General features: G+C 36.0%; 4 protein-coding genes and 3 pseudogenes across 4 annotated transcripts; 4 read left to right on the top strand and 3 right to left on the bottom strand.

Annotated features, from left to right (window-relative positions):
- Nucleotides 1-10,795: 10,795 nt before the first annotated feature.
- On the top strand, nt 10,796-33,470 carry LOC116139699 (annotated as a pseudogene).
- A 29,108-nt stretch (nt 33,471-62,578) lies between these two features.
- On the top strand, nt 62,579-64,155 carry LOC116139750 (cytochrome P450 94A1-like). Its single transcript, XM_031425417.1, has one exon. The coding sequence runs from the start codon at nt 62,579-62,581 to the stop codon at nt 64,100-64,102; it is 1,524 nt and encodes a 507-aa protein (XP_031281277.1). The 3' UTR covers nt 64,103-64,155.
- Nucleotides 64,156-80,567: 16,412 nt separating this feature from the next.
- On the bottom strand, nt 80,568-93,311 carry LOC116139689 (probable LRR receptor-like serine/threonine-protein kinase At1g56140). The gene is given in 23 exon segments (XM_031425354.1): nt 80,568-80,927; nt 81,081-81,231; nt 81,343-81,575; nt 81,680-81,889; nt 81,986-82,104; nt 82,581-82,730; nt 82,833-83,028; nt 83,199-83,578; nt 83,761-83,825; nt 84,418-84,482; nt 84,613-84,682; nt 85,015-85,080; nt 85,169-85,240; nt 85,368-85,437; nt 85,540-85,616; nt 85,706-85,777; nt 85,991-86,060; nt 86,163-86,251; nt 86,497-86,597; nt 86,768-86,831; nt 86,917-86,988; nt 87,189-87,260; nt 93,271-93,311. Coding segments are annotated over 23 exon segments (2,865 nt in total).
- A 2,983-nt stretch (nt 93,312-96,294) lies between these two features.
- Nucleotides 96,295-104,775, bottom strand: LOC116139681 (probable LRR receptor-like serine/threonine-protein kinase At1g53420). Its single transcript, XM_031425345.1, has 6 exons — nt 104,550-104,775; nt 99,300-99,449; nt 97,904-98,022; nt 97,495-97,606; nt 97,067-97,241; nt 96,295-96,469 (listed from the first exon to the last, which is right to left on the bottom strand). The coding sequence occupies exons 1-6, from the start codon at nt 104,773-104,775 to the stop codon at nt 96,295-96,297; spliced, it is 957 nt and encodes a 318-aa protein (XP_031281205.1).
- A 7,044-nt stretch (nt 104,776-111,819) lies between these two features.
- Nucleotides 111,820-125,997, top strand: LOC116139673 (annotated as a pseudogene).
- Nucleotides 125,998-132,676: 6,679 nt separating this feature from the next.
- On the top strand, nt 132,677-133,556 carry LOC116139733 (probable NAD(P)H dehydrogenase (quinone) FQR1-like 1). Its single transcript, XM_031425400.1, has 2 exons — nt 132,677-132,968; nt 133,062-133,556. The coding sequence occupies exons 1-2, from the start codon at nt 132,742-132,744 to the stop codon at nt 133,291-133,293; spliced, it is 459 nt and encodes a 152-aa protein (XP_031281260.1). The 5' UTR covers nt 132,677-132,741; the 3' UTR covers nt 133,294-133,556.
- A 5,165-nt stretch (nt 133,557-138,721) lies between these two features.
- Nucleotides 138,722-140,906, bottom strand: LOC116139663 (annotated as a pseudogene).
- Between the last annotated feature and the right edge of the window lie 3,273 nt (nt 140,907-144,179).

Below are 144,179 nucleotides of genomic sequence, written 5' to 3'. Positions count from 1 at the left end.
TTTTTTTTAATATTAGGATAAAATTTTAATTTATTTTAGAGCAAATGACATATTCCTACTCAAGGTTTAGCAAAATCCCTAGTTGATACCCCTGGTTGCATTTATTCTAGATTCCCACGCTTAAAGGAATGTCGTTTCTTTTATTTTAACAGATTCCCAACTTTTCACTATAGTGCGGTGCACATTGGCATGCTAAAGTGCGCCACACGCTTTCTTTGGGTGAAGAAAGGTTCTCGTTAACAAAAAGTGGCTCACATTAGCAGCGTACAAGCCAACAATTTTTGACTTTTTTCAACCGATTTCAAAGTTCAAAGTCCAAAATCACTTCCGAGACCACCATTGGACTCCCCACAAACTCTTTTACAAAACCCATACCTTTATTTGCCGACCTCATTTACCCTTTTTTACCACCTTCAATAGTCACTAATGGTGTTAGTTTAAGAGTGAGAATCTGGAACAACAACAGATAAGGCCAAAATCCAACAGAAATATAGCTATAGTAGATAAAATTTAAGACAGAGAACAAAAACAAATAAAAACACAAACAAATCTACCATGCACAATAGCTGCCTACCTAAACAAATAAGGCCAAAATACAACCACCAAAAACAAGTAGCTCAAATTTACCCAAGCAGATCATGCCAAAATTAAAACATAAACAAACAATCAAACAATTACACCATGTATTACCCAAACATTTATGAAAAAATTAATATGTACCAGAATAAGAAAAAGGGTTACTCTCTCCATGAATCCATTTTCCTCAAAACCACGTTTGAAAAACTGAGTAGTTTCCATATTCACTCATAGTTGCAAAAACAGGCACAAAATTGTCCTCTTCTCCATCCTGAAAATCCACAAAATTAATTGATACTAAGTTAGAACCTATTTGAAAGAAATAGAAACTACACATCGATAAGGAGAATCATAGGGCAAACACAGTATTCACAACGGCTAGTGCATAACTCATACTATCATAGCCAATTGTAGTTACACTAAATAATATGAAAGAACACTTTCAATTGTCACATATTCAATTACTTTCAATTGTCACATAGTCAAATTTCTAAATCCAAAATCTAAACAAATAATGCCAAAATCCAACCACAGAAAAACAAGTAGCCCAAATTTACCCAAGCAAATCATGCCAAAATTAAAACATAAAAAAACAATCAAACAATTTTACCATGCACTACCCAAACAGATATTGCCAAAGTCTAACCATATAAAACAGCCTGCCTAAATTTCATACCACAAAAGTAACCTACAGTTGCAACAAACAAAAAAACTCCCCCATTGCATCATTAACTTGGTTGACCTATTAAGAGAAGTAAGAATAATGTTAGGGAAGATAAAAAGTAATCAGCATAAATAACATATGGTTTAAAATAGTTGTAAATACCCCTTGAACATGAAGCTTGTGACAAGGCTGACATTTGAGTTGAAGAAGGCTTTGAACATACTGCAAATTGAGATGTTGAATAGGGTGCAATCATTGTGGGCACAAAGGTTCACTGCAAATGAAAATATAGAAATAAGTATTAGAATGATAATCAATGGAAAAATATGATGAAAATGACATTTTTACTATTACCTTCTGCTTCTTCCTTTTATCTGCATTTGCCAATTTTTTTTTTTGCAAGATCTTTTGTTATGCCCCAGGATATTATAGACACTACACCTAAGTGTAGAAACCATTTTAGATTTCGGCTCTTCATTTAGATCTCTCAGTATTGACTTTGGAGGTCTGCTAGCCTTAGGTTGCCTATTTAGTGACTAGATATATTCATTATTGACCTCTGGCCAACTGGTCTTGTCAGGCACATGGTGGATCATGTCTACATAAGTTTGTAGGTGCATGAGAATTATAAGCTTCTGACCAACATAAGGTTCAAAGTTGGAAATGTTCTCGTGTAACAAACAACTGATAGCATGAACACAAGGAATTCACAATAGTTGCCACATCCCACAATCAAACACTTGCTTACCCAAAATCAAAACATGAGTTCTACATTGGTTGTTATTCTCATCAACAACTTCAAACTCATCAAATCCAAGTTATAGGACTCTGACATTTCTAGCTAACTCAATCAGCTTATTAATCTTTTGGAGAATCACTGGTGGAAGAGGTGTAATCCACTATGTACTGGCTTTGAATATGCATTGTAACTATTTTATTACCCTATATCTATAAAGCTCTAGTATACGTAGTATAGGAAGTTCCTTATCTTCATAGAGCCATGAGTTGAAGCACTCACTCATGTTGTTTGTTATGTGGTCTGACTTTGCTGTTGTGTCAAAGACATGTCTGGACCATTGGTCTGGTTCATTTTCAAGCAACCATTTGCATCCACCCTTATTTACATCCTTGACACTACTCATGACCTTAACAAAATTTGGCTTATCTACAGCCCTACTCACTGCCCAAAACAATTTCCTTATGTGAACCCTAGGAAAATTCTTTCTGAAGTTTGCGTACACATGCTGAGCACAAAATCAACTCCTTGCATTTGGCTACTCAACTTCTAATGCATTTAGAATACCTTTCTGCCTGTCACTCATGAATGTAACATGCTCTAAATCACCCAAAAAATCATGCAATAGGTTAAGGAAGAAGCCCTACAAGTTATTATTCCTCACAAACACATATTGTCAAAGGGAATACCCCACTGTTTGCAACTATAGAGACTGCTGATAGAAGTACCCCACTATAGTGACCTTTCAAATGACACTGATCAATCCCTATAAAATGCCTACGCCTCTCCAGAAATCCTTTTTTTTTTAGCAACAAAACTTAGAAAAAATCTTTTGAATCTAGGACTTTGTGGGTCTTTTTCTCTAATCAACCTAAGTTCTATCATGGATCCAAGGTTGGTGACCTGAAGAATGTGGTTGTACATGAACAACCAAGCAAAAGACTCAGCATGTTGTTTTTGGGTCATTCTAGTGGCCGATCTCTTAACCCTATATAACTTCCATTTATGTATCTCAAAAAAATGTACAATTCCTAATGCAGCATCTATGAGCTTAATACAACTCCCTTTGTGTGACCGAATGAAGCCCCCCATCTTCTCAGTAATCCATGAGGCAAAGACATTTGGATTATTATATACTCTAAGGCATGCGCGCGTTCATATTTCCTAATTTAGAACAATTACTTGTCAACCATTAAGGCTGCATATAGAAGGAATGGACAACCCTTTTCTTTACACACCGTTTTGATTCCCCGCTTGTCATCATACACCCTTCTCACTGTGAAGCCTCCCTAAATTATGTAATCCTTGAAAATTTTCCTAAAATGGTCAATATTTCTAAACACTTGCCCAACCTCAAAATAAATTTTCTCATCTGCCCCATACTTAAACTAATTTGCCTCATATGCCTACTCATCCTACTGATTACATCCTCATCCTTATCCTCACTAGACCCCTCATAAAATTGTCACTGTTTTTCTGGTAATCAGATAGATTTCTCCCAGTTTCAACCCCTTTCTTTCCCCTATTACCCCCATCATTATCACTAGCCTCACCATCATCATTCCCAATTGCACCAACAAACTCATTTCCACTTTCATCATCATAGAAGGCATCACTCCAATGAAAGTCATGCTCACAATACTCTTTAAAGGGAATTTCTGTTTAAGTGTCATTAGGCTTAATAGGGTTGGGTTCTGACAAAGGTTGCAACGATTTCACACACTTTACAAGTAAAGCATCGACATACAACCTAATGTCCTTCAACCCCTTGGACCATTATTGCTCGAAAAGGAAGGTCAAATCCTGATCACTATCTATTAAATTTTTCTTCCCCGAAAATGGTAACCTAACCTCAACCTTAAATTTCTCATCAACATAAAGTTGAACTGCCTTATTCTTTTCTGCAACACATTTTTTCATATCCTTTATCAACACTATGTAGTTAAATTCATCAGGGTCCATATTCCACATCTACATCCTTGATGCTACCTATGACTAACCTGTTTGCAGCCCTACTCATTGCCCAAAACAATTTCCTCATGTGAACCCTGGGAAAATTCTTTCTGAAGTTTGTGTACACATGTTAAGCACAAAATCAACTCTTTGCATTTGGCCACTCAGCTTCTAATGCATTTAGAATAACCTTCTGCTTGTCACTCATGAATGTAACATGCTCTAAATCACCAAAAAAATCATACAATAGGCAAAGGAAGAAACCCCATTAGTCAAAATTCTCCGCCGTACAAGCACATATTGCTAAAGGAAATATCTCACTGTTTATATCCATAGAGACTGCTGATAGAAGTACCCTCCATAGTGACCTTTCGAATGACACTCATCAATTCTTGTAAAATGCCTACACCCCTCCGGAAATCCTCTTTTCTAATCAACAAAACTTACTTAGAAAAAATCTCTTGAATCTAGGACTTTGTGGAACTTTTTTCTAATTGTAAGACTTTTTTGGTCTTCTTCTCTAATCAAACTAAGTTCTGTCATGGATTAAAGGTTGGTGACTTGAAGAATGTGGTTGTACTTGAACAACCAGGCTAAAAACTCAACATGTTGTTTTTGGGTCACTCTAGTGGCCAACCTCCTAACCCTATACAACTTCTATTTATATATCTCCAAAAAAACGCACATTTCCTAATTCAGTATCTAAGGGCTTAACACAACTTCCCTGTGTGACCGAATGAAACACCCTATCTTCTCGGCAAATCATGAGGCAGAGACATCTAGACATCTAGATTGTTATATACTTTAAGGCATTCGTACATGTGTTCAAATTTCCTAATCTAGAATGATTGCTTGTCAACAATTAAGGCTGCATATAGAAGGAATGAGTCACCCTCTTCTTTACACACTATTTTGATCATTTACTTGTCACTATACACCATTCTCATTACGAAGCCTCTTTGAATTATGTAGACCTTGAAAACTTTACTAAAATGGTCAATATTTCTAAACATCTACCCCACCTCAAAATAAGTTTTCCCAGTTGCCCTCTACTGAAACTAATTTGCCTTTGTATGCCTACTCATCCTATTGATTGCATCCTCATCCTCACTAAACCCCCCATGAAATCATCTCCATTTTTCTTGTAATCAGACAGATTTCCCCCAGTTTCAAACTCTTCCTCTCCCCCATTACCCCATCATTATTACCAGCCTCACTATCAACATTCTCAACTGCACCAACAAACCATTGCTGCTTTCATTATCATAGGAAGCATCACTCTAATGGAAGTCATCCTCAATACTTTTTGAGGGGAATTTTCGTTTTGAGTGTCATTAGGCTTAGTAGAGCTGGGTTATGGTAAATGTTGCAATGGTTCCACACACTCTGCAGGTAAAGCATTGACATACAACCTAATGTCCTTCAACCCCTTTGACCCATATTGCTCAAAAAGGAAGGCCACATCCTCATCACTATCTTTTAAACGTTTCTCCCCCGAAAACGGTAACCTAGCCTCTACCCTAAACTTCTCATCAAGATAAAGCTAAACTACCTCAATCTCTTATACAACACATTTTTTCACATGCTTTATCAACAATATGTAGCTAAATTCATCGGAGTCCACATTTCACATCCTTGACGCTACCCATGGCCTTAACAAAATCTGGCTTGTTTGTAACCCTACTCACTGCCCAAAACAATTTCCTCATGTGTACCCCAGGGAAATGCTTTTTGAAGTTTGCATTCACATGCCGAGTACATAATCAACTCCTTGCATTTAGCCACTCAGCTTCTATTGCATTTAGAATACTTTGCTGCTTATCACTCATGAATGTATAATGCTCTAAATCACCCAAAATATCATGCGATAGGCGAAGGAAGAAACCCCACGAGCCATTATTCTCTGCCTCACAAACACATATTGTTAAAAGGAATATCCCACTGTTTGCATCCATAAAGACAACCGATAGAAGTACCCCACCATATTGACCTTTCAAATGACACTTATCAATCCCTGTAAAATGCCTACACCCCTCCTCTTTTTTTAGCAACAAAACTTAGAAAAAATCCTCTTGAATCTAGGACTTTGTGGGACTTTTTTCTAATTGTAAGACTCTATGTGTCTTCTTCTCTAATCAACCTAAGTTCTATCATTGATCTAAGGTTGACGACCTAGAGAATGTGGTTGTACTTGAACAACTAGGCAAAAGAGTCAACACATTTTTTTTTTGGGTCATTCCTGTGGCCAACCTCCTAGCCCTATACAACTTCTATTTATGTATCTCTAAAAAATTCACTCTTCCTAATTCACCATCTAAGGGATTAAGACAACTCCCCTTGTGTGATTGAATGAAGCCCCATATCTTCTCGCCAATCTAAGAGGCAAAGGCATCTGGATTGTTAAATATTCTAAGGCATGCGTGTGTGTGTTCATATTTCCTAATCTGGAACAATTGCTTGTCAACCATTAAGGCTGCATATAGAAGGACTGAGTAGCCTTCTTCTTTACACACAACCTTGATCCTCCATTTGTCATTATACACCATTCTCCCTGCGAAGCCTCTCTATATTATGTAGTCCTTGAAAAGTTTCCTAAAATGGTCAATATTTCTAAACAATTGCCCCACCTCAAAATAAATTTTCCCATCTACCCCATATTGAAACTAATTTGCCTTCATATGCTTACTCATCCTACTGATTGCACCCTTATCCTCACTCAACCCCTTATGAAATCGTCATTGTATTTCTAGTAATCAAATAGATGCTCCCCAATTTTAGCTCCTTCCTTTCCCCTATCATCACCAGTTTCAACCATTTCCTCTCCCCCATTATCACCGGTTTCAACCCCTTCCTCTCCCTTATTATCACTGGTTTCAACCCCTTCCTCTCCCTCGTTACCGCCATTCTTATCACCAGCCTCACCATCAACATTTCTAGCTACACCAGCAAACTCATTACCGCTTTCATCATCATAGGAGACATCAATCCAATGGAAGTCATCCTTAGAATACTCTTCGAAGGGAATATCTGTTTGAGTGTCATTAAGCTTATTAGGGTTGGGTTCTGGTAAAGGTTGCAACGATTCCACAAACTCTACAAGTAAAGCATTGACATACAACCTAATATCCTTCAATCTCTTGGACCCATATTGCTCAAAAAAGGAAGGCCACATCCTCATCACTATTTATTAAACGTTTCTTCCTTGACAATGATAGCCTAGCCTCTACCCTAAACTTCTCGTCAAGATAAAGCTGAACTACCTCACTCTCTTTTGCAACACATTTTTTCATATCCTTTATCAACAATATGTAGCTAAATTCAACAGGGTCCACATTTTGAATCTCACAATCAATACCGAACAATTGAAACTTCAAATTAAACAGTTGTGGCTCCATCCTGCAACCTTATTCACACAAGCACTCCCAATAATCAATTCAAGCAAACCAACCCCACAGTTTGGTTGGATTTTTCTTTCATTTTAGGGTTCAAAATTTCACTACACATATAAGACAAGTTATTCACACGAGTAGTCCAATCATTAAAAGCATTTTTCATAACCCCAACATATCATCAATCCATTGAACTTTATATGCTATACAACTTGTTCCTCTATCCATTGAACTTTATATGCTATACAACTTGTTCCTCTATATATATTAGCTGACACAGTATAATTTTAACATAAAAATTTAGCTCCAGACCTTGTATTCTTTTAATACTACAACAAAGCATCAGACAATGAGATCGGTATGTGGAGTTGTTAACCAAGGGGTCAACATGTAAACTTATAGGCCTTTGCACCATGAAGGTACATAGTACTCTTTCCAATCACTATACCAGACCTCATTAACAAAATGTAGTACCAAACATCATAAATGAAGAAAACAATTTTCATATTCAGCTAAAAATGCTACAATAATTGACAAGTGGTAACCCTTATGTAAAAATTAAATGAATGACTGAATTACAAAACAGAGAACATTCCAATCAAATAAATGTTGTAATCCAATGATAGTTAGGGGTAGGATGTTCAAAAAAATGCAAAAACCGAACCGAACCAAAAAATCGATTAACCGAAAAAACGGTTTGGTTACTGTTCGAAGAATTCAAAAAATTGGATTTCTAGTTCAGTTACCAGTTTGGAAAAAAATAAAAAAGGGTTAGATGAAACCAATTTTTTGAATCAGTTTTACAAATATATATATATATTAATCAAAAATAATAATCTAAACTAAATCTGTAAATTCACTCAACCTAAAATCCCAACCCAAATTCTCGATATCCCTTCTCACTTGCAGTTCTCAAAACTCTCCACCGTCACTATGTCACGGCAGCTTCGTCGTCTTCTTCCAGGCTCCAACAGCTTCATCGTCTTTTTCCAGGCTCTGACAGCTTCGTTGTCTTCTTCCAGCTCCAACAGCTTCATCGTCTTCTTCCAATAGCTTCGTTGTTTTCTTCCGACATGCAGTAACTTTGTCGTCTTCTTCGAGCAGTGGGACAAGCTCCATTCTCTTCTCTGTAGTTTTCCAGCAACAGGACAAGCTCTCTGAGCTTTGTCTTCTTTGAGTTCTCTCTAGATTCGTCACAGTTAGTCACTCACAGAGACACACACAAACAATCAAGTATAAGGAGCAGCTCTATCTCAACTTTCACTTTTTCAATGGTTGATGATATGAATGTTGATAAAGATCTCATCTTTATGGTATCAACTCCAGTTCATTTTACTGTTTTTTCATAATTATTTCCAAGAAAAAAAATTAAGAAACTTTATAATGTTTGCTTCAACTGAATTAAATTTGTAAGGTTGTTTTGTAGATTCAGTATCCGTAGAGTGCGGACGTTTTCTTACATGTTGACATTGCCTCTTTTATGCTTTGTTTCTTGTAGTCTTAGATTTGGTGTAGGCTTGTTCTTTGAATCATTAATCTAGCTAAGTTCCCTTGTGTTGCTGTTTCTTTCTGCCAACTGAATTTGATATGGGGTTGGATTGTGTTTTATTTAGTTTCGGATGTTTGCTTCTTGAACAATGCAGGCGTTTTATTTAGTTTTGGATGCTTACTTTTTATTATTCTTCAATTTTTTGCTCGAAGATTGTGATGATTTATTCAAGAACTTGGTTTTTGGTTTTGGGGGAAAACTCAAATTCATTTTTCGGTCGCAGGGCATGTATCTTTGATCTACATAATTGAATAAATATGTTACATTTTTTTTAAGATAGAGATAAGAGGTTGTAAGATATTTTGATTGGATTGCTTATTTGTTTATATTTATTATCTTAGTCTTTAGTTTTAATCATTTTCACATATTTCTTTGTGTTGATGTTGCAGATGTCCAAATCCAATCCCATGGCCATTGACCATTCTAATACTGATGAGAGTCCTGAGACACCAACTAGAAGGAATCCAACTCCAAACTCATTAGGAGCCCCATAGCCTTCTACGAATCCTGATCTATGACCATGACCACCATGAGTCCCCAAACGTGTAAGTTCTAATACTCGAAAGTATACTTCTGACATGTAGGTTCACTTTACTATAAATCCTTGTGAGAATATGAATGACAGGACAACAACGTGTGATTATTATGGGAACGTGCTTGCATGTCCAAGTAAAAGTGGTACTAGTTGCCTATGGAATCACTTAAGTCGATGTAAAAAGTACCATTTAAATGTGATGGATAAGAAACAAAGGATCTTAGGCTCCGTTTGGTTCACTTTCTTGCATTTTTTAAAAAAGTTTTTTGAAAAAAGTCAAAAAAAGTTGAATTGGGCGGGTATTACGATGTAGGATTTGAAAATTAATAAAAATACCCCCTATTTTTGTTTATTTACTAAACACCCCTATAATAAAACTTTGAAAGTTAACAAAAACACCCCCAACCCACCCATTGAATAATCACAGCCGACCACCACCGCCAGAGGGTGGCCGGAGTCACCATATCGGTGCATGACTGGCTGGATCTTGTCGGTCGTGTGTCGATATAGCCTTTGTAGGCCAGATTTGCAGCTAGATCTGACCATTGACGGCCAGATCTATGGCTAGATCTGGCCATTGACGGCCAGATCTGGTCGCATTTGCTCGTCAACGACGGCCAAAGATACGGCCGTTGTTGATGGTCAACGACGACCATATGTTGACCGTCGTTGACGTTTGGTTACAGCCAATGACTAGATCTTTGGCCTTAGATCTGGCTTTTTTCAGCCATATCCACTGTGGATCTGGCCGAAAAAAGCTATCGGTGCACTACCGGCCAGATTCAGCCGGTAGTTTACCATTATATCAGATTCTGGCCAACTTCTGGCAGTGGTGGCCGGAATCTGGTATAATGTGGGTTTAAGGGTGTTTTTGCAATTTCGAAAAAAAATATTTAGGGGTATTTAATTAAATTAACAAATTTAAGGGGTTTAAAAAAAGTTGAATAATATTGGATAATATTGTGAGTTTTTTGGCATTTTACTGTTTAACTTTTTTGGGAATACTAATAATAGTATTCCCAAAAACCAACCAAAGGGAGCATTAGTTTTTCAACAGACACAATCACATGACCAATCAAGCGGTACTGCTGCCACCTCCACACAATCTTTACTTACAACTTGGAAATTCAATCCAGATAGGCTTAGATGATCTCTAGCTAGAATGATCATTGTTGATGAGTTGCCCTTTAGGCATGTAGAGCGTGAGGGGTTCTGCGATATGATGAGGAATTGACAACCTCTATTTCAAGTTCCCTCTCATATTACTGTGGCTAGAGATTGTTTTAATATTTATGTTGAGGAGAGAAATAAGTTGAAGGCCTTTTTTAGTAAGTTTAGTCAGAGAGTAAGTCTTACCATAGATACATGGACATCTTGCCAAAATCTTAACTATATGTGTTTGATGGCTCACTTCAATGATGATGATTGGAAATTACACAAAAGGATCTTAAACTTTTGTCTCATTGCTAGTCACAAAGGTTTATTGATTGGCAAGGCGATTGAGAGGTCTTTGCTTGATTGGGGTATTTCTAAGGTTTTCACCGTTACCATTGATAATGCAAGTTCTAATGATGTTGGAATGAAATATCTCCAGAATCGGTTAGAAAGTTGGAAGGGTAGTGTTTTGAATGGTGACTTTCTGTACATGAGGTGTTGTGCACATATATTGAGTCTCACTATAAAAGAGGGGTTAAAAGACATGGAGGATTCCATTTTTAGAATTCACTCTGCAGTGAGTTATGTGAGGTCTTCTCTAGTGAGATTACCAAGGTTTAAGGAGTGTGTAGAGCAAGAAAAGATTGAACAAAAAAATATTTTGGTTTTTAATGTAGAAACAAGGTGGAGCTCTACGTACTTAATGTTGGATGTGACTTTAAAATTTCAGAAAGCATTTAAGTTGTTGGAAATCCAAGATATTAAGTATAGAGATGAACTTACTAGAGGGGAAAAGTCAAGGGGTTTGCCTATGCCTAGTGATTAAGAGTATGCCCGTTACTTGTTACCTTTTTTGAAAGTTTTTTATGGTGCTACTCTTCGTGTGTCGGGCTCACTTTTTGTTATCGACAATGCATACGTGCATGAGATCTTTGCCATTGGAATGCAGATTTCAACATGGTGTAGAAGTAATGATGTTTGCTTAAGTACTATGGCTAGGAGAATAAAGGGAAAACATGATAAATATTAGTCAAATATTGATAACATCAACTTAGTGTTATTCATTGCAGTGGTGTTGGATCCTAGATTCAAGTTAGGATATATGAATTGGGTTATTAGTAATTCCTATGATGATGTTAATGCTAAACTTTTGAAGACAAAAAGTACATACAACTTTGTACTCTTTATTTGACCAATACAAGCTCATTTATGCTTCTCCAAGTGGGCAATCTAGTCAACAATCTCAACAAGCAAGTCGGGTTAATGTTGAAGATGTAAATGTTGATCTTGAAGAATTAATGTATTGTATGTACAATAAGGCAATGGCTGGACAGGATGTTACGGTGACCAAATCTGAGATGGATAAATATTTAGAGGATGAATGTGAGCAGCGTCACAAGGGCAAGATGTTTGATATCTTGAGTTGGTGGAAAGTCAATTCAAATAGATATCCAGTTCTCTCTTCAATAGCACAAGATGTGTTGGCTATGCTGGTTTCTACTGTTGCATCTGAGTCAGCGTTTAGCATTGGAGATTGTATATTAGATCCATTTCATAGCTCCTCACTCTTAGGACGGTAGAGGCTCTTATTTGTACACAAGATTGGATTTGGGCTACACGTTAACCATTCATGATTGAGGAGAGCTTGGAAGAGATAGTAGAGCTTCAATCAGGTAAAGTTTTTATTGGCAAGTGATCGGGTATACGCAACGGAGAAACACCATTTCAAAACCAATAAAAACCAATCAAATGCTTAATCCCAAATCTAGGTACAAATTATAGTGTTTATAAATTCTGCATTACAACAATATAATAAATCCAAACAAGGATTCAAAATGCTTACACACATTTGGAGGCCCCAAATATCTCTAGATTTGATTTCGCTATTCGATTCAATGTAGAAACACACTCATGCTATCCACACGAAAACAATCCGCAGAACCCTTGATTATTTTGCTAGAATAACCAAGGGCCTCAAGAATCAAAGAAACAAAACAAGAAAAAATTTTCTTTTTCACTCAAAAGTGAAGCGTGAAAGAGAGAGAGAGAGAGAGAGCTTTTGTGTGGCTAGGGGTTTTAATTGAATGAATAATTCTCTTATGTTTTTAATTTTAAGTTGCACTTATATAGTGCAACAATTAAAAATACTATTCCACTTAGGAATAGCCATGGGCTCTAACCATAGTTCACCCTTGCAACCAAACACCATTTAATTGGTATTTTAAATTTTAATTAATTATTATTACAATTAAAATCAATTAATATATATACAAGAATATATTAACATTTAATTAAATAATAATAATCCATTTAAATACACTCGCAAATATATTTAAATATAATCTCACTAATTTTAATATTGATATTAAAATTAAACACAGGCAACAACCCCTAACAAATTTAATTACACTGTGAGATTACCAAAATACCCTTTCATCCAAAAATACGAAAATACCCCTCTCATAGATTGATTCTTAAATTGTCTTCTAAGTGTGTGACCCGTAGGCTCCTTATCATATCGGCAGTGAGTAGTATCGCGATTAACTCCAATCAATTGTCTCACACACAGAAACCAAGATTGGCCCCTAGCAAGGCACAGTGGCCACCCAATAGATTCGAATTCAGCAAAATTGTAGCCTGTCAACGATATGGTTACCGTGCAATCAAATCCTTTCATCACTCGTTATCTCATCGAGGTTGAGGCACAGAAATAGTGTCAACCTCAGATATCCCCAATATCTTTGTATTCAGTTACTGGAACAATGACCAAAATAATAAATTGGATTGAGCAACAACTCAATCCCACTGTGGCCACAACTTTAGTGTCATTGCCATTTACTGCATTGCGTCGTGAGATAACTTCTCTCGTACCCGAGAGTGATAAATCCTTTGTTGATCCATCATAGTCTTGATACACTTCTCAATGCAGCCAATCGCTACCGTATTGATAGCTCTAAATATAACTACGTTAGACTAGTGTCAAACTACACCAATCAGTGCATAAGATACTCTAGTGATCTCAAGTCTAAGGATCATATCCACCACCATTCATTAGAGGATTTATTTCATAGACACTAGGGTTACCATCTATATGGAATCCTTTGGTGGGTCTGTCCAGTGAACTTGCCTTCAGTAAGCACCCATATGTCGCACCAAGTTGTCGGCAAACAACCTTGACAAGTGAGACTAGTCACTATCTTTTGACAATGTCATTCAACACTATGATAGCCTTACCATATTATATGTGTCCTTGATTAGAATAATACTAAGGCTATGAAAATTTCAGAATGGCTACCATATGTGATTATAGGGTTCTCACTATCAAGATTTGAAACACTTGATACCCTCGTCATGGTTCTACCATCCTAAGGACATATATCAATGCACGCAATTATTGATTTACATGATATAGAAGAAAATTGTCTTTTATTGATTAATAAACATTATTACAAAGAGTCAATTTTACAATACTTGATTGGCTCTATGGCACCAACTCTAACAGTTTTTGCTTTAGTTTCAATTATTAGTTATTATGTTGTCTTTATTGGATTTATTGACTGTATTTTGAATTTAACCATTATTTATATGACCTATTTTTTGTAGAATTTGAGTCTTTGGCAATGGGAAATACTACTCGTATTCATCTTGATGATTGAAGGTTTTGCAGCATTTAATTGAGGTTTGATTTCTTTAACAGTTTTGTTATTGTAAGCAACAAAAAAAAAAAAAAATGGTTTAATTTTTATTTGGGCAGAAATTGGGAGATCTACTCGTATTGACTTAATGTTGGTTTCCGCTTTCCACTTGTGGAGTTATATTTGCACAATTTCTTTTATTGTTTTCCATTGGGACTTATTTAATTATTTAGTTATTTTGTTGTTTTATTATGGACTTTTATTTTTATTTCATTTCAGACTTTTATTTGTATCAATTTTTAATGTATTATTAGTAGTAATCAATGGATATGTATGAATATTTATTTATTTTTTGGATATGTATTGTTTATGTTTACAATTTAATTTAGGAAAAATTTTAAAAAAAAATAAGTTTTATCCAAAAAAAAGGGATAACTGGTTTTTCGATTAACCGAAAAACTAGTTTTCCCCCCAAACTGGTTCGATTTTGGTTTGGGAATTCTCCCGAACAAAAAAATTGGTTCGGGTCAGAAAAGTCGGTTAACCACTTTTGAACACCCTTAGTTAGGGGTGGGAGAAATAGTCCAGAAATCGAACCGAACCGAAAATTAGGTTTTTTTGTAAATTAGTTCGGTTTGCAAAATTTTAAAAACCAAAAAATTGGGTTCGGTTTGGGATATTTCCCAAACCGGTTTTTAAAACAAGTTCTACCCTATGTATATAAGCAAAATGTGTTTTGATTTTTTTGCCTTTATGTTTTGCAATATCTCATCTCTTTACTCTTATTCTCTATTTCTCTTCTACGCCTTTAGTCTCCACACTCCAGACTAGACTCCATCTTTGCACTTCGTTAGCAACGCCACCCACACCTATTAGGCCATCGCCAAACTCAAACTCCAAACCCATCCAACACCATTTCACTGACACCCAACATCACTATTCACCACAACAACCACCCACTCACTAGCGACGACCACAGTCCACAGCTGTTGTGCTATAGTTCACAACAACCACCCATTTGTTAGTGTATGCCCTAGGAACCAACTGTATTGTCGGTTTCAGGGGCATTATATCTTGTAAATACTCTTTTGAGAATGGAAGAAAGAGTTCTGATTTCACATGTTGTTAATTGCTTCATTTATATTATTTATAATGCATGTAAAATGTTTGGATGATACGAATCTTTAAAAGATCTAATCATCAAAGCATTCCTTACATAAGTAATGTCAATTGGGCAATAACATTGCATAGTAGGCATGCTGAATGCCTTCATTGAATATCATGTGATGGTATTAGTGTGGGTGATTATAAGAGGTATATCACTAGGACATTGGCATGGACAAATAGTTAGTGAATTGTTTATCGAATATGATCGATCATGATGAATCACATGGACATTTAGAATGTTGTCAATGATACATCGTAGGATCGTACTAGTGTACCACTGATCCTTAGACCTGAGACATCATGGTTAGACTCGACATAGGATGCATATGATTCATATGGTGTATATACATGAGACTAGTCATGTTTTGTGTAAGAAGCCAGTTTGGTCATATGTTATTCATGTGCGAGGACAAATGATGGTCAAGATGGGATCCGTTGACTCGAAATGGTTTGGTCCCGAGTTCCCAAACGAATATCAATAAACATTAGAAAAAGGAAATCTCTGGCCAGAGTACAAAATAGTCATATGAAAGGAGTTTTCATGATGACACGTTCTATTATATTGGTTGATAATTTGGATAAAGATTAAGTTAAGGGTTTTGACATACCATGAACCTATACTTAATCGGGATAGACGACGGAGAGATTTTACTACATAAAAAAGGTTCATTGGAGTTTAACTTCATTGTAGCTTAGGGGTTATGGAGCATTGCTAGATGTCTACCATGATCGGTAGGAGTTTTGATCATAAAGAGTTATGACGAAACATATCGGATTGCAATATTAGGTCCATGGCTAGGTTACAGTGAACCTAAGTGGTCACACCTAAAAACCAAGTATGAGAAGAGAGAGTAATACATATCGTTAAAGGTTAACGATGTTCAGATGTAAATGTGTGCATTCGAATTTATGTATTGGTGAGAAATGATTACTCATGGGAAGCTAGCACTTACCAAGGGTAATAAGGTAATTTGGTCATTATTGGATTAGATTCAATGATGGACTAAAATATATTATTGAATTGGATTCAATAATGGGTTAAATATTAAACGGGATTATTTTATATGCCTTGATTATAAATTTGTTTAAATCAAGGATTTAATATTAAAGAGTTAATATTAAATTGAAATTGTTTCAAGGGCTTAGGATCAAGAATGATTTAATATTAAGAGTTAATATTAAATTGAAATTATTTCACGGACTTGAAAATAATATTGAATTTGTATTAAGTATTAATATAGGATTCATATTAATTCAAGGACTTGAGAACAATTTTAAAATGGTCCTTGTATATAAATAAGTGATATTTCCAAAATTTAATCTAATTTTTCATTTTGATTGAAAATCTCTCTTTTGAGCTTTCATGGTTGGCTCTCTTTTCTTTATCTTGGGGTGGACTTTACTTTGAGGATTTTCATCAAATTTGTAGAAGATCTTGAACTCCTTTTCAAGTTACAAAAGTTGTAAAGCATAAAAGGTAACAATTCCACCCTTTTAGTTTCAATAACATGTCATATGACCTTATGCCATGTTTTACACCAATTTTACCCTTTCTAAGCATGAATTCTTACACCGCTCACCCACAATCCACAGTCCATAGCATCACCACAACAACCACCCACTCACCCATTGACCCACATACCACAATCCACAGTTGCTGCGTTGCATTGGATCTGTTCCTTGAACCAGTAACAACGACAACGTCACGATAGTCAACCACAGCTCCAGTTTCCACCGCCGTTCAGATTTACAATCCTCAACTGCTCAGCTGTTTTGAATGTAAAAATTGAAGAATTTTAGAGCTGAATTTGAAAACCGGTTAACCAAACTGAATATTCGGTTCATTTACAATTGGTTTATGGTTTCGGTTTGCATTTTGTCTAAACCGAATAATCAGTTCGGTTTTCGATTTACCCTATCCGATTCAGTTAACCGGATTATCCCACCCTAATGATAGTATGTTAATAAAACCCTTATAAGCAACAGCCCACAAAAAAAGAAAAAGAAAAAATGACAACGCAAGCCCATGGATCATCCTAGTTTACACAACATATCAGTGCATTCAACATGCCCATTTAAACTATTGAGTATTCTAAATAAAATAAATTAAAAAAAAAAAAAGATTTTTCTCTCAACCGAGTTTTACACAATTACATATGAGGCGAAATCAAATTTGTTTTAAAATTTAATAAAAAAATGTATTATAAAATCCTTAAAAACTCAAATAAATCGTTTATATTTTGGTTTTATGTGGTTTTGCTAAATTTTGTTTCATTGATCTCTAAATGTTGAACCCTTCCATTGATTTGATTATTTAACTAATATCTTTGATTTTTTCAAAGTGATTATTTCCAAAGTCAAAAATTGGCCAATAAGCTTAGTGCCCACTTACTTGGATAACAGCTAATGATACGTTGACTTGATACAAAATTGTGGATTATCACCACAATGAAACCTCTTTTTCTTGAAGGTTCCCAAGTTCTTTCTATGCTTTCTATCTATTAAGAGTACCCACCTACATCTTTTAAATTCAAAGATTTTTCATCTCCCCTATTAAGAATTCTGGCAGTTTTATATTCATATTTTTAACTATAAGCAAATGGGTTCTTCTCAAAAATTTAAAAAACAAGAGTTAAAAGCAAATTTGGTGATCTGAAAAGATGTACAATAAGCATGCACTGGGCTGGGGAAATATGAAAATGTTGGCAACATTATAGCTCAACTGGTAAAAAGCCACAATTTTGAGGTCCAATCCCCACCATATATATAAAATTACAATCAAATTTGGTATCCGATTCTGTTTGGTAGTTGATTTGATAATTTGAGTAAATCAATTGTCATGCGTAATTAATTTAATTTAATAATATATAGAGTGGAGATATTAACACCCCATTAGTGGACCGAAGAAAACTCATTTTTTAAGATACCTCTTCTCAAAGTTGTAAAATTAACTCTTTCTCTCATGACACTATAAATTTAATAAATGCCTCTTCATTATATATATATCTTATGTTATTGGGATTATTTGTAAGGATTTTTTTTGTTTTATTTGTTTTTTAATTTCAATTTAATTATCTAAGGTGAAGTGAATGAAATGTTAACTATATATATATATATATATATATAGAGAGAGAGAGAGAGAGAGAGAGAGAGAGAGAGTTAACATATTATTCATTTCACTTTAGATAATTAAATTGAAATGAAAAAAAAAAAAAAAAAAAACTAAAAAAATCCTTACAAATAATCCCAATAACATAATATAATCAAACAACACAAAAAGTATATTGATTCAAATAGCTACCAATACTTTGAAGAAAAAATAACAATAAATATATATGTGAAGCTATACAAAACTTATGATTTTGTATTACTTGTAACATGTTGTATCCTATTTCAAATCTTTTTCATTCGCTAAAATATCTTTTTGTTCTTAGAATGATTTGAACAACATTAAAAATATTAAGGTTTATGTGATAATAGTAGGGTGTATAGGAAATTAAAGTCAATGTTAATAATTTAATGTAGGGATAAATTTGTCATTATAAAATGTATTCAAAAGTGAGACTTCTTTAGTTCATTAGTGGGGTATCAATAGATCCACTTTTATCAAGCTTGCTTTAAGAGCTGAGACTGTTGTAAGACTTATCTCAAGGGAAATTTGGTAGCATAAGAATCCTATGGGCTTTGAAGTAAGACTTGGCTTCATGTTCACTTTTTGAGTTTCTCTCATTCTCTCTGGTGTGTTTTTGTTTGGACCTTTGGCCCTAGTTCTTGGGCCTTTAATTCAATGAGAGTGGGGAAGTGATTTTTTAGCTTCCATATAATTAATTTTTACCCCCCATTATTAAATACACATCTTCTTAAAAATAAAAAAAATAAAAACTGTCTTTAAACCCTATTTATTACCAAAAATAGCCCTATATGCTCAGTTAGATTTATTTTCCTCAATTTCAAACTTAATAAGATTTTTTGTTTTACATCCTCCTTTCTCGGATCAAACTTAATGGTTTTTTCTTTACAATCCTTTCCCCTCAATTTACTAATTTCAATTTTGTTCTCTTCATATTCAGATTCTTCCCTTTGTGTAATTATTTTTTTCCATAGTTTTAATATTATATTTTCATCAATCAAACAAATATTTAAAATAAACAAAAGTTCTAATGATTATGAAAATTTAAAATTAGGTTATGGTTTATCTAAGATTAAATATTAAAGATTAAAGCAAAATATATAAAATAGAGTATGAATGTATTTAGAAATTATAATATTATTTATAGTAATTTAAGTTAAGGCTAAATTTGTCAAAACAAAATATAAATTTAAAAGTGGGGGTACTGATCAATTAGGTGGAGGCTAAAAATTACTTCCCATGAGAGAGTTACAGTTTTTGCCTTATGGTTTTGGTCCACCACAGTCAAAGACATTTTTCAAGTACTTAAATTTTTTATCCTTTATTTAACATACTGGTAGTTGACTTGGGGATTATATTGTAGAAAACAAATTGTATATGCCAAAAATCATAACGGGCCTTAACAGGCCCAAACATGATGCAAACACCACATGGCCCAGAGCCATGGTCCAACTCTGGTTGGGCCCATGCCAAGATCCAGTCTACAAGTCAGCCCATTCCACGAATTGCGCTATTTATCAACATGGATTATTCTTCGACCAAGGCCACTCCACGAGTGGGCCTTGTTATAAGCCCACTTGGGCCTCGGCCCATCGATCCATGGCCATTCCAAAGAACTCATAGTCCCATCAACTCCTTACATATTCATATAAGATCTTGAATCTTACATGAATCACTACTCCTAATCCAATAAAGGCAAGTAAATTAGGACTTTCTTGTTTACTTAAACTCTATTATTATGAACTCAAAGTTCTATTAAGACTCAAGCCCTTTGAGCTCCTTATATAAACAGAAGTCGGTCCTCTCATTATGGATTCAATATTCAATATCACCTACTAGCTCTTAAGAATCGTCGTCACTTTTGCTGTAGTTCTAGTCTCCGACGAGACTCCAGTAACATTTTCTCCCCTTAGCTTTTACTAAATTGCCTTTTTTCAGTCTCACTGACTTGAGCGTCAAAGTGCCTACGACAGACACCACACCGGTATCCCCCGTGAGCTTCATGTTTATTTCTTTGTGTGTGCAGGTCCAGTAGATCGTCAATGACCTCAACCTCACAAGATCAGTCCGTTCTGTAGCTGTAGATTTTCACCATCTACACAAATTAACTTATAAAAAAATAATGAAAAAGGCATTGCACAAAAACACTAGTGGTTAATGTTGTTTTTAATAACTTAAAAGGAAAAGAGTTCAAATTATTTTAGTATTATTTATGTAACACATTTTTCACGACTTTTTAGAGGCATTACTGCAAAATTTTATAAAACTAACACTTAAAATTAAAAAAATAACACTTGTTTAATTAAGCGTTATCTTTAAGTTTAGATAACAGTTTATTTTTTAAAAGAAAATATAACGCTTTTCTAATTAAGCGTAATCTTTATATTTTATGTAACACTTAATATTTAAAGCATTATCAATTTTAGAATAATTTGTTTATTTTTATAACAAAATTTTCATTAAGTTTATCATTTTAACTTTCTATAAAAACTCACATAAAAAACCCTAACAACAATTTTCTTTTTTTTTTCCTCATAAATATATAGCTTCCATCTTATTTTTCTCCCAGAACTCTACATTTTTGTTATCTCATCCTTTTGCAAAGTATTTACCAATTGATATCTATCATACACAATTGTTACTCATTCAACCCAGCTCTATTGCTTTAAAAGAGGATTCTTCGTAAAGATTTAAGGTTTTTATCTTGGGTTTTCACTCATTATAAATATTTGACGCTTGGGATTGATTGGAGTTCGATTTGTGTAATTGAATGAAGCTTGATTCATGAAATTGATTGAAGCTTTGATTTGTGTGATTGATGGAGTCAGAAACATTCTTGGTATCTTTTATATCATGGTTGACTCTATGTATGAATATTTTCAAGATTTGGAATCTATATTTGTGGATATAATATATATTAAATAGGGGAATATTATCAATTAGGGAACAAAGTTTTCAAGCTTCACTAATGGAAGGACAAGAGTTTCAAATCGTTCAATTAAGGAACAATTAACGGTTATTTACTATTAAGTTTAACGAAAAATGAAAAAAAAATTAGTTAGTTACCCTTTATTTATTATTATTTCTTTTACTTTTTTTTTTTTAAAGTGAATTTAGTTCTTAAAATTTAGTAAATTTAAATTCTAAGAAAAAAAAAAAAAAAAAAAAAAAAAAAAAAACGAAACCAAAACCAATTTTTTTAAAGGTAATAATAATAATAAAAAAAACCTAACAAATTAAACAATTGAGCGCATCCTCATGAGCTCTAGAACATTGAGCCCCATATGAGCAACCTTATCCTAAGTATCTTCATCAGTCCTTTGCAAGTTACCCTCCAAGACCGTTGTCTTTTGCAAATGCCTCTTACAGAGCTTTATTGTTTTATTCCAGAGATCCTTTCGTTTCTACTAAGACCTGTCCTTCGAAGATGAGGCCTCCTTCGTACGCAGCCCACTGATTTTCAACTTGTTATTGAGCTCCCTCAGCTTCACCTCAAGCTCGCCCCTTGTTATCCGTGATTGCTGCACTCTCTCTTGTGGTTGAAAACATCTTTGGAAAGAGGGCTGCATCGCCACTGCAACAGTATTAAATGCGCGATTAGACATTTAGCTGGAAAGACAAACCTCGCTCCTTCACGAAACAGATCTAGAGTAAGCAAATCATGCTCAACCTCCAGCCAACATTTTGGCACTCATGATCGCCATGCATAAGCTCACATCATTGTGCTTGCAAAATGAGATCGTCATATTCGTGTTCAACTCAGAAGGAAACAGCTCGTGATTGCGATCTACGGAGCGATGGCAATCCAGGCGTCACGCTCAACATCACGTGTCGAGCCTAGTTGTCCAAAACTCAAAAGCTTACCATGCTCCTCACTGCCATACTCCGCTCAGCTAGATATGGTAAGCGAGCTTCCAACATTTGGAATAACACAGGAGCTGAAAAACCAAGTTACATTCATCCCTACGACGATAACTTAGTCCGCACTAATTCTGCATTCATCCTCAATCGACTTGATGTACTTATCTTATTCGAACCCGCTCGAAGTAAGAATGAACAAGGAATTCTGAAATTCCTTCTCCTCCATTCGATAGAAACGCCGAATGATTATACACAGGGGCGGACCCAGCCCCTTGGGCCTGCCCTCACATTTAAATAAAAAAAAATTTATATAGGCTTATGTTAAAATTGTTTATATAGGCTTATAAAAAAATTCTCTCTCTCTCTCTCTCTCTCTCTCTCTATCTATCTATCTATCTATATATATATATATATATATAGAGAGAGAGAGAGAGAGAGAGAGGCATATCTTCAAATTGTAAAAAAATGGGAAATATTATACATACATTCATATTCATACAAAATTTGCTATTAATATATATATTTCATGCATATATCATATTAAAAGTTTAAAACTCTCTTCACTCTTTTTTACGTGCATCTGTTTATTATAATTTTATCTCTAAAATTCTTTATTCTCTCTTTCACTTTCTCTATGTTATTCGTTTTTAAAACTTTTGAAGACTGAAATTGTTGAAGTTTTCACTCATCAATGTATCACAATTAGCTTCGTTTTCTGTTTTCTTAGTTTTAGGTATGTGTATTACTCATTTCATTTTAGTTTATTTTAGGGTTGAATCATGCTTATTTTTTGAAGGATTTTTATTCTAACTTGATGGAAAAAGACATGGATCTTGTGAGTTTGTTTTGTGTTTAAGAGTGTTCATGCTTTCCCAAATTAAACCTCAACTATGTTTTACTGAACGTTAGTCTTCACCCTTCACCCACCATTTTTCTACATTTCAAACGTCACCGTTTAACTGGTTAAAATTATTAAAGAAATTTGAGTTATTATCTATGTTTATACTAGGAAAATTTTCCTTTTTTTTTTTATTAATTCATATTAAAAGTCAAGGCAACATTGATTTAATTTAAGTTTTGGTTGACTTTAGCTTGTGCTAGACATGATCAAAGTCATGAAGATTTATATTATAATCTTTGAAAGAAAAAAAAATCAAAAGAAAAAAAAAAAAAAGAAATAAGAAATTTGTGTAGAACATTTTTGGTGGATTGTGATTGTTGTAAACTCTTTTAATTATATTGGATTTAAGTGGATCGCTAAATTCCCGTGGTCTTTTGCTCTCTTTAATTGAAGAGATTTTTCCACGTAAAAATTTTCTTGTGTTTCGTCCTGAATTGAATGTTATTTTCAAATAATTTGCTCAATGTTTTGCTTCTCATAGATTTATTCAAGTAGTAAAGTATTGTGTTGTTGCATTATTTTTTTTTTTTTTTTTCAGATTATTGATATTATATTATTTCCTTTGTTTAAGGTTCGATGATTTTTTTAAAATTTTCACTAGTTGTTTGACAAACAATGGCGGAGCCACGGAGGCCCCCCCTCAGCAAATATTCTGGGTCTGCCACTGATTATACATGACAGCAACACAACGTTTTAAACAACGGTCCATCCAACCTGACGAGATGCTAGCAATAATCTATTCAGTTTGCACTGACATTAGACTCTATCTACTCTCTAAGCTAAAAACCCCTTAAGTTAGAGAGTGGGGGACAAACTATTCGGGCAAAAGATCGTATTGGACTCTTGACAACCTAATTACACTTGACTCCGCTTCGGAGACCATCAATAGACGACCTAGTGCCTCGGCTCAACTCTGGTTGGCCAACCTAACTTCAATTGGCCCAACATATTACACTCACAGCTCCGTGCCAGGACCTAACTCTACTTGGTTGCTTCTCAGATCCCATCGCGCAGAAGATCCACTGTACAAGTTGGTCCAATCAATGTGCTAGTAAACTCTACGAGTCCGACCACTTTGTGAGCTAGTTACTCTATAGGTCATGCCACTTTGCGATTTGGGCTACTCTACAAGTCAAGTCGCTCTATAACTTAGGTTCATTTGTGAGCTAGTCCACAAAAAGTGACTATGACCTCCCTCAAGTCTCAAGAGTCTTGAGAGGATTCTAACATCTAGGTCTCCGAATCTCATCCAAGCACTTCATAGATTCATAATCTAACAGGAGTCTAACGCACACAAGACTCTAAGTCTTATGCTAATTCTGCCAATTAACGGCATCGAAGTCCCATATAGACTCTAACTCCCAAGGACCCCAAGTCCTATAGGAATTACGATATTCTGGGATTACTCGTACAATATACGTAATTCTCCTACCAATTCTTTAATTGCTGTCCATCGTCCTAGAGCTGAGCTCCGACCACTCTACAACAATAGTCGCACCTAGCTCCATAAACACGATAATCCCTTAACTTTTATGCTTAATTTTCCATCACAACCCTTCAGACTTGAGTATAGGAGTGCCTACGACTGACACCACATTGATGTCTCCAAGTGCTTTGCGTTTACCTTCCTGACTCTCCAGGTTCAAGAAGTTGTCAGTGGATCATTCCTTACATGATCAAATCCAAAGGACTTCTGGGTAGATTTTATCGTTTACAATAGGACTAGCATTTTATATTTAAATAATTGTCTAGGCTTGTGGGAAACTAGATTTTGTTTCTTTTTTAAATATTTTTATCCCATCCTAATTAAACACTTAAATATAACAATTACCTTGTGGCGTTGAATTATTATTATATTTTCATGATTAATTACAACTATTGATGTCATTGACTTTATGTGACTAAACTTAATGTCATTAGACATTTTCATAATTAAGAATGTTGTGGCTATTACTTAATTACTCAAATGTAAACTTAAATATGACACCAAAATTATTGACCAAACATAACATAAATTATCAATTCTTTATATTTAGGAAAACTAGAATATGCATAGAAATTAATTATGCATAAGAATCCTAAATGAATTTGTACAAGTAGTAATCTCCAAAGAAAAACAACTAATAAGTTCAAAATGTCAAAAATGACTATTTAAATGAATTCAGCCTAGACGCCCAAAACGACCTTTCATTAATCAAATGACGAGCACTTCAGTCAACCTGTCTGGCTTTGTAGGTAGAGCACAAGGCTTTTAACTTGGAGGCCGTGGGTTTTAGCCCTGGGTGAGCGTGAGATCCATTTTCCCCCTTTTTTTTGAACCAGAAAATGACATGTTGTTTTGAACACTTAAAGAAAAACATCATGTTTTTCTCGATTCTAGTGGGTGACTCTTATGTGATGAAACGACATGTCATTTTCTCACAGGAAGAAAACTGACATGTCATTTTACGGCATCTTCAACTTTTAGTCGGGTCTGCAATCGGATATCAGACCCGAAAATCACTGTTTTGAAACCCAGACTAGACTAGCCAGTTCAATGGGGAACTGGCCCTAACTCCGGTATGGTCTACTATAAAACCTGGTTATAATCTAAAACCCGTTTTAGACCACTAATGGACCGGTAGAATAGTACTAAATCGTTCGTCTGATCGGTCCGGTGGGTCACTTAGGGGGTGTTTGTCTGAGCTTATGAAAATTAGCTTATAAGCAACAAGTACTTATAAGCTAATTTTAGCTTATAAGCATTTGAAATTTTAAACAATTACATGTTTGGTTAAAATATTTATAAGTAACTGATAAGTAGTTAACGTGTTTGGTAAAATATGGCTTATAGGTATATTTTATTATAAAATAACTAAAAAAAATACTACATTAAACAAGGGTATACTATAGAATTTTAAAATTAAATAAGGATAATGTGGTAATATACTTGGTCAAACTCTGCTTATAAGCGCAAAAAAAAAAAAAAAAAAAAAAAAAAGTACCTCCCTCCAACTTTTTTTTAAGCTCAACTTATAAACTCAAAAAAGTTATAAACAAACAGGTCAGCTTAATTTTAGAGTTTATAAGCTACTTTAACCAACTTATAAGCTTAGACAAACACTCCCTTAATCAGTTAATCCCTAAAAAAATCTAGTTTGAAATATTGCATCTTCATTCTTCAATCGGGCTTCTTCGCTCCTTGTATCCTTCAATCTCCAAATTCCATGTTCAATCTTCTTATTCACTTTAAAGAAGATCAAAATCGAATCCAAAATTCCAAATCCTAAATCTTTAGCCGTACTCGTGGGCGACTCCACCACCGGTATATTTCTAGGGCTTCTTTTTTCTGTCTCTTTGTCTCTTATGCATCCTAGTTGTGTGACCCTGCATATTTGTGCTTGTTAGACTTTCAATTTGTGTGCCTAATAAGTTCAAATCTGGGAAATGATGGATTGGTTGATGTGTCTTCGTAGAAACAAATGTAGAGATGCAAAGTTTCAGGACAGATGTCTGAAAATGCTAAAAAGAATGATGTATGATGGTAAAGTCATAAGGAAGAGAGCAAGAAAGGTAAAGATCAAGGAAAGAGTGTTGGGCAGGTGAAGGTGATGATTGATATACCAAGAGATGTCATTTTCTATAATGTAAAAAAAATATGCATAAAAGGGTTTGTGCTTGTGTATGTTTTCCTAATTATTTTTAAGAGTTGGGATTAATTAATTAGATAAATATAAGTTACCAGGTTTCATGACCGAAAAAAACTACTGAAAAAAAGGCTAGGGTGGTGAATTGTAGTTGCGGCGGGTAGAGTTTCCTTGAGTTTTGATCATAGAGGTGTGTTTGTTGGATTTCAAACCTACTAGATATGTTACTTTCACCAATCCAAGAACACATACCTCCAATCATAAAAATTAGATTTCAATAAGTATGATAAATCACATACACCAAATATTGTGAGAAAGATTTGAGGACTCTTTGTCTAGTCTATCCAAGACCTTAACCAATGCAAGTAGAGAAATCACAAACTATTCTTGTTAGACTAGAGACCCAAATTTTGTTATGTAAAAAAAATAAATAAATAATATAACCTGTTCTCTGAAGTCTTCTTTCCCATCAAAAGAAGAAAGGTTATAGATCGGTAATTACCAAACAACTAATATGGGTAGTTAAAAGATAACGGGCCGCATAAAAATCAATAAAAGCCGTAACTGTCACGTGTCTATATATGTATATTTACAATGAAACAAACATTATACAGTATATTTCCCATTTAATCTAGGACATAATTAATATTCCTGTTTGCCTATATATAATATGGTTTAAGTTCTCATGATCTCATGATTCTGTTCTCATATTTATTCTTAAAGGGGTATTTGGTTGGGAGTTATATGAGATAACTGAGGTAATGTCATCTTATATTACTTAATTATCACGTTTGATTGTCACGTAATATAAGATTTCGATAATCTTCCAATACCAATAGGGGACATTTGGATCATATAATGTTTTATTATAGGGGTATGTTATATTAACAAAAAGATAGATTACTTTGAAGATTATTGTGAATATTTAGAAAATGTGTTTGTTTGGTTCAAATTAATTGGTGAATAATATGTTTGGTTGGGAGGATAAATGAATGAGTATGTTATATACATTACTAAATTACCCTCCTTTTTAAATATTAATATAATATTATTTATTATTATTATTATTATTATTTGAATCATTTCTTTTAACCCTCTACATTTGAAATTTTGCTAAAACACCCCAGCTATATAAAACTTTAATTTGTAGCAAAATCACCCTCACCCACCCACCCCAAGCCATTGCCGATAGCCAACCACCATCGTCGGCAATCGATGGAATGGCGCACAACTGGCTGTATATGATCGGTTGTGCGCTAGCCAAGCCATTTTCTGGCCATTGATCACAAATCTATGGCCGTTTCACTGCCAGATCTATGGCCATTTCACAGCAAAAAATTGGCTGTGAAAGGACATTTGTGAAACGGCCAAATCTGTGGTCATTTTATGGCCACATCTTTGGCAGTGAAACGCCATAGAAATGGTTAAATCTGGTCATTTTCGACCATGGATCTGGAAAAGGCCTTACCGGTGCACGACCGGCTAGATCCTGTCAGTCGTGCACCCATAGTAATATTTTATTACTTGTAAACCAAACATCAGAATCTTGCAAAATAAATGAAGATTACCTCTGTTATCTTATATGCCCCCGATCCAAACACACCCATAGTAGTTATATTGGTAATAAATGAGGAAATCTGATTATCTTTATTTCTTAGGTATTTTAAGATTACTTGGTAATCTCTTTTTTCTTACAATTTTACCCTTTATTACTAAAATTTTAGGACAATAATACCCTTGTTTTAAAATTAATTTACATGAATCTGACTATTATATTTTTACCCCAATAAATTAACTTTTTGAACAAAATTACCCTTGAATTTAAAACAAATTGCAGCCCACCCAAGCTACCACCCCCACCCGCCTACCGTCACCAACCACCATCACTAGAGGCTAGCTGAGCTGAAATGGTTGTCGTACGTTGATTTGGCCATTTTCAGCTAAATTATGGTCGAAAATGGCCAGATCGTAGTAGATTTGGCCAAAAAACGGCTAGATCTAATCTAGTCATTTTTGGCCTAATTTGTTGATTTGGCCATTAAAGGCCATAGACGTGTGCAATTTCTAGCCAGATCTGTTATGATCTGGCCATTTTCGACCATAGATCTGGCCGAAAATGGCCATATCGGTGCACAGAGACCATTTTTGGCCAACCATGTGTCGTTGGGTTGTCGGTTGTCGACGACCGGCAGTGAGTGGGTTGGTGGGGGTGCATTCGTTGATTTTTTAAACTTTTATTATGTGTTTGTTTTTGCTAAATTTTTAAATGTAAGGGGTTATATTAATAATCTAAATAATAATATTTAATAAGAGGGTAATTCTGTAATTTAAATAACATGCTCACTAATTTATTTCTCATAATCAAACATATTAATATAACATACCTATCAGTTTATTTCAATCAATCAAACACATTGTTTTAAACATTTTCAGTAATCTTCAAGGTAATTTATCTTTTTATTAATATAACATTCTTAATAATACAACATTCTCTGAATCAAACACAATCTAAAGATCGGTTGACAAGTATTTTTTTCAATTAAGTTTTGCGTGCATGCATGGTAAGTTAAAAAGGCAAAAAAAAAAAAAAAACATAAATTTAACGTTTGTATATATGACATACCGTATAAAAACATTAAAGAAGATTAAATGTCCCATACTCCCATTAAATGTGCACCATGTGTAGGAGACAGTGGTGCTAATAATGCAACCTTACAGTTCAGCCGTCTGATCACGTTAAATGGCTAGAAATGTGCAAGATGTCCCCAATCATGGAGCGGGACCTACTTTTTGGTCCCCGCCACGACTCCTTTTGTCTTTAATAACATTTAACATGGCCTCCTTTGTTCATGCATTTCAGAATTGAGATCAATAAAAACTGATAGTTTGATTGGGGATCAGAGCCAATATTTTTAGGTGCAAGGTGAAATGTACCACGCGTGATTGCTGTGCTACTTACTTGGAAGGCAACATTACCCCCTTACCTTGACAATTTTTTTTTTATATAAAATGAATGTAACTCCGATCAATCAATCATAAAAAGTAAACATATCACATAGATTAATGCAATACTTTATGATTGTATTTGTAACTTGTTATGCCTAAAGTGCATGCAGACATCATCACCATTAATCAAGATTCAGCATTCAACTCCACCGTTCAGGATTCACCACGTGTATAGAGACAAACAAGAGATAATTGGATAATCCATAAAAAGAGGATATTTTGTACAACCATCTCTCAGAAATTTCATTTAATTTAAAGATATAAATGAAAGTTTCCAACAAATCAAAAGGAAAGAAGATCTTAACCAAATCAAGATAATTTATAAAAACACTCATTACTTTGAGTTTGGAATACTATAAATAGACAGATCCAATCCTCATAGCGGGATCGATTCCTAAAAATTCAGACACTCATTCTACAAGAAAAACAGTGAAGACATACTATTAGAAAGAGACTGACTTATCATTCTATTAGAATTTCCCGACTACTTGTAACTTGAGAGATAGCATGAGAAACTGTTCTTTTTGTAATCTTCACTAGCGATCACATAACAAAGCATAATACAAACACAGTAAACGTAAGACTTACTCATAGCATTCGAACCACTCTAAAAACTGATATTGTCAACTTGTTATTTACGCACTAACTAACAAGCAACTTAATCACAACATTATAAACATTCTCACAATCATCTTTATGTGTAATTTCTAAGTTTTTTAGTATTTTGCATGTGCGTAGTTGTTAGTGTCTAAATCACGCATCAGTAATATAAAAGTCTTTTCTCTCTCAAGAGCTATCAGAAATCAAACTATTGAGTTCTAATATGATATATATCAAACTCCCGCTGCATCCATCTTGGTCATTAACAAGAGTCTTTGATCTTTTTTATTTTATTTTATTTTATATATTTCACTTTCATTACTTCTTATTGTATATATCAATATATCATAAAAATCATCGTTTTAATTATTGGAATTGTCTTTTTTGGGACTGTTTATATCTTCTTGTGATTCTTCATAATCATATGATATAATTTCCCAACAATCTTGAAAAATGAAAAATATCTCTATGTGAGACCTCAAGTATTGATATTAGTTTCTTTCAAATAATAGAGCTTATTTGATAAGTGAAAGATGAAAAACATGTGTATATATATATGACATACCGTAAAAAAAATCCCTATGAACTTCTTTAATGTTTTCTCGTCAAAGTTACTGTAAACTCATTTTTCTCGAAACTGAGGAAACACATGCTCCACCAAAGGGCTGGCCCGGCTGCGCATCCATTATCCATAAACAAATCAACGTGACTGTCACTTTATAAAAGTGCCTTTAGCGAACGTGCTGTCTTCGTTTATTAATTTTTTTTTTCTATCTTTTCTCCTCACCAGGTTTTAGATGCGTTCATTTCCTAACAAAAACAGTCAGTAGTAGTTCTCTCCTTCATATACCCATGTAAGTTTATAAAATTCAGAAAAGAAAAATCTCATACGCAACAAATTATTAATTAAGAGTAATTTTTTTTTACTGTCTATCCATATAGTTTATGCTAAAGTCATTTAGAAGACAAAATTTTTACTTGTCAACAAATCTTTAGGTGTAAAAAGAAATGTTATCAATATAATATTAACACGAAAAACACGCAGTGACAAAGCATTCCCCGCAACAACGAGAAAGCATATATGTATATAAGTAGGTGGAATAGTTAAATATCTTTAATTTATTCTTGGGTAATGCATTACTTTTTCAGCATGAAACGTTGAGGTTCTTGTTGTCTTTGCAGAGTATAAGAGAAATTTAAGACCAATAGTGAACTTTGAAAAAAATAAGAAAAACAAGAGGGAAACTAATTTCACTACTTACCAGAAACTTGGCTTTTCCCTCTATCCTCAAATTAAGTTTAACATGGTTTATACTGTGGTAATACTAACTAAGAGATAAGAATTGTAATATCATCAATTTAGTTTAATATATTTATTTTTATAATCACCATTATATATAATAGAAAATTTATATTAAATAACCCTTTTCTTAAGTTACAGTTAAAAAAATAAATTTTTTTTTTTTTTTTTTCAGTTAAGATAATTTAGATCAACGAGTGCTGAAATTTTGAAATAAAGTTATTTACTTGAGACATTTTTAAAAATAAAATACAAAATTGAGTTATTTAATATAATTTCTCCTAATATTAACATCGAAAAAATAGTGTAACGATAATTAACCAACTTCAAAAACCTATTAGTTTTTAAAGTTATGGTTTAGATACAGGGATCCAATTGAAATGCAATATCTGAGTATACAGGAAGAAAGGAATGTGAGGTTGTCTTCCTCTTCTATTTAAATAGTTATTGCAGCTTCACACCCCATTCTATATTTATTTTTGAGTAAGGAAAAAGGATACAATTACCAGAAAAATATACCAAATTCATGCACCGATAAACATAACTCATCTTAATCGTCGATTAATTATGAATTATTTTTTAAGAAAAGATGATGATGCTAATTCTGTCATGCATGAAATTAGTAATGTTTTGCGTAACTATAACATTGTTAGTTGAGTAAATGGCCTACTAAACTATTAACTTAGCCAAAGTCTCCCATTATTGAGCAACAAACCAATTAACTTCACCTATCCAACCAGCCATGGCTTCCAAAAAAACAACACTGTCCGACAGTCTCCAACTGGCTCCAAGTTTTCGAAGATGGAACAGTCTGCCGCTCGTGGACTGGTCCACCTGAGGTCGAAATCTTGATGAAAAGTGCTCCCACCCCACGATCAATTTGTTGACGGGGTTGCTACTCGGGATATGATAATTGATTCTAACAGTGGCCTAACCGTTCGGATTTACATCCCGGAGAAGAATAGTAATGTCCTGGGAGAGAAAGCTACCCCTCATCCTTCATTTTCATGGTGGCGGCTTTTGCATTAGCCGTCCTGATTGGTACATGTACTACAACTTTTATAAACGGCTTGTGGTGTTCGGCCAAGCTGTTTTTGTCTCTGTCTACCTTCGGCTTGCACCGAGCATCGGCTCCCAGCTGCATGTGAGGACGCCTATGCTGCATTCCTCTGCTTTCTTCAGTGGCTCGAGGCGAGTCATCCGAGCCGTGGCTCGACAATTTAGGCCGATTTTCAACGAATTTTTCTCATCGGCGATAGCACTGGTGGGAATCTTGTACAGACTTAGCGGCTCGGGCTGGAGGAATGAATACGGACCGGTGAAGATAGCTGGCGGAAGCCATACACCCCGGTTTCCTGCGAGCCGACCGAGCAAGTCGTTTTTGGAATTACCGGAAACACCGTGCTGACTCGTGACATGGTAGAAGTTCATGTCTTTAGCACTTCCGATTGGTGCTACAAAAACCATCCATCACGTGTCCAATGGGCCCAAATCTACGCACGGGACGGCCTAAAGTTGCCGCCGATGCTTGTATGGTGGCGGAGATGGATATTAGAGACTCGAGTTAGAATATTGCGAAGCTATGAAGAAGCCGGTAAAGAGTGGAGATATTGATAAATATGGAATGGGACATAGTTTCTATTTCGCCATGGATATGGACCCGAGAGACAGCGGTTCAAGCCAATAAGTTAATTGAAGATATGGCAAATTTCATCATCAACCATTAGAGGGACTTTAAGTATGGATGTCTATTCTAGTAGGCAAAATAAAATCAGTTATTAGTTAATTATAATATGTCTAAAAAAATGGATCTATGAAAAAATATTTAAGATTTATATCTGCCTTCCTTCAGTGTATGATGTTGTCGTCTTATATTATAGTTTGTGTGCGTCTTTTAATCTAGAAATACCGGATTTTTTACTTCCCCTTATTCAAAATTGGTATCATTTATGAGTTAATTTAATTTAATTGTAAGCTTTAATCTTTATGTAATCTGTTGATTTTATCATTCAAAAGTGATAAGAAATTTTGCAGTACTAAGATGGAAATTAAATTGAAATTAAGTTAAAAGCAAGGTTACCTGACTTGGGGGAAACCCGGCCAAGCCACTAGGTCACTAGTTTTACAAGTCGAAAGGTTCGACTGGCAGGTCGGACCGTAACGTCATCATGCAAACGTTAGCATGACGCCAGCAAAAAAAACAAAAAATTAAAAAAAAAAGCAGATTTTAATTTTTAATGAGTTTTTTTTTTAATTTTTTCTCTTGTTGGTGTTGGTTTTGTCGAATAAAAATAGGGAAGACAGAAGAGAAAAGCTGAAAAGGGTTACTTTTAATTTTATTATTTTTTAATATTTACTGTAGCAAACCCGGGTTATACCGGTTGGACCGGTGGTTCATTGGAAAAAACTGGTTCAACTGCGGGTGGAAGCGGGTCAATTGCTATTTTTGAGTTTTAACATGAACCAACCTGGTGTAGCCACCGATTCCGATCAAATCGGTTCAACTGGCTGGGCCAGGCCGGGTTTTAAAACCATGCTTTAGGGGAGTCATTCAATTTCAATGACTATTATTCCTATAATGATTGAAAATTTCTTAGGTCAATTTGCTTTATCATAAAATTTAGCTCCTGTCTATTCAAAAATTGATAAAATTTAAAAGGGAGAATGACAATTTCCCACACACTTAGGTTTGGCGTAGGTAATTTTCTCACCCAAAAAATTCGAACAAAAAATTTTTCACTTATCATTATAACCGTTAGTGAAATCTATAACGGGCATGATATGTTATTATAAAGATGAAATGCCCTTTACTATTTAACTTTATAATTTTTAACAAGACTGAATAACAATTTCCCACCCAAATTTATTAAATATATTCACCCCTAGCTTGGTTTATATTAAATTTAGGGTTAATAAACTTAAAAAAAAAAAAAAAAAAAAAAAAAAAAAAAAAAAAAGGTCGTCACCAATCAAAGTCGCCAGATGGTGACGTTCTTTCACTTTTTCGACATCACCGCTAGCAAGTGAAGAGTCTACCGTCTCGATTTAGTGATTTGGGTGGATATCGGTTTCGATAGACCTGGCAAAATGGTGGGTGCGTCAAGTACGGGCCAAGCTCATCGGATACAGGTCTAATAGGTATGAGTCCAAAACGAATCGGTTCTAAACGGGCCAAATATTCGATTTGGACCCTACCCTATACGAGTACGGGTGGACTCGTAGTACCCATACTGTTCACTCCAATATTTAATTTTTACAGTTACACCCCACAGTTTATGCAGATTTCATTTTTAGTGAAGATGGGTTGTTTACAATCACACACTATTTAGTGAACATAGTGGACCATACTTTTTTTTCAAGTTATAAGGTGAAAGTGGCAGAGAAATGGGTGAACGCCACCCGTAGAGGAGACTCCTCCATTGATACTTGTGATAAAACCAAGTGTTGAAATATGTGAAGCTCCTAAGTTGGTCAAGGACCAATCCCAAGCACCCGGGCTGGGCCCGTTTTGGACTGGTCCTTTTGGGCCTAGAAAATTTATTTTTCTCCCTTGATCTTTTTTTATATTTTAGGGGCAAAACGAAATTTTGTAAGAGGTTTTTAGTATTTTTCAGGGATAGATTAATAAGTTTCTAAAAGTTTAATTAATTTTAAAAAATAATAAAATAATAAATAAATTAATAGTTAATTTTAACAAAATGTAATATTCACATTTCACGCTTCAACAAATAACAATTAATAATTTTTTTTAATTAAATTATTGATCTTCATCGTCAATAAATTTACATCATTCAATCTGTATCCAAAGAGTTCGAGTAGTTCGGATCTTCAGGGTGTTGTTGTAGTCTTCTTTTTGTATGAATCCAATCCCGTAAAACGTTATCACTTCAATGATCTCATCGTTTAAAGAACATCTTCTGTCTTCAACAATCCGGCACTCGTTGAAATGTTGACTGCGGATGCAATTGTAGAAACTGGCACAGATAAAATGTCATGTGCCATTTGGGCTACAATGGGGAATCGACTTTCATGTTGGTTCCACCTTGAAGAATATCCATGTCACGTTTATCCTTCATCGTCATAAAGGACAGGTCCACTTGTAGTAGCACAAGCTCATTTGGACCATATAGGTACGAGCTGGAGCTGCTACTTCCCGCATGTTCTATATACGTCCACTTGCTTGATCCTTGACGGAGGTCGCATTAGGTTTCTGATCGTCTCTCCTGAACGTTCCACTTCTACTTCCATTGACTTGTTCTCATATAAAGAAAAGGTCCAACTGTATAGTGATCATGATGTTGAAACTAACTAAGCCCTAACCCTTGGACCCTACAATTTGACAAGACTATTTGCCAAGCAGGTGGCTCTAAAAACATGAATCGCACACCTTGTCGAGCAAACCACGATATGGAATTCATTTGTAAAATATTTTTTTAGTCTCACGGCTGGACTCTTTAAAGTCTCAATAGCCTGGACCAAGTTTGCTCTTATTTGCTGTCGAAATACAAATTTAGGTAAAAAATGATATTTAAAATGTTTGTGGGTGAGAGTGTCATTAAGCTATTATTTGGGTGGGAAAAAGTTATTAACTCTTCTCTACTTGTTTATTTATAATAAGCTTAAAAAATTGTTTTGTATTTGAAAAATTACTCATAAGTTAAATCATAAATGTGTGTTATGAATGATATTGATTCATATGAAGATATTGTAAGGAAAAGAATAAAAAAGACAAAATACAATTATGTATATTTTTTTAATAATAATTAATAACGGGAAAATCTCACAAAAATAGATTGAAATAAATTTATGCATAATTAATTTTTCTTTCCTTGATAATAAGCCCTCAATAATTCGTGCAAAATACTAGTTAAATTATTTGAATATGTATATCATATTGCATAAAATCTAATGAAACTTCACTTAAAATTAATATATATATTAAGATTTTTAATTTTTAAAAAATTCCATGGTAAATGAAAAGAAAATAGAAATATTACATGGAGAAAACATATAAAAGAATAAATAAAATATAAATAGAGATAATATCAAAATAGAATGAGAGGCATGGTTATATAACCGTTGGCTGCTGCCAACAGTTATAAAGAAAAGTAAATTTTGTTTTTTTAAATAAATTTTGTAAAATTTTTTTTTACCCCTATAATTTATGTTTCTTTAAATTTATAAGGGGTTTTATGTAATTATATAAATGACTAAAACGAAAATATTTAAAAAAAATTGGAGGAGGGCCTAGTGGAGGGACAGGGCGCTCCTCCTTAGGCTTGGTCTCGTTTTGGGACCAGACCTCCTAAGACCGGTCCTTGAGAGGATCGGTCCTAAGATCAGGTTTTTGGGCTGGGTTTTTGGACCCGATCCCAAATACCGACCTCTAGAAGCTCCACTAGGGTTTGAAATGGTAAACGCTGAAGATGATGTGACATAAAATGCAAGTTAAAGAAGAAGAAAAGCGGGATTTTTTTCATTTTTTTAATAAATAAAATATGAAATTTTATGACAATATAATTAGAATAGCGAAGAAGAATTTAAATAGCTGCTTCAACAAATCTATATATCTATATAAATCTTGAAGTCCAAGCTATTTGAGCGCCATGTAGGATCTCAAAAGCTCTAAAATTGGTGGAAGTGTTTGCATGTCATTAGTTTAGGCTATTTTGGATTATTAATGATAGATATTAATATAATAACAAGTTTCAATGTTTGTTGGATGTTTTTAATTATGTAAATACAATATTTGCTGGGATATTTCTGAAGCCTCTTCACCCCCCATAGTCTTTATCATCTCAGTTACGTTTTATTTAATTTGATTTGATGTTTTTGTTTAATTGAATTTGAAGGGCTAGAGATATATGAATATTTATCAGTAATATGAATTAATGATTGTGAATATTAAGGAATTGATAAAGTGTACTATTGGATTTTGTGAATGTGAAAAGATATTTTGTGATGTCCATACGTCGGTATTTGATGGTAGATGTCCGTCTAGCTCACCAGATTGGTGGTCATAGAATCTTCACTCATTAGAGGTGACGCTAGAAGAGTGAAAGAACGTCGCCATCCGATGACTTTGATCGACAACTATCGGATTTGAAGTTTATAATTTTTTTAAATTCTTTATCCTGCTCTTGATCTTACTATTCCAACAACTACGATGCATTACTCCTCACTGTATTAATATTCTCAGACAGATTTTAAGGGATGAATTGATCAAATTGTTACTTGACTCTTGGGTGACAAATTATGAGTCTCTTCACAAAAAAGAAACTCTGGAAGTTTCTATAGACTCAACTATGCTTGCCAATAGTGATTGTACAACCACCATTAGATTCAAGTCTCCAGCAGCCCCTAGTGCTCCACCTTTGAGTTTTTGTGGGACTCAATTCATTTGAGAACCTTTAACCTCCTACATTTGAGAATTTAGCTAAGACACCCCTGACAACAAAAGTTTAAAATTTAACAAAATACCCCAGTCACCCAAGATGACTGTCGACCATCGGCCACCACCACCAGCAACAGTTGGTAGTCGCTGAAACGACACACGATCGGCAATACGCCGATTTGGCCGTGGATCTAGTCGAAAACAACCATATCTATTTTGGCCGTTGGTGGCCAAATATGTGGTTGTTAATAGCTGTGGCTCTGGCTGAAAATGACCAAATTTGTTCAGGTCATTAACGACCAACTCTATGACCATTTTTGGCCATATCCACGACCATCTTACCATTTTCGGCCAAATTGGCATACGGTGTACTAGATCTGGCTGATCATGCGCTGTTCTGACGGCGGCCAATGGTAGTGGCCGATGATCGACAGTTGTCTTGGGTAGTTGGGGGTAATTTGGTATTATTCATGTAAATAATGAGGGTATATCTATCCAAAAAATTAATTGTAAGGTTACCGAAGTCATTCTTACAAATGCGACTAAAACCCTTTGCTGTAAAACCAAACCAAATCAAACTATTTTAGGCAAGTTGTCACTATTAGAGTTGGTGGAGAGAGCAGGGAAAACAAGAAGAAAGAAGGAAAGAAAGGAAGGAAGAGAAAATAAGAGAAACATGAGCCATTAAAAAGAAAGAAAAGAAGTTATAAGTAACAAAAAAAAAAGAGGAAGAGAATACCTTAAGAGTTGGTGGAGAGAGCAAGAGAAACAAGGAAAAAGAAAGAAAGGACGAAAGAAAAAAAAAAAAGAAAAGAGGAATGAGAGCCATCGGAGAGAGAGAAAAGAAGAGAAAGGAAATGAATAATAAATTAGAGTGAGTGAAAAGAAATGAGTAATAAATGAGAGAGAGGAAAGCATAATAAATTAGAGAGAGAAAATATGCTCAGAATTTAAAAAAAAAAATTGCATGCTTTTTATTGGCTCGCAAGCTAGTTCTAACTCAGCTTGTTAAGCTGGCCCGTGAGCCAAGCTCGAAATTCTCTCCTCTTTTTATGAACCGAGCCGAGTTAAGCTAAGATATCAAAGGCTTGGCTCGAACTCCAATCCTCTTCCCTTTTCATGAGCCAAGCTCGTTAAGTCAAAAACTTAGCTCAACTCGGCTTGACTCGAAAACAACCCTAATACACTATGTGTTGGAATGATAAATATACAAATTTATTAACTGAGTTTTTTCATGTTTTTAATACAATAAAAAATGAAATTTTATGACAATAATAATTACAATAGCGAAGAAGAATTTCAATAACTGCTTCAATAAATGTGCTACAAACCCAACGCCAACCTACACAATCTTATCTTATCAACCTACAATACACAATATTTATTATAAGAAGCGAAAGAAATCAACCAGCTACAATAATCGAATTGTGAGGATTCTCACTCTCCAGAAAACTATTAAACTCAAAAAGGGTACTTACGTATTCTCTGTTTTGGACTTCTCACTTTCTTCCACGTTCTAATAAGAGAAATCTTCTTTTCTGTTTCAACTCTTGCGAGCAGGCGACTAAGCAAGCGACGACCAGTGGCAACAAAAAATGAGGAAGGGTCAAATCGAAAAGAGGAGAGATGATCTATTGCAAATGGAGAGAATGGTATTGGTAGGAAAGGGTTGAAGTCGAAGGTGGAGAGAGAAGAGACGTTAAGACTTAAGAATTGAATTAGGGATTTAGTGTTAGATTTTTGTTTTGGTTTTTTTTTTTTTTTTTTTTTTTTTTTTTTAAATTTATATGGGTACTTGTGGGTTTACTTGGCCCACCCGTAAAAAAAAAAGCCGGCCGAGGTACAGGTAAAAATAAAATGGGCCCAAATTTATGGAGTCATATTCTATATTTTTTCTAGGTACAAGTCCACCAGCAGAACAGACGTTTTACCAAGTGAAACCAAGACAACTCGACTTCTAATTCATCCTGAAGTGCCCAACTACTAGGGATTTTTGTTGCATTTTCATTAGCATTAATGACTACTTCCACTTTAGTTACAACTAGAGTTGATGGTGGGCCGTGCTAGCCCATGGCACAACATGAAAAAGCATGGCACGACACGACAGGGAAAAAAAAAAAAAATAAAATGCCTTTAAAAATTTCATTAGAAAATATTAGAACTTTATTACTTCAAATGTATGCAAATTATGAAGTCAAATGTGGAAACACAACAAATGAGATGAAGATGTATAATAATTCTTAATCTTAATTTCTAAGTTTGCATTTGTAATTTATATATAAGTAATAAAAAGTGTTGAAATTCAATTAATATTCAATGTCTCTATATTTTTATATTCAAGGTTTATTTTTTTTTAATTATATAATACAAAATGTCACTAAATATAACATACAAAATATTTTATAATAATTATTAATAATAAATCAAAATACCATAGTTTATAACTATTAAAATTAAATATTTTTACAAAACACATGCGTCGGTCCACAGCACGGCCCACGACACACCACGATAGATAGCAGGTCATGCCGTGGGCCTTAAATTTGGTGGGCCAACATGGCATGACAAGACACAAATTTTTATGGGCTTGGCACGACACACGACACAATGGGTCTAAATTTTTATGCATAGCATGGCACCAACTCATGTCGGCTCTAGTTACAACCCACTTACAGAAAAACCAGAAAAAAAAAAAAAACCGACCGTCCTCGTAAACATCCAATTTAGAAAATCAATCCAATGCACCCTCCCCAACCACTGCCAACCTCCTGCCACCTCCTCTCTAAATCGAAGGACAGTCTACCTAATCGGGGCGACATGCCCACACCGTATTTGCAGTGGGTAGCTTGTGCTAGGTAGTTGTTGCAGCATGTTGGGTAGTGCAGGGGTGAGATTTTAAGTAGACCTGGCAAAACGGGTGGGTGGGGCGGGTAAAACGGGTAAGGGTAAAAAGGGTACGGGTCCAAAACGGGTGGATATATACGGGTCCAATATTTTGGACCGTGCCTACCCTATACGGGTAGGTGGACCCGCGGGTGGACCGTTTTTTCTCTCTCCAGCTTTCGGTTTTGACAGTTTCACCCCTAACAGTTTTCAATAGACAATTACACCCCAAAATCCTGCAGTTTTAATTTTTACATTTACACCCTAAATCAACACTCTAAATCAATTCAATTAAGATATAACAAATATGAACCAAAAAAAACAAATAACACATAAACAAACAATAACATATAATACAAAACTACAAAACCAACCAAACAAACAAATACAAAATCACTAATACACAATTACACATAACAAACCAATAAGTCAATAAACTATAAATACCAATTAAAATAAACAAATACATAATCCAATATTCAACAAAAAAATTCTTAAGACAGCAAATGTTCATTCCACAGGGGCGTGATGAGTCCTTGATTCCACGGTCTCGAGATCAGTCAATGGCAAATCAAGATCATCATCCGAATCATCTTTCACCTCATTATCTACAACAATGATCAACTCAATATTAATAAATGTAATAAATATACGAAATATTATGTTAACATGTTACCTTCAAACTCATATCCATATAGCCAAGTTCGAGTGCATATCAAAGATTCTGCATTTTTTGGTCGAAGTGAGCTTCGATATTTGTTGAGCACTTTACTACCAATACTAAAAGCGGACTCTGAGGCAACGGATGTTATTGGTATTGCCAGATATCACGAGCCATCATGGTAAGTACCGGATACGATCACGATTATTCTTCCAATGATCGAGGATATCCAAATTCTGAATTTGACGCGATCAAACCTCATCTCTTCCAAATAAAGATCTAACTCGGATTTCTTAGTGGAAATGAAAACACTCTCCTAGCTGTCAAAAGCCTACATCATTAAACAGTAAGTGTCAAAAGTTAAAATTAACAATAAACAATACTTTATTTATCATAAGAATATAAAAACTAAAAGATAGTGACTACAGAAGATGATCTACACGCCTACTAGAAGTAGAACTACTCGCAGGAAGAACAAATGAAGGTGAGGCAGGAACTTCTTTACAACATTTAGCCTCGTAAGCTTGAAAAAGCTTTTGCAAGTTATTCTTAACCGTCTCCAACTTCAGACGGCAGTATTTGAATCATAAACTTTGTTGAAAGCGTACTCCACAAACTGAAACTTGAGACGTGGGTCAAGAATAGTTGCAATCGTCAACACAAAACTATAAGAATCCCCATTTGTAATTTTGGGATCATTGTTTTGCCATGCTCTTAACAACTTCATCCTCACTCGTACTCTCTTCAATTAAACGCAATTGAATTTCCCACACACATTCAAGTACAAGTTGCTGTAGGATATTAGAACCTGAGAATAAAGTCGTAATATCATTAAATGGTTCCAAGAACTTGCATATCCTCTTCCCCCCTACCCATCTTCATTTGATGGACCATTTATAACTAGGCTATTATTGACAAAGCCACAAACACGGGCGAAATATAACGCTGTATCAAGCATTAAAAATGTCGAATTCCATCTAGTGGAAACATCCAATCTCAACCCCATTGAGCTTTTCACTCCCATTGTACAGCAAGTTCTCCAAACTTGTTCTCCTAGCCTCAGTTGCTTTATATATTTCACACTATCTCGAATTTATTCAAAGCAACACTAGCAGCTCTTAACCCTTCTTGAACAATAAGATTCAAGATATGTGCAGAACAGCACATGGAAAAATTCACCTTTACAAACAAAGCATTCTGCACACAAAGTTGGTTCCTCAAGATATCCTCCATCCTATCATTACTACTTGCATTATCCAAAGTAATTGAGAAAATTTCTTTTCAATACCCCACTCTTGCAAGAAATTCATGATATTTTCTGCCAAAACAACCCCTGAGTGTGGAGGAGGAATATGACAAAAGTTCAATATTTTATTCTGTAACTCCCAATCCTCATCTATATAATGAGCTGTCAAAAAATCCCTCAGTTGTACCAGAAGTCCAAACATCAGAAGTTAAGCATATTCTACTTGTCAGCCTCCCTAATTCAAGCTTAGTTTTTTTCTTCATCCTTTCAAATATTTTTAAGCAATCCGCCTTAGCGGTGTTCCTGAATAATGCACAAGCTCATTACACACATATGAAAAGACTCTCCTAGTTCCTTGATTCTCCACATATGAATATGGATAATTATGTTGAATAATTGATAAGGCCATATATTCACGAAAAGTTCTGACTAATCTTTCTACTTGCAATCTAGATTATGATCAATCAATAATTGCCCTACATCATGGTTGGCACGTTTTGGACAATTTGTATATGACGCTTCATATTTTTAGTCCATGTGTGGCACTAACATATGCATAAGATTTACTGCATGCCTTACACCTAGTCCTTTCAGTGTTATTCTCAACATATATCTCAAAATAATTCCAAACTTCTGATGTTTACGTTTATTCTCGAACTAGTTGTAGGAATACTAGAACTAGAAGGAGTGGCATTACCCTAGAAGCACGTCACTGCTCTCACGTTGACCATATCTGTATCTATAGTTTCTGAATCCGCCATGTCAATGTTGAGACTACAAAAAAAAAAAAAAATATATATATTAGGTCTTCACACACACTCAAAGGATAATACATAAAATAAAGAAACAAACATCAGAATTTATGCTGATATCATATTCATTTAATCACTGTACTATAAACCAATTTATCTTTTCATTTTTGTTTATTATGACTTGATTTCGGATTTTGCAGGAGAGGGAATGGTAGTTGAAAGTTACTGTTGTTTAATTAATAAACATGTTTCATAATTTCAGGATCTTTTCAACATTATTAACACATGCTAGATCTTATTATCCTGTATAGATTAACTATATATTAATTGGTTAATCCTGTACGATGTGGGCCTGTGGTTGAGGATGTGGATGACAAGAATGATCTATGTAGCAATTATGCATAAGTGAGTTATTTATAGATGATTAATGTTAAATTATAGACAGCCTTTCTTAATACCCTTTTAAAGTGGTTCATTTTTATATATAATTTTTGTTGCTACTATATCTATCTACTATGATGGAATTCTAAATTAATCACATGGCACCTCATGTGCATTGCCAAATTGCTTATCTACCAATTCTCCTTCATCCTCTTTTAAATATTTTAATCTTATTAAAAAAAAAAAAAGAAATTAAATGTATGACATTAATTTGGTTGCACCACAGAAAATGAAATTGAATGTTGAAAATATTCCAATAGAAGTGGAGTTGTGTGTACAACGGGAACAGGATACATTCCAACAAAACCAAAAACACTCTATGACAACAAAGTTCTAGAGTATATAGCAACAAAGTTCATACATGATACTCCCAATCCTCATTTATATTTATACACATCTATACATTATACATACATGATACATCCCTCGCTCAGGATAGATTACAAGGAGAAGTAAGCAAACTGCAAAATACCCATCTATTACATTATACATACATGATACGTCATTGATACCCTTACAAACACTAATGCTCATGATATTCAAAGATGAAAATAAAACTAAAAATAATTAAACAAAGCAAACTGCAAAATACCTCTTAAATAAGAATTTCGAAATCTGTAATGAGTTTGAAATTTGTAACTCCTTCAGCTTAGAAAGCCTGAAAAAGGTGGAAAATTAGAGGTTAATAAATTTCCGTTTAGGGGATAAAGCAGCATTTATACAAGTCAATTTTCCGCATAATGCATTCGGCAGCTCACTTTCCAGCCTCTACAGATGTTTAAAGAAACATATCAGAAACTGTAACTAAATTATGTTTCAGCATATACACACTCCTAGCCAACGAAGACGTTTGATCAACGCTCAAACCAAGCTTATAGCACAATCTAGAAAGGGCAAATGAACACATCAAACAGCAGCAAAACAGCAGCAAAACAAATGAAGACATCAAAGAGACTAGGGGAAATGTGGTTACATAAATGAACACATCAACAGCAACAAAACTAATGAACACATCAAAGAGACTAGGGGAAATGTGGTTTACATTAAAGAACACATCAAACAGCAGCAAAACTAAAACCCATAGTCTTTTGTATTTTGCCTTTCAACAAATCATCCCCCTAATGATTTTTTGGAGCTCTCAAGCAAGGTGGTAGATTATGCCAAAGGCAAACCATTGGCTCTTAAAGTATTGGCTTCCTCCTTACACAAAAAGAGCAAACGAGACTGGGAAAGTGCAATGAATAAATTAAAGAAGATTTCTAACCTAAAATTCATAATATTTTGAGGATCAGTTAGAATTTCATTAACTTTGTTTATGTATACAGACTTTAATAAAAAATCAACCCAGATAAAATTTATCTTCACTTCACTATGCGTTTTATGTAATTGTTATTTCTTCTGCTTTGAAGGGAATGATGCAATTGAAGGCTTGTTCCTAGATATGTCTAAAATCAGAGAATGCATTTAAGTTCTGAAGCCTTTACAAATATGCGTAATCTTAGGCTTCTGAAATTCTAGTATTTGATCAGTTTTCAGGAGGCTTGTAAATAACCCTAAATTGTGTTTCCCCAGGATTAGATATCTGTCTGATGAGTTAGATACCTCTATTGGCATAGATAACATAAGAATTACTCACTGACAACCCTAACATCATACTACGCTAAATCTACAATTTCTTCTGAAGTAAAAATTTCAATACGACGGTTTGAGTGGGACTGAGATGGAGCCATGGAGGTGAAGAGCTGTGGGAGTCGTAAAAAATAAAAAAATTAACGAAAAGGATTTGTTTTTGAAGAACATGTTTTTGACGAAGTGACGATGCGGCAGACAGAGAGATGTTCAGATGAGAGTGAGACTGTGAGAGGGAGGCGTGACCGTGATGAGTCTGATGAGTCTGATGAGTGATGACTATGAGATGCGTGAGAGGGAGGCGTGACTGGTGAGTGTGAACTGTGACTCTGTGAGAGGGAGGCGTCAGGGTGAGAGGGAGGCGTGAGACTGTGAGAGGGAGGCGTCACCGCGTCAGGCGTGAGAGGGAGGCGTGAAGCGTGAGCGAACTGGGAAGTCTTCAAGTCTGTGATAAAAAATTTAGGGCTTCATTCAGTTCAGAGTCTTCAGATTGAAATTTGAAATGAAGCCTTGGCAAATACGGGTGCCCGCGGGTTCACCCGTATGACCCGTGATTAATTGGACCGGGTACGGGTACGGGTCACAAAAAATGGGTTTAATTTATTAAACCCGTACCCTATATTTTTTACCCGGGTACGGACCGACCCGCGGGTCCATACCCGTTTTGCCAGGTCTAATTTTAAGAGATTTGGGTTGCTTATGGGGGTGGGCGGTTCGCTGCACCGCTAAGTGTTGGGTTGTACACTTGTACTAGGGTGAGAAGTGTTTGCCATTGTAGGAGTTTTGGGTTTTATTTAGTGTAGGGTGTTGGTGTCTAGGGTGGTGATTGGTTTCTTTATTTTTTATTTTTTGGTGTTTCTTTTACATTAATTTATTTCATAAACTTAGTTTATTTTAATTTTTTTTATGTATTAAATGCTTACTTATAATTCTTTTAATTGTAATAAGACTAATTCGCCCATCATTTGAGTGTATTAGCATTAGAAATTAGAAAACGGTGAAGAGCAGAAGAGGGGAGGTAATTGAGAAAAGTGGATACCAAAGGGGAAGCTTGGAGAGTTTCTCATACATTTGTGGTAATTTAAAGATAACTAAGCCTCATGGGAGGTATTTGATAATAAGCTATTTATTTCGAGCTCTGACAGAGGCAAATTGGGGCATTTTATAAAAGGCCAAATCAAAATCAAATTTAATTAAAAGAACATGTAGTTTGAAAGGTTTAAGTAAAAAGCTTATATATAAGGTTAATTAAAAATGATAGTGGTTATTAGATTATGAAGTATTGTGTAATCTTTTAAAAATTATAATATGTCCCCGAAGAGCCGAAATTCTTGCAAACAAACCCAAACACCTTCTCCTTCTTCCTCCCACCATTAACGCATCCTCCCTTGTTGTGTTTCTTCTAAGCTTCGTCTACATCTCTTTCTTCTTTGTTTATCTTCTTCTTCCTCCACCATTAACATCTTCTTCGCCACAGATCTGCCTCTCTAACATTTCCTCCAGGGATGGTATCTCATCTTTGCATTTTATATGATTTAAAATATTAATGATGGATTGGGTTGGGTTATGATTTAGATTAGTGTGTTAGGTTATGGGTTGTGTTTAAAGTAATGTAAGTTGAAAAGAGTGAAATTTGTTGAATATTTCTTGCATTGTGGGTAGCTGGGGGTGGTAGCACCGATTGTAGGTGGAGATGACTGAAATATGTTCTGGATGTGATGGGATCGCTTAAGTGATCTGGTGTATCGCTTAAGCGATTTGGTATGTCTGGTATAATGCAGCAAATTATAGATCACTTAAACGATACACTAGACCGCTCAAAAAACTCTGCAGATGGTTTTAAAAACTGTCAACCTAATACATCAGAATATTTTTTTTCTTGCATATAGGTACTTGGCTATTATTAGACATGGGACAAGTTGTTTTGGTGTTGAATATTTTGGTGAGTGGGAGGAGGAAGAAAGTTGCTGGAAGTAGATTGGGAAGAGCAAAGAAGTTATACTAATTGCTATGAGCACAGAGGTTAGTTTTGATGAGTTGATTGATGAAATAACTAGAAGAGGGATTTGAGTTGACTCCGTAGTGATACAGTTGTGGTAGTTTTAAGTAGAGTTCCTGAACATTATAAGGTACCTCCTGTGAGATTCAGCAAGCATGAAGAGTGGTGGAGATGGAGAATGAAAGCATGGATTCTAAAAACGGTTTTCAAACAAAGCTTGGAAAGAGATATACCTACTTCTGCTTTGGATTGATGAAGATCAGCCTCAAAGTAATGAGACTCCCACACTTTAACACCACCTTGAGAGGTTTAGAGAGTGGTTGTGGCTTTTAGAGGGAGTTTTGGTTTTGCTTTGAGTGAACAATGTGTGTTATGAACAAAAATGCAACCTTTTGCATTATATTACTTGGCAATTTTGCAATTATTTATTTTTCAATCAAGCCCAATAAAATCTATTTTATAAAGGGACCCCACGAATTTAATAGCTACCCTTTGAAAATCAATATTATTCAAGGGCCCATGTAACTAAACTAGTTTACATTAACAACCCAAAAATTTACCCCTTTTACCCTTAAATATTAAAAGGTTATTTTTGTTCATCTCATCAACTTAACACTTAAGATATAATAATTAAATATAATTAATTATTGCTTGACCCATTTTAACCCTTAAAATGTCACAAATGATTTCTATGTAAATATTACAGAGAAATCTCGTTATTACCTCGGAAGGTGCTAGCCTCTTCGGATAATCATTTCTCTCTCTATCCTTCTCTAACTTCCCAAGGCTATTGTGTGTGACCATGTAGGTCCACCGTGGATTAGCCATGAGCCAGTTCTGGATGAATCGGAAACTGTCCGGAGGCCCAACGACTATGGTAAAACATCTAGCAATGTGCCATAGTCCCTAAACCACGATGAAGAAATACTTCATCAAACCCATTTCCGATCATAAGTACCATGCAGGTAAAGTCCCTCCATTGAGATATCCTAATCGAGTATGGATCATGGAATGTCAAATCTAAACTCGATCTTCTACCGAATTGGCGATCAATATGTCGGAACTTGTCATCCCAAATACTTTTGTATGACTAATAATAGACTCTGGCCAGAGATTCAGTTTTCCGACATTTATCGATGTTCGTCTAGGAACTCGAATCCGGATGGAGTCAGCGGTACTCCCGATCCTATATTTCCGAGTCAATGGATCCCCTCTTGACCATCGTTCGTTTCCGCATATGAACAACGCATGACCAAATAGGCTTTATTGTACGAAACATGATTAGTCTCGTACTTATACACCGTATGAACCATACGCATCCATATCGGATCCGACTACAATGTCTCAGGTCAAAGGACTACATCGTGCACTGATATAACCAAACGATAAATCATTGACTACATGCTTTTCCAAGTGATTTGTCGTTATTCGGTCACGTTCGAAAAACAGTTCACCAACCGTTAATCCATACCAATGCCCTAGTGACATGACTATCATCGTCATCCGTACTTATATCAACTCATGATATCTTTCGGAAGCATCCGGTATGCCTACTGTACAATATAGTTGCCCAAATTTATATTGCTTCCGTAGGGAACCCTTTTCGATAATTCATTTACCTATTAAATGAATCATCTGGACAATTCATATACATACTTTATTTTAAATGCATGACTGAATAAAGGAAGCAATTTACATATATGAATTGAAGAACTCTTTCTTCTATTATTTATGATATATATAGATACAAGACAAAATGCTCTGAAACCGACAACACGAATGGTTTCTAGGGCATACACTAATATACACTAACATCCTGCTATATTAAAGTCGGATGAAGGTGTGAAGTTATATATGATTGATGTGGGCGATAATGGTTCGAGCTCGATTTTAAGGGTTTATTTTGTAGGTAAACTATTGGAAGTTGGTTCAAAGGAAGGGGATAACAAGGAGAGAATGCTGGTTTAAATTTGAACTACGACGGTATTGATTTCTTAGTTAAAAAATCAAGAGTAGGCGGCGATTTGGGTGGTGAGGATGACACTATAAAAGAGGTTGGTCATATGCGGCATAATGAAAATGTTGATGAGAAGGACCCCATACATGTTCTCACAGATGTAGAGATTCCTTTAAATACAGATTTTGTAGAAGGTGTAGTTTGTGGGGAAGAGAACATTGTGGTCCTTTATGTAGGTTTAGAGGCGGCAATTGCAGGTAGTAGTGAATCAACTCATGTTTTTACTGATGGATTAGACTTGCACATAGGGTATTTATTTAACAACAAAGAGGAAGTGGTGAGGAAGCTAAAACTTGTTGTCATGAGAGGTAATTTTGAGTTCATCACCAAAAAGTCTAATTCATCAATAGTGACGGTTGTATGTCGTGATCGAAAGTGCAAGTGGCGGGTTTATTGTAGAAGGTTGGCGAAGTCCAAAAAATTTATTGTTAACACATACACCCCTGAACACACATGTGGGTTAGGACATATTTCAGGTGAGCATCGACAAGCCTCCGCTGATCTTATTGGACAATTTGTCAAAAGTCAGTTTGTTAAAGGGAAAGGTCCATCTCCTAAGGACATTCAGAGACTTGTGCGCACAAAGTTGAGATGCACTATTACTTACTGGAAATGCTGGAAAGGGAGACAACATGTACAAGATTTTGTGAGTGGTACGCCGGAGCACGGGTACGCAGTATTAGAAGCGTATCGTTATATGCTTGAGTTGACAAACCAAGGTAGCAAGACAACTTTGAAGTGGGACAAAAATACAAGGTTTAAATATTTTTTTGATGCTTACGGTGCTGCCATAAGAGGTTTTGTAAACATGAGAAAGGTGTTGGTTGTTGATGGTTGCCTTTTGATGAGAAAGTATGGAGGTACATTATTGGTGGCCACTATACAAGACAGCGAGAATCACACATATCATGTTGCATGGTGTGTGGTTGACTCTAAGAACGACAAGTCGTGGACTTGGTTTTTACAGCAATTACATATGATAGTGCCTGACAGTGACGAGTTGTGCATAATATCCGATAGACACAACTCTATAAAGAAAGGGATTGCTACTATTTACCCTCAAGCATATCACAGATTTTGTATAAGGCACCTTGGTGAGAACATAAAACAAAAGTTTAAGTGTGCTGGCCTCCTTTAGACATACTACATGGCAACAAAAGCTTATCGAGTTGATGAGTTCGAGGAGCACTTCTGGCAAATCTGAATCAAGGATGATAGAATTGCTGAGTATCTTGAGCATGATGTTGGTTTTGAGCGATGGAGTAGAGCTTACTTTCCTAGAAGAAGGTTCGATGTCATGACCACGAACATAGTTGAGTCCATAAATTTGAAGTTGTTAATAGAAAGAGAGTTTCCAATAGTTGCATTTTTTGATGCAATCCAAAGGACATTATCATAGTGGTTCCATGAGCGTCATACGGAGTCAGATAATTTTACCACAACCATTGTTCCGTTAGTTGAAAAATTATTGCGAGAACGTATGGAACTGTTAAATACATTGTTTGCCTATCTTGTTAATGCTCAAGAGTTCATCGTGCGTGGCTATGGTTCGGATGCCTTAGTTAACCTTCTTAGTAAAACTTGCAACTGTAAAGTGCTTGACATTCAATGTTTACCTTGTCCTCATGCACTAGCAGCATTGAAACACCAATAGAAGTCGGATTTTGGTTCAAGAACATGGAACTTTGCTTCCCTCTCTATATGACAAATCACTACATGCTGGCTTATTCAGAAACAATATATCCAGATCCTCCAGAAGAGTAGTGGGTGGTGCTGCCAAAGTTAGTTGACATTATCATCCATCCGCCATTCAAGAAGACAGAAAAAGGGGAGAAAAAAGTTAAGCGTATTCCATTAGCATGTTAAGTTCCTCGAATGATGAATAACTGCTCTATTTGCAAGCAACCTGGCCACAAGAGAAGCAGTTGCCAGAATCGATCACATGCAGATTCAGAAAATTAGGTTAGAATCGCTTAGATGTAAGAAAGCAAGAAACCTGTTGTAAGATCCGCAGATAAGATCAGGTATGGAAGTTGGACTTAAGAGTTTTGTAGTTTATGTGAAATGCACTTCTTATTGGGTTGTCTTGAATTAGATCAGCTGGTGTTGTTAGGCGTCAGGCTGTTGATACTTGGGTTATGGTGTTACGTATGCTTTGTGGCCAGGCCAAGGCTAGATAATGTTGGAAGGGGTGCTGTAGAAGAAGACGAAGAGCTTGCTGCTGCTGATGCTGAAGGTGTGCTGAATAATTATGGAGGTGGGGAAGTGGTTGAAGAGAATGATGAAGAGGGAAGATGGAGGCTGCCAGTGGTGCTTTTATTTTGGGTGTATATAGGATATTTATTTGTTGTATATAATGTTGTAATTTAATGTAATTGACACATTTCAGATTTGTACAAAAGCAATTCAGTATTTCTTTCCCTCTTTTGAGTTTGAGTTTATTTAGTATTCTTGTTGAATGACATTAATGTGTTGATGCAATTAGGTTGTCAAATTCAGGAGAAAAGATGGAATTAATATGTGTTGGTGATTTTAGTTTGTCAAAATTCATGAGAAAAGCTGGAAAAAATAAGTGTTGCCCATGATCGCTTAGGCGACTATATATATCGCTTAAGCGATCAAGGGTTTTCTATACAGGATCGCTTAAGCGAGATACTAAATCGCTTAAGCGATTGTGCATCTGGGATGATTTTGATTATGCCTAGGACTTGATCGCTTAAACGACCAAGGCTATAAGCCAAGAATCGCTTAAGCGAGACAATAAATTGCTTAAAGCAATTGTGCATCTGAGATGATCTTGAATCTGCCTTAGACTTGATCATTTAAGCAACCAAGGTTAAAAGTGAAGAATCCCTTAAGAGAGAACATAAATCGCTTAAGCGATCGTGCATCTGAGATGATTTTGATTCTGTCTTGCACTTGATCGCTTAAGCGATCCTAAATCAATTAAGTGACCAAGGCTAAAAATGAAGAATCGCTTAAGCAATACATAAATCGCTTAAGTGATAGTGTATCTAGATGATCTTGATTCTGCCTCGAACTTGATCGCTTAAGCGACTATGTGTAAAAGCGAAGCATTGCTTAAGCGAGAACGTAAATCGCTTAAGCGATCGAGCACCTAGGGTGACTTGATTATGCCTTAAATTGATCGCTTAAGCGACCAAGGGTAAAAGTGAAGAATCACTTAAGTGATCTTGATTCTGGCTTCTACGTGCTTAAGCGACTATGCATCTCTTAAGCGACTAAGGGTAAATATATTGGATCGCTTAAGCAAGATCTGAAATCGCTTATGCGATGCAGTATATTCGGATGATTTTTATTATTCCTTTAACAAGATCGCTTAAGCGATTTGTATTATCGCTTAAGCGATGAAGGCTTATAAACATTAAGTGATCCTTTTTTTTTTTTTTTTTTTTTTGGAATAGGTTGTCAACCCCATATTAAGTGATGTTAATATGAACTTCGGATGTTCACAACATCTCATGATTAATAATGTTAAAGTTAAGCGACATCGGTTATTAACACATATTAAGGCCAATCAAGAAGGATTATTTGCAACTTAATTCCATCAACACATATTAAGGTTACAACCGTATGATATATGGATGAATGTCATGGCGCATTAGTGTGACACGTTAGTAGAAACGAACCTCATTTCACAAATATGGATGATGTATTTCAGAATGATTATTGTGCTCTTTTTTCTGACCAAAATGTAGTCAAATCTTGTACGATGTGGGGGGAATAGATTGAAATAAGCTTGAATTATGAATGTACGATTAGTTCAGTGGACCACTATCTATCTTGTGTTAACTGATTTGATTATTTATATCACTTAATCGATTTTTTTTTAAATTATATTTTAATTAAACTAAATTATTTACATGTGTACCAAAGTAAATTAGGCTTGATTGCTTAAGCGATGTATGGTTTCGCTTAAGCGATCCTATATATTTAGCCTTGGTCGCTTAAGTGATGTATGTTATCGCTTAAGCAATCTTGTTAAAGGCAGTATAAAGATCATCCGAATACATTAGATCGCTTAAGCGATTTCAGGTATCACTTAACCGATCCAATATATTTAGTCATAGTTGCTTAAGCGATTCACAGTCACTTAAGCGATTACGTACAAGCCAAAATCAAGATCTCTTAAGTGACTCTTCACTTTTACCCTTGATCGCCTAAGTGATGTATGATCGCTTAAGCGATCATGTCCAAGGCAGAATCAAGTCACCCCAGGCGCACGATCGCATAAGCGATTTAAGTTCTCGCTTAAGTGATTCTTGGCTTTTACACTTGGTCACTTAAGCGATCTTTAATTGAGCGATCAAGTCCAAGGCAGAATCAAGATCATCCCAGATGCACAATCACTTAAGCGATTTATTTGTCTCTTAAGTGATTCTTCACTTTTAGCCTTGGTTGCTTAAGCGATTTAGGATTGCTTAAGAGATCAAGTCCAAGGCAGTATCAAGATCATCTCAGATGCACGATTGCTTAAGCGATTTACTTATCGCTTAAGCGATCAAGTCCAAGGCAGAATCAAGATCATCCCAGATGCACAATCACTTAAGCGATTTATTTGTCTCTTAAGTGATTCTTCACTTTTAGCCTTGGTTGCTTAAGCGATTTAGGATTGCTTAAGAGATCAAGTCCAAGGCAGTATCAAGATCATCTCAGATGCACGATTGCTTAAGCGATTTACTTATCGCTTAAGCGATCAAGTCCAAGGCAGAATCAAGATCATCCCAGATGCACAATCACTTAAGCGATTTATTTGTCTCTTAAGTGATTCTTCACTTTTAGCCTTGGTTGCTTAAGCGATTTAGGATTGCTTAAGAGATCAAGTCCAAGGCAGTATCAAGATCATCTCAGATGCACGATTGCTTAAGCGATTTACTTATCGCTTAAGCGATCAAGTCCAAGGCAGAATCAAGATCATCCCAGATGCACGATCGCTTAAGCAATTAATGTATCGCTTATGCGATTCATCACTTTTAGACTTGGTCGCTTAAGCGATTTAGGATCACTTAAGCGATCAAGTCCAGGTAGTATCAAGATCATCTGAGATGCATGATCGCTTAAGCGATTGATGTATCGCTTATGTGATTCATCACTTTTAGACTTGGTCGCTTAAGCAATTTACGATTGCTTAAGCAATCAAGTCCAATGCAAAATCAAAATCATCTCAGATGCACGATCGTTTAAGAGATTTATTGTCTCGCTTAAGCGATTGTTGGCTTTTAGCCTTGGTCGCTTAAGCAATCAAGTCCTAGGCAAAATCAAAATCATCCCAGATGCACGATCACTTAAGCAATTTAGTGTCTCACTTAAGCGATCCTGTATAGAAAACCCTTAATCGCTTAAGCGATATATATAGTCGCCTAAGCGATCATGGGCAACACTTATTTTTTCTAGCTTTTCTTCTGAATTTTGACAAACTAAAATCACCAACACATATTAATTCCATCTTTTCTCCTGAATTTGAAAACCTAATTACATCAACACATTAATGCCATTCAACAAGAATACTAAATAAAATCAGACTCAAAAGAGGAAAAGAAATACTGAATTGCTTTTGTGCAAATTTGAAATGTGTCAATTACATTAAATTACAACAAATAAATGTCCTATATACACCCAAAATAAAAGCACCACCGACAACCTCTATCTTCCCTTTTCATCATTCTCTTCAGCCATTTCCCAATCCTTCACAATTATTCAGCACACCTTCAACATCAGTAGCAGTAGCCTCTTCGTTTTCTTCTATAGCACCCCTTCCAACATTATCTAGCCTTGGCCTTGGCCACAAAGTATACGTAACACCACAACCCAAGTATCAACAGCCTGATGCCTAACAACACCAGCTGATCCAATTCAAGACAATCCAATTATTCAATACAACCCAATAAGAAATGCATTTCACATAAACTACAAAATTCTGAGTCCAACTTCCATACCTTTTGATGACAGCATCAACAATGACTTGGATTGGGTTCTGGTCAGTCAAAAGGGATCTATATGCCTATGGAAACACTCAACAACCAAACGCTCCCGAAAGTTGCTCATTGTTTCATCATTCAACCTGTCCATTGGGGTGTTGGTCATGTCAAACTCAATAAATTTTAGTGCATATGCCCTGCAATCAGCACTACAATAGGAGGAAGACATTAGCATTAGAATCAGCTTATAGAACAATTGTATTATGTAAGTTTTATACAAAATTTACCTCGAGTCATTTATCGGGATGGGAAGGTGCTTGAGTGGCCACTTTTCGGTCAGTAGTTCATCACCTAAGTGCTAAAACATTCAGCTATTGTGCAATAGCCGAGGGAATAATGTACACAGCAGTTGCAACTCCATCTCCAGCTACCTTTCTTGACAAATACTGGGGTTGCAATCAAGGATCTACAGCAAGCCCTCTTCTAGTACCCAAATGACGGTTATCCAATGCATATCCTTGATGTTCATGATGCAATATACTCTTTTAACGTTTGCCCAACTCTTTCCATATTTAGGCCTTTCCCCCCGTACATACTGCATCATCCTCTCATCAAACCAAAAATCATCAAGGGCACCGTCGAGGTCATCTATGGCCAATCTTTTCCGCCTTCCTCCTCTTATTGCACCTCCACCATTGGCCTTTTTCATTAAAGTGTTATATGTAGTTACTAGCCTTTGGCCAAAGGCCGCATCGGTGATGTCACAATGTGGATACAAAATATCACCATTACTTCTCTATCGTAGCCTTATGAGTGCCAATATCTCATTGATGGGCTGCATCAAATAAAAACAACATGATAAGTATACAATACCTCATAGAAAATATAAGTAAAAATAAGGAAAAATAACTCATCGACTCGTCGAGCCACTTGCCCATTGTCAACATCTTTTCAAACCACTCCTAGGGATAATCCCCAGTCATGCGCTTCACACGCCCATCACTTCCAGAATCATTGTAATAGGCACATAATAGTTTTTTCTTTTCCTCTTCTATTGGCCTATACAAATTGACCTTTAACTCATCCGTTTTCACTTGCCTACTTCCTCTGCCTTCCTCCTCCGTTTTCACTTCCCCACTTCCTTTGCGTCTCGCCTCACCTTCTTCCATTTTCAATTCCCCACTTCCTCCACCTTTCTCCTTACCCTCCTCTATTTTTGCTTCTGCTCTTTCATGGACTCCTCATTTTTTTCTTCGTTTTCCTCTTTTTTCCATATGTTACTATCATGTAAGGAGATTTTATGTGCTTACTTTTCAGCTCTCTCTTTTATGCTCAAGTTGCACTTCAACCACTTCAATACCCCACCAACTTCCTCCTCCACCCTACCAACTTTCTCCTCTACCCTTTTGATCTGCTCTTCTATCTTCTTAAACCTCCCATAAACAGCTTTTGTAAAACTTTCAAACAAACCGTTTATGAGGTCAACCACCTCATTCTCCCAACCCCGACGCCTCGACAAAGCGGTACTTGTTGTATTGGCTTGCCAATTGGGTGGAGGTGTACAAACCTCTTCATCCAGCTCCTCTTCCTCCCTCTCGCTGATTGGAGCTTTATCATCCTTGGCGTCAACAACATTCTCAAACAGTGGCCCTACAACTACACTCACATGCGTGACCCCTTCTAGGTCTCACATTAGGCGGTCTATCCCTTCATCTGCTGCATCGTCTAGTGCTTTGAATGATGTAACATACTCCTCTCCCACTTCACCCCTAGTAGGGGTGAGGAAGGGACGAACGCCTCCCTACAATAAGAGAAAAAATCATTCAAAATTAAGCCACATTTAAAAGCAAGTGCATATTCAAAAGATTAATCCCTTAATCTTACCCGAGCTGCTTGAATTTCCATATCTATTTTATTGTAATCCCAATGGGTATACTTCTCGATGTAACATCGCAACATCCTAGGAAATTGTGGTTGCTCATCCGAAGTCTTCTTCCTCCCCTTTACCTTAGCCAGGACAGGGACGACCTCATACATCCAAGCCTACATTGTAAAAAAACAGTCCATATCATAATTAAAACATATATAATACAAAAAACATAAGAAAAAGCTATTAATATTTACTTGCATTGCCCATGGGAAGCCAAACAAATTGTACGTGCTCAGTCTATTCTTCTCGACAGATTGGTAATGCTTTATCGCCATGTCTTTTCCATGTAGGGAGTCCATGGTTAGTTCAAATGATACATGTCCCCACGGATAAGCATTAAAGAAGTCCATGTTATTTGCAAACTTCACCCAATCCATATTAACAGCTTTTGTTGAGTCATAAGCCATTAGGATTGAATGCACGAACCATACCAGACACATCTTGAACCTTTCTAAAGAGGTATACCCACATTCTCCTAACCTCTTCTCTAAATCGCGTCCCGTAATAGATGCCTTCCCCCCAAAACCTTTTTAGCCAAGTTATCGGCTGCCCCACTCTTTGTTATTCTCTCTTGCTCTTTCGCATTTGGAAATGCCCTACATCTTAAGCTTGTCATCAGGGCATATTCCATCATCCCAAAACTTAGTGGCTTCCCATCCACCACGAACCACATTTCATTTTTTTTTTTTTTTGGCTTTTAATTGAGTGCAGCAACATATAATATACTCCCTGCCCCCAAAATGCCGTTTTTCAATTTTCTCCGATGTCTGCAAAATGACCGAAACAAAACTCTTTGCATTGGTTCATACCCTCCTTTTGTTCCTTTAAAATCTCCATTATTCTCATAAAAACTTGGCAACTCGACCTAACTGTCATCCTTACGGCGAAGTATGGTACCTTATCGCTTACAACCTCTAACCCATAATCTTTATAATTTACGCTTTGAATAATTTGCACAATCGATATAAATAAAATATCAGCAAAAAAAGAAACCTAAACAACCAATACGCTGCCAATTTGGGAGATATGGACTTCAAGGGCATCAGGGAGTGGATGTTTTTAGCTTCGAGAGGGCCAGGGAAGCCAATGCAGGCCTTACAGAGGCTGTTGTGGAGGTTCCAGTTATAGAGATAGTTGAGGATGGAAGGAGGTGGCAGAATATGGGGGTTGGCCGGAGGGCTGCCCTGCATATTGCAAGGGCAACCTTGCAATATGCAGGGCAACCCTTTAGCCCCCCTATTCTGCTACCTCTTACCATCCCTAGCCCTCCAACCTCCCTACGGCCTCCCTTGCCTTCTCCCGTCCTCTAGAACCCAAACAAAGCCACTTCCCCAGTGCCCGCCAACTATTTGACAAAACGCCACAATCACAGTAACAATAAAACCAACTACATATCCCCCAAATTCGCACAAACCTCTCAAATTTTTCATCAAATTCAAAACTACCAGTAAAAAACGTACCCTTTCTTCAATGGCATCCTCCTCCTCGTCTGAATTCTCGCTGGCGTCCTTTTCTTCAAAACTATTTTCTGATTCTTCTCTCTGTTCTTGTGTCGTCGTTGTCTCCTCTGCCTCTGGACCACCTTGACTCATCGGATGATCCATCGGAGCATCTTCTTCGACAGCCTTTGAAGAGCTGCCATCACCAGAGTCTAGGATTTGGAGTGGGGTTTGGTTTTCCTCCTCTTTGTGAATATCAACCATGATTTTGTGTAACGAATCTTTATGATCGAATATTGGCTGGAAATAGGGAACTTTTATTGCCAAAAATCTTAGAGAAATCGAAGGTGTTTCGTCGGTCGTTTTTGGGTATATTGCTCGATTAAGTGATTTTGAAGGGAGGGGGTTGTTTTTAATTTTTCAAAATTTAAACAAACTTCCGTTAATTACAATATTACTCACATATGTTTAAATCTTTTTAGTTTAATACGTTTTACATGTTTAATGAATCCTAACTATGCCATGTCAGTTTTTCTAACTTAAAAAAAAATTGTAAAGTATTTTCAGGGTTATTTTTTTAAATGTAAACTTGCGAGGTCTGGCTAGTTAAATTTCCTAGCAATTTGCCTCTCTTGTCGCTTTTTTTTGGCTCCGCCATTATTTACAAGTAAATAAGTTAAGCAAAAAAAAAAAAAAGGAGGAATCAATAAAGAGAGTTAAATAAGTTTCGGTGCTTTACAAATTCAAAGAAAAAGCAAAAAAGCACGAACGTTTAAAATATAAGCTCATAATGTCTGCTAATTATCTTTTTGCATTACCTATTAGAAACAACCCTATATTTGTATTTTAATAATTCATACTTTATAGAACTTCTAGGAAAAACTTTTGACTTCTGAATTCAATAAATAATATTGAAGTTTCCAATGCAAGAATTAAAATGTGGGCAGCCCTTTTATATTAATTTTATTAACCCTTTCATACCATTACTACAAACATTTGATAAAAAAGAGGTGTCACATTGATAAGTTCTGTTGCTTCAAAAAGAAAAATAATAAAATTAAAATATTATAAAATACTTTATGGATAATAGAAACAGTCAGGTATCACACTATCTTTTTAATTCATCATATTAATTTACTCCATTTTCACTATGTACATGTTTTTAAGTTCAGTAAAAGCCTTATTGTAATTGAAATATGCTACAATTCTTCACTGATAACTTAAAAAATGGCATCCCATTTTTCAGAAAGTCAGTGAATTCTTTTTTGTTACAAAAACTTTTGAATAACATCGGAAAGCCATTAGCATTGATGGCCATAGCTCGAAGCTTTAAAACTTTTGATATTCAGGTATCCAAATTCTTAGCTAAACTAATGAATCAAATATATAATTGATAATTATTGGTTCTCTTACCTAGAAATAAACGTGATATGACATTTTCCTTAACTAAAATATTTCATATGAAAAAAAAAACCTCTTTAATATTTCTTATTTTCTTATTCCAGGAGGTTTTATGAAAGAATGAAGTTTCATAATGGAATATTTATACTCTTGTAATTGTTGGATATTTGTGAAAAGTACTAACCGCAAGGGCAAAATTAGGGATGGGCACAAAGCCCGGCCCCGACTCTAACGGGACGGATTTTTCTCGAATTGTTTGGGTTTTGGGCCAGGATCGAGCCTAAGATTAGCCCCAGAATTTGGGGACAGGCCGGGGCCGGGATAGGTCTTACCCCGGCCCGTATATTATATATATATATATATATATTAATTTTAATAATTAAAAATCAATCATATATACCTATATTAAATTTAATATTTGAAAATCAATCATATATACCTATAATAATTTTAATATTTGAAAATCAATTATACATTATACAATGACAAATTATAATTGTGTAAGTATTTTATGAAACTATATATAAATAGGTAATAAATAAAACTAGATTAAATATAATAAATCATTATAAATATTTGTAATATATATATTTATTTATTTATTTTATTTATTTATTTATTTATTTATTATACATAATATGTTAATGCTATGAAACAAAAGTTATACATTCGACATTCGACATTATATATTATACATTATATATGGTATACATTTGACATTATACATTATACATTGTATATTATATATGGTATATACTATATAAGTATAATGTGTATAACATATATATGTTGTACACTATAATTTATACATAATATGCTATTATCTATAATCTTAGGTTAATAAATAACATATATGTAATATATTATTTGTTGTTTTGATTGATTATAATGAATCAATAAATCAATATATATATTTTTTTTTGTCCCTCATTGAATCATTATTTCAATTCTATTACCTAATTGCCTTTGTTATATTGTGATAACTATTTATTTAGAATTTATTATAATATATATGGTAGTTATTTATTTAAAATTTATTATAATATATATGTATAATGTATCATATGTAATACATTATATATTAAAGAGATATTATATATGTTAATACTTATTACTTATTACTTAATACAATAATACATAATATTATACTGTTAATATATAATATATTTATATATATGTATAACGTATTATAATTATCATTTTGATATTTGGATTCATTATAATCATTAATCAGGGGCGGATCCAATGGACATTTTAACAAAAAAATACTAATATGTATAATTGTGGGGTGAGTCTTTTTGGCAGCTCATGTTTTGAATCTTGATACTATCATGTTTTGAATCTTTTGATTATAGATCTGTCACATATTGTAATAAATTATTAATTTAGTATGATAGTTTTTATATTTAATATGTATATTATATATTTAATTTTTTTACTGATGATACGGTCTTTATGTTTAATATGTATATTTATATATATATTTTTTTTTGTTGGTATATATAATTTGGAGAAAAAGATAATAAAACTAATAAGGATACAAAAAGACAAGAAATCCCCAAACGGGGAATTGGTTTTTTTTGGGGATTCCCCGAACGGGTTTCAGGCTGGGATCGGGAAATCCCCTTGGGCTTTTGGGCCGAGGCCGGAGACAGGGCTCCCCGACCCGTGCCCATCCCTAGGTAAAATAAACAACATAATAAAAATACAATTTTTTTCCCCAGATGTCAAAGTTTAATATTTATAAATCAGTTAATATATTTAATATTTCAATCTTGTGACAAGTTCCATATATCAGCTTTTTGTTATAAGATTGAAGATAAATTAAGGGTATATTAGTGACCGTAACTAAGATTCTGTGTTAAAACTAACTTTTCATAAATATTTTTTTAATTAAGAGTATAATTTTTTTACTCCAAAACATGTGAGTCTCCTTGTTTCTATCATCAAACATCAGAGCTGTCCATGTGAAAACCTCCTTATAGCAGTGTTTATAATACCACCATCGTCCATCTTTTCATTTTGAAAGAAAAGAAGAAAATAAAAAAGTGTCTATAGCTTGTTATGGCCATGGAACTCTTCTCTCTTCAAAGTTTCCTCTACTTTGCCTTCTTTTCACTCTCCTTCTACTTCTTCTACTTTTATACCTCAAATAAAAAACACGTTAACAAAGGCTTCAAACTTTATCCTATTGTCGGAGTCTTACCGGATTTCATCAAAAACAGGCACCGGTTCCTTGACTGGTCAACCGAAACTCTTCAACGTTGCCCCACTAACTCTGCTACTTTGTTCCGTCCTGGCAAAGTGTGCGGCGTTCTCACGGCGAATCCATTGAACATCGAGCATGTTCTCAAGACTAACTTTGAGAACTACCCAAAAGGCGATCGGTTCACCCTGGTTCTCGAAGATTTTCTTGGCCGAGGAATCTTCAACTCCGATGGAGAGTTGTGGAAAGTCCAGAGGAAAACTGCTAGCTACGAGTTCAACACAAGATCCCTTAGAAATTTCGTTCTGGAAAGCGTTAGGTCTGAGATTTTGTCAAGGCTACTTCCGATATTAAGCAAAGCCTCGAAAACAGAAGAGTTGTTGGATTTACAAGATATTTTTGAGCGGTTTGCATTCGACAACATATGTAAAGTGGCTTTTAACGTTGATCCGGGTTGTCTCGATGGAGATGGGACCAGTCGTTCTGACTTTATGCGCGCATTTGAAGATGCAGCCGTTCTTAGTTCCGAGAGATATAGGTCTCTGTTACCACTCATATGGAAAATCAAGAAGTTCTTTAACATAGGTTCAGAACGTGTACTGAAGAAATCAATAGCAACAGTTCATGAATTCGCTAACGAAATTATTCTTTCAAGAATGGAATCAAAAGCGAAGAACATGGATGAAGATTTATTGTCACGATTTATTGGAAATGGTAATCACTCGCGCGAATTTCTCCGAGACATCGTCATAAGCTTTATTCTTGCAGGACGAGACACAACATCTTCGGCTTTAAGTTCCTTCTTTTGGTTATTATCTTCCCGTCCAGATATTCAGCAAAAGATATTGAAGGAGCTGGAGTCAATTCGGGTCCGAAATAGAAAAAGTATCGGTGATATTTACAGTTTTGACGAGCTACGAGATATGCACTATTTGCAAGCAGCGATATCCGAAACGATGCGATTGTACCCACCAGTACCAGTTGACACGAAAACTTGCATGAAGGACGAAGTGTTGCCAGACGGTACATTTATCGGCAAAGGATGGTTTATTATGTATCATGCATATGCGATGGGGCGAATGGAGAGCATATGGGGAGAGAATTGCCATGAATATTTACCGGAAAGGTGGCTGGAAAATGGAATTTATCGGCCGGAAAATGTGTTTAAGTTCCCGGTGTTCAATGCGGGGCTGAGAATATGTCTGGGGAAAGAAATGGCATATATTCAGATGAAATCAATAGCAGCATCAGTAATAGAGAGGTTTGTGATTGAAGTACAGGGTAAGGACAAGTGTCCCGAGCGTGTGTTGTCTTTGACTCTAAGAATGAAGAATGGGTTACCAGTGAGAGCGAAGGAAAGATGCGTGGACATGATGATTTGACAGTGTAATGGCCTTCCCCTTTGCTTTTAGGAAATAAAATTCTTAGCCGTGAATTAAAATATTAGGGCGGGTCCAAACGCTCGATGTGTCCCTCTACTGGGCTTTTATCTTGCAGTTTCTATTCGAATAAAAATTAGTTAAATTATAATAGTGCATTTATTTATTATTAGATAAATGTTATCTTATTTTAAATACATACTTGATAAAATTTAATTTTATAATTTATATATATGATAGCATTTGATTCAAAGAATATTGTATTACTGAAAATATTATATTAATAGAAATATAGATTACCATGAAGATTTTTAAGAATGTTTTATTAAATGTGTTTGGTTGGTATAAATAATTAATATATTTGGTTGGAAGGAATAAAATAGAGTAAACGACATATTCACACCCAAGGTTTGATGAAATCCCAAGTTGGTAACTCTTGTTACATTTATTCTAGATTCTCACCCTTAAAGTGATGGAAAAATGTTTGATGTAACGGTAATAGGGTAAATTGGTCATTTTGCATGGACGGTGCACGTTAGTAGATCGCCGCCTCTGATAGTCCTCCGACGCATGTTAGTAGCCAGCATCTTTGATGTTTTTTGCCCTTTTTTGGTGATTCTTCCACCCAAAATCACCCTTGTCACCACCATTTGAACCCCCATCCTCCCATCTACAAAACCTTATCCTTCACAACCCCTCATCACTCACCGATCATCGGCCACGGCAGCCGTGACATACAACTGGTTTTTGCCGATTTTCGATCGTTTTGAACGGTGACAACCCCAACCACCACCACCATTTGACTCCTCGCATCCTCCCCTACAAATCCCCTAACCTTCCCAACCACGGCAGCTCACCGTTTGTCGTCCACCACTTCACCAAAAAAGGGTCGATGAACATGAACTCTCGGCCCGCGAACGGCGACTAAACGGTTGCTGAGGATATAGGGGTTTTATAGAGTTGGATACACTGGTTGCAGTGGTGGTGTCCAATTGGATTTTTGCCGCCGAAATCGACCAGAATCCGGTGAAGAATAGAGAAACCGTAAGCCTAATGGCGCTAGTGATTAGAGGGGCCAATGAGTAGGGAACCAGAGCGGTTTTGGACGAAAAACTATGGGGAAGGTGATGGAGGTGACCAAGGGGTTCGACGCTGTTGGAAACAGCCCAGATCGGGCAAAAATCAAGAGAGTGTGTAGTGACCGAGGGTGTTATGGAGATATTTTGAAAATAAAATGGTAAGTTTTATAATTCTATTGATGTAGGGGTTAAAACATAATTTATTAATTGAGGGTTAAGGGCATTATGGTAATTGCACCCTCTATACCCTAAAAATTGCTAACAGTGTTATTTTAAGGGTGAAAATCTGGAATAAATGAAACTTTGGGTGCCAACTTGGGATTTCGTCAAACCTTGGGTGGGAAAATGTCGTTTACTCATTAAAAAGATTATCGAGAGAGGCTTTTACTAAATTGTCATTCCTTTATTATTATTATTATTATTATTATTATTATTTAGAGTATTCTTTTAACCCCCTACATTTGAAAATTTAGCTAAAACACCCCAACCAAAACAAAAGTTTAAAATTTAAAAAAATACCCCCAGCCACCCAAGACGACTATCGACCACCACCATTAGCTGCCTTTGGCAATCGTTGGAACGGTGCACAGCGGGTTGAATCTGGTTGGATGTGAGCCGATTTGGCCAGAAATGACAACCATATCCATGGCTTTGCTCGTTTATTTTCGGCCAACCATGGATCTGGCTGGAAACAGCCATGGATTTGGTTGTCATTTTTTTGCCAGATCCATGGATATGGTCGTTTTAGACCATGGATCTAGCCGAAAACAGCCAGATTGCCGCACGCAATCGTCTTGGGTGGTTGAGAGTATTTTGGGTATTGTTCATGTAAATAGTGAGGGGCATTTCTGTAAAAAAAAATTAATTTATGAGGTTACAAAATTCATTTCGCACATTTGGGATAATTGTTATTTGGTGGGCATTTGTGCCCAAAATGTTTATTAATTAAGGGTAAAATTGGTATAAACAACATATTACATAGTAATAAAAAAATAACACTCTTTCAGTTGGTGATCAAATTACCTCCCATATAACCTACAGTAATCACTATTGGTATTGAAAGATTACTAGAATCTTTTATTACTTGACAACCAAACATGGTAATGGCCGAATTAAAAGATAGATTACCGAAGTTATCTTTTTGCTTAATGACAAAAAAGGGGAGAGATAATTGCATATTGAGTTTGATTGTGTGAGATATTGAAGTATATATATCTTTTGCAATGTTTTGATTGATTATGTGAGATTTTGAAATATCTTTTGAAATGGATATGTTTTTCTTTTTTGATCTTCAAAAAGCATGTTACACTTTTACTAGAAAAATGGAATGAATATGCTTAGTGTAAGGGGGAGCATTATGCTCACTTTATTTTTGGAGTACGCATATTCTAAGGGGGAGCTTGTCAATTTTTGTTTTTGGCATGTTGTGAATGGACTTGTATTTTTATTTGAAACTCAATGTTTGCTTAGTTTTGTCATCAATCAAAAAGAGAGAGATTGTGGAGGCCTCATGTGTTTTGATGTGCCAAAACTAATCAAAGAGTTGATTGATTTCTAACAAACATATTTAGGTATGACAAAGTCATAAGCAAAAACAAAATGCAGTTTTTATCCTTTTGGAATGACCGTGTAGGATACCAGAACGACCATTCCTTCGTATCAAAGTTGCCCGATGCACGTTCCTTTTAGCACGAAAATAGTTCCTCTTAGCACGACAATAGTTCCATATGACCATGCATGCTTTTGTCCAAAATGAAGCCAAGTCGCTCACACTAGCATGCTAAGCAACATGCCCATTCCATCCAAGTCAAGAGTCAAATCTCTTAGAATTCAAATTCTTTGTGCCTTTGACGAATCTTGGAAGTCAAGCCTTGAAGATCAAGTTGAAAATTCAAGCTTCAAAAGTGGAACGATCGTTCTCTATGTGGAACGACCATTCATACTCAAGATCATTCTTGGCTGAACGACATCTTTCCAGGTAACCATGCATGCTACTGGAATTTTTATGGATTTTAAGGAGCCAATGGTCAATCCATTCCTCATGGTGGAATGACCATTCGTGGTGATGGTACGACCATTCGCAATAATGGAAAGACCATACTAGAAACCTTGAAGCTATATGAATTGACCGTTGGTGTCAAGAACGACCGTTCATGATAATGGAACGACTGTTCCTCTGTGTCTGCAGGCTTTTCAAACAAACATTAAATGCAGTAACGACTATTTGCAAACAAGGGAGAAGTTATGCTTAAATCAAGCACTTCAAAGCTTAGAAAATCAGATAGAAAATCAGAGATTCAAGTCATATCATAACATTTTCGCTAATCCCTTGAGCTCAAAATCCAAATCAAAGCATCACTATCTTGTACTCATTTGTAAACCTTTGAGAGTATTGTGCTTATTGTATGTTCAAGCCTAAGTTAAGGGGCAATCTTTCTCACACTTTTTATCAAACATTTGTGGGTGAAATCCTGTAAATCTAGAGGCAAAATCCTATCAAACTATTATAAAGGCAAAATCCAGTGAAAATTAGTGTAAAGATGAAATCTGATTCTAGTGGAACTTCAAGGAGGTTGCCTTGAAGAAGTGGATAAATGAGGCTTGTAGATAGAGCTTCGAACCAGTATAAATCTCTGAGCATTTCTTCTCTCTCAACTCATTTATTATTCATCATCTACTTATTTGAAGCATCATTCTCATACACATATTTATTGCTCACATTCATATATACATCTCTCTCATTTATTGCTTATCATTGATTACCCATATTTTTTTAATCACTCTCATTCATTGTTTAGTATTAGTTTAGCATCATACATATTTATTGCATATATTTTTTGGTGTTGGGTGTCTCTAACTTACTTGGATTGGTGATAGTTTTATTTCTGTAAATATTTTGAAAGTATCATATTCACCCCCTCTCTAGGACCATTTTTCCATATAAGGTTTTACAACCTTTTCATATTTATATAATTACAAAAAACCCTCCATATATATACCCAAGGTCACCTAAATCCTAAACCTAATTTTCCTAAAGCAAAAGTCAATTAAATTCCACTCACAAACAGCACATAGCCGCCTCTCACCTCTAGACCGACTTAAACCGATAACATCGTCGCCATTCACTGACACCATGTGGAATAGAAGTCGTGTTGGACACCCATTTTGAAGCAACACATATGTGTGACGTTGCTAAGCCATTGAAGGAGGGCTATCTCCATGTCTAGCTCTTTCTCCTAACAGATACTTCAGTTGCAATCAAGGATCTACACCAAGCTCTCCTCGAGTGGCCAAACAAAGGTTATCCAATACATTTGCTTGATGTTCATGATGCAGTATACCTTTTTCACCTTTGACCAGCTGTTGCCATATTTGGGTCTCTTCCCCCTTGACATACTGCATCATCTTGTTGTCAAACCGATAATCTGTAAGAACACATTCAAAATCCTCTGCAGCCATTCTTTTCCGCTTGGCTCCCCTTGTTGTAACTCCATCATTCACCTTTTTTCATTAAGGCCTCATATATGCTTATTGGGCTCTGGCTAAGGACACATTGGTGATGGCATATTATTGATAAAAAAATGCTAGCATTAGTACTCTGTCGCATCCTTATGAGTGTCAACACCTTGTCAATGTGCTGCATTAAATCAAAACAAGATGATAAGTGTCTTGGCAAATACAAGCGATTTGTTTAGAAAAAACAGATCACGTAAGTGATCACATAATACGTTATGGGAAACATAAGGAAAAATAACTCATCAAGTCGTCAAGCTAGCAGCCCATTCTTAACATCTAATCAAACCACTTTCGGTGATAATCCCCTATCTTGCACTTGACACAAACGTTAATTACTTCGTCATTGTAATAGGCATAAAATGATTTTTTATGTTCCTCGTCTATTGACCTAATTAAATCAACGTTTAACTCCTTCAATTTAACTTCCCCACTTCCTCCTTATTATCCTCTTTAGCTTCCCCACTTCCACTGACATCCTTTTTATCTTTCTTAGTTCTCCTCTTCTTATCATACCTTATTTCGGTGAATGGAGATTTCACATGCTTGCTCTTTCAGCTCTCTCTTTTCTTTGGTTGTACTTCAACCATTTGCAAAACCACATCAAGTTTCTCTGCCACCCTTTGCATTCTCTCTTCCATTTTATCAACCTTCTCACAAACGGTACTGAAAATGTCAAACTTGGGGTGTGGGTCGTTTATGAGGTCAACTAACTCAGACTGCGGATGCCTTGGAAAATCAGTACTTGGTGTATTGGTTTGCCAATTGGGATGAGGCGTATAAACCTGACCATCCATGTCTTCGTCCTCATCTGTCCTGCCTATTATAGCTTCGGCCTCAAACACATGCTCCACAAGCAGCCCTGCAACTATAGTCAAATGTATGGCTTTTTCTAGGTCCCATGTCAGGAGGTCTATGCTCTCAATAGAAGCATCGTCCAACCGTATAAATGATGTAACATAATCCATGAGCAATTCACCCTTAGTAGGAGTGTTGAACGGATGGACCACTCCCTATAATAAGAAAAAAAATCAACCAAATTTACAAAATCATTTAATCCATTAATCAACATATCTCTTAAGCGATATTTAAAAATAAGTATATATTCAAAAGACAAATCCTTCAATCTTACCCAAGACACTTCAATTTTACTGTAGTCCCAATGGACACTTTTCTCAGTGTGCCATCGCAACATCCTAGGAATTTGTAGTGGGTCATCCAACGTCTCCTTCCGCCCCCTACCGTACCCAAAATAGGGACAACCTTGTACAACCAAGCCCACATTGTAAAAAAACAATCTATATCATATTTAAAACACATGTAATACAAATAATAATAATAATAATAACAACAAAAACCTATTAATATTTACCTACATTGCTCATGGAAAGCCAAACAAATTGTAAGTGCTCACTTTATCCTTCTCCATGTATTGGTGGTGTTTTATCACCATATCTTTTCCTAGGAGGGAATCAATGGCTAAATGGAATGATAACCTTCCCCATGGATAAGAATTAAAGAACTCGTCGTTGCTTGCAAATCGCACCCAGTCAAGATTAATGGCTTTCGTTGAGTCACAAGCCATAAGGATGGAATGCACGAACTATATCAAACAAATTCTTAACTTCTCTAAAGAGGTATAATTATTGCTTTCTGTATCTAACCTCTCCGAAATAGACTGTTGTCCCTCCAGAACATTCTAACAAAAGTTTCCGCTGTCTTGCTCTTCTCTACCCTCTCTTCCACTTTTGCTTTTGGAAATGACCCAAAATTTAGGCCTGTCATCAAACAAAATTCCATCATCCCAAAACGCACCAGCTTCCCATCCACCACAAACCACATTTCATTTCTCTTTTTGCATCTAACAGAATGCAGCAAAAGATAATGTGTAGCCTGCCCCTAGAAGCCCCTATTCCAATTTTCACCTAACTCCACAAAAGGCCCGAAATAACTCATTATGAACTGGTCCATACATTTCCTCTGCCCACCTAGAATCTCCTTAATTCTAGAAAACACTTGCCAACTTGACCTTATCATAGCCCTTGCAGGGAAGTATGGTACAACATCCATAACAACCTCAAGCCCATATTCCTTAATATTTATGCTCCTAGAACACTACATAATCGATATAAACTGAATATCAGCATAGGAGCATCATGCCAAAAAGAAACCAAAACAAGCAATAGGCTGCCAATTTAAGGGATATAGGCTTAGAAGGCATCAGGGAGTAGGTGTTTTTGGCTTTGAGAGGATTGAGGAAGCCAAGGTAGGCCTTATGGAGGCTGTTTGTGGCAGGTTGGTAGAAAAGTGTGGAAATGCATACGCGCTCAGCTTGCTAGTCCTGTAAAATGCAGGCAAGCCCCCAGCCCCCTTATTCCGTACTCTTTTGCCAACTCTAGCCAACCAAACTGCCACAAAAACCCTCCGTAGGGCCTACCCTGGCTTTCCCGATCCTCTGGAAGCCAAAAACACCCACTCCCCCGATGCCCTCCAAGTGCTCAACAAAATGCACCAATCACCCTAACAACCAACACCAACCAAATATCCCCCAAATTGGCACCCACAACCAATATCTTCATAAAATATCAAGGAATATTACCTGTTCTTCTTCTTCTTCCACCTTATGGTCTTCAATGGAGTAACTTTAGTTGTCGGAAGTTGCTCCACCACAACCTTTTCTTCTCAATTTTTTGAAGAACCACTGGTATCTACAATTTGGAGAGTGGTTAGGTTAGTGATTCGTGCACTTGCAAGTATTAAATTTGCACATCAAGTTTTTGGCACTGTTGTCGGGGATTGAACTTGGGTTACCCGCGTGACAGGTGGGAATACTCACCACTATACTACAAAAACATGATGTACAAATTTAATACTTGCAAGCACACGAATCACTAATAGCCCGCGATAAGTATACTCCCAAGGTTGATCTTTCGCGGAATTGTAGTGGTCTAAATTCTTAATTTATTTTCTTTAACAACTAAACTAAACAATTAATAAAATCATAAACACTCTAACCAAAAGTTTGATGAGATTAATCTAAAATAAAGCTGTAAATTAATTAAAATTAATGAATGCAATCAATGAGTATGATAGTGGGGATTTAGCTAACTTCTCAATCATGTATTGGAATATTTGGCAAATAAAACAATTAAATCCTAAGTTTAGATTGTTGATTTTTCTACTAAACCATAGAGAATTCCAATGATTATGTTTATTCTCCGTTTATAATTAACTAATTAACTTCTATGATCAAGTTGTTAACTAATTAATCATAATGTGCAATAGGAAATCACACAACCATCCAAATCAAAACAATGATCATGTTTCAATTTGAATTCTTGTTTAATAGAGCTTAATTAAGGCAAGATGATCACTAGAACCCTAATTCTCAATTTTAATTATAAAAAGTAGTTGGCTTGTCAACAAATTATAATTAATATCATGAAAATCAATTAAACAAGAAACAATCTAAAATCTTCATAAAACAAATCACCAAATACCTAATACAATCATGATAGTTAAACTAAACTCCCACAATATTTTTAGTTGTTCATAATCAAACTCAAACCAATGAACTCAATGAATGAAAAACTAATCATATTGTAAAATAAGATGTAACTAAAAAGAAATCACCTAGCAATTGAAGTAGATTGTTCCTCTTCCTTCTCTCCCTTGTTGAAAACTCACAATTTCTCTCAATAAAGTGACACTCTCAAAAACATAAAACTCTCAATTTAGGTCAAAGAGAATTCTGCTAAAATAACTTACAATGTCCTATTTATAGTTTTTCTTTGCTAGGGGTGTTTTTGGGAAAGTCCAAGTCCAAGTCCAAGTCGGAGTTGGAAAAGGTGAGAATTTTATTTTCTTCGCGATCCACGCTGCGATGCCAAATCTTCCCACAAACCTTAAACTCTTTCACGTTGCGACGGTGAATTCTTCACGCCGCAACATTATCTTTCTGCCCAAATAACTTTTTTCGCACCTCAACACAAAAAAACTCTACTGCGGCACCATCTAGTTTCTTCGCATTTTTCTTCCTCTTTTCAACTCCGATTCTCGATCCATTGTGCACGATTTCTTCCAAATACATTCCAAAAGCTTATGTACCTTCAAAATAGTAAAAACCACCTCAAAGTAACATATTCTTAAGGTAAAACACACAAATAACAACAAAAAACATAACAAAATACTAGGGCAAATATTAGTTTATCAAATTCCCCCAAACCTAGATTTTGCTAGTCCACAAGCAAAACAACAATGAAAGAAAGAAAGAAAAACTCAACTCAAACCTCAATTTTTAAATTACACTGTAATTGGCAACTAAATACATTCACACAATTGTATTCAAAATTTTAGCACAGCAAAGCAATTTATGCAAATACCATACATACCACACTGTCATATTCCAATGCTCAAAGCATATCTGTCTAGATCTCCCTCAAACTTAACATCAAGAATTGGAATTCGCTTCAACTCTAGATCTCACAAGATTCACTCATTATATCGCACCGATCCTAGACTTACACACTCATCAAGCATGTGCAAGTACAAGTTATATATACAAAGAATAGCAAATATGTAAAACCCCTCCCGAGACAGGTACCCTCTGGATATCCCTCAATGAGAATCCAAAGAATTCATGTTTGGGGAACGAGTTGCATTTAGAAAACTTGTGCAAGAATAATAATAATGTTTGAAACATTACTATAAGATGTACCACAGGATCAAAATTTGTACCTTCAAAAATAAAAATAAAAACTTAAATACATTTGGGCATCAATCAATCAAAACATATTAATGCCATTTTCATTCATATGGTGGAAGCTTCAAAAAAGTATTTCAAAAACATTTGTCATTTACATTATTTGCATCAAGATGATAATAAATTATCTCCCCTCACGCATAGCCTTGCTGTCTCCAGCATCCCTCACTTTTGGATTACCTGTAAAACATTCAACCATGAAAGGGTGAGCGCTAATTGCACAGTAAGGAATGATCCATTTAATACCAAGTATGTTATTTAACATTCATTCAAACACATTCATTCACATACCACACGTCTTTAGCATCTAAGTATGGTTCATTTTCTTTACTAACTCATATACTTTTCATCATCTTCCCCATGGCCATGTAAAACATTAAGTGTACACATACAAATAAATATGTAAACATGGTGCACACACATCACATGTCATGACGCAACATCTAAATATCATCTAATATGAGTACAAATCATCTTATAATGTAAATAACATCATAACTCATGTAATGCAATTAAATGCATATGAATCATCCAACGTCTAGCCGATCAAACTTTTCTTAGCGTTTTAAGCACTTCATATCATTTAGCCTCAAATTCATCTAGAGCTCATATCACCGAGAGGTGTGTTTATGCGTTATTTAGCCTTTAAAGCATATATTCATCTTTCCTTTCATCTAACCACAAATTCATCTAGAGTTCATATCATCGGAAGGCGTGCTTACACGTTATTTAGCATCTAAAGCATATATTCATCTTTCCTCAACCAGAATACAAGGATATGCTCATGCATTAATTATCATCTAAAGCATATATTCATCTTTCCTTTCATCTAGCCTCAAATTCATCTAGAGCTCATATCATCAGGAAGCGTGCTTACGCGTTATTTAGCATGTAAAACATATATTTATCTTTCCTCTCATCTAGAGCTCATATCATTGAGACGCGTGCTTACACGTTATTCCATCCTATCTATATGCATCTCTAATATTTTATGGCATGTAAATACATATTTTAGTGAGCTTAATACTTTTGATTCATCTATGGATTATCAATCCATTTACATTACCTCTTGCTTACATTCATCATCTTGAAACATATATTACATTGCATCTTCATGCCATTTCATAACATTAATCATGCATTCGCATCCATGACCATGTATATCTTTCAAAGATCATCTAACTAATGGGTAAACATTAGTACATGGCTTAATTACAACAATACATTAATAATCAATTAATAATCATAAGAATTGATCATGTTAAGTCTTAAACTTTAATAACCAGAAGTTCATTCTTCATGCCATTTTTCATCCATTTATCAAATGAATTGGCTCTTGGCATAAACATAAATGTTATAGGGCTGTGTCTTAAATTTATAATGCTTTAAGAATCATCTCATTTCGATTTTTATAACTCAAGTTATGGTCGAAATATTGAAGCATATTTAACATAACCCCTAAAATTGTCAAATCCGAATTTTTCATATTAAACCATTCCATATCAACTTCTATATATTGACAATTAACAAATACGTCCACTTATGGATCAATTAAACCTCCCCTTAATAGTCTTTAACATCTTAAAAGAAGTGTAAAACCTCATTCCCATCATCATCCATCATTGCTATAACATTGTAAGTTAATGTAAACAACACATCAATACTTCTAAAAGCAACCATTCAATACCATGTGGCCTCCAATACTAGAAGTTTTGCCACAATCAACATCAATACTTCATTTTCTTCAATTAAACATAACAACTCACAAAACATAAATGACAATAACTTCATATATAATGAATTCAAGGCAATAAATAACATTAATGAGTTCAACTACACTTGCCATCAACTAATTCTATGCCTTAAAGCCTTAATTTAAGGTTTCATTAAAATCTACAAACCCTAGCATAATCCCTTTAAGTCATGGGAGGTAGGGGTGTTCAAAAGCGGTAAACCGGCTTTTTTGAACCGAATCAGTTTTTCGGTTCGAGAAAATTTTCGAACCGAAACCGAACCAGTTTAGAGGGAAAACCGGTTTAAAAAAAGTGGTTAACCGGTTTTGAACCGGTTTTTCCTTTTTTTTTTTTTTTATAAAACTTTTTATTTTTATTTTTTCCTAAGTTAAATTGTAAATATAAATAATACATATCCAAATAAACATTAAATATTCATACATATCCATTGACCACTACTAACAATACATTAAAAATATTATTATTATTTTATTTAATATATAATATATAATATTATTATTATTTTATTTAATATATAATATATAATATTATTTAATATATAATATATATATTTGTAAAACCGATTCAAAAAACCGGTTTCGGTTAACCGCTTTTATTTTTTCCCGAACCGAAAATTCGGTTTTTTGAATTTTTCGAACCTTAACCGAACCATTTTTTCGGTTCGGTTATTAGTTCGGTTCGTTTTTTTCATTTTTTTGAACACCCCTAATGGGAGGTTCTTCCTTACCTTTTTAAAGAATTCTCCCACCAAATCATTTGTCTTTATCTTCTTTTACACCTTAATCCTATATATATAATATTATACGTCAACATCTACCTCAAATCTTCAAAGCACATCAAAACAAGAGTTCTTAATCCTTACCTTAAACCCTTTAATTTGAAGATCCAAGACTTCTATCTTGTTCTTCGTAGAAAATTATGCAAAACTCCTTTAAAACTTAAAGAGAGAAAGCTTGTTTCATGGAAAATTTGAGAGAAAATTGAAGAAAGGTTGAAGAAATTATATATCTCTTGGGTTGAACGAATTTCCTCTCATTTATAGGAAAATATTTCATTAATTTTCTAAAATTATGCTATTGGCCCAATTATTTTAATTGTATAACTCACAAGTCCTTAATTCTTCATATAAGGGTATTTTGGTCATTTGACACTAAACATAATTATTACTTAATTAATGCAATTAAATGCAATAAAGCCTACTCATCCTTGACCTTTGCAATGCTTATCCATAGGCAAAATGACTATTTTGTCTCTAATACCCTTTTATGGATAATTGATTTATATCGTTACAAATGAATTGACTATTTTACCCTTAGTTAGATTTTATGCTTTCTAACATAAAATTTTATGCTTTTTAATATAAAATTAACATCTAAATGACTATTTTGAGTTGGAAACATGTCTTTGATATCTTGGGTATTACAAAATATATTCTCGCACACGAATATGGGTATAATCAATAAACGCTCATATGTTCACAAAATGGGTTTCATGAAAAGAACCAAGTATACGAAATAAACATACATTCCTTATCTCCAAGCAAGATTTCTCAAAAGATCAGTCAGGTCTTTATTATGTTTGTAATGCAAGGGTCTGTTGGGGTTAAGAAAGAAAGGTATGAAAAAACTAGAGCTTGAAACATAACAAAACTTCCTCTTATTTGCACTTGAAAGGCAAGCTCTTCTCTTTGAATTCATTTTGGTGACCAGGATGCTATGCTTTTTTTTTTTTAATTTTATTTTTAAATGAAGAAACAACAAACATTTCCTTCATACTCACCATATTTTTTATATGGAGTTCAGCCTTCTTAACTTGTCTCATCACTTTGGCATTCTCAAGCTATAGGGTAATGTTGTAGTAGCCTGAGCTTTAGTTTTAGCAACATGAAGTAGAAGAAGGTTGAAGAAAACCCAATTCACGCACAAGCAAAGTACCACAGAAAATGAAGCTGATGATTTCATCAACATGATGATGACATATTGCATGAATCAATAATAGCTCCAAATCTAGTTTAATAATAAGTGAAGTCCAAGTCGGTTGTAAAGACTGTTGGTCCAGTTGACTTCACTTGTCTCTAGTTAAGTTTTAAGAAGAAATCAGAGATGTCTAAAACGGAATCCAGGTAAAAGGAGAAGGAAGCTCCTGAGTCCTGACCTCACAAGGAGGGGTCCAGTTAGGAGAGAGAAGGGCCGAAACGCGTGTTCATCAATTGGAGCACATTGGACTTAAATCTTTGTCTGTATTTTTGTTAATTCCCCGGTCACATGTCTGCACAAACTTTTTTTCATTTTTCTTTTCCTAATCCGCACGAGTTAATCACTAAAGCCTTCTTATAAACTGCTTTGATCAAATTTACTCTCTTTAATTAAAAAAAAAGCTATTATGACTCAATTAGAGACAAAATAATAAGCTAGTAATCCAAATCACCATTAGGCGATAGTCGACCAATAAACTAGAATTCTTAGATGCATTATTGAAGAGGTTTTAAATTTGATCCATCTTTCTTATTAATAGGGGTGGTCATTAAAGGCTTATTCAATATTAAACTTTAGAATCGAAAAGATTAGTTGAAATGTATTATACAAAAAAAAATACACTAATAAATAGTAATTCATGTTCTCTATATAGGATTTATCTTTTCCTTTGTTTTCGCGTGTACCTATTTAACTTGCTACATTTTGACTGTAGTGCTCCTTTATTCTCTACCCCTTTTTCTTCTCAGGGAAGTGGGTTTTATCTAATTAAACAATTGATTTTTACTTCTTTGTCTCCTTTTAATGACTTATAACCACTTATTTGTTTTGCCTTGTCTCTCATTGATTTAGACATAATTTTTATCTCCTTACATTGGGTTTGGTTTGGTTACTTAAGAAATGTTCTTTTTGGGTTTTTGAGCTTTTATTTTGTGTTNAAAAAATATTAGAATTACGCAATCAAAAGATGAAGAAACTTGCTAGTTGTTAATAACCAAAAGGTAATGAAGGGAAGAAAAAAACAAAAAGAGAGAGAAAAGGAAATGAATAAATTACAGATGCACCAAACTCTGGTAGTTCCCAATGTCATATGGAATTGAATCGGAAATTTTGTTATTCCCTAGTTCTTGCAGTATATGAAACCAACAATCTAGATCAAAAGAAGAAGAAGAAGAAGTATATATATCAGGTTATAGAACACAAGATAATAGAACTTTGACAATGTTGCCTTACAAGATAGTTAAAGATTTTATATTCCTTATAAATGCCAATGACGATCTCCCATTCAATAAATCGCTTATTCTCCTACATTTTCATTGTTCATGAGATTGTTAGCACTGATCATCGCAAAATTCAGATGTGATCAATAAGAAATGTTGCAGGTGAACACTCACAACTCAATTAGATTAGTCAGATTGGAAAAGGATGATGGTATCGGCCCTCCAAAAGAGTTTCCTTGAAACCTCGTACATTAACATATAGAAAAAGAAAATTGTTAACTGTACTGGCATAGCATTCAAAGTAGGAACAATTAAAGTACCCAAATACATATTCTCAGTCTCACACATTATAATTATAGTGTTTGAAACATATATCATTNTCTATTTAAGTCCCTTGTAAATTAAAATTTAATTAAAAAAAATTACATGTTGAAATATATTGAAGTTTATGACAAAAATACCTTCTTCTTTGCCTCTTGAAGTTAAAACGCAGAAAATTTTGTTCAAAGACATCATCGAGTGAAGTCTGTCAAGAGAATTGATACTCTACAGAAGCCATAAGCACACGAGTAGTTAAGTCATACTTACAAAACACAGAAATATTGAAGTCATAAGACTCATACCTATAAAACGCAGGCTTTATAAAAATCTTAACTCATATATATATATATATATGTGTGTGTGTGTGTGTGTGTGTGTGTGTCATTGGCATCCCACATTTTATCTTTGAAGACCCCGTTACTAAATTTATCATATTGACATATTTTTGCACCCCGTTACTAAGTTTATCACATTAAAATATTTTTGCATTTGCAAATGTCTTTATAAACCCCGTCTACTTCAAAAAATACTTTTTTTTTTATTTGTAATTTTGCTTCTTGTTTTGAATGTAATGCTTAGCAATGAATTCTATTCAAATGTGTTTTTATTTCAAAGATTGTAAGAACAATGATTAAGAAATTTGAATGCATCAAACTAACTTATAAATTTTGGAGAAGTGTAGAAGAAGAAAAAAGCAAAGAAAAATTAACAAAGCCATTTAAGATTGCAAAGCATAAATTTCATCCCCATCATATTTACGTGATTTTGATCAAACACTTTTAATAGCATAAATTATGTCTTCATTGTTTAAAATATAATTAAGGTTTATTGAATTAGGGTTTGTGATTGAAGGAGGAAATAACTTTTTATATACAGAAAAAATTTTAATTAATAATTTAATGATAATTGGGATCTAACGACAGAAAATATGGGAGCCAGTAGCATAACTAGCTGAAATAGAATGTTGTTATCTGAACCTTGTCAAAACTCTTTTTAAGCCCCAAAACAAATAAAATTTATTAAATAAATTATAAACACAATTATATTCCAAAATTAACATTATCTTCTCTCTCTCTCTCTCTCTCTTTTTTTTTTTTTAAATAACTGCGGTGTCTGAGCCAGCCCTCAGCTAATCTAGGGTCATTGAAAACTCTACAAATCTAATAGACCAGGTAAATAAAAAATGTGGTCTCAAACAGAAAACCTCTGAATAATCCACCCAGATAGCTAAAGTCAATATTGCAATGTTTCTTCGTCCATTAACAAGTTTTTGTTTTGATTTGAGACAATGTTTTCCTTACAATAATAACCCATAAATAATATTTTGAATCTCATTATAGACGAGAAGAGTGAGAGAGAAAGAAGAAAAGGGTGTATTTGGAATAAAATTTTACTTAAAATGAGACTTAGGAAGAGTTTCAGTTGTTTGACTCGTGGGTCTTGTTTGTTGGGCTTGGTCAATCTTTTGGGCCTTTGGGCCTTGTTAATTTGTATCCAACATAAATTAAACCCCAATCTCACTCACTAGGAAGGTAGGAATAGGATGTGACAAGTTCCAAGGTCCAAGAACCTATATAAAAAGCAATACCCCTGTAATTGAGGATGAATGAAAGATATTATATACAGGGCGTTGGATACTGTTTGTTAATTTTTTTGATTAAAAATGTTGGTCAAGCTGTAGCTCCTGTACTTGATGAAGAAGAAGAAGGGTAATGGCTAATAGAATTACCTACTTTAGTGGCATTTTCATAACAAATGTGGTTACATGATCAAATTTCCAGGCATTTTCATTATGAATAACACTTGCGCAATCCGAAATGGAACTGGAGTTTAAACTGAAACCCAATCAATGGGACGCCGCTTTAGTACCACTTCTTTGTGGAGTTTTGTCCATTGTACGTAAGCTTGCTGAGGAGTTGTCATGGTTAGTATCATCACAATCTTCAGCTGCATCATCACTAATAGGGGTGGTCATATTATCAAATGTCCATTCAGTAAAGTATCCCGGCTTCAAATTCATTTTACCCACTTCAATATCTCTATAGAGCATAGCAATCACACGGGACATCGATGGCCTCGAAGAGGGCACTGTTTGTATACACAAAAGTGCTACTCCTATCAGGCACTGTACTTCTTCCTCACTGAATTTTGACAATTTTGAGTCCACAACTTCGAGTTGGCGGTTGTGTTTGTATAGGTGCCAAGCTTTGAGAAGCAGGAAAGATAGGAAGTATGATATGAGTAATTGAATCAAGTGGAGAAGTACAAAAGAAAAGAGAAAAATGTATTGACATGCAAATCAAATTTGGCCTTGAACCAAATCTAGAAGGGGAAAAATGTATTGAAACATCATTCATACCCAGTCAAGAAGATACATCTTCTCTTCGTCCAAGCTTGAATCCGAGTCTAGTCGCCCACTAACAACCTTTAGAGCCACAACTCTGAAGGAAAATACATCAGTCTTCTTAGTAAGATATCCACGCATGGTATACTCAGGTGCAACATATCCACTATGTCAGTAGAAAAGAGGCAAATTCATTTCAGTCATCCAATGAAAGAAAAAACATAAGATCTTAATAAATTTCTAGAGAATTAAAATTTTATCTTCAAGAAAGTCTTACATTGTTCCTACGACACGAGTGCTTATGTGGGTTCTGTTATCATCATAAAGTTTGGCCAAACCAAAATCTGATATTTTGTTGATAAGATTACCATCAAGCAGAATGTTACTGGCCTTCACATCTCTGTGTATGATTCGAAGCCGCGATTCCTCATGAAGATAAGCTAAACCTCTTGCTACTCCTAAACATATATCATAACGCGTTGACCAGTCAAGATCCAAACTTCCTTTTCCTGCTCACCAAAGTCATATAAAAGTTTGAAATTGTGATTTCCAATCCAAATAATGCTAGGACTCCCAAGAAAAACTTAGTACTACATAAATGCTATCTGCATAACAAATAGTGCTTGATCAAGACTGTTGTTTTCCAGTTATTCATAAACAAGGATTCGTTGTGCTCCCTCATAACAACATCCATGAAGTTTTACTAGGTTTCGGTGCTGCAAAACAGATATAGTAGCAATTACTAAAACAAACTGGATCTTCCCTTGGTGGGATGCTACATATAATTTCTTCACAGCAATTACCCTTCCATCACTGAGTGTTCCCTATCGTGTAAAAAGTTTAATTGTTAAGGAAAATCAGTAAACACTTGATCAACAAACTCGGCACTTGTTTCGCATTGATTAGAACAATCACTTTACCTGATAAACTTGTCCAAATCCTCCTTCTCCAAGCTTATTTGCAGGATTGAAGCCTTCTGTGGCAGTGCTTAGTTCATCGTAACTGAAAGTGTATGGTCTAACACCCATCCCTAGAAGTTCTGAAAATTTAACAGTATAACATAGCTTACTATCACAAACTTGTTTGTCTAATCAAATGCTTTAGGGAATATTTTATCAAGCTAAAGATGAAAAATGGTGGAAATAACATATGCAATTTTCTAATCATGGCACAGTAACATGTTTGTCTAACCTGAAAGGACCAGAAAGCAGTTTGGCAAAACTATTACCATCAAGCAAAAGTTAGTTAACCAAATCTGTTCTTTTAAGAATGCTAGTGAAATCAAAATTATGAGAATTGTTGCCGAAATCAAAGAAACTAATGGACGTGTCCTTTATAAATTGAATGAGCATTAATTAGTGAAATCCTTCATGTATAAGAACGCTAGGAACTTTAAAATTTGAGTCAACGTATGGCACATATGTGAACCTAAATAGTAGACTAACAACAACAATTTTATGGCTGGCAAATATGATAGATAAGATGTCAGTGAAAGGCGAAGATCATTTCATTTACCATCATCATCAGCCTGTGGCCTTCTTCTGCGGACAATGAAGAAAACTGCAAGAAGTAACAAAAATACAACCCCAACACCAACAATAATTCCCACAATTAGTCCTGTTGTATTCTTCTGACTTGGAGGTCTTACAGTAGGTTGGAAATCTGTATCAAAGCTCAGTAGTTAACTCACTATCTTATATAATGTAAGGAAATCAAACGAAAGAGGAAAAAGGCAAAAAAAAGGAAAGTTTCTATTTCTCTAAGCTGGGGTAGCACTGATGGTAGAAATTGAAGGTCCATATGTACCCACGTAAGGAAGACAGCAAGTCCCTTTCCCAGCCAAAAACAAGTGGATTTCCAAGTAGTTTTCAGATACCCAAGCCGTATATTCTCTCTTAACTGCTCTTCTAGGGACTCCACCAGCGACCCTTGTTATGTCAAAGTCCTTTTCAACGTGATTTCCCTGGAATAAACAGATTCAAAAATTGAAATGAAAACCAATAACAGTTGAAAGGAGAAATGCATTCAGAAACAGGATACATTAAGGTCATTCATCATGCTTTTACCTCAGCATAAACCTGTGATGTAAATTGAGGCTGTTTCAGCTAAATAATCTGAAGATGTAATACATACCTGAACATATATATCAAAAACACGCCTCCCAAAACTTTGCCACCCCGTTGTATCTAGATTAGGTATTTCTGCAAACTGGAGAGTCACCATGTAGTTTCCATTGTCAAGGCCTAAACCATAATATCTTAGAGATGAAGCAGAAACCCGTGCTGTCTGGAAAAGTTTTGAGTCTACAGTATTTGTGAATTGAGACTCTGAGGAAATTGTAAACCGCAGCGGAACATTTGCCCTGATAGAATATCCAACATTACTAACTCCCCATCTGTTTGTGCCAGTCACATAGTATCTAGCTGGACCAAGAGTCTCGTCTTCCATCTCATACACAATTTTATCAGAAGATGTAAATTGCGGACCACCACAATTAACTGCGAAACTAGAATCTGCATACCAATAATAGCCACTTATCAAGGTAAGTCCAGTTAAGGTTCCCAGTCTACACTGCACAAGTAAGAATATGTCAAAAAGTTTCATTTCTAATATCAATGGTACTTCTCCTAGATCAAGTCTTTAGTTACTGTTGCTGCATTTAACTCTCAAAACCACATGATGGAGTTGTACTTACAGATTGGAGAACCTCGATTGCAAGGAAAACTGCATTGGAGACAGTTTAGACCATGCGGCAAAACACTGAGGGAAAAAAGGGGAATACACTTATATGAGGAACTCAATTAATGATGGCAGAACAAAAACTAGACACTAAAGCACCCATTCAACTGGTTTATCAGTTCTTATGAGTTAACCCGATCTTATCAACCTTTATCTTCAGAGTACGGTGACTCTTGCATGCATAAAACTTATTTCTAAAAAATTGATTGAACAATCTACAATGTACAATCAACAACTTAAGTAGGCAACTATTCTGAGTAAAATAAATTTTAGTCCTTATGGTTTTAGTCTACAGAACAGAAGATTAGGAGAAAACAGAAGATCCCGTGAAGATGCAGCTGCATAAATAGTCAAGGGTGCTTCCTCGATGTTAAAATCAGATGTTGAGAGGCACTGCAGTCTTTTTATAAAATATTATATTTCATCCAACAGACTTTTCTAGCTTCTGTTACTCTCAGGGATTTATTTGAAACTGAAAAATCAATGTGTCTTGAATTTTACTATAGGTATAACCCGAGGACTTTCTGAGTATTTACCTCCAACTATTCTTTCTCAAAATTGTTATATAGAGAGTTTCAAGCATTTGAATGAAATATAGAAATGAGATGATCACCTGTTATTACTTTCAAGAGTGAAGTTATTGGCCACTAAATTTATGCACATTGCACCCATAAAAATCTCATTGTTAGTTTCATCCTTATATGTAGAATACAATTCTTTGTTAGAAATGTAAGTTCTGAATGTAATGATACAGTGGAGGTAGCAGAATACTTTGCTTTGCATAACAAATTTCAAAGAGTTTCAAGACTTACAGTTGTAAATTTTGTTGGATTATCCAAAAAGGAATGCTACCTAATAAATTATTGTATGACACATCTCTGCAAGAACAGGGTCAGCAAATTTTTAGCGACACAGTAGAGCTACTAGTCAGCCCCATTCTGGATGTTAAACTATGCATCTGAAATGAAACATAAAAATCCAATCTATAAAACATAAGGTGGAAGAAATCAGTAAACAGGTGATTGATGGTAGAACATGTTTCACATCTTTGATTTCATATTGGGAAACTACTTAATAGAGGAACTTGAATGCAAGTTTAGCTTTTTGATGGCTTGCTCCTAAAAAATTTGAACAGCTACTGTCAAAATTATCTTTTCAATTGATAAATTAATTAGTAATGAGATTATTGCAAATATGTCAAAAGTTCTTAATGTAGAGAAGATTCTCACTTTTATTGACAGGCAGTGTGCCAGTTGACTTATTATTTCCGAGAAACCTGAGTACAAGAGCAGCAATACATGTTTCAATATAGTGAGAACATTCTGGGAAGTAAATGACACAACAAAGCAGAGATGGCAGATTACAGGGAAGCTAGAGAACCCAAATAGAAAAGCGAGCTGGGAATCTGTTCACTTAAATTGTTGAAACTCAGATCCCTGAAAAAGAAAAAATATTAGAATTACGCAATCATAAGATGAAGAAACTTGCTAGTTGCTAATAACCAAAAGGTAATGAAGGGAAGAAAAAAACAAAAAGAGCGAGAAAAGGAAATGAATAAATTACAGATGCACCAAACTCTGGTAGTTCCCAATGTCATATGGAATTGAATCGGAAATTTTGTTATTCCCTAGTTCTTGCAGTATATGAAACCAACAATCTAGATCAAAAGAAGAAGAAGAAGAAGTATATATATCAGGTTATTGAACACAAGATAATAGAACTTTGACAATGTTGCCTTACAAGATAGTTAAAGATTTTATATTCCTTATAAATGCCAACGACGATCTCCCATTCAATAAATCGCTTATTCTCCTACATTTTCATTGTTCATGAGATTGTTAGCACTGATCATCGCAAAATTCAGATGTGATCAATGAGAAATGTTGCAGGTGAACACTCACAACTCAATTAGATTAGTCAGATTGGAAAAGGATGACGGTATCGGCCCTCCAAAAGAGTTTCCTTGAAACCTCCTACATTAACATATAGAAAAAGAAAATTGTTAACTGTACTGGCATAGCATTCAAAGTAGGAACAATTAAAGTACCCAAATACATATTATCAGTCTCACACATTATAATTATAGTGTTTGAAACATATATCATTGTGAAGAAGCTTGAAGCAAAAATAACTTAAGGGTGAATGAGAACAAAATAAACAAAAAAAAATTGGAATAGTTTTCTCACAAGGTTTTAAGATGTGACCAATTTCCTGTGAAATCAAGGATCCCTCTTGTAAGTTTAATGTCACAGCCAACTTGTGCCCAAAAGAAGAATTTGTTTACGATCCGACCTCAGCCATTTTTCATCAGCAGAATGCATATCTATATTAGAAAAATTCCAATTAGAAGATTAACACAATAAAGAAGTTCTTACAGTGTTTCCAGGTTCTTTAGATTGGCAAAAGTTGAAGGAACGTCACCACTCACTCCAGAACTGTCAATCAATCTGCCAAGGCAAATAATATCCATAAATTCCATCACAATCTAGTAACTTGTCTCCAACAAAAGCCATCACCAAGTAAACGAATTATGGGACACATGATAGTATAATCTCCAATAAATGTGAAGACTAAAGCCAGCTGGGGTTTCACCTTTTGCATCATTGTACAGAACATTATAGACTAGGATATATACTCAATATAAACAAAATTTTGCATTGAAAATGAAACTGAAACATCTAAAACAACTTACAATTCCTTTAATTTCGTCAAATTACCAAGCTTAAAGGGCAGAGGACCAGAGAGTCTCAATGTTCCCATATATAGTTGCTCTAAATTTGACAAATTACCAAGCTCAGTGGCATATAACCCGAGAAGTTGTTTGTTCCAATTGCTCTACATCCCCAAGAATTTAGTTTTTCAGTTATAAAATTGTAATGCAATTACAAAAAATATTTCATTCAGATAAATCATCCGAAGTTATATAGTTAAGAGGGGGACAGAGATTGAGCTTACAGGAATACTAACTCAGGTTGCATGCCAAACTCTTTTGGAATCTGCCCAGATAATGTATTACGACGAAAGTTCCTGATCAAAATGAGAACTAATTAGCATCAGCAGAAAAAGGGAATACAGTGTGAGTTTCAAAATCAATACTTTTTTGTCAGCTTACAGGTGTTTTATTGCAGTTAGATTGCTGACAGATGGAGACAGTGGACCTGACAAGAGATTTGTTGCCAAGTCCCTGAAAGAAACAGAAGAAACAGGCAAGATTAATATTTAAGAACACAAAGTTCAAATCATTTTATGACTTGATACACTTCGAGTGATTTAACATATTTGAATAAAATTAAGTAAAATATTTTAATAACCACTCATTCTCATCTAATGGTCTGAAATTATACACAATTGAAATAAACATATATGAAATTGACAAAACCATACAGATGGGTGAGGAAATTCAAACTCCAAAGTTCATCTGGGATCATACTATTAACTTGCAGATCAACGATTTTCCTGTAATTTAAGAAATTGTAAAAGTAAGCAGCCATGAAATTAAATAAATCTCCTTTTGTGTACAACAAACAAAGAAACATGCAAACCACCCTCCGTTTCCTTAGCTTGAGCTTTCTTTCAGAGTTTAAACGATCAAGAAAAAAAGAAGAAGATAGAACTTAATTGGACGCAGACCTTCATGAGGGGCTTTAGTAGTTTCAGCTTGATCGTGACTTTGAGCTACATGAAGTACAAAAAAGTCCAAGAAATTTACATACAACCAACCAGTTAGTGAATTTGCAGTGGCTGATTTTTTCATCAGCATTATCTTGACAATTCAACTTAATAATTTTCTTCAGCATCAGTTTATGATTAATCTGCATTAATTAGTTGGCAAAAAATACTTCCTTTACAACCTCTTCTTTCAAACTTTATCTCACAATCCCGACGTGACAAATTACAATTGATCAGATCATAATAAGCCCACATAATAAAAATGTGACTGATTAATTACGAATTGATACATTAGGGTTGTGAGAGAAAATTTGTGAAAAGAGATTATAGCTATAAAATTACTCGTTAGTTTCCAACAAGCGAGGGAATTAATATAAAATCTAATTCTACTTTAAATGTCAATGTTATATCTACACATAAATTAACATATAAATATGTAAGTTTGGTTAATTTTTGCTTTATTTTTGGGGTTTTGTAAATAGAATATTTATTTCATATGTTATTTGTAACTTGAAGGATTCTGTAAAATTTTATTTACCATTCTTTTCTTAACAGGCTTTGGACAGCATCGGTGGTTTGGGTGGTAGTTGTCTATTTCTAAATTATCTTGGGTTAATTTAATCTAAAAAACAATAGTATGCATCTGTTTTACTTTCCAAACTCCCAGGGGGTTAACTAATGTTTTCCCAATAAGGAAATTGGGTAAGTACATAAAACTCAAGGGTTGTTTAATCTCTTTTAGACTTTAGAAAACAAATTTGAAAATATATGATCAAGCCTTCATCTTAAAGAAGTTGAAAATTCAAAGACAAAAAGAAAGTTTCAACTTTTGTATTAAAATGATTCAAAAATAATATCATAAAATGATACCATGATAAATGTGGTTTGGGTAGAACTCATTCTCAAAAGCTAACTCAAGGAAAAAGGAAGTCCAACCACATTTATACATTATAATAGTCTACTAGATTGGTGACGCCGGGACAAAAAGAACTTCTAACAAAACGAATAAAAGTTTTGTTAGTCTAACACAAGGTGATGAAAAAAAGTGACTGTTTTGTCTCATTTTGTCCCTCATTTTAATTGACGTCGAGGATGCTAAATGTCAAGTTTTAGGCGTTATGTCATGCTACTAAGTTTAAGTTATATATTGTTAAGTTGGCAGGGAATGTAGATATATGGTTAATCTAATTATGGTTGAGTCTCAAAATACAAGAGATTTTACGAACAAACAAGATACACAAAGTGGGTCTTGGAATAGAAGTTCAAATAAACAAGAGAACTTACCTCATAAATAAAATAATGGTTCAAAAGGGCTCAACTGTGGACTCTTTTCAAAGAAACATCTGTCAATGTTGTAGGAAAGGCATTATAAAGAATGTTATCTAAAGACGAGTGTTTTGGCTGTGGAAAAACTAATCACCTGTCATAGATGAACAAGTTGATAATAGGCCAGTCAATGACCACCAAGGACCTGTGTTTACTTTCACTAAGCAGATACTGGAGACTTTTGTGATATGGGGCTAGGTATAATGTCTTTATTTCCTAATAATATATGACTATTATATTTGGATAATTTCTTTCATAGTTAGTGTAGATGTAAAAATCTACCTGTACGGAAGGGGGGTCTGATCCCGTGAGGTTGAGGCCACTAGCGATCCGCTGTACCTACACACATAGAGAAACACACGCGTGAAGCGAACGGGAAACACCGGGGTGGTGTTTGCCGTAGGCACTCCGACGCTCAAGTCAGCAAGGCTGAGAGAGGCTAATATAGTGAGGGCTAGGGAGTAGAGGTTACCGGAAGTCTAGTCGGGGGCTGTGACTACGACGGTGATGTGAAGCTCTCAAGTCAGAGCTTTCAGTGTGAAGGTGTAATGTTCTCCCCTTGTGAGAGGGCTGGCCTCTGCTTATATAGTGACTGTCTGGTCTCCCAATCCTGGTAGAAGTAGGAGTCCTAATGTGACTCTGATGCAAACCCTAGAAGAATTAAGGGCGTGGTAAGCTGTCTTACCAGTGTCCGGATAAGAAGGTGATTCTGATTAGGAGAGTAACTCCGAGTAGGAAAGTGATCAGGAATAAGAAGGTGACCTTGAATGGGAGATTGATTAGGAGTAGGAAAGTATTTTGAGGGGGTTGTGGGCTCTGGATTCGCCCATGGACTTTAGGAAATGGACTGGGATTAGGAGGCTCGTGCCCACGTGGTTTGGGCTGGCTATTTCTTGTACCGAAAGGGCCTAATCCGGTTGGGTCATATCGGGATTGGGCCTGGCTTCTTCTTCAGTGTCGGGCCTGTTTTCCTATTTGGGCTAAGGACGATTTTTGGCCCTAACAGTTTGCCCCCCACTCTCTGAGTTAAGAGTTTCTTAAGTCAGAGAGTAGGAAGCAATCGATGGGCGCTCGGTCATCCTTCCGGGATGACCGGTTGTTGGTGTAGCTGATCCTGCAGGTGATCCTTGTCCCGGGGTCGTTCGGTATCCATTGCTAATCCGGAGTATGCCATCATTGGAGTGGTGTGCCCAATCGGTATGAAGGGCCGATGGGATGGACAATGAGGCTTTGAGGGCTCATAAGCTCGTTAGGTACGTCCTGCCGACTGGAGAGGTGAGGTGTTTCTATTGCCGCGGTGTCTGCTCGGCGGGCTGGGTCGAATGAACATGAGCGTTAAACTGGATGCTTGCTCGATCGGGGTACTCTGGTGATCGAGTGGGATGGAATCGGCTCGACCGGCTTGTTGGACTATAAGACTTGTGCTTGTGATTCCATGACGCTCTTTACTGGATGCCAAAGGGCCAAACAAAATACGCAAACATTTGACCCATGGCTGCCCACTCGTCCGCTATGGAAGACCAAATGGGCAAGGCCCCTTGGCTTGATCACCTCGAGGGTGAACAAGTGCTAGACTGCTCCTAGCCAATCACCCAAATTTGGAGAATCTCCTGGACGTGATGCATGGGAGTGTCAGTTTGGTTACGGGAGCCGGCCTGTTGCAATTTGCTGGCTCGGTTGGGTAGGAAGGGCGATTGAATCTTTTAGATAGGTTTAAGTTTGTGTGTTGATCGATGGCATGGGGCGGGGTGAGTGGTGATAATCAAAGTTTGAAAAGACCGGATCGGTCGGTCGATCGGTGGCATAGGGAGAGTGGTGATCCAATACTTGGTTCCTGGGGAGTGAGGATGGTGGAGTTGAGTCGGTCGGTGGGGTGGAGTGGTGATCCAATACTCGGTTCCTAGGGAGTGAGGATGAAGTTGAGTCGGTCGGTCGGTCGGGTAGAGTGAAGAGTCGGTCGGTCAGGTAGAGTGGAGGTCCAATACTTGGTTCCTAGGATGGAGTTGAGTCGGTCGGTCGGGTAGAGTGGAGAGTCGGTCGGTCGGTCGGTCGGGTAGAGTAGAGGTCCAATACTTGGTTCCTAGGGAGGATGGTGGAGTTGAGTCGGTCGGTCGGTCGGGTGGAGTGGAGATCCAATACTTGGTTGGGGAATAAGGATGGTGGAGTTGAGTCGGTCGGTCGGGTAGAGTGGAGGTCCAATACTTAGTTCTTAAGGAGGATGGTGGAGTTGAGTCAGTCGGTCGGTCGGGTGGAGTGGAGATCCAATACTTTGGGTCTGGGGGAATATGGTGGGTTGGTCGGTCGGTCGGGTAGAGTGGGAGAGTCGGTCGGTCGGTCGGGTAGAGTGGAGGTCCAATACTTGGTTCCTAGGGATGGTAGAGTTGAGTCGGTCGGTCGGTAGCGGTAGAGTGGAGAGTCGATCGGTCGGTCGGTCGGGGGGAGCGGAGTGGAGATCCAATACTTGGTTCTTGGGGAATAAGGATTGTGGAGTTGAGTCGGTCGGTCGGTCGAGTAGAGTGGAGATCCGTGGATGAGCAAGGTCAATTCGAAGGTGTAAATCCGTGGATCGAGCAAGGTCGATCCGAAGGTGTAAATTCGTAGATTGAGCAAGGTCAATCCGAAGGTGTAAATCTGTGGATTGAGCAGGGTCGATCCGAAGGTGTAAATCGTGGATCGGGCAAGGCCGATCCGAAGGTGTAGATCCGTGGGTTAAGCAGGGTCAATCCAAAAGTGTAAATCTGTGGATCGAGCAGAGTCGATCCAAAGGTGTAAATTCCTTGGATCGGGCAGGGTCGATTCGAAGATGTAATTACATGGATCGAGCAGGGTCGATCCGAAGATGCAAATCGTGGATCGAGCAGGGTCGATCTGAAGATGTAAATCTTTGGTGAGTAGGGTCGATCCGAAGGTGTAAATTTGTGGACGAGCAGGGTCGATCCGCAGGTGTAAATTCGTGGATCAAGCAAGGTCAATCTGAAGGTGTAAATCTTTGGATCGAGCAGGGTCGATCCGAGATGTAATAAACATTTGATCGAGTAGGGTCGAACTGAGATGTAAATTTGGGATCGAGCAGGGCGGTCCGAAGGTGTAATCTGTGGATCGCGAGGGTCGATCGAAGGTAAATCCGTGGATCAGGCAGGGCCGATCTGAAGGTATAGATCCGTGGATTGAGCAGGGTCAATCCGAAGAGTAATCCCTGGATCGAGCAAGGTCGATCCGAATGTGTAAATCGTGGATCGAGTAGGGCCGTCTGAAGGTGTAAATCTGGGATTGGGCATGGTCGATCTGAAGGTGTAATTGTGGATCGGGCAAGGCCGATCCGAAGGTGTAGATCCGTGGATTAAGCAAGGTCAATCCAAAGGTGTAAATTTGTGGATCGAGCAGAGTCGATCCGAAGGTATAAATCCGTGGATCGGGGGGCCGATCCGTAGGTGTATTACGTGGATTGGCAGGGTCGATCCGAAGATGAAATCGTAGATCGAGCCAGATCGATCCGAAGGTTCAAACTCCTGAATCGGGCAAGGCAGATCTTGAGAATGTCAGTACGAGGATCGGGAGGGCGATCTGAAGGTGTCATCGTGAATCGAGTAGGGTCGATTCGAAGGTGTCAGTACGTTTATCGGGCAGGGCTGATTTGAAGGTCCGTACGTTTATCGGGCAAGGCCGATTTGAAGGTGTCATCGTGAATCGAGCAGGGTCGATTCGAGGTATACATACGTTTATCGGGCAGGGCCGATTGAAGGTGTCCGTACGTATCGAGCAAGGCCGATTTGAAGGTGTCATCGTGAATCGAGCAGGGTCGATTCGAAGGTGTACGGTATCGGGCAGGGCGATTTGAAGGTGTTCATATGTTCATCAGGCAGGGCCGATTTGAGGTGTCATCGTAAATCGAGCAGGGTCGATTCGAAGGCGTACGTACGTTATCAGGCAGGGCCGATTGAAGGGTGCATTGAATCGAGCAGTGTAGATTTGAAGGTGTAAGACATTTATCGGGCAGGGCCGTTGAAGGTGTCAGTATGTTTATCGGGCAGGCCGATTTGAAGGTGTAAGTAATTCTCGACCAGGGTCGATTTGGAGACGGAAACTTCTGATAATACTTTATTAATATTGGCCAGAGGCGGCTGTCTAGAGGAGGTGGATAGGCCCACTCATCCTTTAAAATGAAAAAAAGAAAAGGAAAAAAACTAGTTCACCTAGAAGTAGTAGCGTTTGAGGTGAAAGGCATTCCAACTATTGTGATGTCTTTGCCCTTGGGGGTTTGGAGTTTGGAGCAGTAGGCACCCTTCCCTGCTCTTTGGTGACCTTGTAGGGCCTACAATCAATCTGAGCTCTGGCCTTCTGTCATTCCGCATTCAGTCATACCTAGTGTGAATTGCCGCTGATCATCTCATCTTCCTCCCACCTTATTTGAATCGTTGCTCTGGCCAAGGCTCGTTTCTAGGGTATAACCTAACTTCGTCAATCTTTGTACAGTTCTCTGTCCGGGAGGAGGCCTTTCCTGAAAGCGTCCATAGCTGTCTCAGGGACATGACGGGATGAGATCTTTTCTTGTGAATCTGCCAACAATTCTCTCAGTGGCTCTCCCCTTCTCTAGTATATTCGGTATGGTCGACGATAGTTTCTCTAGTTTCTTGCTGCTGGCGAACTGTTCCACAAAGTTGTCGATAAGCTGGGCAAATGAGTCGATGGATCCGTTTGGGAGGTTCGTGTACCATTGGAGTGCCGGGCCGGATAACTAGAACCGAAACTCTTGCACATGCAGGCTTCCCTAAGCGGTCGGGGTATTGAGACTGTGAACATCCACTGCTTGTACGAGGCTATGTGGTCATCCGGGTCGCGGTACCATCGTACGGTTTCATGTTGGGGGGTGAATTTATGGGGCATGTCGGCTCGGGGATCTCATCCACAATGGTGAATTAGGTAACAATGGGTGCTCTTCTTGTTGGGACCGGCATTCCTGGAATGCGTCTCATCACTGCTGACGTTGGCCAACCTCTTAGCAGTACTATCCATAGGAGAAGGGATACTACCAGGTCATCTCGTCTTACTAAGTCTGCTATTGCATCGTCCTTGGCACATTCCGTTGGGTCACCCCTCGAGGGGCAGTCTGATGGATCATTCCGTCGTGATTCCTTGGTAGCATGGATCTTCGTCATTCCTTCCGGTTGGATGACCATTGTCAATGTTCTATTATTCGCCTACAGAATGGTCAGGGGAGTCATCTGGTAGTCGCTCGGCCGTCAGGATGGATGAGCTGAGTGCTGGAGTTGGTTTGGTTGGTTTGGCCGTTCAACCTGCGAGAGTGAATCAAGCGAAGGGGGTTTGTGTTGTGGTGGTTGACTGGAGGTGAGGCGGGATGGTAAGGATGGGCTGGTTTGTGGATGCGGGCTTTCTGTTACTGGATCGCTTGATCACGAGGCTGGGATGGATCGGCTGATGGGTGTTGTTGGATATCCTTGTCTCCATAGTCAAGATGGAGTCGTCGAGCGCCAGTGTGCTTAATGGATGCGGCCCTTAACGGAGACCGAGGGCCGATGCTTGGTGTGAAGAGAGGTTGCATGGATGGGATAGGGGCGCGGAACCGATTGGGGGGTACTTCGTTGGGCAAGAACTTGAGATCATAGAATTGACTCACCTTCTCTTTTAGTGATTGGTTTTCAGCCCTAATGGACGCGTTTTCGGTCCGGATTGCATTGTTCTCGGCCTTCAGTGCGGCCACTCCTGTCTAAGTTTGTTGTAAGAGCGGTCAAAGCCTAGTTTGGCCTCGAGGCCGGGGGGAACGTTGTCGGGATTGTCAGCCAGGAATGTTCCTTCACGTAGCAAGGTTCGTCGAGCAAATGATTGCTAGAGGCCCCACGGTGGGCGCCAAACTGTAGATGTAAAAATCTACCTGTACGGAAGGGGGGTCTGATCCCGTGAGGTTGAGGCCACTGCGATCCGCTGTACCACACACAGAGAAACACACGCGTGAAGCGAACGGGAAACACCAGGGTGGTGTTTGCCGTAGGCACCCGACGCTCAAGTCAGCAAGGCTGAGAGGCTAATATAGTGAGGGCTAGGAGTAGAGGTTACGGAAGTCAGTCGGGGGCTGTGACTACGGCGGTGATGTGAAGCTCTCAAGTCAGAGCTTTCAGTGTGAAGGTGTAATGTTCTCCCCTTGTGAGAGGGCTGGCCTCTGCTTATATAGTGACTATCTGGTCTTCCAATCCTGGTAGAAGTAGGAGTCCTAATGTGACTCTGATGCAAACCCTAGAGAATTAGGGGCTGTGTAAGCTGTTACCAGTGTCGGATAAGAAGGTGATTCTGATTAGGAGAGTAACTCCGAGTAGGAAAGTGATCAGGAATAGGAAGGTGACCTTGATGAGAGATGATAGGAGTAGGAAAGTATTTTGAGGGGGTTGTGGGCTCTGGATTCGCCCATGGACCTAGGAAATGGACTGTGATTAGGAGGCTCGTGCCCACGTGGTTTGGGGGCTATTCTTGTACCGAAAGGGCCTAATCCGGTTGGGTATATCGGGATTGGGCCGGCTTCTTCTTCAGTGTCGGGCCCGTTTTCCTATTTGGGCTAAGGACGATTTTTGGCCCTAACAGTTAGCATGTTAGAATATTTTCTTTATATACGAGATCACGTTCTGTATCAATGGATGTAGATATTCTTTAACTTTTATTATCATATACATAAGACTCTAAGATGTTCACCCAGCTTTAATCGAGTTGACGTTGAAATTTTTATTAGCAAGTAGAAAATGTAACACCCTGAAATTTGAACTTTTAAATTTGATTTAGGAGGTGATCTTGATTGTTTTAATTTTTAAAAGTGAATTGAATCTAAGGGATGTTTAATTAATACTCCTGATTATTTGAAAAGACAAAATCTGATTGAGTGAATGGACTATCGTGGCTGTCAATTGCAGAAACATGGTGGATTGCAACAACCCAATTGCGTCCCTGACTACTAGCTAAAGCTCGGTAATGGGCTAAGCTTATAGAACAGTTGGGCACCTTTCCTTTCAAATCTAGGAATATACATAAAAGAAGCTTCAATAACTCACACTTCAGTCAAGCAAAAAATATAATTTGTTATCTACCCTTTCCAGTAATGTCATGGAGAAGTCCTTATTCAATTTCTGTGAAGCTTTAGCCCCTCTACTTGTTGATGAAGAAGTAATTCAAAATCAATTACATTTCCTGGTGAAGATTCGGTCTTGTTCTTATGAACAGGAAGTAGTTCAAAATCATTCCGATATTTTTTAAAAATTTTAACATTATGAATAACGTTGTTTGAACTAATGAAATAAATCTCAAATCTAATGTAAAAGTCAATCCATGGAATAAGGCTTCAGTAGCACTTATTTCTGGAGTTTATTTGTTGTATGTAACCTTGCTGGGGAGATGTCTGGCTAGTACTTCACATACTTCTTATTATCACTAAGAAAGATGGTCACATCATCAAATGCCCATTCAGTCAAGTATCCAGGCTTAGAATTTTCTGTACTCACTCCATATCTCCACAAAGCATAGCAATCACACAAGACATTGATGGCTCGAGGAGGGCAATGTTGAGTACACAAAAGCTACTCCTATCAGGCCTTTTACTTCTGCCTCGTCGAATTCTGGCAATTTTGAATTCACCACTCGAGTTGGCGACTGTTCTTGTATAGGTGCCAAGCCTGAGAATTAAGTAGAAAAGATGAAGTTGTGATATATGAGTGATTGGATTAGGAGGAGAGTAGAAAATAAAAGCGGAATTAATATATTCGCTTTATTTCTACTTCTCCTATATATATATATATATATATATATATATATATATATATATATATATATATATATATATATATTATATATATATAATTGGCCTCGCTTGGTCTTTCAAATTTGTATATCAAGTACTAGAAAATAGTAAAAGGAGAAAAAATGGTACTGCAATGGCATTCAATACCCAATCAAGAAGATACATCTTCTCTTCTTCCAAGCTTGAATCCAAGTTTGGCCTCCCACTAACAACCTCTAGAATCACAATGCCGAAGGCAAACACATCAGTCTTCTCCATAAGATATCAACGCATGGCATACTTCAGTGCAATATATCCAATACATCAATACAATATAGGCAAAATTCATTTCAGTAATCTAATGAATGTAAAAAAATAATAATATTTCAATAGTCTAATGAATGTAAAAATAATAATATTATTTTAGTAATCTAATGAATGTACGTAAAAAATAATATTTTAATAAATTTCAGGTGTAAATTAAAAGTCTTACATTGTCCTTGCAACATGAGTGCTTATGTGAGTCTTCTTATCGCCATAAAGTCTGGCCAAACCAAAATCTGATATTTTTGGGATGAGATTATGATCAAGCAAAATATTATTGGCTTTCACGTCTCTATGTATTACTCGAAGCCTTGATTCCTCACGAAGATAAGCTAGATCTCTTGCTACTCCAAAACAAATATCATAACACGTTGACCAGTCAAGGTCCAAACTTCCTTTTCATGCTTCGCAAAAGTCACAAAATTTTAATCTATTATTGACATGACAAATAATGCTAGGGCTCCCAAGAAAAACTAAATATTACATATATGCTATTCGCATACCAAATAATGCTTTATCAAGACTGTTGTTTTCCATATATTCATAAACAACGTTGTGCTATCTCATAACAACATCCATGAAGTTTTACTAAGTTACGGTGCTGCATAGCAGATATGGTAGCAATTTCTGCAGCAAACTGGCTCTTCCCTTGGTCGGATGCTATAGATAATTGTTTCACAGCAATTACTCTTCCATCACTTAGTGTTCCCTATTATGTAAAATGTTCATTTTGAATTGGTAAGAAAAATTAGTTAACAATTGATCCTTTTTATATGATTATTATTGACCAAATACCACATCCTGTCTTTATTTAATGAACCAAGGAGAACAGAAGTTAAAGATGACCCGACTATTTATTAACATAAAGCCAAAAAGTTGTGTTTTCAAGTTAATCTAGAACAAAAATTAATGCTAAAACCTGTATTTAGTTCTAGAAAAACCAGTTAATCTTAAGGCACCAAATGTGCTCACCACTCATTTGGCATTGACTAGAACAATGACTTACCTTATAAATTGGTCCATTTCCTCCTTGTCCAAGCTTATTTGCAGAATGGAAGTCTTCTGTAGCAATCTTTAGTTCCACATAACTGAAATTGTATGGTCTAACATCCATGCCGACAAGCTCTGAAAATTCAACAACAAACGTAGCTTACCATTAGGAACTTAGTTCCATATATTTCAAAAAGATGGCATAGTTTTGTTCCTTTTAATTAACCCAGAATCCAAGTTCTTATCTTGTAATGCACTTCAGAACTTACTAATGGAACTCTGCTTTATGAATTGAACAAGCATTAATAAAATACATCATTCTTTTTTATGTACAATAGCTTTCTTGTGCATGAGCTAGAGTTTACTTGATAAGTTGTGTAACTCACCTTCTTATTCAAACATTTAAAAAGTTTTAAGTCAGCGTATTGCTGGGATGCTAACCTAAATAAAAGACTAATTAGGATGTAGACTAACAACGGTATTTTCACAGCTAGTATACATGATACATAAGTCGTTAGTGAGCGAAAGTCTTTTGATTTATCGTCATCAATAGTCTGTGGCCATTTTCTTCTTCGGACAACGAAGAAAATTGTAAGTAACATAAATACAACCCCAACAACAACAACAACAATCCCCACAATTAGGCCTGATCTATTCTTCTCAATGGTTTGACTTGGTCCACTTGGAGGGTCTATAGTAAGCTTGAATTTTGTATCAAGCTCAGTAATTGACTCAATATCTTATATAATGCAAGAAAATCAACCAAAAAGTGGAAAAAAGGACAACAAGGAAGTTACTATTTATTGAACCTGGGGTAGCACTGATGGCCGAAATAGAGAGTCCATATACGATAGTCAGGAACAAAGTAAGTCCCCTTCGCAGCCTAAAAAAAAGTGGATTTCCATGTATTTTTCGGATACCTGAGCCAGATATTCTCTTTGAACTGCTCTTCTAAGGACTCCACTCGCTACCCTTGTTATGTCAAAGGCTTTTTCAACAAGATTTCCCTAGAATAAACGGATTTAAATGTTGAAACAAACACCAATAATAGTTGAAAGGAAAGATATTTTGAAACGTATTACATTTATTAAGGTCATTCATCATACTTTAACCTCAACATAAACCTATGTGATGTATAGGTGAGGCAAATTTGGCTAAAATAATCTGAATATGTAATACATAGCTAAACATATATATTGAAAACACCCCTTCCAAAATTTTTCCATCCAATAGTATCGAAATTATCTAATTCTGCAATCTGCAGAGTCATAATGTGCTTTCCATTTTGAGGGCCTAAACCATGGTATCTTAAAGATGAAGCAGAGATTCGAGGCTTCAAGCTCTTTCGAAAAGTATCCACTCTTGAGTATTTGTGAATATAGATGGAGAATTAATTGTATACTATGCATTACGTTTCTTAAAGTATCCAACATTACTAACTCCCCATCTACTTGTGTCTGTCAAATAGTATGTAGTTGGACCAAGAGGCTCATTGTCACTCTCATACATAATATCGTGAGATGTAATTGTTTGACCGGCACAATTAATTGCAAAGCTTGAATCTGCATGCCAATGTAACCTCTTATCAAGGTAAAACATTAAGAATATGTATGTCTAAAAGTTTGATTTATAATATCTAGCCAGTTATTATTTTACTTTTATTTAACCAATTGTGATTATATATTTTATCTTAATCAATTTTTTTAGGTATCTAAGGAATCCAGGCCCACATTGGAGCCTGCCTAATCCTCAGGGCCACGAAACACCCTACAAGCCCAATGGACCAAGGTAATTGCACAAATGTAGTAGGTACATCTCGTGCGAGTTTGTGACTCGAACACAAGATCCTCTAGTTATAGCTAAACGTAGTAGCTAAAGAGTTCGCTATCTGACCACAAGGGGAAAGGTTATCTTAATCATTTTTCATTTTCAACAGTGAGGAAAAGGGTATTAGAAGGGTATATTAATAAATAATATATCTTTGTTATGAGTGAATTAAAAATTTGAGTGAGGGTGACTTAGGAAATAATGAAGATAGGTAATATATAGGAGGTGTTTAATTGCAAAGAAAAATGAAAACTCTCGGTGTCTTATATCTTAGCCAAATAGAAAGACCGGAAAGGAAAAGAAGATAAGCTTTCTCTCGTTCTTACAAAGAATTAGCTACGGGTGAGAAGAAAATAAGGAAAAGAAGAGAATGAGGACACGGAAAGGAAAAGAGAAATAGTAGAAAAATTGGGTTGGGTTAAAATAGAGAGTCACACAAGAATTTATTAGAATTGGACAATATTTAATTGGTTGGATTTAGGATTGACAATTGATATCAAAGTCGGTTCGTGACTCGACAATGCAGTGTGACGACCTCACGAGGATGTGAGATCCATAAGGTAAAGAGTTTGTTACATCCCACATTGCTAGCAAATGAGTTTAGAATTCAATTTATAAGGCTTAGGACCTCATAAGTAAGTAGATGCATTTTGGGTGTTTGATAGTTGTGTGAAGCCTGAAATCAAACGCATGCAAGCCTACATCCAATGATTAAATCTAGAGGATAATATCTACTTAGTTGGACCCAATTCAAAGCCAAAGCCATGAGCATAGATATATTATGAAAATATATAAGCCAATTTAATAAATATTGGCGTGGATGGAGATCACATGTTTGTTGTGTATGTTGTAGGTTGATGAAGGCAATTAGAAGTGTCTGTAAACGGAATATTTAAATTTGGGACGGGTGTTAAAATAGGCATTACTCTACTGAAATTTTAACCCTAAACTCTCGATACCACAGAATGGAGAAGTTGTACTTATAGATTCCAGAACCTCGATTGCAAGGAAAATTTCTTTGGTGATAGTTCAGCCCATACGGTAGAAAATTGAAGGAAGGGGAGGAACATAGAAATCATGTTAGATAGCGGGAACTAGCAACTAAAGAACCCATTTCCATAAGTTATCCATATTATTCATTTTCTATATTGTTATAGAGAGTCTGAAGCATTGTAACAAAACACAAAACAAGAAAATTACCTACTATAATTAGAACTTTCTAGGTTGAAGTTGTTGGCCACTAAGTTACTGCACATTGCATTAACAACATTCTGAATGTTAGATTCATCATTGTGTAAATACTATACCAGAAAGGTGAAAAATTATCTAAGAAAATGTGAAACGTATGGCAAAGATGTTAAATAACTTATATGTTTAAAAAAAAATGAAGGACGTACAGTTGTAAATTTTGTTCTTGAATCCGTAAAGGAAGGTTGTTGGATTGATTATTGTAAGATACATATCTGCCAACATCAGGTGAGGAGAATGTTAACTACATAATGCAGCTGCTTGTGAGTATAAAATTTAGGTATTATTAAAATCACACTGATTTTTTTTTCTATAAGCTTTTGGATTTTTCCCCCACAAGTACAAGTAACAAGCTTCGGCAGACATGTTAATTCACATGCATTTAGCCAGGAGAAGCAATGCACTTTTGTAAGTATAGATTAATATAAATGCAAGTTTAGCCTTTCACTTAAGTGATTTTTGCTAAAAACTAGGGTTTCTAGAAAAACCCTTACTGTAACTATTACCGTTTTCAGTTGAATCGAGAGTCGAGAGTAAGCGCTCGATCACATGTCTCCATTGTCATTTGAAGGACCTTTTCTGGAATTGGCTTACTACTTGTGGTTGAAGCTCAAAATTGGGTAGAACCCATTTCCAAAAGCTAACTCTTAGGGAGGAGGGAGCCCAACATGCATAGATATACCATAATAGTCCACCAATTGGGAAATGCTATTAACAAATAAAGGCCAAGTTTTGTAATCAATTTTTTACATTTTAATTGTTGTATATACTTTTTGTTATTCTTTCATTCATTTTAGCACATATCTGCCAGCTGGCACAATATGATAGGTTGGGTTTGTTAATTTGTTACAAGTTTGTTACAGAGTCTCTGTATATATGCTCGTTTTTCTCCCTTGTATAGTAGGAAAATATACACTGAAATGGAATATTCAACTTTCCTCCATTGGTAAGCTCTTTGAGTTTTTGGTTGATCTCCTAACATGGTATCAGAGCCTTTGAGAGCATCTTCAATGGCAACCTCTGATTCCGATTCTTTCGATTCTCACTCTGACTTAGAATCAAAAACCCCATCTCCATACCTTAATCTCCTTGATCAGGCGAACCCCTATCGGCTTGACCATGGTGACAGCCCAGCCCTTACCCTTGTTGCCAATCTCCTCACCACCGACAACTATGCCACCTGGTCTTGCTCAATGCGTCGTGCACTCTGCACGAAAAATAAACTAGGCTTTATCACCGGATCCATCACCAAACCATCTAAACCCAACGATCCATTGCTTGAGTTTTGGGAGTGCTATAACAACATGGTCACTTCTTGGCTCTAAAACTTTATCAGCTATTCTCTCCAATCCAGTGTTCTCTTTGTTGATGATGCTCAGGAAATCTAGTCGGATCTTCAAGAACGTTTTTGGCACCAAAATGGTCACCGTATTTACTAACTCAAGAAGGCATTGGCTACTCTGCTTCAAGAACATGATCTGGTAAGCATTTACTATGGCAAGTTAAAAGCTATATGGGATGAACTTTCTATGTATGATCCCATACCTTCTTGTAATTGTGGTACTATGAAAACCTTATTGGATCGATATCAAAGAGATTGTGTGCTGCAATTTTTTATGGGTCTCAATGACTCTGACACCTCCATCCTAGACCAGATTATGATTTTGGATCCCATCCCACCTGTCTCCAAAGTGTTTTCCCTCATCCAACAGCAAGAAAGACACCATCAAATGACCTCCCCCACTCCATCCCCCGAAACTATGGCCATGGCAATCCAACAACCCTACACCCCTTCCAAACACTCATCTAAACCAAACCACCCTCCCAAAAAGGACCGCCCTTATTGCAGCGACTGTAAAATAACTGGTCACACTTTCGACACTTGTTTCAAAGCTGGCAATGCTAAGCCTCCTCTTTGCTTACATTGCAACATGACTGGTCATACCATTGAGAAATGCTACAAACTCAATGGATATCCACATGGCCATAAATATCATACCAAGCAGCAGCTGCTGCAATCTGGTTTCCTCGCAAATTAGACATCCTTTTCATTTGCCAATGACTCTAAAGACAACAATGATGCCAAGTTTGGTTTCACCAAGCAACAATATCAGCAACTGATGACCTTGCTCAGACCTCAGGATTTACCCATTGCGGCTTTTGCTGTCCACTCCAGCAACCCACCTCAACCCTCCCTTCACCCAGTATCATCTTCCCAAATGTGTGGTACTTCCACCTCTTTATCTACTCACACACATTACTCACCACATACATCATCTATGCTTGGATCCTTGAAATAATCGCTACAGACCATATAGTCTGTAGCACCACATTTTTCACCACTATTACATCTACTGTTTCTTATTTTGTGAAACTACCTAATGGTCATTCCGCCCCTATCACACACATTGGAACAATTCACTTAACTAATTCCATCATTTTGCATGATGTCCTCTGCGTGCCATCATTTTCTTTCAACCTTATTTCAGCAAATAAACTAACCTCTACTCTTAATTGTTGTTTGCTCTTCTTTTCCACTCACTGTTTTATTCAGGACTTGCATTCATGGATAACGATTAGGAAGGGTGAGCTCAAGCATGGCTTGTACCATTTCATTTACAAGGAAGCTCTTCCTTCAGCTTTGTTTACTTTTCTCTCGGCACACTTATACAACAACCATACCAAGTTTTCTTGCTTTTCTTCCCTTACAAACTCTGTTTCAAATACTAATCTATGGCATTGTCGCCTAGGCCATTTATCATTTCCTAGATTACAATTAATTTCAGATCCTCTTGTACACAAGGGAGTTTCATCTATTAATGAAAAGTCTTGCAAAATTTGCCCATTAGCAAAGGTTCATCGTTTATCTTTTCCTAACAGTTCACATTCTTCATCAAGAATCTTTGAGCTCATTCATTGTGACCTATGGGGTCCTTGCTCCACAATTGCACATGATGGCTCAAAGCACTTCTTAACCATTATTGATGACTTTTCTAGAACTACCTGGATTTACTTGCTTGCTGCCAAATCCGAAACTAGACAATGCATTACAACCTTTTACAATCTTGTTGAGACACAATTCCAAGTGAAAATTAAAATTCTGAGAAGTGATAATGGTGCTGAATTTAACATGCATGAATTTTTTTAATCAAAAAGGCATTATCCATCATAAAAGTTGTGTTGCAACCCCTCAACAAATTGGCATTGTTGAGAGGAAGCACCAACACTTACTAAATGTGGCCCATGCCCTTCTTTTTCAAGCGGGTCTTCCCTTAACTTACTGGAATGAATCCATCCTTACAGCCACACATATCATCAATAGGCTTCCATCATCACTTCTCAACAACAAAACACCTTATGAACTCCTTTTTAATAAAAAAAAACCCGAGTATGCTCACATGAGAATATTTGGTTCCCTTTGCTTTGCCGCCACACTTGCTTATAACAGAACAAAATTTGACCCTAGAGGTCGTGCATGTGCATACCCTTTTGGAACTAAAGGCTACAAGCTTTTTGATCTCAAAACTAATACCATTTTCATTTCAAGGGATGTTATTTTTCATGAATTTTTTTTCCTTTTCAAACACCTCTCTCTCCTTCTTCCACAGCCCCATCTCTCCCTATTTTCTCTCTTCCGTTTGCACCTCCTTCTAATTTTCTAAATCCCATATCTCCTTCTCCTTCAACCCTTAACCCTCTTGCTGTTTCCGCTGATTGTCCTAATACATCCTCTCCTTCTCCCACTTCACCACCGTCTAATTCCATCATTCCTCTTCCTGCTGCCTCTACACTTCGCAGGTCTACCCAGAACATGACTACTCCTCAATATCTGAAGGACTTCCACTGCAAACAAGTTAGGCTTGCCTCACCTCAGCAATCAGCTTCCACTACAACTCCTCAATTAAATGGTAAATATTTTTTCTCTCTGACTGCTTATCTTACAAGCATTATAATTCCTCTTTTCAAGCATTTTCATCATCCATTTCCATTTAAACTGAGCCCACCTCATATAAACAAGCAATTAAAGATCCTGAGTGGTGCAAAGCTATGGATGCTGAAATTGAAGCTTTGGAAAACAACCATACTTAGACCATCACTGATTTGCCTAAAGGAAAAGAAGCAATCAATTGTAAGTATGTCTATCGCATTAAATTTAAGTTTGATGGTTCTGTTGAAAGACTTAAGGCTAGACTTGTAGTTAAAGGCTACACCCAATAAGAAGGCATAGATTATACTGAAACTTTCTCACTCGTTGCCAAACTGGTCACTGTTAGATGCCTTCTTAGTGTTGCTACCATCAAAGGATGGTATTTACATCAATTTGATGTAAATAATGCATTTCTTAATGGTGATTTACATGAAGAAACCCCTGGGTTACACCAAAGGTAAACCAACTCAAGTTTGCAAATTGCTTAAAAGCCTTTATGGCGTAAAGCAAGCTTCAAGACAATGGAACTTTAAACTCACCTCTTCTCTTATTGCTTTCGGCTTCATCCAATCAAAGTCTGATTATAGCTTATTCACCAAGCAAGAAGGGGATAATTTTACTGCTTTGCTCATTTATGCTGATGATTTTCTAGTTGCTAGCAATTCCAATGACTCCATTGCTTCTCTACGGAATTTTTTGAATAGCAAATTCAAGATTAAAGATCCTGGCTGTCTCCGTTATTTCTTGGGCCTGGAAATTGCTAGATCTTCCAAAGGTATTCATATACGTCAAAGGAAATATGCCTTAGACGTTTTGGCAGATTCGGGTATGCTTGGATGCAAACCCCCTTAGACTTCCTATGGATCAACACTTCAAAATCAGCAAATCTGAAGGGACTGCACTTTCTGATCCAAGTATCTTTCGAAGGTTAATTGGTAGGTTATGTACCTCACAATAACCCGCCCAGATATTTGCTTTGCTGTCCAATTATTAAGCCAATTTATGGATCAACCTTCTTCCTCCCACCTGGCAACAGCCTACCATATCTTACGGTATATTAAAACTGCACCTGCATGCTCAAGGTCTTTTGCTACCATCCTCATCTCAGCTTCAACTTACAGCTTTTTGTGATTCAAATTAGGCCTCTTGCCCGGATTCCTGCCTATCTACAACAGGATATTGTGTTTTCTTGGGTCAATCACTTATTTCTTGGAAGTCTAAGAAGCAAACAGTTGTTTCCAGATCATCTGCTGAAGCCGAGTATCGCTCTATGGCCACTACTTGTTCAAAACTTACTTGGCTTCGATACCTTCTCCATGACCTTGACATTTCTCATTCGCAAGCTGCCATTCTCTACTGTGACAACCTGGCAGCCCTTCAGATAGCTGCCAATTTGGTACTTCATGAGCGAACTAAGCGTATAGAGCTTGATTGTCACTTGATATGCAACAAAATTCAAGAAGGAAGTCTCACAACAGCTCTTGTTTCCTCTCAAACACAGCTGGCTGATGCATTAACCAAGACTTTTCCATCCTACCTTCTTCAAGCACACTTATCCAAGATAAGAATAGTAAATTTCTATTTTCCATCTTGCGGGGTAGGAATAGTAAATTTCTATTCTCCATCTTGGGAGGAATGTTAATAGATACAGGCCAAGTTTTGTAATCAATTTTTTACATTTTAGTTGTTGTATATACTTTTTGTTATTCTTTCATTCATTTTAGCACGTCTACCAGCTGGCACAATATGAGAGGTTGGGTTTGTTAATTTGTTACAAGTTTGTTACAAAATCTCTGTATATATGCTTGTTTTTCTCCCCTATATAGTAGGAAAACATACACTGAAATGGAATATTTAACTTTCCTCCATTGGTAAGCTCTCTTGAGTTTTTGGTTGATCTCCTAACAAACGCACAACAAATACTAACTTCTAAATGACAAAATGGGCTTGGATAGAAATTTTTTTTTTTTTGGTCGTATTTCATTTGCCAGAGAAATTCTAATATTCATTGCCAATTCAACCTGCCTGGCACTTTTTTAAAACTGCAACTTCCTATATTATTCTTCCACTCCTGACATATTCTTGCCTTCATTCATTGGAAGGTCCATTTTAAAGGGCTAAATCTAATCCTGTTACTCTACCAGTAGATGACAGTTTACAATTAAATGAGAGTAATCCACTTCAAATTATTGTTAGCATACACAAATGGAATGAAGAAATGCAGTCAAAAACCAAAGTCTGATAAGCAAGATAAACAGCTCCAAAGTTACCAAACAAAAAAATTCGAAATAAAAGCAGCCAAGGAATCCAAAGGGCAGAGAAACCCAAATTCCATGCAACAGGTCTTCTCAGCAAATCAAAAGAAGTAGTAACTCTATACATCAGTATGAATAAAGGATACCATACTACCGACCAAACCAACCTATCTGAGGTAGGACTTTCCCCTCATTCATAAGCTTATCCAGCATGGCAGATGGATCACACCATCCATCGGTATTTCAGAAAATTCAAGAACAGTCCTACTTCATTTCCAAGCTGTCCCTCAATTTACACACCCGTAATTATAATGTGACTGGTTATGTTAATGGAGGTTTCCAAGACCGCAACTGCTCCAATTGAGCGTGTTAAGCATTTGATTCAGAGTCAGGATAAAATGATTAAGGCTGGTAGACTATCTGAACCATGCATACGAGGGAATTTCTGATTGCTTTGCCAGAACTATGAAGGATGAAGGTGTCATTGCTCTTTGGAGAGGAAACACAGCTAATGTTAGCAGATACTTCCCCACCCAGGCCCTGAACTTAGCGTTCAAGGATTACTTCAAGAAACTGTTTAACTTCAAGAAAGACAGAGATGGCTATCGGAAATGTNTTATATGGTTTAGGCATGGAAACTATGGAATGAAGGCAAGCCAATGGAACTGATTGATTCAGTGTTGGGAGAATCATGCAATATTTCAGAAGTAATAAGATGCATCCACATTAGTCTCTTATGTGTGCAACAGTATCCGGTGGACAGGCCAACCATGTCAACTGTAGTGGTGATGCTTGGTAGTGATAGTATATTGCCCCAGCCAAAACAACCTGGTTTCTTGATGGATAGGAATTTACTTGAGCCAGGCCTTTCATCAAGCGATTATGGATTAATGTCGAAGAATGAAATCAGTATCTCACTTTTGGAGGCTCGATAATTTTGTTACTGTATATGTCCAAGTCGACATTATTTATTCGTTGTGATACAATCCCATATTAAATTAAAAAAATGATTGAATCTTGGATTTTTCAAGGTGGGATGCTAGTATTTTGAGTAATTAACAAATGTCCAGCCCATGACGGTTGCACAGTTCTATATCCAATATCATCATATCGGCGTGAAAATTGAGATAGAAGATTGATGTGGATTGAAATTCATCGTCAATATATAGAGTAAACAAGTGTATTCCCACCGGAAGTTTGGTGAAATCCTAAATTAATATCCTTGGTTATATTTATTCCAGATTTCTACCTTTAAAATAACACGGTTAACATTTTTTAAGTTACAGGTAATGCAATTACCATAATACCCATAACAAGTAAATTAATAAATTACTTATTAACCCCTAAATTAGTAGAATTATAATTAACCATCCTATTTTTAGATTACTTCAATAACACCCTCGGCCGCTATGCACCCTCTCGGTTTTTGCCCGATCTGGGTTGTTTCCGACGGTATTGAACCACCTAATCACCTCCATCACCTTCCTTATAGTCCATCGTTCGAAACCCCTCTGATTTGACTCATTGACCCCTCCGATCACTAGCGCTGTTAGGTTTAGGGTTTTGCTATTTACTGCCAGAAAGTATATGTACAAGTAGAGATTAATGTACTTGCTCGCACATGATAGGTCTCAACCCTTGAATATGACTAACTACAATTTGTGGACATTTATAAGGGCGAACGACATGCTCCCAGTTTGCTACAACGACAATTTAGCATCCAAAAAGTTTCAAAACGACAATTACCTACCTTCCGATAATGTCTGTTAGTAAATTCTGTTAGGTGAGATTGACAGCGAATGTAAAGACAAAAATACCCTCCCTCTTTGAATCCAAATCCCATGAATCGATTCTGCCGCCTGGACCTGCACCAACTCCAAACCCACCACTAGAACCACCAAATACAACCATCAACACCGCCACAAACCACCACAAATTTCGAACACAAATCAATAATCCATTAAACAATTTAATCACACATCACGAAATGTGTATTATCAATCAGTCATCGAAGAATAAAACACTGAGAAGAAAAAATTTTCAAATTCCGGCGCTAAACGCGCGCAGAAGGCTCTCTGGGGCCTTTTTACGAACACATGGTGGGCGTTTTGCAAAACCCAGGGGAAAACGACTGCCGGCGATAGGATTCGGCCGAAAAACAAAAGTACAAAACAACAACAGAATACCAACAAGCCCGACTCCAAACAAACAAGCAATTAGCCCCAATCAAGTCCTCAATAGTTCCAATCAAAACAACCCAACCTTGAAAGTCGCACAAACCCAAGTGGGAGTCGTCGGCAAAAACGATGGACAAGCTCGGGCCAAACTGATGGAGGTTATGAAGAGGAGCATCCGATGACTCGTTTGGTACTGATAGGTTGCATTTTGGTGGTCGGAGATGGGCAGGTTGGCTGGGGAATTTTACGAACAGGTGGTGGGCAGTCCAAAAACGACCGGTGGATGACAAACGGGGAGTGGGGAAAGCCGATTGAATGGTGGGTTTAGAAGAAGGGGTGAAGGGGGTTTCCAGTGGTGGTGGAAGGGTGAATTTCCAATGTGCCAATCAACCGAAAACAAGCCTAATAAGGGGTATTCGCCGGAAAAAAGGTGAGATGAAAAAGATGAAAATAGGCAGGGGATATGAGAAGAAGATGGGAATACAGGGTAAAGTGACATAATTACCCTTGACTGTTTTTGAACTTACCATTTTATCCTCCTAGTTAAACTTGTTGGGTCGTAAATTATTGTTACGGATGGGAACATGTGGTTCAGCCATATCCATATTTATAATTACTTCTCTAAGAGATGTAGTGTCAATTAGACCTAAAAGTTTTGAAATGTTAAATACCCTTCTAATTTTTATTTCCTTTGATAGTGCCCAGAAAGAAAGTTCCCTCAGGGGCATTTGGTTGACGGTAATGTCAGATTATTAGGGTAATATCATCTGATATTACTTGATTACCACGTTTGGTTGTCAAGTAATATAAGATTCCGGTAATCTTCAAATACTAATAGTAACTACTATTGGTGATATTAGAGGTAATCTGATTACCTCCATTTTCTTAGGTATTCTGAGATTACCAAGGTTATCCTTTTTTGTTATAATTTTATCCCTTATTAATGAAAATTTTGGACAATAATGCCCTCATTTTAAAATAAATTTACATTAATATCTTATTTCAATTTTACCCTTATTTAACTAAAATTTTGGACAATAATGTCCTTGAATTTAAAACAATTTACAAACCACTGCCACTCAGCCACCACCACCACTGCCACCCAGCCACCACCACCTACAGCGGCCAACCACCACGGACCGCCTCGGAAAACTCGCCAGAGTCCCTAAAAAAGAACGAGTTTCGGTGGGAGGCTTCGGGAGTCATCGCTATGGCCGTTTTCGGCCATATTGATGGCCAAAAACGGCCATATCTGGCCTGATATGGCCGTTTTCAGCCATCAATATGGCCGGAAACGGCCATATCAAAGCCTCTTGGTCACGGTGAGTTGCTGATGGGGACTTTCAGAGACTTCCAGCGGTGGTCTGCGGTGGCGGCAGGAGACGGGGGTGATTTCATAATAAATTAAAGTTTTATATAAGCAGGGGTGTTTTAACTAAATCTGAAATATTGGAGGTTAAAAGAAATTATTCAAAAATTAATAATAAAAATAATATTATATTAATATTTGTAAAGGGGACAATTTAGTAATTTAAATAACATACCCACCAATTTATTCCCCATAACCAACCATATTAATATAACATACCCACCAACTAACCAAACATATTTTCTTAAAGATTCCTAGTAATCTTTCAAGGTAATCTATCTTTCCAGTAATCCAATATTCCCAATAATCCAACATTCTCAGTAATCTAACATTCCTGAACCAAACGCCCTCTGAACGTTATCTGGAAACCCAAAGGAAAATTAATCACTAATTACCCATAAATCTGACAGGGATAATAATTCTCTGTGAAAGCACTCCAAATTACGTCTCTTAATAATGGATACATTTCAGTTGACCTAACACATTAAAGAATCAAAACACATGTAAGATTATGGACGCATTAACAATTTTCTTACTCTAGCTAATTTAATATCTAAAGCTCTCCTCTCCTTTTTCAGCGCATAAAGTGAATTCAACTGAAGCCAAGAAGAAATTAATTGTAACCCAAGTAGAACCCTGTAGATATTTAGCCTCGGTAGATTTCCCTTGATTGATGGTGACGCCAAAACTTTACTCAATGTGAAAATTACAGAGAGAAACATGTTTGCATTGTTAATCAATGAAGTCAAGCATGTTATTTTCCAGTGTTGAATTTTTGGGGACATGTGAAGGCAAACGACCGCCACATAGCTCGGCCAACCAATCAAATTCTAGTTCATTTTGTAATGGTGCGCCAATTCTTTCGTCATCTTGGGCCAACACAGGACTTGGGTTTTACTTGTGTTAGATATTTAATTCACATATCAACAAAGTTACTAAATTTTCAGCTACTGCCTACCAGTCTGTACTAGTGAAGGTTCCTTCATTCTGCAACAATTAAAAGCAGTTCTCTTACTCTGAAATGTAAGTCAAGATTATTAACTTTTAAGTCAATACCCTTCTAGATGGACAGTCATTTATGGTGTTCATCCGTAAATTGGTGCAAAGAGCTAATAGGTCTAGACCCCAATGGATGTTCTTTGTTTATCTTTTATCAGTTTTAAACTTCTGCTCTTTTTCTCTGGATTATGTTATGCAACAACTGACACCATTCGTTCATCCCAGTCTCTTAGTGAGGGCAGGACTTTAGTTTCAAAGGATCAAACATTTGAGCTTGGTTTCTTCAGTCCTGGTAGTTCTAAGAATCGGTACTTGGGAATTTGGTACAAGAAGATCCCAGTTCAAACAGTTGTCTGGGTTGCAAATAGACTCAATCCGATCAATGATTCTTCCGGAATGTTGATGATAAACAGAACCGGCAATCTTGTTCTGATGAGCCAGAGCACAAGTATAGTTTGGTCAGCCAACTTGACAAAAGTATCGAGTTCAGCAGTGGTTCAGCTCCTGGATTCAGGAAATCTTGTTCTAAGAGATGAACAAGATGGTAATTTAGGAACTTATTTGTGGCAAAGCTTTGACTATCCTTCTGATACATTGATAGCAGAAATGAAGCTCGGATGGGACCTAAAAACTGGTTTTGAACGGCGTATATCAGCCTGGAGGAGCCCGGATGACCCATCTCCAGGAGACTTTACTTGGGGAATTGAACTACAAGAAAATCCTGAAATAATTATGAGGAAGGGTTCAACAAAATTTTATAGGAGCGGTCCATGGAATGGCCTTGGGTTCAGTGGATCGCCAGAGCTAAGGCTTAATCCAATTTTTAAGTACAAATTTGTGTCTAATGAGGAGGAGGTTTACTACATGTTCAATGCAACAAATAAATCAGCGATCTCAAGAATTGTTATGAATGAAACCAGTAATGCTCTTGAACGATTCGTATGGAATGAAGAAAATCAAAGTTGGAAACTGTATGCATCGGTGCCTAGAGATCGCTGTGACAATTATAAGCTTTGTGGCTCTTATGGGATTTGTATTCCTAGTGCATTACCAATTTGCCAATGTTTAGAAGGATTCAAGTCAAAATCATTGGAAAGCATGGACTGGTATCAAGGGTGCATTCGCAATAAGCCACTAAACTACTCTAAGGCAGATGGTTTTATCAAGTTTGATGGATTGAAAGTGCCAGATGCTACACATTCTTCAGTGAACAGAAGTATGAATCTCAAGGAATGCAGGGAGAAATGCTTAGAAAACTCTTCTTGTATGGCATACACTAACTCAGATATTAGTGGAGGAGGCAGTGGCTGCACTATGTGGTTTGGTGATCTGATGGACATGAAACAGTTTCCAGCTGGTGGACAGGACTTATATATCCGAATGTCTGCTTCAGAAAAAGGTACTGGCTCAATTTTGTTTACTGATATCAGTTCACCGTCTTACTTGTGATTAATTTTGAGTGTAGATTAAGATAATATGATACATTTTATATAACTTGACTATGTTCTCTTTTCAATATCACCAATGTCATGGTCAAGGGGCGAATGATGAGCATAAGAATATACCGATAATAGTTTTTACTACCATTGCTGCGGTTGCTGTGGTTGCTGTGCTTTTGCTTATCGTTGGCTTTATTTTGTCTATGTTACTCCTTAATAACTGATCCTGTATAGACTGAAGTTGGTGTATGCAGTCAAGACAAAGAGCAATTTCTTGCTGCCTTCTATGCATGCATATTTTTACTAACTGTTTTGTATTCTATATTTTAATGGTCAATCAAGAGAAAGAAGATAATCCTAAGATGAAGATACTGGTGATAACCTCTATTGCCGTTGCTGTGGTTGCCGGAGTACTTATAGTGAGCTACTGCATTTACAAAAGGAACATTCACAAAAGAAGGACGAATACGGAAGGTAATGTCATTCTGTTTGTTTCCAAACTTATTGTTAACAGATACAAGCCAAGTTTTGCAATCAGTTTTTACTTTTTCGTTGTTGTATATACTTTTTGTTATTCTTTCATTCATTTTTGCACATGTCTACCAGCTGGCACAATATGATAGGTTGGGTTTGTTAATTTGTTACAAGCTTCTTACAGAGTCTCAGTATATATTCTCGTTCTTCTCCCCTGTATAGCAAGAAAATATACACTGAAATGGAATATTCAACTTTCCTCCATTTTGTTAAGCTCTCTGAGTTTTTGGTTGCTCTCCTTACATCGTATCAGAGCCAGCGAGAGCATCTTCAATGGCAACCTCCGATTCCGATTCTCACTCTGACCTAGAATCAAAAACCCCATCTCCATACCTTAATCTCCTTGATCCGGTGAACCCCTATCGGCTTGACCATGGTGACAGTCCAGCCTTTACCCTTGTTGCCAATCTCCTCACCACCGACAACTACGCCACCTGGTCTGACTCAATTAGTCGTGCACTCCGCGCGAAAAATAAACTGGGTTTTATCATTGGATCCATCACCAAACCATCTAAACCCAACGATCCATTGCTTGAGCTTTGGGAGCGCTATAACGACATGGTTGTTTCTTGGCTCCACAACTCTATCAGCTTTTCTCTCCAATCCAGCGTTCTCTTTGTTGATGATGCTCGAGAAATCTGGTCGGATCTTCAGGAACGATTTTCGCATCAAAATGGTCCCTGTATTTACCAACTCAAGAAGGTGTTGGCTGCTCTGCTTCAAGAACACGATTTGTTAAGCATTTACTATGGCAAGTTAAAAGCTATCTGGGATGAACTTTCTGCGTATGGTCTCATACCTTCTTGCAATTGTGGTACTATGAAAACCTTACTGGATCGATATCAAAGAGATCGTGTGCTGCAATTTTTTATGGGTCTCAATGACTCTTACTCCTCCATCCAAGACCAGATTATGATTTTAGATCCCATCCCACCTGTCTACAAAGTGTTTTCCCTCATCCAACAGCAAGAAAGACACCATCAAATGACCTCCTCCACTCCATCCCCCGAAACTATGGCTATGGCAATCCAGCAACCCTACACCCTTTCCAAACCCTCACCTAAACCAAACCACCCTCCCAAAAAGGACCATCCCTATTGCAGCCACTGTAAAATAACTGGTCACACTTTCGATACATGTTTCAAAGTTGGCAATGCTAAGCCCCCTATTTGCTTACATTGCAACATGACTGGCCATGCCATTGAGAAATGCTACAAACTCAATGGGTATCCACCTGGTCACAAATATCATACCAAGCAGCAGCCGCAGCAATCTGGTTTCCTTGCAAATCAGACATCCTTTTCATTTACCAATGACTCTGAAAACAACAATGATGCCAAGTTTGGTTTCACCAAGCAACAATATCAGCAACTGATGGCCTTGGTCAGACCTTAGGATTTACCCATTGCGGCTTCCGTTGTCCACTTCAACAACCCACCTCAAACCTCTCTTCACCCAGTATCATCTTCCCAAATGTCTGGTACTTCCACATCTTTATCTACTCACACACACTATTCACCACATACATCATCTATTGCTTGGATCCTTGACACATGCGCTACAGACCATATGGTCTGCAGCACCACATTTTTCACCACTATTACATCTACAGTTTCTTATTTTGTGAAACTACCTAATGGTCATTCCGCCCCTGTCACACATATTGGAACAATTCACTTAACTAATTCCATCATTTTGCATGATCTCCTCTGCGTGCCATCCTTTTCTTTCAACCTTATTTCAGCAAACAAACTAACCTCTACTCTTAATTTTTGTTTGCTTTTCGTTTCCACTCACTGTTTTATTCAGGACCTGCATTCATGGATAACGATTAGGAAGGGTGAGCTCAAGCATGGCTTGTACCATTTCATTTGCAAGGAAGTTCTTCCCTAAGCTTTGTCTACTTTTCTCTCGACACACTCATACAGCAGCCATACCAAGTTTTCTTGTTTTTCTTCCCTTACAAACTCTGTCTCAAATACTGACCTATGGCATTATCGCCTAGGCCATTTAGCATTTCCTAGGTTACAGTTAATTTCAAATCCTCTTGTACACAAAGGAGTTTCATCTATTAATGAAAAGTGTTGCAAAATTTGCCTATTAGCAAAGTTTCATCGTTTATCTTTTCCTAACAGTTCACATTCTTCATCAAGAATCTTTGAGCTCATTCATTGTGACCTATGGGATCCTTGCTCCACAACTACACATGATGGCTCAAAGTACTTCTTGACCATTGTTGATGACTTTTCTATAACTACCTGGATTTACTTGCTTGCTGCCAAATCTGAAACCAGACAATGCATTACAACCTTTTACAATCTTGTTGAGACACAATTCCAAATGAAAATTAAAATTCTGAGAAGTGATAATAGTGTTGAATTTAACATGCATGAATTTTTTAATCAAAAAGACATTATCCATCACAAAAGCTGTGTTGCAACCCCTCAACAAAATGGAATTGTTAAGAGGAAGCACCAACACTTACTAAATGTGGCCCGTGCCCTTCTTTTTCAAGCGGGTCTTCCCTTAACTTACTGGAATGAATCCATCCTTACAGCCACATATATCATCAATAGGCTTCCATCACCACTTCTCAACAACAAAACACCTTATGAACTCCTTTTTAATAAAAAAATCAAAGTATGCTCACATGAGAATATTTGGTTCCCTTTGCTTTGCCGCCACACTTGCTCATAATAGAACAAATTTGACCCTAGAGGTCGTGCATGTGCATTTCTTGGTTACCTTTTTGGAACTAAAGGCTACAAGCTTTTGGATCTCAAAACTATTACCATTTTCATTTCAAGGGATGTTATTTTTCATGATTTTTTTTTTCCTTTTCAAACACCTCTCTCTCCTTCTTCCACAGCCCCATCTCTCCTTATTTTCTCTCTTTCGTTTGCACCTCCTTCTACTTTTCTAAATCCCATATCTCCTTCTCCTTTATACCTTGACCCTCTTGCTGTTTCCACTGATTGCCCTAATACATCCTCCCCTTCTCCCACTTCTCTACCATCTAATTCCATCATTCCTCTTCCTGTTGCCCCTACACTTCGCATGCCTACCCAGAACAGGACTGCTCCTCAATATCTGAAGGACTTCCATTGCAAACAAGTTAGGCTTGCCTCACCTCACCGATCAGCTTCCACTGCAGCACCTCAATTAAATGGTAAATATTTCTCTCTTTGATTGCTTATCTTACAAGCATTTTAATTCCTCTTTTCAAGCATTTTCATCATCCATTTCCATTCAAACCGAGCCCACCTCATATAAATAAGCAATTAAAGATCCTGAGTAGTGCAAAGCTATGGATGCTGAAATTGAAGCTTTGGAAAACAACCATACTTGGACCATCACTTATTTGCCTAAAGGAAAAGAAGCAATCGATTGTAAGTATGTCTATCGCATTAAATTTAAGTCTGATGGTTCTGTTGAAAGACTTAAGGCTAGACTTGTAGCTAAAGGCTACACCCAACAAAAAGGCATAGATTATACTAAAACTTTATCACCCGTTGCTAAACTTGTCACTATTAGATGCCTTCTTAGTGTTGCTGCCATCAAAGGATGGTATTTACATCAATTTGATGTAAATAATGCATTTCTTAATGGTGATTTACATGAAGAAATTTACATGAAGAAACCCCCGGGTTACACCAAAGGTAAACCAACTCAAGTTTGCAAATTGCTTAAAAGCCTTTATGGCCTAAAGCAAGCTTCAAGACAATGGAACTTTAAACTCACCTCTTCTCTTATTGCTTTTGGCTTCATCCAATCAAAGTCTGATTATAGCTTATTCACCAAGCATGGAGGGGAAAATTTTACTACTTTACTCATTTATGTTGATGATTTTCTGGTTGCTAGCAATTCCAAAGACTCCATTGCTTCTCTACGGAATTTTTTGAATAGCAAATTCAAGATTAAAGATCTTGGTTGTCTCCGTTATTTCTTGGGCTAGGAAATTGCTAGATCTTCCAAAGGTATTCATATATGTCAAAGGAAATATGCCTTAGACATTTTGGCAGATTCGGGTATGCTTGGATGCAAACCCCTTAGACTTCCTATGGATCAACACTTCAAAATCAGCAAATCTGAAAGGACTACACTTTCTAATCCAAGTATCTTTCGAAGGTTAATTGATAGGTTATTGTACCTCACAATAACCCGCCCAGATATTTGCTTTGTTGTCCAATTATTAAGCCAATTTATGGATCAACCTTCTTCCTCCCACCTTGCAGCAGCCTACCGTATCTTGTGGTATATTAAAACTGCACCTGCTCAAGGTCTTTTGCTGCCATCCTCATCTCAACTTCAACTTACAGCTTTTTGTGATTCGGATTGGGCCTTTTGCCGGGATTCTCGCCGGTATACAACAGGATATTGTGTTTTCTTGGGTCAATCGCTTATTTCTTGGAAGTCTAAGAAGCAAACAGTTGGTTCCAGATCATCTGTTGAAGCTGAGTATCGCTCTATGGCCACTACTTGTTCAGAACTTATTTGGCTTCGATACCTTCTCCATGATCTTGACATTTCTCATCCGCAGGCTGCCATTCTCTACTGTGACAACCAGGCAGCCCTTCACATAGCTGCCAATCCGGTATTTCATGAGCGAACCAAGCACATAAAGCTTGATTGTCACTTGATCCGCCATAAAATTCAGGAAGGAAATCTCACACCAGCTCATGTTTCCTCTCAAGCACAGTTGACTGATACATTCACCAAAGCTCTTCCATCCTACCTTCTTCAAGCACACTTATCCAAGATGGGAATAGTAAATTTCTATTCTCCATCTTGCGGGGGAATGTTAACAGATACAGGCCAAGTTTTGTAATCAGTTTTTACTTTTTCGTTGTTGTATATACTTTTTGTTATTCTTTCATTCATTTTAGCACATGTCTACCAGCTAGCACAGTATGATAGGCTGGGTTTGTTAATCTGTTACAAGTTTGTTATAGAGTCTCTGTATATATTCTCATTCTTCTCCCCTGTATAGCAAGAAAATATACACTGAAATGGAATATTCAACTTTCCTCCATTGCTAAGCTCTCTGAGTTTTTGGTTGCTCTCCTTACACTTATTGCATTTGTTTGTTCTTTTAGAGTTGGCCTAATCTTTCACCATCCAGTTTTGAATAAAATCTTTTAAACATAGCCATAAGTTTATGGTAGGAACAGCTTAGGAAACTTGACCTCTGAATATTATTGATATCTGATAATGTGCACTATTTTGGAGAAAACAGAAAACAACATCGAAATGCATCAGGAAAGAGAAGACTTAGAGCTACCAATGTTCGAGTTAGCTACAATTGCGAAAGCCACCAATAACTTTTCATTATCCAACAAGCTTGGAGAAGGTGGCTTTGGAGCTGTATACCAAGTAAAACACTGAAACATGATAGTGAATTGAACACATGAGAAGAGGAATTATTTTACTCAGAACACAATAACTTATTTCACATTTACTTTTTTCCAGGGCACACTAGCGGATGGGCAAGAAATTGCTGTGAAGAGGCTCTCAAATATTTCTAGGCAAGGATTAAATGAGTTAAAGAATGAAGTGTTACTCATTGCGAATCTACAGCACCGAAATCTTGTAAAGCTTCTTGGTTGCTGCATTGAAACGAACGAGAAATTGTTGATTTATGAATTAATGCCCAACAAGAGCCTGGACTACTTCATCTTTGGTAACCTTATGAATTTCATCTGACTTACTGTATCTCTATTATAGACATATGTTAATTTGAATTTTATGCATGCCAGATCAATCAAGAAGCAAGCTATTGGACTGGTCGAAGCGTTTCAACATTATATGTGGGATTGCAAGGGGTCTTCTTTATCTTCATCAAGATTCTAGATCTGAGGATTATACATAGAGATCTCAAAGCGAGTAATGTATTACGATCATGAATGAACCCAAAAATTTCAGACTTTGGTTTGTGGCCCAAACTTTTGTGGAGATCAAACTGAAGGGAACACAAAAGACTGGCTGGAACTTAGTAAGTATATCATTGTTTGAAAATCTTTGTATTCACTTTCACTCATTGATGAAAAAAAAACACTTTTTTGTAAAGTTCTCCACAGTGGTTACATGGCACCAGAATACGCTACTGAGGGACTGTTCTCTGTTAAATCTGTGTGTTTAGCTTCGGCATTTTATTTTGGAGATCTTAATGGGGGAGGAATAGAGGGTTTCTATCATCGAGAGTGGCCTCAACCTCACAGGATATGTAAGTGAAAAAACTTTTAATTACATTCCTAAAATGCAGAGAATTATGTCAACTTTTGATCAATTTGGAATGAGATCATAATTGACAGAAGGGTTTTTTAAATGTTTTAGGCATGGAAAACTAGAATGAAGGCAAGCCATTGGAACTGATTGATTGATTCAGTGTTGGGAGAATCATGCAGTATTTCAGAAGTAACAAGATGCATCCACATTAGTCTCTTATGTGTGCAACAGTATACGTGTGGAGGCCACCATTCAACTGTAGTAGTGATGCTTGGTAGTGATAGTATATTGCCTCAGCCAAAACAACCTGATTTCTTGATGGACAGGAATTTGTTGAGCCAGGCCTTTCATCAAACAATTATGGATTAATGTCAAAGAATGAAATCAGTATCTCACTTTTGGAGGCTCGATATTTTGTAACTGTATATGTCCAAGTCCACATTATTATCCTTGTGATACAATTACATCCCATATAAATAAAAAAAGAAAAAAATGATTGAATGTTGGATTTTAAGGTTGGGATGCTAGTATTTGGAGTAAATTCTGTTAGGTGAGATGATAGTGAATGTAAAGACAAAAATACCCTCCTCTTTGGTCCATATCCCATGAATCGCTTCCGCCGCCTGGACCTCCACCAACTCCAACCCACCACTAGAACCACCAAATACAACCATCAACACCGCCACAAACCACCACAATTTCGAAACAAAATCAATACCCATTAAAATTTAATCACACTCACGAAAGTGTATTATACAGTCATCACAAGAATAAAAAACTGAGAGAAAAATTTCAAATTCAGGCGCTAAGCGCGCGCAGAAGGCTCTCTGGGGCCCTTTTATGAACACATGGTGGGCGTTTGCAAAGCCCAGGGGAAATCGACCGCCGGCGATAGAGTCGCCAAAAACAAAAGTACAAAACAACAACAGACTACCAACAAGCCGACTCCAAACAAACAAGCATTAGCCCAATCAAGTGTCCTCAATAGTTCCAATCAAAAACCCAACCTTGAAAGTCGCACAAACCAAGTGGGAGTCGCGCAAAACGATTGGACAGCTCGGCCAAACTGATAGGGGGTTATGAAGAGGAGCATCTGATGACCGTTTGGTACTGAAGGTTGCATTTTGGTGATCGGAGATGGGCAGGTTGGCTGGGAAATTTTACGAATGGTGTGGGGCGTCCAAACGACCGGGGACAGCAAACGAAGATGGGGAAAGCCGATTGAAGGTGGGTTTAGAAGAAGGGGTGAAGGGGGTTCCAATGGTGGTGAAGGGTGAAGTTCCAATGTGCAATCAACCGAAAAACAATCCAAAAGGGAGGTATTTGCCGAAAAAAAGGTGAGATGAAATAAGATGAAAATGGGAGGGGGAGATGAGAAGAAGATGGGAATACAGGGGTAAAGTGACATAATTACCCTTGACTGTTTTTGAATTACCATTTTATCCTCCTAGTTGAACTTGTGAGTCGTAATATATTGTTACGGGTTGGGAACATGTGGTTCAGCATATCCAATTTATAATTACTTCTCTAGAGATGTATGTGTCAATTAGTCCTAAAAGTTTTTGAAATGTTAATGGTTTCTTTGGTTCAACATTTGGGTTTTTGGAAAAAGTTTTTTGAAAAAAGTTAAAAAAAAAAGTGACATTGGATGGTATTACGATGTAAGATTTACAAATTAATAAAATACCCTCTATGTTTATTTTTTTACAAACAAACCCCCTATAATAAAACATTAAAAGTTAACAAAAAACACCTTCAAACCCAACCTCAAATACGGACAGCCGACCCACTCACGCGCGGGGTGGCCGGAGCGCTGTACAAAAAACATTAAAATATTGGGTATTTAATTAAATTAATAATTTAGGGGGTTTAAAAAAGTTGAATAAAGTTGAAAAATATGATGTTTTTGAGTATTTACTGTTTAACTTTTTTTGGGAATACTAAAAGTATATTCCAAAATCCAACCAAACGAAGCCAATATCCTTCTAATTTTATTCCTTTGATACTGCCAGAACGAAAGTTCCCTCAACACATGTAAGATTGGATGCATTAACAATTTTATTACTCTAGCTAATTTAATATCTAAAGCTCTCTCTCCTTTTTCAGCGCATAAAGTGAATTCAACGAAACCAAGAAGAATTAAGTGGTAACCAAAGTAGAACCGTGTAGATTATTTAGAACGGGTAGAATTTCCCTTGATTGATGGTGACGCCAAACTTTACTAATGTGAAAATACAGAGGAAAACATGTTTGCATAGTAATCAATGAAGTCAAGCATGTCTTTTCCAGTGTGAATTTTTGGGGACATGTGAATGCAAAGACGCCACCTAGCCGGCCAACAATCAAATTCTAGTTCATTTGTAATGGTGCGCCAATTTTTTCGTCATCTTGGGCCTATACAGGACTTGGGTTTACTTGTGTTAGATATTTAATTCACATATCAACAAAGTTACTAAATTTTCAGCTACCGCCTACCAGTCTGTACTAGTGAGGTCCTTCATTCTGCAACAATTAAAAGCAGTTCTCTACTCTGAAATGTAGTCAAATTATTGTAACTTTTAAGTCATACCCTTCTAGATGGACTGTCATTATTGGTGTTCACTCGTAAATTGGTGCAAAGAGCTAATAGGTCTAGACCCCAATGGATGTTCTTTGTTATCTTTTATCAGTTTAAACTTGGCTCTTTGCTCTGGATTATGTTATGCAACAACTGACACCATTTCGTTCATCCCAGTCTCTTAGTGAGGGCAGGACTTTAGTTTCAAAGGATCAAACATTTGAGCTGGTTTCTTCAGTCTGGTAGTTAAAAGAACGGTACTGGAATTGGTACAAGAAGATCCAGTTCAACAGTGTCTGGGTTGCAAATAGACTCAATCCGATCAATGATCTTCCGAATGTTGATGATAAACAGAACACGGCAATCTTGTTCTGATGAGCCAGAGCCAGTAGAGTTTGGTCAGCCAACTTGACAACAGTATCGAGTTCAGCAGTGGTTCAGTCCTCGATTCAGGAAATCTTGTTCTAAGAGATGAACAAGATGGTAATTTAGGAAACTTATTTGTGGCAAAGCTTTGACTATCCTTCTGATACATTGACTGCAGAATGAAGACTCGGATGGGACCTAAAAAACTGGTCTTGAACGCGTAATATCAGCCTGGAGGAGCCCGGATGACCCATCTCCAGGAGACTTCACTTGGGGAATTGAACTGCAAGAAATCCTGAAGTAATTATGAGGACAGGGTTCAACAAAATTTTAAGGACGGGTCCATGGAATGGCCTTGGGTTCAGTGGAGCGCCAGAGTTACGGCCTATATCCAGTTTTTTAAGTACAAATTTGTCTCTAATGAGGAGGAGGGTTACTACATGTTCAATGCAACAAATAAATCAGCGATCTCAAGAATGTTATGACTGAAACAAGTAAGTGTCTCGTGAACGATTCGTATGGAATGAAGAAATCAAGTTGGAAACTGTATGCATCGGTGCCTAGAGATCGCTGTGCAATTATGATATTTGTGGCTCTTATGGGATTTGTATTCTTAGTGCATCCCAATTTGCCAATGTTTAGAAAGGATTCAAGTCAAAATCATTGGACAGCATGGACTGGTTCAAGGGGCATTCGCAATAAGCCCATAAACTACTGAAAGAGAGGTTTTATATCAAGTTTGATGGATTGAAAGTGCCAGAGCTACACATTCTTCAGTGAACAGGAAGTATGAATCTCAAGGAATGCAGGGAGAAATGCATTAGAAACTTTCTTGTATGGCTACACTAACTCATATATAGTGGAGGAGGCAGTGGATGCACTATGTGGTTTGGTGATCTGTTGGACAGAAACAGTTCCAGCTGGTGGGAAGGACGTTGTATATCCGAATGTCTCTCAGAAAAAGTACTGGCTTAATTTGTTTGTATCAGTTCACCATCTTACTTGTGATTATTTTGAGTGTAGATTAAGATAATATGATACATTTATATAACTTGACTAGTGCTCTTTTCACATATCCCCAATGTCTGGTCAAGGGGCGAATGGAGCATAAGAATATAATGATAATAGTTTTACTACCATGCTGCGGTTGCTGTGGTTGCTGTGCTTTTCGCTTATCATTGGCTATACATACCCAAAAACAGAACAACATTATAGGTAATGTTCCTCAGTCTGCCTCTTAAGTATATCTTAATGTTTTGCAGAACTTTTGTAAAATGAATTGAAATGCTACAATTTCTTTCTGAGTCAGTCTTTTGAAACAGGATAGCTTTGTATTTTTAACATAATTTCCGTAATTAAAATCCGTTACAAAATGGATCATTGGTAAATTCCTTACATGTATTAGATATTCAATAAAGAGAGAACAATGTTACAGAATTACTGCGTCTCATACCTAGGAGAACAATGTTTCATTATTTATAGTTAATATGTTCACTGTTTCAGAGAAAACAGAAACCAACAGGGGCAGCAGTCATAGACAGGATGATCCAAAAGATGACTTGGAGCTACCATTGTTTGAATTAGATACCATTTCTAATGCCACTGAAAACTTTTCAATCAACAACAAGCTTGGAGAAGGTGGCTTTGGACCTGTATACAAAGTAAGCTCATAAAACTATATGAACTCATAAGAACATATTACTACTATTTTACTGAAGCTCACAGTAACTAATTTCACAAAATGTCTTTCCAGGGTACACTTGTAGATGGACAAGAAATCGCTGTCAAGAGGCTTTCGAAGATTTCTGGGCAAGGATTAAACGAGTTCACGAATGAAGTTATACTGATTGCCAAACTACAACATAGGAATCTTGTAAAGCTTCTTGGGTGCTGCATTGAAGGAGATGAGAAAATGCTGATATATGAATTCATGCCCAACAACAGCCTAGACTCTTTTATTTTCGGTCTGCTAGCTTAGTGTATTTCTATTAGAGACATTTGGATTTGTTCTAGCAAAAGTGAGGTTGATTCTTTAACAATTCAAGCATGACAACACACTAACCTGAATATTATTCTTGCTAGATCAAACAAGAAGCACAGTATTAGATTGGTCCAAGCGTTTTCAAATCATTTGCGGGATTGCTAGAGGTCTTCTTTATCTTCATCAAGATTCCAGATTGAGGATTATACATAGAGATCTGAAAGCAAGTAATGTACTACTTGACCATGAGATGAATCCGAAAATTTCAGATTTTGGCTTGGCAAGAACTTTTGGCGGAGATGAGACAGAAGGAAACACAAAAAGAGTTGTTGGAACTTAGTAAGCATCCTCTTGCCCTGTCATTTTATTGTTCTCTACTACACTTCTATATTAATTAACAAAATTTCTCTCTTATCATTCTTATACAGTGGATATATGGCTCCAGAATATGCCACTGATGGACTTTTCTCTGTAAAATCTGATGTCTTCAGCTTCGGCATTTTAATGCTGGAGATAGTAAGTGGAAGCAAAAATAGAGGGTTTTATCATCCAGATGACAACCATAACCTTATAGGACAGGTAAGTAAAATCCGAAAAGCATTAGTTTACTTTCAACAAAAAGTTCAGGAATTATGTTATTTCTGGCATATTAACAGAAGGGTTTTGATATATTTTAGGCATGGAAACTGTGGAATGAAGGCAAGCAACTGGAACTGATTGATTCAGTATTGGGAGATCAATCCTGCAATCTTTCAGAAGCGATAAGATGTATCCACATTAGTCTCTTATGTGTTCAACAGTATCCTGAGGACAGGCCAAATATGTCATCTGTAGTTGTGATGCTTGGTAGTGAGAACGAGTTGCCTCAGCCAAAGCAACCTGGCTTCTTGATGGACAGGAAATCACAGGGACCAGACTCTTCTTTAGGAAAGCCTGAATCTTCTTCAACTAATGAAATCACTATCTCATTGTTAGAGGCTCGATAGTTTTAATTTTTAACCATATATATGCAGCTGAACTAATTGATACTAGACCATAGAAATTGTGATTTCATTTACACAAATTAGCAATGAGAAATAGATCATGACTGCTGGGTAAAATGGGATGCTATTAATGTTGGAGTTTAGCTTGTGTCCATTTTGATTGAGGATAATCCTGGAGCTTCCTGTATTTTCTGGATTTGATCTATGAAATAATCTTGTTAATCTCAGACTCATTTAGGCAGTACTAATCTTGTATCTTTAATTTGAATAAGGTTTAAAATTAAAAGACACAACCATATTCTGACTCTAACTCAACTATTATGCCAAATCTTATCCAAAATTTAGGTTTATTGATGATAGGTCTCAATCGAAGTTAACAGAAGAAACTATAATTTGACATTGATATTGATTATTTCCTAGCTCATCAATATTCAATCTCTCACCAAGAATACTGCATCAACTAAAAGCACAAAGACAAAAGGTTACTAATAGCTTTCAAACTAGGCACCAAACTAAACAATACTTAGAATTAGACCCACTTTATCCCAACAGCCTGACCCCAATTTTGTTCTGAAAAAATTCCATCAAACTCAATTGATGACTCATTTGACACCTCGACATAATTGTAACCCAAAAATAAAGCTTACTAAAGGCAAGGAAAATAATAAGGCAAGTATGAACTTGTTGTGGCTAGAAAGGATCTGTTGTAACATCCACTAACCACCTAGTCGAGTGAGGCTTAAAGAGTTACAATCATCACATATTGTTTTTGTAATATCTTCTATCCTACCTTATCGAGCTTATTTGAAAAAATAATATCCAAGTTTGAATATGGGGGACACGCTCTGAATTCTCACTATTTAAGGTGCGTAAGAGATAAATTCGAATCCCACCAAACAAGATAGTAAGATAATACGTGATAATCGTAACTCTACAGACCCCACTCAATAAATTGCAAAAGGGTATGTTACAAGTGCAGTATTGTCATAAAACAGAAGAACAAGCTTTACAAATAAGATGGGGTTGGTGAGAGAATGCAGGAAACATCAATGAGAGCTAGGTATGGTAGGGGAGACAGAGTCAAAATTGTACGTACGTATAGATAACTTTGAGAAGAAGGCAACAACTAGAAAGATTGATTGAAAGAACATTATGGAAGAAGACAGGCTGACAACGAACTTGTATAAAAAATACAATATTCTTCAAGCTAAAGCCAATTCCAATCTCCCATTTTCATGCACTTGTACGTGGACCCCTTATACAAATTATGATCGATCATGAATGATGGTGAGATATCAGATGGATTGTTCTAAGGTTCCTGCTTGTTCAAGAAAACACCACTCCCTTTTTCATGTGAAGTCTATATTCCTTTCTGCTAAACCCTAAACCCCAATAAATTTTAAAAAAAAAAAAAAATTATGTAAATTAAAGTGTTTTCGAGGTTTGTTTGGTACGACTTCTTATTCGATAGAACTTATTAAAGAAAAGTTTATTAGAGTCGAGCTTTTGTGAAAATTTTGTTAATGGTTTGGTAAGGAAAATGTAAAAGAGTTTTTAGTACTTATTTACCAAAAAGTGTTTTAACATACAAGAATAAATTAAGTCAAATAAATAAAATAGAATCGGGGAATTTTTAAAATTTAAACTTTTTAAATAAACTAAAACAAGAATTTATAGTTTCTCTCATATAAGTCGTAAAATAACTTATTTAAAATCTTATAAACACTTTTAAAATACAATCAAACACTCTTACGTAATTTTAAAAGTGTTTATAGTTTTAAATAAGTTTTTTTAGTCAATAGATATATGATAATCTAAAGGGTTAGCCTGACAATTAAAAATGTTCATTTTTTTCATTAACTTTTTAGATTCAAACCACTTTAAAATCACTCCGTCGTTAAAAAAAAAAAATTCTATAAAGTTTCTTATATTGTGTTATCTACCTACAAAAGCAGACGTCTATATTACGTACTACTTGGACTCAGTCATCTTTCTAAATTATTTTGATGTCATCTTCATAAGAAGTGAGGGTTTTGTAATTTTGTGGACTTTTATTTTGTGTGAGAATTATTCATTTATCCACAAAAATTGAAGTCTACGTTTGTAATGTGAACTGAATTTACAAGAATCCCTTTGCAGCCGTTGTCGCTTACTGGAAATGCTGTCGTTTGGTGAGCTCAACAAGATAATATTCTAACAAAGAGTTTATTAAAATAGAAAATGTCATTTTCTCTTTATTAAACTCTAATATTATTATAAGAACATGTGAAGCACTGACAGGCACAACTTGAGATATTTTAATTTCATGCTGATCAAATTGACCATGCGAACTCTTAATATACAAAATTGGATGACTTTGACTTGCAATTCTTTGGACCCAAATTTAGACACCTTTTTTTTTAAGTATATGTGTATGAGCTTTGCAGCCTTCCACGTTTCGCCAAATTAATTGGACCAAAATCAAAACAGTGTTCTTATTTGAGTTCAAATCAAACAGATTTATGACATTGATTGTAAATTCGCAAGTTAAAAATTACAATTATTTTTCTGGAACAAAATATATATGTTAAAAAAAAAAAAAAATTCTTAAGGAAATAATACAAGAAAAAAATGTTTTAAAGGAATTTTTTTTGGGTAGTGTAAAAGAATAATTTAAGATTTATCAAAGGAAAAAAACTTGACTGCTTTGGTATAATCCAATGATAAATTTTGGAAAATTGAAAACATCTCTTATCAATCATGGAATGATTGAGAATTGCATTTTCTTTACTCAAAAACTAGATATGACATAAAATAAACCCAATTAATTTCTCTAACTTCAATTAAATTACCACTTGTTCTACATTAATTGCTTCAACTCCTTGATAAATGTTATTATCTCTTATTTAAAGATTAAATTTAATCAAATCTAAATTTGGTTTTCGTGAGAGAAAAATATGTAAACTATACTTATCCTAATTAAAATATAAGATCATGTTCAAGTCATTTCTTCTACAGATATTTCTTTAAACCAGCATTCAATCCTAAATCAGTTTAATTAAGGTATAAAAGGTAAACCGGATTAAGCGTAAATGTTGGTCGCTAATTGGATAACTCACCTAATAATCTAGTCATACTCATACATATCTAGATTATTATTTTTTTACGTGTTGTTTGGTCAGCATGCAGCCTATGATACGTCACCTAATCTTTGTCCACACTTGAATATTTGAAAAGAAACGCCCATCAACTAATCAGCACCCGAATTACGTAAACTCACGTAATGGGGCCACCTAAAACCGTTAATCTCGAAATCCTAACCGCCCTCCAGCTCAACCCTTGACGGTTCAGATTAATACAGCCCATTTATTAATTCCCCAAAGCGCCATGTCACTTTCGGAGCCGTCCATCACGGTTTCCAACTTTCCATTTGCTTAAAATACTCAAATAAATATTTTAAAAATCATAACTATATTAGTGTAAATCAAAATTTACTTAATTACGATTTAAATTTTAAAGAAAAATTCATATTTTACATAATTGAATATTTTTAAAATATTGTATAAGAGATTTGTGAAAGATTTTTTTCTATATTTTACGTTAATATAGGAGTAAAACATCTTGATAAATCATAATAATATCTTAGTTCCTTTAAACTTAAGATAACATTAACTGTTTAACATTTTATTTTCATATATTCCTGTAGTAAAAGATATTTAATTTAGGAGTAAAATCCTGAATAAGTATAATATAATATTTCCCATTTTCTTTAAACCTAAGATAACATTTATATAGGCTACCATCTAATTTTCATATGCCTTGATTAAAAAATATTTTTTACTTTTATTTTGATGGTCTAATCAATATTATATTATCATTATTATTATTATTATTATTATTATTTGAACTTTATAATTTTCTACATAATTATCCAATTTGTGACAAGGTAAGTAACATGTTTTAAAAACCCTGAAATTATGCAAATATAAACATTCTTGAAAAAAAAAAAAAAAAGTGAGCGTTACCCAAAAATAGCATTGTATCTGGAATGTATTTAATTATTATACGAATTTGGGGGAAAATTAATATTCCTTAAAATAAGCAAATACTAATTAATATATATAAAATAAAATAAAGAATTAAAATTAACTTCTTAGAGGATTAGTTTCAAGACCATGAGATGATGAGCGTGACAAAACATATATCATTAATCATTTATTTTAATCTAAAAAATTTAAACGCAGTCGTTTGGGACCACCAATTACGCGACTAATCTGGTCATTAACTTTTTTGATCTCTTCATATGCAACCATAAATACGACTCCAGCGTCTTCATTTTCAATCGTTGAAAATCTCAATTCAGACTCAGATAGGGGAAAAAAAGGGAACTCAGTGGACTTGTTAAAGACTTATTACAAATGGGCCGTCAAAGTGTATATTGTGTACGTATTTCTCTCTTGTTTTCTGTGATTTAATCTTCGTTTTGTTGCTGATCGTTCGTTTCTGCTTAGGAATTTACGACGTTAAGTTCTGGATCTGTTTCTGCTTTCAATTTTGTTGAGTTTGTTAACTTCCTTCTGTGTGATTAGTGTGCTTTAGTTTAGATTTTACGGTGAATCATTTGATCGGATTAGCCTTTTAGAATTTGTAATTGTAGTTCTTGAAATTTACTTCGGTTTATGAAAGAGGCGTATTGTTATGAATTGAAAATATTGAGAGTAACATTTCAGCTGAGGAAGCGTGAAATGATTGCCATTTGAGGGTGATAAGGTATAATAAGTGATTTGAAGGTTGTGAAGTTCGTTTTTAAGATTGCATTTTGGAGAAGAAAATTATGAACTATATTCAATTTAACTATAATGCCAATTTTGTGTCGAATATAGAACGAGCTGTGTTTGGTATGATGGAATTGAATTGGATGGACATGAAGTTTATTTTGTATCATACAGACGAATTATAGGGAATCTCGTTCTGAATTAGGTAGATTGGTTTGAAAAGTAAAGTTATTGTGATTAATGAAGCAGGTAATTATGATCGTATTCTCTTTGTGGATTATTTTTGTTTGCTGTGTTGTACAGAATGCTCATTTAGAATCCCTGTGAATTCTATAAACTAAACTTACAAGGATATGGGAATTTACTTTTTTCGTTCAGAAAATGTCATATGTGTTGGGATTCAGGAAGTGTTTGAGAATTAGATAAATTTGAAACCTGAACTCGTTTCTTTACCTAATTCAGTTCCACTGTTTAGACTCTTAATTGTAGCTTTCTTAAGTGATTGGCTGGGTAATAATTTGCTCTTTTTTTCAGTTGTTTCATGTAGCTGAAAGCATGATTTTGCTGATGCCATAGATTAGAGCTTCATTAGCTTCTAGTCGGACTTGGCTTATAGCTCTCATTAGCTTCTAGTAGGCACTTGGCATTATCCTATAAAATTGTGTCTGTGATATCGTGTTGTTTGTAAGCAGGAACCTAACTAATCATTTTGATAGAAAAATGTTGAAATAGTTTTATTTGTGTGTCAAAACCGTATGAAAATGGATGAGTAATCTATAGGCCCAGTATAGTTTATGTTTTCAGTCATCCCTTCCACCCATTTGTAACATCACCTGTTTGACTCTGAATTTCACAAGTTAGATGATGGTTGACATATGTGTGTGTTGCCATGGTAATTGACCTTAACTCTAGTTGGTCATAGTTTTATAGTTCTGGGCAACAATGGCCAACTAAAATGGTGAATATGTATTTGTACGTGTGTACATATTAACTGTTTTCTGATTACGTAAAAGAATTCATATTACATATTTTGTGGTGATATTTAGTAAAATGAATTTCCAGTAAATAATGTTTACTGTTTTCCTCTGTTCTATACAGTGGTATGATTTGTAAAATATATTGTTGTACAGTCATTTAATATTATTATATGCCACTGCATTTTCTCAGTTCTAGATCATCGTCTATGCTGCTTTACAAGTTACTAGTAAATTGAGTCTTTTGATTAAAATTTCTTGTTTCTATTACAGGTACTATCCATGTATGGACACGTAGAGAAACTTGCAGAAGAGATAAAGAAAGGTGCGTCATTACTGTTGAAGGGTTTGAAGCCCAATATGCAGGAAAAATAGCATTGCTTTATTTGAGCACACTTCTATTTTATTTAATAAACTGCAAGTTTACTGCATGTTTAGTTTTGCTGGGTAATAGTATTGTTTTAACTCATTGCAAGCAACAAATTTAGAGAAGAGGCATTCACTTTTGCAAAAAAAATAAAGGGGCCTACATAATATATGATTTAGATTTCGAATCAGGCTTCCTTCTCACCAAGAAAAAGTTGTTTAAGGTGGTATATTGTTTAGATGGTAGGCCAACCATGGTTGTCTTCCATGCTCAAAATCAGGTATTTTGGGTCAATGACAGGGTCTTGCCTAGTTAGCTGCTTTTGTTTATAAGTATGTTTCCATGAGGCTGTAAGCTTGTTTTTTCTGACACCTATCATTTCATTTATCTTCCCTCATGCTCTCTTAGTATACCTCGGTGTATCATTTGTGAGTTATTGCGTGGCTTTCCCAATCATGCATCTCAGCTGTTTAGCTCTTATTTCTTATACATAATGATGGACCGTATATTTGCTGTTACTTTTGGTTTTTCCATCATGTTTTATCTAAATTAATAGCCTTTACCTTGGATATGCTTACTGTTTATGTTTTTCTTGATTGGCTGAATTTTGTACCATGTCACCCATTCATATTCATTCTTCATTAAAGTTCTCAGTTAATTTGATTGCCAATATGTTATGATTTTCTTCTGCTCTCTTGTTTAAATCAAACTGTAAAATCTAGTGGCTGTGCATTAACAGTTTATTAAAAGTAAAGATACTTTCATGAATTCCTTATTCTGCATTATAGAAGTTGTTATAGATACCCAGACTGATTTTAGTGGGCATGTGGAATAGGTTGCTGAAACGCTGCCAGAGGAGGTGCTCGGCAAGATGAGTGCACCACCAAAGAGCGATGTACCAATCATTACAGCCCAAGAACTTGCTGAGGCTGACGGGTTTGTTTTTGGCTTCCCAACAAGATTTGGTATGATGGCTGCTCAATTTAAGGCATTTATGGATGCAACTGGTGGTCTCTGGAGAACCCAACAACTTGCAGGAAAACCTGCCGGGATCTTCTATAGCACCGGGTCACAAGGTGGTGGACAAGAGACTACAGCGTAAGTTCCTATATCATGGTTAAGTTTTAACTGAAATTACTAAAACTCCTTCAAAACAAGGAAGGAAAACTAACTATTAAATTCTTTTTACAGGTTGACCGCAATCACTCAGCTTGTTCACCATGGGATGATATTCGTTCCCATCGGATACACATTTGGCGCAGGTATGTTCGAGATGGAGAAGATCAAGGGTGGAAGTCCCTATGGTGCTGGAACTTATGCTGGGGATGGCTCGAGACAGCCAACTGAGCTGGAATTGGAGCAAGCTTTCCACCAGGGGAAGTACATTGCCAACATCACAAAAAAGCTCAAGGGAAGTGCTTAAATTTGGATTATATACCAATTACCATAAACACATTTACATTACATGGCCTTTCTTCCATTCTTTTCACATTTAGAATTTGTATTTCCTATATCTCTTAAGGTTTGCAAACAATAATTCCCGCTTTTTTTCGTATATGATTTGTACGCGTGTTATACATACAGTTGTTTTTTCTCAATGGTAAAGTTGTTTCAGGTTGCTTTGTATTCGTAATTTAAGACGAAATATTATTATTAGTGTGAGGAATTGCAAATGTCTTTTGTTTATGTAGAATCTATAATCAATTGGAATTTGCCAGATCAAACCTAAAAACAAGTAAAATATTTATGGTGTGTATATCAAGATATGAGAGATTGTATTAATTGACAGGCACCTAACATCAGGTATGTGTTACTTTTCGTTGTTATATATATTCCCTTAAAATCAACCCCCTTGTACTAAATATTCCAAACACCACTTTCAAGTTTCAACATGTGATCTTGGGTTCTGTATTAGTCAAATCTAAAATGTCAAACTTTTATTCACCTTTTCTCTCTGAAAAAGAAATTTTTGAGGCTTAATTTCAGCACAACATGTTCCGTGTGAAACTATTCAATTATGTACTTTTTTTTCGAAAATAGTACACCAATTCTCTCTACCGTATGTTCAAACTTTTGAGCTTCAATTAGGCGAGGATTCTAATAATGGACAAGAGTCGAGCACCTTTCCATTATAGTTTTCATTTAAATAATTACAAATTTTTTTTTTTCTCTTTTTTATGACAAGGGGTGTTCATGTCGACTTACACGTACCTCAAATAATCTTTCGGGACCTTAAATTTTTTAATAACAACCTCAGGGTGAAACCCAATAAAGTTGTGGGGTCCGAGGTTGACTGGCTTGTCAAACTGGATGACAAAACTTTTAAAATTTAATAAATACACCCCTAAAAATTACAAGTAAGTCCTACAGGTTTAAAATTTAGCAAACACGCCACAAATACAAATCGGTCCATGACTAGTTGGTTGCGACGACACCCCAAATGCAATCCCAATCATCCCTTAAGCCCATTCCCTAGAAAATCTATTCAAGATCTGGTCGAAATTGGTTCGATTTTGGCCAAATCTCACTAACACCGACATCGACATTCCAAGCCAAATCTCACAGACGTCGGTGTCGAAAAACCCTCCTCATCACCCCAATAATACTCCCTTCTTCCTCCCTACCAAAACCCATCTCACCCCACCCCCGTTAGCCTCACTAATCACCAACAAAAGCTGGCTATTGCTGTCGTTGGTTTTTTTCAATTTCCGGTCAATTCACTCACCGAAAATCAACTATGTCGTTACCATTGCACTCAACGGTGCTTTTTTCTTCAAAAGCTCCAACATTCCAACCTTCAATTGTTTGTCAATCATCATCTCAAATTCTAGGATTTTTGGTGAATAGTGAAATTGTTAACTCGGCCTAATGAAGCTCCCGAGTCTTGGTTAAACCGGTTGGATAGGGCCAGGTTTTAAAACACTGTCTGAAATTACCGGTAAGGTAAAAACTTCAATAACTACTCTTATTAACAACCGAAGAAGGACTTAAACTATCAAACCATTCGGTCAACTAAAGGTAGTTAATAACTATAAATCTTGATTATTCATAACCATAATAAATCTTGAATTCTCCATTGGATTGCAGAAGAAGAAAACAGATAGGGCAATGAAATTTTAATGTCATTAATTACAATATCTTTGATAATAATTAATTTTATTCTTACAAGCGAGTATTAGCTTTCTTTATTTTTCTTGAGACATTCACTCAATCATGTTTATATGCTTCAAAACTAAGTGACAAAAAATGATTAGATTGGATTTAGATTAGACTTGACAGCTTTGAAGGTGATCAAATTTATTAAGGTCGTTTTCTTAGAATCAACAAAATTAAAGACAAAATAGTACCTTCCAATGAAACAAAACAAAACAAATCAAATTAAGAGTAAATGACATATTCCCACCCAAGGTTTGACGAAATCCCAAGTTAGTACCATTGATTTCATTTATTTCATATTCCCACCCTTAAAGTGACGGAAAAATGTTTGATATAACGGTAAAGGGGTAAATTGGTCATTTTACATGGGCGGCGCACATTAGCAAACCATCGCCTCTAACAGTCCTCCGGTGCACATTAGCAGTCGTCGTTTCCGATGTTTTTCGCTCTTTTCCAGCGATTCTTCCACCCAAAATCACCCTTGTCACCACCATTTGAACCTTCATCCTCCCCTCTACAAAACCGTACCATTTACAACCCCTCATCACTCGCCAATCTCAGGTCACGGCAACGAAAAACATCCGATGAACACGAACTCTCGGCCGGCAAATGACGACGAAACGGTTTCTAGGGACATAGGGTTTTATAGATTTGGGGACGGTGGTTGCATTGGTGGTGTCCAATTGGATTTTCACCATCGGAATCCGGTGAAGAACACCGAAACCCTAAGCCTAACGGTGCCGGTGATTGGAGGGGCAAATGAGTCGGGAACCAGAGGGGTTTTGGACGACGGACTACGGGGAAGGTGATGGAGGTGCCCAGGGGGTTCGACGTCGTCGAAAACAGCCCAGATCGGGCTGTTTTCGACGAGGGTGTTTTTGATATAATTTAAAAATAAAATGGTAAGTTTTGTAATTCTACTAATTTAGAGGTTAAAACATAATTTATTAATTTAGGGTTAAGAGCATTATGATAATTGTACCCTCTAAACCCTAAAAATTCATAACATTGTTACTTTAAGGGTAAAAATCTAGAATAAATAGAACCAATGGTACTAACTTGGGATTTCATCAAACCTTGGGTGGGAATATATCGTTTACTCTCAAATTAATCATGGGCTAAGAATTAAGAAGCACCTACCCATGCACCTATCACACCAAAATATTTAATTCTCTCATAAATCCTGAAATGGGAATATTTTTCTCGTGCTATGATTTTTTCTAGGAAAATTTGAGTTGAATTTTTCTTTCTTCTCCTGAGTGAAGACTTCAATGTGAAGCACATGATTGACTGATATCGCATTTTACACACCATTCTTCAATAATGGTGTTGGGCAGAAGAAGTGCTTTTTCAATGGGAAATTAATTAGCTAAGCCAAATTGACCGTCAATTACTTTGGTAAAAAGTGCTTCCCAACAATAGTATTGAAACTCATCTTGGAACCAATGTACAAAGAAAAACATAACTAAAGTTTGAAGAGTAACAAGCTTTTGTCATCTTAAAGTCACAAGGAATAGCAGAAGACTAGAGTAGAATAAAAAATGATGAAAGATTTTGTTGCAAGAAATAAGGGTTTGTTATTGAAACACAAGTTTTGAGGCAATGAGTGTATTACTCAAGAGGTTTTGATTTCGAGTGCTAATAAGGGTGACCACTGAAACTCTTATCTAGTCAATAGTTTTAAGATCTCGAGAGATTAGTTGAAATACGCGTAAACTGGCTCGAACACCCTTGGTTATTAAAAAAAAAAAAAAAAGGGTGCAAATGAAAAGTGATAAGAAGGAGAGAAAGTGGGAGCAAGAAGAGATGCTAAATAATAATGAAGTAGATTTGAGAAGAAAGATCTTTTGCTTTTTTATTTTTGTTCTTTCTTTTTGATAGCTTCATCATTAGTGTGCTTATATATATTAAGCTTTTTATTTCTTCCTTCAGATGCCTTCCCTTTAATTTCACTTTATGGGAATATTCTTGAATTAGTCTTCACACTCACTCACACTTTTTTTAAATTAACTTACTCTTTTCTTTTTAATATTAATTACCCAAAGAATATATATATGTCATCTTCAAAACACCAATTTTCAGATGATTTATATGTTGAAAATTAATAATCTTAAAAGAATATTATTACTATTTCATTCAAAATATTACAGAAAAAAACAATAATGGTGAGATTCATTTTATATTAATAATTTAATTAAAAATCTCTTATCATCATTCGTATTAAAAATTGCGTGTTTCAGAGACAAAACTTGCATCAGAAAACATAAAAATAGTGTATTTCTGATGCAAACTTTACATGAAAAAACATAAAATTAGCGTCGGAACACATATAATACCACATAAGATTATTAAATTTGAGGAAAAAAAAAACAAAATAAATAATAGCGATTGATATAAATGGTTTATAGTACTGATATTTTCATATTCAACATCAAGAATAATTTCACCTACTACTACTTTAGTCATATATATAATATTTCATAGCTCTATAAAGTGTGAATTCAAAAACACATCAAAGTTATATATATATATAGGAGATGTGATGATGATGATGATGATAAAATGAGGACCATATAAATATGTGTGAATGGTTTTGACAAGTCCACTGAAACAAAAATACAGAGAAGATGAAGATAATATATTTATGTATGGATAACAAGATGTTAAAAGATGAAAAAGAGCGAGAGAACTCCAAGGGGTTGTCCTGCAGTCAAGGAGTTTTATTTACTTCCTTGAGTTTCTGAGTTCAAACTTTATTAGGGTTACTTACCACAATAACATTATAATTTATATGGTCTTTTGAGCTTATAGGGTGTTCAATGAACCATAAAATTAGTTGAGGTGCATACAAGCTGGTCCGAACACTCCGATTACCAAGAGAGAGAGAGAGCGAGAGGTTGGCGTATCTTAACTCCAATGGAAGGTGGTGTGCATTGGATGAAAAGCACAAAAGCATATTGTGATAGCATCTGCACATTCATTATTTTTTCTGATGTTAAAAATTTTAATAATAAAACCTGAAAGGAGTGAAGTGGGTCACCTTCTGACTTCCCACTAACATATATTCCAAACACATAAACAAATCAAAGTGAAATTTCCAATCAGTCTCATCCCACACTCACTGCTATTCTGGAATTCAATTATTCCTTCCCCTCTTCCCCTTCAACTAGTTGAAGGTTTTCTTAAACAAAAGCTACCTGGCTACCCTATTGCCAATGCACCTCTTTTCAAGAATGTTCTTAATTAATTTATATTTAACCTTGATGATAATGCTACAACAAATTTATCAGAAAATCTATCTCTCTTAACAACTTTCTTTTTCCTAAAATAGAACCCCCCCTATAACCAACCTTTAAAATCATCATAATTCTCAATTATTACAACAATTCATATGCCTCCCATTCCTCCCAAATATTGGGCAAACTTACATCATTTTGCTTGAAGTTCCCCAACAATGGCATTTTCACTTTGAGGGATCAATCTTTTTTTTTTTTTTTTTTTTTTTTTTTTTTTTTTTTTTTACAGATTTCTTTCTACAGTTTTCATCAGAAGATCAGTCTGTTCTTGCTTCCTTGCTTTTTCTTCTTCAATTCTTCATTCAAACTCCCATTCTGGCTTGGCTTGGCTAGGGTTAAACTTGTCAAAGATGTTTACATGCTGATGAGAAAATTTTTCTCCAACCAAATCTTCTTCCTCTATCTGAATGTTCCTCAAATGTCGGTGTCCAAAAATCAACTTGGTCTCATGTGTCACTGGGAAGTACTTGAAACTGGTACTAAACACAGTCCCCGGCTTCGAAGATCTTGTTTCGGTCCTATTGTCCTTAGACTTCTCAGAATTTGAATCAGATCAAGAAAAGACATATATTATGATCATTAATTTGAAAGAACTATGATTATGTTAAAGCTTTAATTTTGGGAAAACTAACAGAAAGATACCTCTTGGTGTTGAAGATTGGGAGCTCCATTTTTCATGTATGGAGTACTTAAAACCTGAAATAATTTATACCGAATGGTTAAGTCATCATGATATCATATTAGTATTATTATTCATTATGAAAATGACAAAGCTTTAATGGAACTTACACTGACTTGTCATGGAGGAACTTGATGATTCAATGGCTTCGGATAGCACTGAGGCAGTATCAGTCTGACCAAATGTATATACAATACAAGTAGGAGATTATAAAAATTAGGAATCTTTCGTGAATTCAGCATCAGAATTAAAGAAGATAAAAAAAAAAAAAAATTTAACATCATCAGAAACCAATAATTTACCTTTCCGAAAGGTGAAACCAATTGTTGGAGTGCAGTGATTCTGTCCCCCATCTTCTCTTTCCTCACCTAAAGAACAAAGCTACTGATTCATCTATGTCTTTTCCTATATAAATCCATTTTAAAGCTTAAAAGTTCTTCTTTCAATCTCAAATCAAGAAAAGTTTAATTTACAACTAATAATTAAAATTCAATACCTTAAAAGCCGGCATAGGGGACGCCGTTTCGTTTCGAGGCCTCTTCGATGCAGCTTCGCTTCCACTGTTATTTCTTCACCACTGTGTTTGACTCCCGCACTTCAGATATGGCATTGAACATAATTAACCAAAGAATAAAATGTTAATCAAATAGTCTCGAAACCCTAATCATGAATGAATCTTAAGAAGAGAAGAAAAAGAAATCATGCGTATGGTTGATACTGATTAATCACCTTGGGCTTTTCCTCGTAGTTTTGTGTTGCATATGGTGTTTGCAACGTTGGGAAAAAGCCTGAGGATCGAACGTCGTTCATGGAAGCGGCGGAGCGTTCCAGAATGGAGCGTTATTGGAGAAGTGTAGTGGCTGTGTTGCGGCGGTGTTTGGTGGTGAAGTTCTCAAGAATTGAGGAACTTTGGACCATGAAGGAAGTAGCTCTTGATTTGTGTTCATGGCATAGCTACTTGCGCCGCCGTATGATAATCATGGAAGATTGGTGTGGCTGATTATATATTCTCTGGCGCGCCTAATATTCCTTGTAAAATAGTTGAAGGACTACCGTACAAAGCCGATGAATCCATTTGGAAAGTTGACGGCAAACCTTGACATGTGACGGTGCTGTCACTGGAGCTCCCGCCAGAGGACTAAACGAGGTTGATCTAATGAAAAGCCTCTGTTGATTGCTTGAACTCCGTCAATGATGAATCTCCACTCACCCGGAAAATAATTTCTCTGATCTCCAATGAACTGAGTCGATCCCATCCCGGTTTCTTGCTGATAATTTGCACTCGAATTCAAGTCTCTTGAAGCATGGAGCGAAAACTATTCTCAGATTATCACCCCGACTGAAAAATGAAAGGGAAAGAAACCAATAAAAAAGTTAAACATAATTCAATACCTTCTCTCAAACATGAGGCCACAAAGCTTCCATTAAACACAACAAAAAGAATAAAATACAAGTCCACAATCATTTTGTATCTTACAGTAGCGTTTGGTTCCACTCCATGGTGGTGAAGAGAGGCCTAAACCCATCATATGCAAGTCGGCACCGGGGGAAGTAGAATCTTGAGGGGGTTGTTGCAGCTTTTGGGTGTCTTGAAAGACCACGGAACTACGGAAACCGAAACGGAAGAATTATAGAGGTTCTAGCTTTGATATCCACCATTTCAGTTGGCCATCCGAAGCTCCCAAGCTATTGAGACTGAAGACGAAGAAGAAGATCCATGTATCAAAAGGGTTCTTGAAGAATCCCACCAGTTAGTAGTTGTATTGAATGTCTGCCATGGCTTGCTTGATGGTTTCTATTTGGAAGATTGTTTTGGTTTTAATTTGTTTGAGATTACTGAGCTTCTTGCTTTGGTTTCTTGGAGGTTTCAAGGTTACATAAAATGTGAGAGACGATTCGCTGCATATTACGAAAATATATATAGTATATTATATATACAAAGCTTCAACAACTGTTTCAGGTTACTGTTCAAGTGAATGAACTAACCGGAATGTGGTGACATTCAGGGTGTGATTAGACAAAGAGAAACCTCATTCACTTTCAATTTCTTTTTTTTTTTTATTTAAATGCCAAAAGGTCAGGATTATGTTTTTATTTTCTTTCCAAATGGGCTCTTTTTATTTATTATTATTATCTATACACCAAAAATTTAGTTCTCCCAGTATTTAACATTGAAAAAGAGAAAATATTCATTATATGATTATTATTGATTGTGTTTTTTCTTATTTGGCTTCATTACTTTAATAGACAAATGGTGTTTGCTTTGCCAAATAAGTTGATGCCAAAACTGGCGTCCCACAGGCACATGGAGCCCATTGCCCAATGATGCAGAAGAGTTTTTTCCCAGAAACTCAATGAACAATTTTGTTTTGTTTATCAGATCGCAGCCCATCTCACTTTGTTCTTTTTACGAAAGAGGAGCGATATCTACTCAATATTCATTCTAACTTTACCACTTTTTTAACAACTTTACGATTACGATCTGTAGCTATGAAATTACTTATATTAGCTTTCTCTTATAATTATCTCTTCATTCACAATAGCTTAATAATAATCAAAGGTTGGATATTCCCATCTTAATAAGATCATATAACTGTTAGATTTTTATTTTTTTATTTTACGAGGGTGTTCGGATCAGTTTATGCATACATCAACTAATCTTTGAGACCCTAAAATATGTCCAGATAGAGCTTTAGTGATAATTTCTATTAGCAACCAAAGAGAGACTCAAACTCAAGACCTTTTAGTATACAGCCAAGAGTCCTTATCGAATCACCGATCACCTAAGAACTCAAACTCAAGACATCTAAAAATACATCTCAATTGTTAATTATTTCTCCCATAGATATATATACATACACACACGATGAGGTGGTTTCACACTTGGCATTCAATTGGTCATCAGCACAAAAACCCACAAGAAAGTAAGTGTAAAATTTCTGTGGATAAATCATCATAATCAAATAATTAGAGCAAAGCGTAATCAAGAAGTTGACACCAAAAGCAAATTAAATTTTGTTGGTGAATGACTCGACTCGGTTTCTCTGCTGAGCCTAAGGTAGGTGAAAATCATATATTTCCCTTGAATTTTCGTGTCTTAATTAAGTCATAATGGAATTTTGATTATCAGATATTTAAACTGGTGGCAAGATAACTTTATTTTCATCTTACAATTTCTATGGGGGTTGATTTTTGCTGATGGGATTAATTTGTCTGCCATATTCTTTTATTTTATATATTTATTAATATAAACCACAATTTACATGCATGCATTGTTTCCCTCTTTTATACGTAAAGAAAATATTTTTTTTCTCTTCGGAGCTAATTAAGAGAAACCAAATTGAAAAACTCAAGCAATCATAATAAAAATCATGCCGTTTAAAGATAGAAGAACACGAATTATGACCAACTGGAGAAAACCCTCAATTCTGTGGATTTTTTCAACTTAAGCAACTAATTAGAATTTCTGTGACAAGACTACCAATTTTTTGTTTGGTTTTTTTCCAAGACCATGGACTTGTAATAGTTCAATCTGTTGAGTTTGTACTATGAATAGTTGAGTTTGAAATTTTTTCATTGCAAAATATATATATTTTTTTTCAAATATTGCTTTAAAAAATGTTTTTTTTGTAAAAACAATCCCAAATAAAAAAAAATTGAATGCTCAGTAGAAAATCTATGTTGTATAGCAGCTAGGATAATTATAGCTTAAATTAGAAAATTAAATAAGCATTTTTTAAAGAAAATAATTAGAAAAATTGCATAATTTAGATGAAATTAGAAAGTAATTATTGAATAATTACAATTAGAATTGACCAAGAAATAAAATAAATAAAAAAGATGGAGACATGGAAATTGACTTGGTTAATTGAGTTGAATTAGGCGGCAAAGGGGAGACTAAAAGAAGACTAAGAAAGTCAAATTGCGTCATACTTAGAAGTAGACTTTTGCACACAAGTCAACTCGTGGGGTCCACGCGCGCGTGCCGCGTGCGAAGACACATAGGACCCATCATCCTCCCCTCTCCATTCGGTTCACCTAAGAGTCAGAGCCCTGAAAACGACGCTCTCCTCCTTTTTTCTTCCGTTCTAATCATTCCCCCTACCCATTTTGAAACGTACCACTCCCAAAAAAATTAAGATAAATTAAATAAATAAATACTCATCCCCACCTTCTGTGTATATTTCTAATTTCATGAGAAGATTTTTTTTTTTTTTATATATTATAATTTAATAGAGGTGTACGTACAAAAATTATTACTTCAATTTCTTATTTTATAATTCACTTTTAATAATTAATAGTATGTATTAAGATTTAATCATTGTTGTAGTTAAACAAGTGAAGAACAAAAATAACCCTAAGATGATAGTATGGAAGAGAGAAAGACCTTTTCCCACCCAGGTTTGCCTTAATGACACTCTCCCACCCAAATTCAAACTACTACTTTTTCACCCAAAGTTTATATCCGTTTATACATAAATACACTAACTTTCTTAGTCGGCGTTCAGTGAGTTACCAAGAGCGAGAGTAATAGGCGTTTTGTAGGTGGATGTCAATAGATCGAATAGTGGTAACCGATAAATATTCATCACCGGAATCAACTGAAAAACAGCTCGAACACAGAAACAATAACTTTCAGTGGCGGTATCGGCGAGAAATAAGGTTCGAGTGAGAGGGGTTGTTAGAGAGGAGACCCAAGGTTAAATGATGGTGACGGAGGGAACTTTCACGGCTTTGGGTAGTAATGGAATATTAACTTGGGTGGGAAAGTAGTATTTTGAAACTATTGGGTAGGAAAGTGTCATTAAGGCTTTACTGTACATACTTTATACATAATAAACTTGTATATTACATTGAAGATGAATGTAACCAAGTATACACATTTAAGTATTAGAATGATTGAATCTGTATGTTCATTATTTGAACAGAAAACTTAATTTCCTATCATTTTACATGTGTTGTTTTGGGTTATGGCAAGTTGTTTTGGGTGGAGTTGTTGGGGTAAGAGCAAGAGGAGGATGGATTTCTATTTTAGGAACCTGTTACAATCTATTACATGTATTATTAATGATTTTCATTACTTGAATCTTTTCAATACAACTTGACAATGAATCATTAGAATTTTGGATATCTCGGTTTCATTGCATGTGCTTATCTTTTAATTATTTTATATATAAA

Source organism: Pistacia vera, unplaced genomic scaffold, assembly GCF_008641045.1.
Source record: "Pistacia vera cultivar Batoury unplaced genomic scaffold, PisVer_v2 Contig1103, whole genome shotgun sequence".
NCBI lineage: Eukaryota > Viridiplantae > Streptophyta > Magnoliopsida > Sapindales > Anacardiaceae > Pistacia > Pistacia vera.
The sequence above is the reverse complement of the archived record's forward strand: the minus strand, read 5'-3'. Positions and strand labels throughout refer to the sequence as shown.

Excerpts from the sequence above, each read along its gene's own strand:
- LOC116139750 (XM_031425417.1), top strand. The coding sequence starts at position 62,579 with ATGGCCATGGAACTCTTCTCTCTTCAAAGTTTCCTCTACTTTGCCTTC.
- LOC116139681 (XM_031425345.1), bottom strand. The coding sequence starts at position 104,775 with ATGTTCTGGGTAGACCTGCGAAGTGTAGAGGCAGCAGGAAGAGGAATG. Across the intron at positions 99,450-104,549 it reads TGTGGAAGAAGGAGAGAGAG|ATTCAAGCTTTGCAATTAAT; the intron begins GTGTTTGAAAAG and ends ATTGGCATGCAG. Across the intron at positions 98,023-99,299 it reads TGTTGGATACTTTAAGAAAC|AGCTTGTCGGCATGGATGTT; the intron begins GTAATGCATAGT and ends TTGAATTTTCAG.
- LOC116139733 (XM_031425400.1), top strand. The coding sequence starts at position 132,742 with ATGAGTGCACCACCAAAGAGCGATGTACCAATCATTACAGCCCAAGAA. Across the intron at positions 132,969-133,061 it reads GGTGGACAAGAGACTACAGC|GTTGACCGCAATCACTCAGC; the intron begins GTAAGTTCCTAT and ends TTCTTTTTACAG.